We start from the raw sequence: 144179 nt of genomic DNA on the forward strand, positions 1-144179 counted from the left end.
CAGCCTGGCTGGCAATGAGGGTGGGCTATAAATTTGATAAATAATTTTTATCAGAGCGGTGGAGTCTGATCTGGAGAACCGGGTTTGATCCCCCACTCCTCCACATGAGCGGCGGAGGCTAATCTGGTGAACTGGATTTGTTTCCCCACTCCTACACACGAAGCCAGCTGGGTGACCTTGGGCAAGTTACAGCTCTCTTAGAGCTCTCTCAGCCCCACCTACCTCACAGGGTGTCTGTTGTGGGGAGGGGAAGGGAAGGTCATTGTACGCTGGTTTGACTCTCCCTTAAGTGGTAGAGAAAGTCGGCATATAAAAACCAACTCTTCTTCTAAATAAATAAAATAAGTCTGCCAGGCCGTATGCCTGTGTTGATTCATATATCAGTTTGCAATGATATATTTGTTGTTTTTTTCCTGCTTTATAGGTAAAAGTAAAAGAAAACACCACTGTTCTCTCAGACAGAAAACTCTGCCAGGTGTGTCAGACTCCCTTCTGTGAGCCTGCCTTTGTCAGGTATCCAAATGGCAGTGTGGTTCACACCCATTGTGCCGCAGACAGACTTGTGACTTCAAACACAAATCGCCACTTCTCCAGCCCCAGCGGAAGGACATGAAATGTACTAAGAAGGGTGCCAGGGTACTGTAGTGATTGCTCTTTGGGTGAAACCAGAGAAAACCTGCTGGATAAAGAGCAAAGGGCAAACGGAAGAGAAGAGATTGCCCAGGTGAACAACAAGAAGACTTGAGTCAATGTGAAACAGGGTCGCTTAACCTGCTGATCCTTCTTGTGAATGTAGATGGCACAAGAAATTGCAAATTTGTTTTTATCACATAATAAGCAAATGCAGTAAAAAATGTTAGGGAGGGGAAGGGAGCCAAAATACCTTTTTAAAATTAAACCTTGCACTGAACCTTGGTGATCAACTGGCCTTGGAAGAATTACTGATGAGGGAAGATAACTTTTCAACATATAGTTGATTTTTTTTTTTTTTGGTTCTGTCTCTTGAATAAATGGCATGAAGCAGCACTTCCTTGACAGCAGAGCTCAGACCCACAGTATGGGTTTAAATTTTGCCTACCAGACAGCATCATAAACTTGTTCTGTGCTCTTCATACTGTTGAAATTTGATGCACTTTGAGCCTTTCTATTTCTTCCTTCTCTGCCGTTCATTACGGATCATACGAAAGCCCTGGCTTCTTGGTAATTCCTGCTTGTTTTGGAAGTTAAAGGGAAGCAGGACAATGGAAGCACCAGGCGGTGAAGAGCCCCACAGCTTTTCTCTGACACTAATCACAAGAAAGCCACTTGAATTCGGAGTCTTGCTATATGGAACCATTAACCATTGCGGGCAGGGGGGGGAAACGGGTTGAAGGATGAGGCTTTAATAAATGTAAGGATTTATTTATTATCATACAGGTGTTCTGTAAATACAGTTGAATGAAATGGGTTTTATATCTCAAAGGTTCTCCAGAGCAAAAATATGTAACCGGTAATTCCAGGTATAGCTTTTTGGTGTAGGTTCTACACCTAACAACACATTTTCCTGCAAGGGGAAAAAAAGGGTGCCTCTGATCCGCTTTGCCACAGCGGGCCTTCATTCACACAAAGGGGTGGGTGGGTAAGGGTGCAGTAAGGTTATCATTAGTTGCATCCCGAAGTGCTGATAAGCTTGATCATACTTAATAAATGCTCTATGAATTCTAAAGCTGTGTGCTCAGCTCCTTCTACTCTGCCAGAACTGAAGAGCGATACTATGAGGCTGCTTTTTAACTTCCACTGTGGTGTGGTTTTACTTGCCTACTTTCTTTTCCGTGCCTTCTTGATAACTGCACCCCTCCCCTTAACTAAATAGTGGAATCATGGCTGACACTGTGTGTGTATGTGAGAAGGAGAAGGCTCAACAATGAGCGCTTCAAATTGTTTTCTTGGGTTACGTCTTTCCTAAATAATGAACAGAAACATGGATTCACATTTTATGTTCAAACTGCTATGGGGAGTGGGGTTATCAGGTTCGTGAGTATATCTTTCAAGGTCGCCAAATGTCAGTCCTCTGGCCTTGGAAAGGTTAAGAAGCACTGTGGAGTCAGGCTCTTGCTGTTAGCTTCCATTTCCTGTACAGAGTTGGGAACAAACATCCAATTGGTGGCTTGGGGTTTTCTTTTTTTCACATGACCACTCAAAGATAGATGTCGCAAGCCTCTTGGTGTCCAACTAAATGCTAACACTTCCTTTCATCTGCTGTTTTTTATACAATTGATTTGAATAATTGTTCCAAATCAATAGGATGCGGCATTCATGGCTTCTAAAACTGATACTTTGTGCTATTGTTTTCAGAACAAATCGTATTCATGCAGAAGGTTTTTGTATAATAAAATGGGGAGGAGACATGAGCTATTCCGTCTCTTTGAATAGTAGGCAATGTATAGGAGCGCCATACTCCAAACAGTGGTACACAACCGAAGCACCCCCTCCCCATGGAAAGCCATTTCTACCTATTGCATGATACCCATGATTTTAGCAACTCATTATGTAGGTAGTGTAGTGTAGCAAATGGAAAGTTGGACTTGGAGCAGGGAGCTGCAAGTTCAACTTCTTCCTAAGCTAGAAAGCTGGTTCTGAACAAGGATTTCCGTCAGCTTAACGTAGTTTCTGGGCTTTGTGTGAGGATACAATTAGATAGCTCAGTATCTGTCACCTTGATTTGCTTGGTGCTTGATTCCTGCATCCTTGACTAATTTGCATAGTTATCTGTAGGATAAAAGTTAACTACAGTTTGAGTATCCCTTTTCTGTATCGCTTGGGCCCAGAAGTGGTCCGTATTTTGGATCTTTCCATATTTTGGAATATTTGCATATACATAATGAGATACTTTGGGGACGGGACCCAAATCGAAACACAAAACTCATTTATGTTTTATATACACTTTATAAACATAGCTTGAATGTAATTTTAAACAATATTTTAATAATTTTTTTACACTGAAGCATCAAAGTAAATTGGCACGCTGCTGAGGGCCGGTGAGTAATGCCTGTATGCCAGCTCAAAAAGTTCAGTTTTTGGGTCAGTCCAGATAAGAGATACTCGACCTGTAGTGTACAGCTATGAGAAATTGTGATCATGTTTGGCAAGCAGCCCATAATGAACAATAATTTCTGTTGAGATAAAACAACCCTAGGTTATGGCAGGGATTAAGTATTCCATGTTTCATTGAAGATTACTGAGCATGCTACGCTAATGGACCTGTAGGAATACGTGGCACTGATTCTAAGACCTGATTCTATTCAGACTGCAGGTAGGAAAGATCCACAAAATAATTCACTTATTACATTAAGATTGGGATCCCCAACATGCCACCTATTGGTGACCAAGGGTTTTTAGAAAGTGGGTGGGGACAGGTGTGACTTTTGGGCAGCAGGGCTTCTGACTGGCCATTGGAGATTGGCTGTGCGGATTTTTTTTAGAAAAATGGCTTTGGCAGCAGATGCCACAACACAAGGATCTTCACTGTACGATTGAAGGAAACTGTGTATATGCAAGAATGTTAATTTTTAAAAGGCATCCTGTTAAGCAGAACTTCTGCCTTAAACAATGAAGCTTTACTATTAGACTTATGTGTAACCTCCCTCCCAGACATTTTGGAATGGATGACGGCTAACAAGCGGAAACTTAACCCCACAAAAACAGAGGTGCTACTGGTGTGTGTGTGGGGGGGAGAGATCTGAGCCGGGTAACGGGTTATCCTTTGTTCTGGATGCGGTCACATTCACCTTAAAGGAAAAGGTTTATAGCTTGGGGGTGCTCCTGGACCCAGGCCTCCAGTTGGATAGGGCATGCCCTTCAAGTGCTTCAGCAGTTGAGCCAGCTGTGGCCCTAGACAAAAAAGGATCATGCCACTGTGGTGCATGCCCTGGTAACATCTAGAATGAATTACTGCAATGTGCGCTGTGTGAAGCTGCCCTAGGAGACTCAGGAAGCTACAGTTGGTACAGAATGCTGCGGCCAGAGTGTTGACTGGAGTGGGCCGTAGGGCCCACATCACTCCAGTCTTGTTCCACCTACAAGTTTTTCTCCCTCTCCCATAATACTAGAGCACAGGGTCATTTGCTAAAGCTGGAGGGTGAGAGATTCAAAACAGATAAAAGTATTTTTTCACACAACGCATTGTTAAATTGTGGAACTCCCTGCCCCAGGATGTGGTGATGGCTGCCAGCTTGGAGGGCTTTAAGAGGGGAGTGGACATATTCATGGAGGAGAGGGGTATTCATGGCTGTTAGCTAGAATGGATACTAGTCATGCTGCATACCTGTTCTCTCTAGTATCAGAGGAGCATGCCTATTATTTTGGGTGCTGTTGAACACAGGCAGGATGGTGCTGCTGCACTTGTCTTGTTAGTGGCTTCCTAGAGGCACCTGGTTGGCCACTGTGTGAACAGACTGCTGGACTTGATGGGCCTTGGTCTGATCCAGCAGGGCCTTTCTTATGTTCTTATGTACACTGGCTTCCAATTTACTTCTGGGCTCAATTCAAGGTGGTGGTATTGAACTTTAGAGCCTGGGACCAACATACCTTAAGGACCGCCTTCTCCCATATGAACCTACCCACTCACTGTGGACATCCTCAGAGGCCCTTCTTCGATTGTCCCCACCATCTAAAGCTAGACAGGCAGAAACCCAAAACAGGGCCTTCTCGGTTGTGGCACCAAAACTTTGACACTCCCTCCCCGGGCAGAGTCTTCTGCCTTCCTCTTATTGCTGTCTTTTGCCAGCAGGTGAAGACTTTTTTGTTTCATCTGGCATACCCCCAGTAATGGTTCCTGGCCTTCTTTCTAGTGTTGTTTTAAAGGTAAAGGTCTGTGCAAGCACCGGGTCATTCCTGACCCATGGAGTGACGTCACATCCCGACATTTACGAGGCAGACTTTGTTTACGGGGTGGTTTGCCAGGGCCTTCCCCAGTCATCTTCCCTTTACCCCCAGCAAGCTGGGTACTCGTTTTACCAACCTTGGAAGGATGGAAGGCTGAGTCAATCTTGAGCCGGCGACCTGAAACCGACTTCTGTTGGGATCGAACTCAGGTCGTGAGCAGAGTTTGGGACTGCAGCACTGCAGCTTACCACTCTGCGCCACGGGGCTCTTAAGTGTTGTTTTAGGTGTTTTTAATTGAATTTTATATTTTTACGTGTATTTTAATCGTCGTAATGTTTTTATGTTCGCCACCTTGTGGACCCTGTTTGGGTGGAAAGGTGACATAAAAAGGTTTAAAATAAATAAACGTCGTGGTTGGCTCCACTTCCTGTGGCAGCCAGTTTATGTTTATGCCCACCAGTTTATGTCAGAATTCCAAAGGGGTCCGCAGGCTGGAAAAAAAATGGAGACCTCTGAACTAGATGATACACAGAAGAGGTTCTGAATTTGTACGCTAGCTTTTTAGAGGTGTGTTGATGACCTTATGCACTATCGATCTAATTTAACTGGGATTAAATGCTGTCGGATTTGGGGGGAAATTGTTGCCTGAACTACCACTAGTACAACGGGAAGTCTTACTCCAGAGTGCATGGGAATGGTAAACTTTATCCTCCACTATTTAGAAATCCCCTACTGGAACAGGAAGGGTCCAGCTTAGCCCTTTCCAAATTAAAATGAAGCCTATCAGCCACAGATGGCTCAGCTGTTCAGATTTAGAGCAGACTTAGAAGAAGGAGAAGAGTTGGTTTTTATATGCCAACTTTCTCTACCACTTAAGGGAGAATCAAACCGGCTTACAATCACCTTCCCTTCCCCTCCCCACAACAGAGGCCTTGTCAGGTAGGTGGGGCTGAGAGTGTGTGACTAGCCCAAGGTCACCCAGCTGGCTTCATGTGTAGGAGTGGGGAAACAAATCCAGTTCACCAGATTAGCCTCCGCCGCTCATTGGAGGAGCGGGGAATCAAACCTGGTTCTCCAGATCAGAGTCCACCGCTCCAAACCACTGTTCTTAACCACTACATCATGCTGGCTCACTTAGTCATGGGATGAATGAAGTTTGCATGAAGTTCCTGGCATGGAACAGGACTTGCCAGCCTCCCGTCTACTGCAGTCCTGAATGGCTTGAGAGCCAGCATGGTGTAGTGGTTAACAGTGGTGGTCTGGAGTGGTGCACTCTAATCTGGTGAACTGGGTTTGATTCCCCACTCCTCCACATGAAGCCAGCTAGGTGACCTTGGGATAGTTACAGTTCTCTTCGTATTCTCTCAGCCCCACCTACTTCACAGGATGTCTGTTGAGGGGAAGGGAAGGAGATTGTAAGCTGGTTTGATTCTTCCTTAAGTGGTAGAGAAAGTCGGCATACAAAACCCAACTCCTCTTCTACTACTACTAGATGATGCCTGCAGCAAGATAAGGGGGCAATTCATGGAAATGGGGGCATAGACTCCCTTGTCCCAATGGAAGCACACTCAGCCCTCTTCTACTCCAGCCATTTTTCTCAAGCTGTATCAATATGTGTGTGTGTGTAAAGTGCCATCAAGTCACAGCCGACTCATGGCAACCCCTTTTGGGGTTTTCATGGCAAGAGACTAACAGAGGTGGTTTGCCAGTGCCTTCCTCTGCACAGCAACCCTGGTATTCCTTGGTGGTCTCCCATCCAAATACTCACCAGGGCTGACCAAGCAAGCTTCTGAGATCTGACAAGATCAGGCTAGCCTGGGCCATCCAGGTCAGGGCCTGTACCAATATAACTGATATTAATACCAAAGAGAGCGCAAGAGAGTGCCAGCGTGGTGTATTGGTTAAGAACAGCAGGCTCCAATCTGGAGAACCGGGTTCAATTCCCCACTCCTCCACATGAAGCCTGCTGGGTGACCTTGGGCCAGTCACAGTTCTCTCAGAACTCTATCAGCCCACGCAGAGGCAGGCAGTGGCAAACCACTTCCGAACGTCTCTTGCCTTGAAAACTCTACAGGGTTGCCATAAGTCAGCTGTGATTTGATGGCACACACAGACACAATACAAACAATGACAAGATGGTGAAGGAAAATGGAATAGTAGACTGGCAATATAAAACTTTAAACTTAACTATTTGTTTTGTCTTGTGGACTGATTTACTATTGCACAGCTGCTATTCATTGAATGTCCAAATGAATGTAGTTCAATTTGAAACTGATCAAAAACAAATTTATATTCTTCTACTTGCCTTGCTCTGGGTGAACTGAAAAACAAAGGTTGGAACTGCTGGAAGATTTCCTCGTGCTTGTCAGGCTTTGTGCAAGTGGAAGTGCTGAAATTACTCCTGGCTGTTTGCTTAGCAAACAGTGTATCCCTACTATCTCCCAGGTGAACAAGACATCATGCAAGATATTTCTTCCCAGTCATAAAAAAAAAAATCATTCCAACCATCTAGGGTACATTTCATTGCTCCGCATTCAGCCAATGCACTACTTTAAAGCGGAACTGTAATTACATTTTCCTTTCCGCTCCCCCATTGTTAGATGCAAGCCCAAAACTTGGAGTGACTGCCTTTTGCACCTTTGATTATTAGTACATATGAACCCAATAAAGACTACCCAGAGAGCGCCTACCCTGACCTGGATGGCCCAGGCTAGTCTGATCTCGTCAGATCTCGTAAGCTAAGCAGGGTCAGCCCTGGTTAGTATTTGGATGGGAGACCACCAAGGAATACCAGGGTTGCTGTGCAGAGGAAGGCACTGGCAAACCACCTCTGTTAGTCTCTTGCCATGAACTCCCCAAAAGGGGTCGCCATAAGTTGGTTGCGACTTGAAGGCACTTTACACACACACAGAGAGAGCGCCTTTATCTTCCACTAAGAGCCAGTGGGGTGTAGTGGTTAGAATATCAGGCTACAAACTGGGATATCCAGGTTCAAATCCCCATTCTACCAGGGACGCGTTCTTGGGTCCCACTGGAGAGAAATGAATTAAATAAATTATATGGTAACAGCAAGACTCCTCTATCCTAAGTACACAAGAAGATAATATTTCCAGTGGGGGAAAAACAAGAGGATACATTATCTGACTATATACTTATGACCATATAAGCACATTACATATATGGGACTGAAAAGATGGACAAAAATGTAGTAGTTTTAATGAAAACTGGCAACCATTCAAACACACAAAAAAACACCACCTTGACAAATGTTAATCACATCTTTATTATAGAACCTTGTGGTACACATCCCCGTGAGTAGTCTTGTGTGTATATATTTGTACCTGCCTTCCAATTTTAAAATAACACATTTAAGTATTTGTCATACTCTTCTACCAATATGTTTACACCTTTATAGAAGGGTGTTGACACTGCTATGAACGTGTTAATCTTGCCAGATGTGTAGTAGTATGTGAGGTGTCAATCATGGTTTATGAAGAATATAGCTACAAAAAGAAACCTAAACAGAGATTGCAATCTAACAAAAGTTATTGGACTGTGTCCCATTGAAATAAGTGTGACTAATGACCTGCTCCTATCTGCACCTACTTAAAAACAAGTACCATCACTTTCAATGGGCTTTCTACCTAGGCTTGCAAACTAAAGCACACGGTTAATACTCCAAGTGGCAGTCTTCAGCAATCTTACCTATGTATAAAGTCTCATTGAACTTAAAGGCATTCAGGACTCAGTCACATGGTTTCCTTTCTGTGGAGGAGGAGGAGAAGAGTTGGTTTTTATATGCCAACTTTCTCTACCACTTAAGGCAGAATCAAACTGGCTTACAATCACCTTCCCTTCCCCTCTTTACAACAGACACCTTGTGAAGTAGGTGGGGCTGAGAGAGAGTGACTAGCCTAAGGTCACCCAGCTGGCTTCATGTGTAGGAGTGGGGAAACAAAACCACTTCACCAGATTAGAGTCTGCCACTCATGTGGCGTGGGAAATCAAACCCGGTTCTCCAGATTAGAGTCCACCGCTCCAAGCCACTGCTCTTAACCACTATACCATGCTGCCCCCCTCCCTTCTGGTACAGTGAAAGGTGGGCTTGCCACACTTAGGTTTTTCTCTGCACACACTGCCAAGCCTGGAACTCAGCGCAGTTTGAGTCTGTCTTTTGGCAGCGATCTACACTGAGATGGTTGTAACTAAGCCCTGAATTCCAAGTAAATATGGTCTTCATGCATAGCTGTTTCACTTGCCGTCACCACTCCGACGACCTCGGGTCTTTGTGTTGATTATACATGCCGTTTCCGACTATCAGAGGTCGCCTTGCCCTCCCCCTGCGTTTCGCCCGCATTTTCAAGTTCGAGATAAAACAGGTCTCTGATAATGCTGGGGAAATGCAGGGGGAGAGCGAGGCGACCTCTGAAGGTCAGAAGCAGCATGCATAATCAAAACAAAGAACTAAAGTCGTCGTCGGAGGGGTGACAGCAAGTGAAACAGCCATGCATAAAAGACCTATGTATACTCGCCCATTAGTTTTGTAAGGATTATTCATAACTCGCTTTTGCTGAAGTGTGGTCATTTGTTGTTAATCTCAGAAGGCATCAGCCCACTAAAGTGCCTAGCGTTCACTGAAAGAAATGAAATCTGACACACAGCTCCATTTTCTTTTTACTCAGAAGGAAGTTCATTAAAACTTATTCCCAAGAGTTGCAGCCCTGTCTGAGAGACTAAACAATTTTGGCTAGATTTGTGCATAATCTTTAGCGTTCGAACACCTCAACTTTCTGCATTGAGCACTGGCCTTAAAAAGAGGGTTCTGAAGTACAGCAGTCAGCAGACAGTGGGCTGGATCTGAGGACTACCACCAAGCGAGGAGTCTTGCAGTGGCAAAGGAGTTGCAGGATCCAGCCTACTGCATTGGGGAGGGGGTAGGACTAGATGACCCTGGTGATCCCTTCCAACTCTATGATTCCTAGTCTGACTTTCTTGTCTGACTCTCTACTGTGGTGAACCGTATGTCATCCACGGTAATATTAGTTTCACTGGGTTTCCTATTTAGAACACAGAATGACACAAAGTTCAATTTAATGGCAGAATATTTAGTCAAAGCTTTCAGTTTTCTTACTGTCAGACAATTGTTACATGTGCTGTTACTAAATGGGTAGCATGAAAAATTTCAAAAGGGCTGTGCAGTCAAGAATTGAAGGATGGCAGTAGAAGAGTAGTGAGGAGAGAAACAGGCTGTGGCTTAATTCCGACTTTCCGCTTCTTCCTAAGAACGCTCCTGGTTCAGTCCTAAACTGTAGACTGATACTCGCTACACACATATATTGTGCTTGGCCTTATTCTCCTCTTTGTTCGTCCAGGCACTTTAGGAAAGATCTTTAATGTTTTCGGCATGAACTCCAGACAGGCCTCACGGAATTTCTTGATCCTCCAGCAGTAGATGACAGGATTGAACACCGATTTGAGGTAACTCAGCCACAACACGTAGGTGCTGGTGACGTAGAATGAGGGGCTGTAATAGAACTGTCTGCTGAACACAGACATCAAGCTGAATACGGTGTGGGGAAGCCAGCAGAGGGAAAAGCCAACAAACAGGATGAGAATGGTTGTGAAGGCCCTGGTCTTGAAGCTCATGTCAACGTTCATCTGATGAGGCTTTTGCAGCCCCATCAGGCCCAGCTTTCTCACTTGACTCAAGCACATGCTGTCAGCGTGGTTGTGGATCCTGACGGTATTCCGGCGTACGGTATTTAGAATGCAAAGGTAAGAATAAAACATGATGCCGAAAGGGATGAAGAAAACGGCCACGATTAATGTCACAGCATAAGCTCTGTCTGCAGGAAACTCTGTGTACCCTAAGACACACTGGGGAGCCCGACTTGGGACTTCTATAAATGTCCATCCAACCAACGAGGGGAAAGAGATACAGAAAGAAAAGGCCCAAGAAACGGCAATCATGACTTTGGCACGATGGGGGTTCAGTTTGTCTTGTCGCTGCACGATGATAAGGAATCGGTCCACACTAATTATCAACAGTATAGAGACCCCTTCCAAGACGAAGAACCAATAGAGCATCGCTGACAGCCGGCAGAAGGGAGCCCCAAAGTTCCAGTCCACTGTTATGATGGTAATGGCAGTGAATGGCATACAGAACAAAGACAGCATAATGTCAGAGAAGGCCAAAGTAGCTAAAAGCAGATTGATAGCCGAACGCATGGCTGGTTTTTGGTAGACAATGAGGCAGACAATAGCATTGCCAAAAAAGCCAATGGCAATCATGACGAGCATTATGATGGCCAATAAAAACCTGCATGGCGGAGGCAAGGTTGTGGAACTGACGCCTGTGGATTGGGTGCTTGCATTCAGGGCACCAAAACCATCTGTCAGAGTCTCGTTGTGTGCCATCACAGAGAGAAACGTTGACATCAGAGATGCAAAGCCCCCCAGGTCTTCCTGCTAACTCTTTGGATGTTACCATTTTTCCATTTTATCATCCACTCAAACTTGGAATTGACGTTCATATATCTGAAGAATATCTCTTACACGTCACAGAAGAACCAAACTACAGTGAAGTAAGCAAACAACAAGTTCCTTGGGCTGTGTGGAGATGCTGGCAAAGACATTACCAGAAGCATTCATTCAGAGTCTTTCCAATCTAGAAACAGAAGGGGAAAAAATACATTGATGCCATCTATCAATTCTTAATAACATGCATACTGCCTTTACATTCATAAAAATAGTTTGTTGGCAACATAATAAGAACATAAGAAAAGCCATGCTGGATCAGACCCAGGACCATCAAGTCCAGCAGTCTGTTCACACAGTGGCCAACCAGGTGCCTCTAGGAAGCCCACAAACAAGACAACTGCAGCAGCATTGTCCTGCCTGTGTTCCACAGCATCTAATATAATAGGCATGCTCCTCTGATCTTGGAGACAATAGACATGCATCATTACTCGTATTCATTTTGACTAGTAGCCATGGGTAGCCCATTCCTCCATGAACATGTTCACACCCCTCTTAAAGCCTTCCAAGTTGGCAGCCATCAACACATCCTGGGGTAGGGAGTTCCAAAATTTAACTACATGGGACAAATTACTATCTGGACCAAACCCTTTATATTCAGTTTGTAAGGTCAAAATGGAAGAAGACTATGTGGCTCTTGCATAGGAGGATCACTGGTTCATGGTTCATCTGCCATGTCTAATCACTTTCTCTGGCATTAGTAATTGAATGGGAAGGTATGCATTTTGAAAAATCACAGCTCTAAATTATTGGTGAATATGTTTGGTATCTTGATCCACAATACAAAAAGAGCTGCCTGTTCACCTCAACTGTGTTCTCCTCAGATGCAAGCCGTAACACATATTTTACTATACCTCAAGTGATTGGTCTATCAGGCACAGAGAGACAAGAAAGACTCACAGCAACCTCTTATTACCAAAGTCTGTGACCATTAATCCTGTAAACTCCACCTAAGGCGTTTAAAGGTAGCTGCCAAGGATTTAACAGCCTTAACCCTCTGAATCGGGGGGAAGAGCTTTCCCACTTGGGAATCTAAAACTGCTCCAATAAACTCTATGGTTTGAACTGGTTGGAGCGTCGACTTCTTGTGGTTGAGGACAAAACCCAAGGATGTGAGTAGACGAATTGTCGCCTCGATTGTGTCGAGCAGTGCTTCAGGGCAGTGGAGAAGTGCAGCAGAGGCACTCATGTTGTGGCTCCCATTGATGTTGAGATCTACCCTTTCGGTTCTGATGCAAGTCTCTGGAATCATATGAGTCAGCCTCAGATGGGACCTCAGGCACTTTTCCGAACAATGTTTCACTTTCTTCTGGGACTTTTTACCAAGAGGTTCTCAAGCTGCCCTTTTGGCAGGATGGCGGAACCCTTGTCCCCCTTGGACGGTAGCAGGGGTGCTGAGATCAGCGCTGGTGAGCTATCTCCCTTCTTTTTCTTGCTCTACTCCATCGGATTGAGCGACTTCTCATAAAGAAAAGCTTTAAAGCGCAAAGCCCTCTCTTGAAGCGCAAAGTTCACCTCTCTTACAGCCCCTGCAGGACAAAGTAACGTGGCCCTCACCAATATAGACAACCGCGGTGGTCATCACTTTGGGCCATTTTGGTCCTCCCAAAAGAGCACTTCTTTAAAAGTGCCATCTCGTCCCTGAAAGTCTTGTTGAGAAACAAACGGTATAACAAAATCTCTTAGAAAAGTGTAAGGAAAGATCTGAAGAAGCCTTCCACGTGTCCTCTCTCCATGGTGGCGAAGAGAGAACTGAGGGATGACTGCTCCCCCACCTCTCTATTATGTGGCCATTTAGGTGGGAAAAGCCGTTGGCTGCAGCGGCGCAAGGAAAGGGGAGGGGGGAGCATCCCTTCTAGAAGCTGGCACGCGCAGTTCCCATGAGAGACTGCACAGAGACCATGACGACGGACTCCGACATTGAATCTTCACTTAAAAGCAGCCATGAGTTGATCTGTCCACGCCATTTTACTTATCCAACCCCCCTCGTCCCAGCTTCTACTTTTTATCATGAAAAAGGTTACGTTGCAAGAACAGAGGCAGACAAAACAAAACTGCTGAAGAGGCATTCGAGTAGAAAGTGCCCATCGCTGGTGTTGCTATGGAGACTGCTAATTTCGTCAGGTTGCGTGAATATGCGCTGCTCCTGCCTCCCCCTTTATTCAGGCAGCAGTGCTACAGAGCCTCTGGTTTCACAGTGTAGTTCATGACAACGCAGAAATAAGACTATGAGCAATAGCTCACCCTGAGACCCTAAAAGAATTTCACCAAGCTAGAGCTGATGCAGTTGCCTCTCTTCCCTCCTCCTTTCATGCTGTTAGATCGGAGTCATCATTCCAAACTCTATCTACCATTTGGCAGGAAACTGCAAACAACGATGGATGGAACAGAAGAGAAATTGTGGCCTAACAGAATACAACACAACATTCAGCATGAAGGAATGGGAGGAAGTAATATAGTAATCTTTACATCGAAGAGTAGTCACCTGGACACAAGGGCAAAACAGTTCAGATGGTGTCACAATCTGCCTAACTTTTTCGATTGGGACTGTTGAGGGACAACCCAAGGTCAAAGACAACAATTCCCTCATCACATTTCAGAAGATTATTTATCAGAACAGGTAAGTCGCTACCATTCCCCAGCATAGGGCTGTCAATTCGGTTCGGTCCGAACTGAAAATCAACCGAATTTCCCCTGATTCGGTGATTTTCAGTTCGGACGGATCCGAACTCAAATCTGGCGGGCAACCGGGGGGGCCGAATTCAGCGAGTTCGGGAGTTCGCGAATAAATTCGGCCAATTCGGCCCCCCCTTCAGGGGAGCCCGCTGAAAGGCGCGGGCTGCCCTTTAAACTGAGCTGCGCCTCCCAGCTGGGAGGCTCAGATCAGTTTAAAGGGCAGCCCGCCTCCCTTCAGCGGGCTCCCCTGAAGGGAGGCGGGCTGTCATTGAAACTCATCTGCGCCTCCCGGGCGGGAGGCGCAGATGAGTTTCAATGACAGCCCCCCCCCTTCCCGCAGAAGGGAGGCGGGCTGTCATTGAAACTCATCTGCGCCTCCCACCCGGGAGGCGCAGATGAGTTTCAATGACAGCCCCCCCCTTCAGGGTAGCCCGCAGAAGGGAGGCAGGCTGTCATTGAAACTCATCTGCGCCTCCCGGGCGGGAGGCTCAGATGAGTTTAAAGGGCCCCCGCGCGCCTTCAGGGAATCCCTGAAGGCGCGCTTCGGCCGAATTTCCCCCCGAACTCCGGATCCCCCCGAATTACCGGGGATCCGAAGCGGGGGAGTTCGGACTTCGGCACGTACCGACCCCACAAGGGTCAAATTCGGCCGAATCCGAACTGTACCGATTTTTTTTTTTTGACAGCCCTACCCCAGCACCAGCTTGCCAGGGCCAAGCTGCAGTACTGCAGTCCAAGCTCTACTCACGACCTGAGTTCGATCCCGACGGAAGTCGGATTCAGGTAGCCGGCTCAAGGTTGACTCAGCCTTCCATCCTTTCGAGGTCGGTAAAATGAGGACCCAGATTGCTAGGGGTAAAGGGAAGATGACTGGGGGAGGCACTGGCAAACCACCCCTTAAACAAAGCCTGCCTAGGAAACGTTGGGATGTGACATCACCCCATTGGTCAGGAATGAACCGGTGCTTGCACAGGGGGACCTTTACCTTTACCGTACCCCCTTCTTGGCAGCCCTGCTTTAGATAGGAAAAACGTGCCAGATCTCAGATCTCCTTGATATCACTGGGTGGATCATACCTCTAGCCTACCACCCCACCAACCAAGGTTTGAAGAGTTCCTCCAGCTTAAATAGCCTTTGTCCACTTACGTGGCTCTTCCTCCAGGCTATGGAGCCTTAAGTTGGAGGAAGGCTCCTTGAAAGTTGGTGGGATTCATCCTCTGTCCCTAACCCAGCTTATTTTATTTATTTATATCATGCTCTATCCCTTCCAAAGCAGGGCTCAGGACAGGTTACACAATCATAAAACACAAAATACAATAATACTTCATAAAATATATATTAATAATCCAGGAGTTAAAACTTTCTGATTCTAAAACTAACCCTGATTAAGGAAATGTTGCCACAAATATTTAGATACTTCCTGGGTTTGAAAAAATGTGTTTCAGGGCTCCATTGGGTCTAAGCTGAGAACAGGTCCTCCAATGAACCATTCCACATCAATGGCTCCTCTCTGCCGCTCATGACTACTGCTCGCATGTGCCCTCCTGCATTCCCCACAGCTTGCCACAACCTTCCTTTAACAAACCAACCACAGTGATTGCTGAGTACTGAGACGGCAATGACTTACACAGGGCGTCAACAGTCAACAAAGACTTATTTGCTGAAGTTAAGTCAATGAGGAAGAGAAGTTCAACCATGCTCCATCCACCATCAAGCAAGCTGGTGTGGGATAAAATGCCAACGAGAACACCAGCGTGATGTAGTGGTTAAGAGCAGTGGTTTCAGCACTAGATAAGGTGCGGGAAGGGAGCGGTGGAGTCTGATCTGGAGAACCAGGTTTGATCCCCAACTCCTCCACATGAGCGGCGGAGGCTAATCTGGTGAACTGGATTGCTTTCAGTACTCTTACACACGAAGCCAGCTGGGTGACCTTGGGCAAGTTACAACTCTGTCAGAGCTCTCTCAGTCCCACCTTCTGCACAGGGTGTCTGTTGTGGGGAGAGGAAGGTGATTGTAAGCCGGTTTGAGTCTCCCTTAAGTGGTAGAGAAAGTCGGCATATAAAAAAAACAACAACTCTCAACTCTTCACAGGCACAATTCCGCTGATAAAAAAAACAATTTCTGGGCCAACCTATTGTGACAGCATCCTCACGGCCACCATCGGGATGCTGCTCCCATTTTAAAGTGATTTGGTGGCAGCATCCTCACGGTGTCCACAAGGAGGGGCCGTGGCTCAGTGGTAGAGCATCTGCTTGGCATGCAGAAGGTCCCAGGTTCAATCCCCAGCATCTCCAGTTCAAGGGACTAGGCAAGTAGGTGATGTGAAAGACCCCTGCCTGGGACCCTGGAGAGCCACTGCCAGCCTGAGTAGACAATACTGACTTTGATTGACCAAGGGTCTGATTCAGTATAAGGCAGCTTCATGTGTTCAAGGACACCATCACGTCTGGTTTGGTCCTGTTTTAAGCATCGGTTTGCATATGTTACCTTGGTCATTCTTACAAGGACTTTTTAATGATAGATCAGTGTTACTAATCCTAACATTACAGATGGACAAATGTCTGAGGCTGTATCGAGTACAGTTGTTTGCACTTTTATATGGCAAGAAGAACTTTACTAAGACTTACTTGCAAGTAAGCAGGCAGATGACTGAGCTTCACAGCACTATCCATATGTTTGTTGCTAAACAGATTCTGAAAAAAGAGGATTTCAGCTTTGATCTTATTCTTTTTTTAAAAATCCGTTGCAATACAGCCACTCTCTAATCTATGCCAATCAAACTACATAGACAAGAATTCCGATCGCTGGATGATCTTTTGACAAAGCTGATCAGTTCATTTCCATCATAAAGATCTCTAGGTCTTTCCATAAAAAACCCTTTTGGAGTTTCCCCCCCGCCCCCTGAAATGGGACATCTGAGAAGAAAACCAGTAGGAAGATGCTGTCCCTTTAACTTTTCATCCCTTTAACCAGCTGCCTGTCAGGCTTGGTTATAGCACTGACAAATGGCACCTTAAAAAAAAAAAAACTGACACAGAAGAGATACATGGGCAATATTTAAATGAACCACTTAACCTGTCAATTCGAAATGCTTCCTGTTGAAATGAAACATTAGCCTTTAAATAAATGTGCTTTGTTAAATATTAGACAAAAAGAGTGCTTCCGACTTAAACCTTGCGATAAGGGCCATCTGTAATCAACGGAGCCTGATGGCAAGGTAACCACGTTGCAAATGGCACTGAACCGCAGGCAACCAAAGGTGGTTGGCTCTGTTCAGGCAAAGCAGCCGCATCTGTATTCTTCTACATCTCTCGTTGCAATTTCTCCCTTTCAAGGAAGAGACTGACAATCCATGGCAAATCAGCGAGTGAGCTCTCTTAACAAACAGGCAGAAATAATAGTTCATGAGAGCCAGTGTGGCGTAGTGGTTAAGAGCGGTGGCTTGGAGCGGTGGACTCTGATCTGGAGAACCGGGTTTGATTCCCCCACTCCTCCACATGAGCGGCGGAGGCTAATCCGGTGAACTGGATTTATTTCCCCACTCCTACACACGAAGGCAGCTGGGTGACCTTGGGCAAGCCACAGCTCTGTTAGAGCCCCACCTACCTCACAGGGTGTCTTTTGTGGGGAGGGGAAGGGAAGGTGATTGTAAGCCGGTATTAGTCTCCCTTAAGTGGTAGAGAAAGTCAGCATATAAAAACCAACTCTTCTTCTTCAAAATGCACTTGAAACTAAATTTAAATTGACCTCCCCAATAAAGTCTGAAATGGAGTGTGCTTAGGCTTGATTAACCACACACACACTAAGTACTCTATAGAGTAGGACCCCAAACAAACCTCAGTCTCTCATCAGGCTTATCTATCATATTATCATCCCACCCTTCTTCCAACGCACCCAGGGCAGCTTGCATGGTTCTCCTTTCCTCCATTTAATCCTGTGAGGTAGGCTATGACCAAAGAAGTGACCCCAAATCAAGAAGAAGAGTTGGTTTTTATATGCCGACTTTCCCTACCACTTAAGGAAGGATCAAACTGGCTTAAAATCACCTTCCCTTCCCCTCCCCACAACAGACACCCTGTGAGGTAGGTGGAGCTGAGAGAGCTCTAAGAGAGTTGTGACTAGGCCAAGGTCACCCATCTGGCTTCATGTGTGGGAGTGTAGAAACCAACCAGATTAGCCTCCGCCGCTCATGTGGAGGAGTGGGGAATCAAACCCGGTTCTCCAGATTGAGTCCACCACTCCAAGCCACTGCTCTTAACCACTACACCATGCTGGCTCAGTGACTTTCAGGGGTGAGTGGGGAGTTTCTCCTAGATCTTCCTTGTCCAACACTACCCACTACATCACGCTGGCTCTCATTTTATATTATAATTGGGAGACTCCTCAGGGTGAGAAATATTCTTGCAATGAACAATATGATGGATGTTTTGCTATCATAAGAAACAGGAAGACTGGTAATTCTCCTCTCTGGAAGCATATTTAAAAGACTTATAGACTGGCCAGCATCTGGGAACAGAATTCTGCATTTATGGACAAATGATTTGGTGGATAAAGTAGGATAAGAGAATGTCAGGGAATAGAAGATGCTGAATTAATAACAATTTTTGTATGATGAGTAGATCAGCAGATGAGAAAGCACAGAGCCTTAAAGATGTCTGATTCCAACCACCACTATACCTTTTACCTGGTCCTGGGCACTGCCTTGATGCATAAAAGTGTGCAAACCTGAGGCCATCCACAACAAACAGCTTTGTTAGTGCTGAAAATATGCTGGAATCTGACAGGCTACTTCTCACAGGCAAAACATATAGGAAAAGATGTGTACTAAGCCAAAAGTTCTCTTTGTGAGCCATCTGTCATGGGCCAGATACATGGAAATCTTCACTAGTGCTGCAAGCTTGGCCTCTGATCACAGTGGCACCTTGTATTCTACCTGAACCAAGGAATGGCAATGTGTCTTCAGATATTTCTCGTAATGGGCCTGGGAAAATGGGCTCACCTGAGTGAGCTTTCTGCTTGGCTGGAGGGGGGTAGACAAGCCTGTGTTTGTGAGAAAAGCAAATACCATTTTGATGCTGGAAGGGACAGAGAGAGAAGCGGAGAGTCACCTGGTACTTGTTCGTGTGCAGGATCTGTCTCTTTCTCTCCTTAGAATCATAAATTTGGAAGGTACCACCAGGGTCATCTGGTCCAACCCCCTGCACAATGCAGGAAATTCACAACTACACCCCCAGTGACCCCTACTCCATGTCCAGAAGATGGCCAAGATGCCCTCCCTCTCATGATCTCCCTAAGGTCATAGAATCGGCACTGCTGACAGACGGCCATCTAGCCTCTGCTTAAAAACCTCCAGGGAGATTTCTTGGACTCTGCACTCAGCTTCCTCAATTAGTCACACTCAGCTACAACCCAGGTAAAAGAGATAAACAGAAACAAGACCTACTCCAACAGGAACCACTCCGCAACAGGCTCCAGCCCCCCCCCCTCAAACAATGTCCTCCCACACAGTAACCTCAGTTAAAGAAGAGGAAAAAATCTTACCAGCCCAGCAGCACTTTCCCAGTCCTGCTCAGAGCCCAGCTAACTGTGGGATCTGATGTAGGGTAGTGAAGCTGCCGCCCTTGTGAGGGCCTCTGTCTCCATCTGGGCTGCACTTTTATATTTGTAACTGAAGGTAATGCATAAGTTTCCAGTGCTGTTTCTGCTCCAAAAGGAACACAGCTGGGCAAGAAATCCTGTGATTTCTCACCGGTCAGAGGAGGGTGGAACATGTGCAACGTTGTACAGTGCAGTCATGCATGACTGAACCAGGCCTTGGAAATATTTTAAACCAGACTGCTTACAGCCTAGCACACAAACGACCTTGGAACAGCATCAAGAAAATGACAACGCAACCTGTGTACAGGTGGGAAGATGCGGCACCGAAAATAGTCAGTAAATGCTTCCGGCTGGGGTGTAATTAAGGTTGCCAACCTCCAGGTGGTGAACCAGAAGAACAGTAGTAACAACAAGGTATAGTGTTAAGTATGCAAAAATGTGATTCAATTGAAAATATATAAACAACACAAGTGAAATAACACAATAAATATCAAGTGCATAAATACATATACTGTGGACAGTGCAGTGAAAGTCCAAAGATAAAGTCCAAGCTGAACAAAATTCTTTGAGACCAGGAACACAATCCTAAACGGGTCTCGCCAGAGTTAAGATAAAAGCTAGTATCAAAATACTGTATAGCTTTTCACTTGGACACCATGGTTCCTGTAAGCCCGTAGTAGATGAGCAGGAATAGGTACAGGGATCCAGTATTCTCCTGTTTCGATTTTGAAAAATCTTCTTCAGGAAGCAACACGGACTGCTAAATAGCTAGTTCACATGCTGGTTTGAGAGATGGTGGTGGCTGGAGATCTTCTGCTATTACAACTAATTTCCAGGTGACAGAGATCAGTGCACCTGGAGAAAATGGCCACTTTGGAAGGTGGACTTTATGGCATTATACACCATCGAAGTCCCTCCTCTCCCTAAACCCCACCCTCCTCAGGCTCCACCACCAAAATTTCCAGGTATTTCTCAGCCAGAAGCTGGCAACAATAAGTGTAATCTAGGTAGTCTAAGGTTGCAACCCATACACATTTCAGTGTGATTCTGTGTGACTCCTATGTATGTGCCATTGAAATGTGCGATGCTGATCATGTCAGTACTTAGCTATTCTGCCCCTGGCACTACTAACTTAACAGATACCGTAGGAGCTAAGACCATTTTCAAACAACTGAATTGCAACGGTATGATGGTAATGGTAGAATTACTTCTTATTTCTCAGACTTGGGCGGGGGTAGACACATTTGGCATCTGTGGGTGGGGGGAGAGAGAGAATGAAATAATCCTGCACATCTTGTAATTCACCTCTATAAACAAAGTCTCCCAAACAGTTGATTACTCAAAGTGAGAGAGGGAAACAAAACTGTGATTTTTAGACTTCTTTAGGCTCAGTCAGCTTGGTATATCTGTGCTACAAACAAATATTAGCTACATACTAATTTAACATACATGGTGAAGAATCCTGAGAACTGGAATTAGTGGAAGTGAGGAAAAATGTCCATTAGTAACCTATGTCTACAATCCCCCCCCTCCAGTTTTCAAGGTTCCCTATGGCAAGGGACCAGTTATTAAACCAGTTTAAGTCTGGAGTTCAGATATGATCAAATTGATGTGGGAAGATAAAGTGTGTCTAGGAGCTGGTTCAGAGGCACTGTAGAGAGTAGGGTTGCCAACCACCAGGTACTAGCTGGAGATCTCCTGCTATTACAACTGATCTCCAGCCGATAGAAGTCAGTTCACCTGGAGAAAATGGCCACTTTGGCAATTGGACTCTATGGCATTGAGGTCCCTCTCCTCCCCAAACCCCACCCTCCTCAGGCTCCGCCCCAAAAACCTCCCACCGGTGGCAAAGAGGGACCTGGCAACCCTAGCAGAGAGGCAGGAAGAAGGGAAAGAGGAAGGAGTGCTTCAGGCAGTGTAAGAATAAGTCTGGCATGCCACATTCAGGAATCAGAGGAGGTACGGGGTAGAAGATTGATGCAGTTCAGAGGGGAAGAGAAATCTCAACATTCAAGGAAAGCTGGAAAAAGGGTTTTCAGGACTGACTCAAAGTTATTAGACTCTTTATGAAGCCAGGCGTATCAAAGGTATGTCAAAAACATGCTCCCTCTTAAATTGTAATTAGTGGCTCAGTTATTTCATAACAGGGAAGCTATAAGCACCAAAACGTATGAGTTAAAAAGTTGTGAGCCCAATAAAAATTTCAACACTCTTGAAATCTGGTCTGAAAATAGTATTAAAGCGAGGGCTTGCATTAAAGAACTTTTAAACAAATATTAAATGAAGCATTAAGCAGCTCATTTTCAGAGAATAAGAGAATTTTCCTGTGATTTAATGGGAAACTACGTGTCACACACAAGCGTGTACAACTCCCTCCCTCCCTAAAACACACATTTGGGGAAGGCTGACAGATTTTCTATCTTGGAGAGGAGGATGTTCAACATCTTTTCTGCCTGGCAGGTTTCCCCTGCAAATGCCACCAGACCTGCTTCCCATTCCTGCAGGAGTCTAAATGCTTGTTTGTAAGAGCACTCGGGATCCTTTTGCATGATCTCATTTTCCCCTTAGCCAAGCCCCATTAATGGAGATGAACCAGATGGGAGAAAAACATTGTTCCAACTTGCTTATGCATGTGATTGAGGCAAATCCACATTTAAAGAGACCTATTTGCTGCCATCACAGTTATCCAAACCCTGAGAAATTGGAGTGCTTTTCTATCGATTTTCCATGGGCAAGTCACTGAAATCTTTATTTTGGAGTTACATGATGTTTAAATTTCAAACTGATCTCGGTGTAAAAACTTTGGATGGGCTGCGATACCTGAAAAATGCACAGTTAAATCTGAATGCTCTTGATCAAGGGGAGGAGATGTCCAAGTGGCAATTTCCTCTGTTCAAGGACATGGTATGCACTCACAGAAGGTTCCTATTCTAGGTCTCTGTCCTGTCCTCTGTAAGAAGATGGTGAACTCCCTCCCTCCCACAATGCACTGGTCACAGAGATCAGAAGCAGTGAAACTGCACAGCTGAATCCTAAAGGGAAAGCCATCCCAAGGAGCAACAAAAACAGCCACTTGTAAATTTTAGTTACTGGTAGGCTTTTCTGTTAAGCAGGGTGATAAAAACACCTGCCAATCAAAACTGCCTGCAGCAAGGTGGCCATGCTAGTTGCTCTGATCACTAAAAAACAACAACACACCAACGTGGCTTACCAGTGGCACCTTCTGACAGCCATTTCCCCTGTCAATGTTGATGATGATAATAATAATAATATTCCACCCTCCCCCTGCCAAAGCAGGGCTCAGGGTGGTTTACAACAAAAATAAAACAAATCTTCAATACAACAAATAACAAAATGTAAAACACAAGCAAGATACAATTCTAAAATACAACTTTAAAATAATGGTGTATTAAAAGGTAAAGGTCCCCTGTGCAAGCACCGGGTCATTCCTGACCCATGGGGTGATGTCACATTACGAAGTTTACTAGGCAGACTTTGTTTACAGGGTGGTTTGCCAGTGCTTTCCCTAGTCACCTTCCCTTTACCCCCAGCAAGCTGGGTACTCATTTGACCGACCTCGGAAGGGTGGAAGGCTGAGTCAACCTTGAGCTGGCTACCTGAAACCGACTTCCGTCGCGATCGAACTCAGGTTGTGAGCAGAGCTTGGACTGCAGTACTGCAGCTTACCACTCTGCGCCACGGGGCTCTTAAATGGCTTCTTAGCATATTGAAAATGGAACTTCATTGGAAATGGAACTTCATTCCACATTACTGTACTTAATCCAGAGAGCCTCCTCCCAGGGGTTTTTCCTTCTTCTTCATTTTCCACAAGAAAGGGAGCAAAGGCTCCAGCATCTCCCAGGTGGAAAGAAGGACAGACTCAGCACAGTCCAGTTCACATGAGAGAATCACTCTTGATCCTGCCTATTACTGCACATCATTGAAAATTCTGCTTCACCTGTTACCTTTACTGTGAAACAGCCTCTTTTGAGCTTGTTCAAAAGATTGGGCAGATTGTTCTTTTGGTTCAAAGATACATAAGCACAACATAATTGCCCTACAACCTCTTATCAGCTATTCTAAATATACTTCTCCTATCGGAAACAGACAGTTGCCTGGACCTAAGGAATCATTGCCTCTGAACATGTACAACGTGCCTTTTGAAATGAAGACTTTCACCTGGTGGCCACTACACTAGCTTTCCCTTTCATCATTCAAGAAGACAAGAGGTGAGTGTTCACACACACACACACACACACACACACACACACACACACACAAGGGGGGGGGATCCCTGCACACAGAAATCCAGATGCCAAGGAGAAGGGTTCAATATCCTAACACTAGATCATGGGGCCAGAATGGCCGGGCGGGAAGAAGATCCACACCTTTTCACTGGGGAACTTTAATTCATTCCATCCATGGTAGAGTTTCTCCCAGGCCAACTGCCTAGTTGACATAATTTTTACCCAAGTTCCTATTAAAATGACTGTTCCTATGAAAAGCAACCATGACTTGGAAAGCTTGTTAGGGCTTCGGCCATCCACTTGTATGCTAAATACGACAAAGTGCCATTTAAAAAAGCAATAACGACAGAAGCAGAAACTTAATCACTGATTAGTTTGTGTGTGTGTGTGTGTGGGGGGGGTGGGGGGTGGATATCCGTTTTTTTTTTTCCCCTGCAGCTCCATCAATGCTGCGTTTTACAGAAAACCAATGCAGGAAACCACCTCCTCCTCCCCTCCCTCCCCTCGCGTATTTGGTGAGAAAAAGGGGGGAGGGGGGGGAATGCCGACTGCACGCTGAAAGGAGATCTGTCCGCCGAAGGAAACACACCCCAGCCAGACACCCGTTGCATCTGCACGCCGGGCGACTCTTGCCCCGCCGTTCAGACGTGACTTGATGCCTGGCTCCAGCCTTGCTGCCGAGAGTCCCTTTTAGGCCAAAGGGCCGTCCAGCGTGGGCCGCGGCTGCATCGGTTGCCTCCCCTCCCGCACGACCACCACCCCCCCGCCCCGAGGGGCATCCGGCCGCTCACCTGCGAGCCAGCGGCGTCCGCACGACCCGCACCGGCCGCCGCCGCAACGCGCAGGGTCCTTCGGCGCAGCGGGGCCGGCGAGAACCCGGCCGACGCGCGCCCCCTGGCGGCGTTTCCCCCAGCCGCAGATTGCGATGGAGCGCAGGCGCCCGGGGCTGGAGGGAGCCAACAAGGGACACAGGGGCCGTGTTGGCACGGTCAGGTTGGATGCTCGCTCCAAGCACTTTTAAAAAATGCCTTTTCACGGTCCCGACGCAAAAGGAGAAATTATTTTCTTTTTTTAAAATTTCTTTTAATTATTTTCTTCGTTTAAGTATCGACATATAAATCATCCTCTATCGTAAAAATTAATACGAGAGTATCAAACTATTAAGCATAGTCCTGAAAACCTCCAGACTAACAAAGGGCGAAAACGCACGGTCGCTTTATCCTCCTTTCATCCCTGTTTTAGCCAGGATCGGACGCACGTTAAGTGAAACGCGTGTGTTCGATCCTGGCTGAATCCTGGCTGAAACAGGGATGAAAGGAGGATAAAGCGACCGTGCGTTTTCGCCCAAAGACTACAGTCCACAATAGCCATGCAGATTAGTTTTGGATTTCACACATGTAACAGATCACTTCAGGATACAATGGTTCCATTTTAACATACCACACCCTCATTAGCACATTATCTTGATGCTTACAGGACAATGGTTAGCACATTACCTCTGATACTTTTTGCAGGACAATGATTCAGCTCAAACCCAACCCCTTTCTCTTCCTACACACTTGACACAGAGACACTGTCCTTCAGTGTTACTCCTCTGAAGATGCCCGCCACAGCTGCTGGAGAAACGTCAGGAAAGAAAATACCAAGACCACGGTTATACAGCCCACATAACTATGAGAACCAATGAACTCTGACATTGAAAGGCTTCGACAATATATTAAACATAATGATTTAAACTTAAAATGACTTCCCCCTCACTCCCTTCCATCTAAAAATAAATTGTATATACTTTTGCTAACAGAATTAATCCTCATATTATTTGATTAAAATATAGGTATCTTATCTTGGTTAAAAAATATGTTAATTATCTACCTTAATATAGCCACAGTACAAAGTGTATATAAGAGATTACATCAAAGAATATCCTTTAAATGAACCTATTACAAATTGGTTCTTGTGGGTTATCCGGGCTGTGTGACCGTGGTCTTGGTATTTTCTTTCCTGACGTTTCGCCAGCGGCTGTGGCAGGCATCTTCAGAGGAGATGAAATTGCTTTTCACAGTAAATTCTCCATGCCTCCCATTCCCCCCAAAATTGTACATTATCAGTCTGATTAATCAACGCTGTTAGTTTCGCCATCTCTGTCAATTCTAGCATCTTATTTATCCAGTCTTTTTTAGTCAGTATCTCGTCAGTCTTCCATTTAGCTGCATATATCACTCGAGCAGCTGTGGTGGCAGCAAAAGGAGAAATTCCACCCCCCCACTCTCATGTGCCTTCGTGCCTGTTTGCATAGCCATTTGCATGGGCATAGCTAACCCGCCGCTGTTATTTCGTATGGTTCCTTCAGAGGGATTCTTCCTAGCAAACACCAAAGGTCGCGTTAAATGGGCTCTTTAGTAATGAGAAGCAGGTATGCGCCTGCTTCGCCGTCACTTCCGGAATGACGGTTCAGCGTTAAAAATTCAACAACAAAAAATACGTGGGGCAATTCAGCCTGGAACGCGCTGCTAATTACCCTGCAAAAATGGCCAGTGTGTGTGTTAAGTGCCATCAAGTCGCTTCCGACTCATGGCGACCGTATGAATCAATGTCCTCCAAAATGTCCCTATCTTTGACAGCCTTGTTCAGATCTTGCAAACTGAGGGCTGTGACTTCCTTTATTGAGTCCATCCATCTCTTGTTGGGTCTTCCTCTTTTCCTGCTGCCCTCAACTTTTCCTAGCATGACTGTCTTTTCCACTGACTCTTGTCTTCTCATAATGTGACCAAAATACGATAGCCTCAGTTTAGTCATTTTAGCTTCTAGGGTCAGTTCAGGCTTGATTTGATCGAAAACCCAGTGATTTGTTTTTTTGGCAGTCCACGGTATCCATAACACTCTCCTCCGACACCACTTTCCAAAGGAAGGGAAACAGTGCCAAGGCCGAATCTGTCTCCAAGCCACACTTCCCAGTGGATGGTGAGGCTACATCAACGGCTGTGCCTTTCTTTCTACTTCAAAATCTGTATTCTGGAACAGCTGGGCAATGGTGGGCATGCTGGATACCACCAAAAGTTTAACAACATTGAAAGGTCTTATCGCTTTTGCCAAAAGTTGCACAGATCTTAAAATATTTGCTTGCTAGGCTTCATAAATGCTAGATTTGAACCCTTGTGTACAGCGCTAGAAAGACCTGCGTGAAGGCCTTTGCTTCATTTAAGCCTCAAGTCTCTTTTCAGGACCTGAATTCAGACATGAACAAATGTAATTATCATAAAGAAGAAAATATATTCGGAGCAGATAGAGTGTCTTTTCCTCCCTAGCTAGCGTTGCCAGGTTCCTTTTCGCCACCGGTGGGAGGTTTTTGGGGCGGAGCCTGAGGAGGCCGGGGTTTGGGGAGGGACTTCAGTGCCATAGAGTCCAATTGCCAAAGCGGCCATTTTCTCCAGGTGAACTGATCGGCTGGAGATCAGTTGTAATTGCAGATCTCCAGCTAGTACCTGGAGGTTAATCTCAAAATACACACTATATAGGTGCTGGGATAGATATTCACAATATTATATAGTACCCTTGCTCAATTATACTAAATACAACTTAAAAAATAAATCTTAAAGCCAAAAGCAGGCTATTTTACTGTTGCAGCAAAAAATTACTAAAGGGCTGCTAGTATATAAGTTTAATGTGTTCAAGGGAACGTCTTGGACTTAATTACTTTGGACTTTATTTAATACTTTGGTGTAGTAGGGTGAATATAACCTTTTTTTGTGTCTACAGAACGGGAATTTGTTTATGTATTTTGGTATTTGATATAGACTTACTGTGTGCCTTGAACACATTAAACTTATATACTAGCAGCCCTTTAGTAATTTTTTGCTGCAAAAGTAAAATAGCCTGCTTTTGGCTTTAAGATTTATTATTTAAGTTGTATTTAGTATAATTGAGCAAGGGTGCTGTATAATATTGAGTACCTGGAGGTTGGCAACCCTGCTCTCCACTTGAGCAGCAGGTCCTTCCAAAAGACAGTCCAAAAAATGACTAGACGGCCTCACGACCCAGCAGTTAGGGTTCATCACAACCCACTGTCTGAAGAGCCTTGCTGCAGCCTTCTGTAATCCTGTAAGGCTAACAAGGCACTTTGGTGCCCTGGATGATCCATACAGTAATTCCTATATTGCAATGATTGTGCAGATCATAGAGCCAGGCGAGGAAAGAGCAAATGTTCATGGGCAAGGAAAAATTAAAACCCTGCAAAGCCTTGATAGCTCAAGGGACGTTCCACATTTAGATGTGACCCAGCCATATTCTTGCAAAGGAGTGTAGGTGCTCTTAGTTCAGAGCATTGTTACTAAAACAAAATGTGTTAAGACAGAAGTGTTTAGTAATAGCAGGCAGCAATGTCACAGATACTAGCAGGCCATAGGAGGAATTAGCTCACTTGCACATCACAGGGGCAGTTTGACCACTGTACTAGGTCCCGTTGTCTCTCTATCCTAGGTATCTGGAAAGACAGCAAAGGATCTAGCTGAATCTTGCCTTAGGCTGCTACATATCCCCCCCCCATCCTCAATCCTCATCATAATCACCAATACCAGCTAGCACACTTCAAAATGATCAGTGTGGCACACACTTTCTTGCTAATCTTCTCAACAAGCCTGCAAGGGAAGTTTTAATCCTATGGGGTTGCTAATGAGATAATGGGTTTGTTTAAAGCCACTGAGTGAAGGCAGCAAAAGTGAGAGTTGGATCGGGAGCCTCCTAGCTTGCATGCCGAGAATTCAGAACTAAATAGTCTGCTTTTTTTCTGTGTTGATACTCATTTTCTTGTGCAAGGTGGTAGAAGAGAGGAGGAATAAGAGTTGGTTTTTATATGCCAACTTTCTCTACTACTTAAGGAAGAATCAAACCGGCTTACAATCACCTCCCCTTCCCTATAACAGATGCCCTGTGAGGTAGGTGGGGCTGAGCGAGCTCTAAGAGAACTGTGACTACTCAAGTCACCCAGCTGGCTTCACGTGGAGGAGTGGGGAAACCAAGCTGATTCACCAGATTACCGTCCACCGCTCATGTGGAGTGGGGAATCAAACCTGGTTCTTCACCACTCCAAGACACCACTCTGGGTGGTGATGGTGTGTGTATATATGTATATATATATGTTTGTATATATATCCATTCTGCCATCTGGAAAGAATGCCATTTTGGCCAATACTTCAGCCCATTGCTGTACAGATTTCGATGGGAGATATATTTAAATCACATGAACACATGAAGCTGCCTTCTACGGAATCAGACCCTTGGTCCATCAAAGTCAGTATTGCCTACTCAGACAGGCAGCGGCTCTCCAGGGTCTCAGGCAGAGATCTTTCACATCACCTACTCGCCTAGTCCCTTTAACTGGAGATGCCGGGGATTGAACCTGGGACCTTCTGCATGCCAAGCAGATGCTCTACCACTGAGCTACGGCCCTTCCCCAAATCAAACCAAACTACCCACTGAGGTGACTTTAGGCCAGTCATATCTCCCAGGATTGTTGTAATGGGGTGGAGAGAGGAGAGGATATTACCTACCCAGAGCTCCTTGGAGGAACAGTGGAACGTAAAAAACATTATACTACCCACCATGGGATGAAGGAAGGATGACATGTGCAATTGTGCCTGGGTAAATATACTCGGCACAAATTAAGTGGCTGAGGTGGAAGGTTTCCCTCCCACCTTTGTCTACTATTGTACTTGATAAATATCAATAAAATGAGTAAATGGGGCTATGGAAATGAAAATTACATCTGCAGAACATTTACCGCAGCCATCAAAGCACAGAGGGTAGGTACTTTTGAACATAAAGATGTAAATTAATTCCCCCCATTCTTCCTGGAGTTACCATCTTCATAAAACATAATAGATTTCTAATTATACTTCAGAGTAAAAGGCAAGTTCAAGAACAATGCAAAGTACGAAAAATGGTACACTGCAGAGAACAATAACCTAACCCCTGGATTAAATGTAAGCAGGGTAGTGGCATGATTCATACATCTCTTAAATAACTGTTTATTAAACCTCGTGGAGGCTTTCTCAATTTAAACATTTTTTCTCACTATTAAGCAACTTGGCATAATCTGCACAGGGAGAACCTTGGAAAACCTTATCAGCTTTTACACAAACTGAAGAAAGCAGTCAAAAACTGGTGGGAAGGGGGAAAACCCCAAGAGTGAATATTTCTCTTCAAGCATTAAATCAAAGGTAATTCTAAAACTGTTCATATTTTAGGGTCATATAACTTTAACCTAACAACATTAAGTGTATACAGAAATACTTTGTGGCTCTCCCTATCACGTTTTGCCCTAAAGCTCTGTTTTCTCAAATCAGGATCTAACTCTAGCATACCAGCCTGGTAATAAGTGAATTACCTTACATATTTCTAGGACACATTTTCTGTTTGGGGTGGGGATACACTCGACTTGTATTGCAACAGTGGCTAAAAATTGTCCATGCAGAGTTCTAGTGTTAGCATGGAACTAGTGTAGGTAATATTTGTCTTCATCATGAGATCACTGACCCTTCATGTGAAATTCTCAGCATTAGCTAGAGCATCACCTGCACTAGGGGGATAATACTGACATACAGGTTAGCCTGACCTTATCAGATCTCGGAAGCTAAGCAGGGTCAGCCCTGGTTAGTATTTGGATGAGAGACCACCAAGGAATACCAGGGTTGCTATGCAGAGGAAGGCAATGCCAAACCACTCATTATTCTTTAGCCTTGAATGCGACTTGGCAGCACATAAATTGAATGCGACTTGGCAGCACATTACATACACACACACCTGTTGTAGAAGAACGGAGGAGGAGGATTTTTATACCCCACTTTTCACTACTGTAAAGAGCAGGGCTGTGCGTATTGATAAACCCAAACCCCAAAAAAGCCTTTTCAGCTTCTTTTGGGTTTAATTTAACCTGAATATTAAAACTTGAAATAAAGCCTAAGCCGGATAGCTGATCGCCAAATCAGACGAATAGGCATTTGGCTTTTTTTGGCTTTGGCTTTCCCCTATGGGAATTTTTTTTAATGAGCTCTGGGGGAGGCATTTTTTGAGGTAGAGTCACCAAATTTGTAGCACATCTGCAAGGGACTCCCCTTGCATGAACCCCAAAGTTTGGTAAAGTTTGGGGCATGGGCCCCCAAAGGGGTCACCCCCATTCTCCATTGGAAAACAAGGTAAAGTTTCCAATGCTTTTCTATGGAGGTTGGGCATAGACTGTCCCACTGTGGGGCTAGGCCAAATAGCCAGGGCCTCCAGCCAGAGTATCTGGGAGTTGGTTCCCGTTATGGTAACAAGCATTGCTGAGGCCAAACTCCCTTATTCTTTGCCAAAGGGATAACCTGTACCACTTATTATTGTATGATTTTCCAGTGGCTGGCCACTCTGTCAGACCAGGGGACTACAGCTGGATTCTCCATGCCGTGAGACGCAGCGAGTGCAAGTAGTGATGCAGAACCGGACCTATAGATATGAGATTGGGAACAATCGGAAGAGTGATAAATCCTCCAGCCTGGCTTTGACATCAGGAGTAAGGGTGGAGGAGCACAGCCAGGATAATTTGTCCCAGAACATCATCTGATAACGCCCCATGAAGGCACTAAAAATTAGCAATTGCAAGGCCCAGGGCGCCCGAGGAATAGAATTTGTGCCCCAAGATTATCCAACTTTTGGCCTTCTTTGTCTTATGGAGCTCCAGACTTGTACTGGGCTGCCAGGACCTGTGACCAAGGAGTTTTTTTTTGCTGTTGCAAGAATGGCTATTTTAACTATTTTAACGGCCAAAAGATAGTTACCCAAGAAACATTTTTGGTTTCAACAGTGAGGCCACTGATTTAACGTATACACAGTTGCACCAAACCTTACTGTACATTTTAATAGTTTCCTTTTTCAAGCCTGGTTTTATTACTGACTGCAAACAGCTCCATCTTGTGGTGAAAAGGTTATACTTATCAAAAACATTTCCATGTTTCATGTACAAATAATTTTTAGCTCTTTTCACGGGTAAGTTAAAATATAATTGGAAAGGTTCTTTTGGAGGGTGTACAAAATGTGTCACCACAGGAAAATGACTGCAAAGGTGTAACCTAAGCTGGAGTCACAAAAAATGTTAAGTATTTCAAGAGCTGCTATAAAGAGACCAAAGGTTCTGCATTTTGCGACTACTACAAAATGCAGCTATGATAAGCCTTTATCCTTGGCAACTGCAGGTGATGATAGAACACAGGTTGGTCTCCTTTGGAAAGAAGATATTTATGGTCTCTCCCTGCTCTCTACTACTGAACGTTAGCTTTGTGGCTTCTGTAGATCTAGGAAAGAGCTTTAAAGAGCAGCTCACGAGCTTTTCCTACTTGTCTTCACACATCTGCTGCCAGTTTCTCAACCCCTTCCATGTGCAGCTGCCTTCCTGGCCTTTTACCTGTGTTGTCTCCTATTGCTTTTATCCTATTCCTACTTTCCTTTGCCACCAGCGAGTCTACTGCCAACTGATTAGTAGGCATTTTTGCTTTGCGACTGACCCACAGGCTGAATGCAATGGAAACCACCAGTTTAATTACAATATAAATACAATATATATGTAACAATTTAATCTTCAAGCTTCAGCGCTTTTTCCAGGTAAACTTTCTGCGGGCTCCCTCTTGTCCTGGCTTCTTTCGCTCTCTCACCCGTGGATCGGACGTCAGGAGGCCAGCTGCAGAGGGACAGATGGTAAACTTTATGCAGTTCAGATACAGCCCTTCTGTGTGATGCTCAAAGCGAGAGAAGAACTATGGGGCAACAGAAAGGATATTCTGCAAGGCGAACTCCACTGTAGTCTGACGAAATAAGAGGCTAGAAAGAGTTTAACATTTCACATGTTTTCAGCATAAAATCTGTGAGGTCCCCTAACTGAACTCTGTTTTACCAGTCATTTGCATGTAGACTAAATTCTCGATGCAGCCATTTGTTCATAAAGCCTAAATCCTCAGTACGTATCTTTTCTCCAAGGGATACTGTTCTGGAGTTTAGCTGGGCGCTAGACTACCCTTGCCTACAAAAGTACAAACAGCCACCTGGGGACTAATTGTAAAGAAATAGTTTTTGCTCTTTGGGAAACATGGTATAGTTTACAATTCCTGACAACTCCCAACAGAGCTGGAAAAGATAGAAAGGGCAGCCACAATGATTAGAGGACTGGAGCACCTGTGAGGAAAGGCTAAAGAGTCTGGGACTTTTCAGTTTAGAAAAGAGATGACTAAGGGGGGGCATGATAGAGGTTTATGCAATTACGCATGCTGTGGAGAAAGAGTCGACAAATAAAACTTTTTCTCCCTCTTCCAAAATACTATAACTCAAGGCATCCTATGAAGCTGATGGGCAACATACTCAGGACAAACTAAAGGAAATACTTTTTTTTACATAATGAGTGATTAAAATGTGAAATTCACTGCCACAGGCATAGACAGCTTTAACAAGGGATCAGACAGATTCCTAGAGGATAGGTCTATCAGGAGCTACAAGCCATGGTGACTAAAGGGAACCTCCAAATTCAGGGGCAGTCAACCTCTGGATCCCAGTGCCAGGAGGCAACATCAGGAAAAGAGCCTCAGTCTCTATGCCCTATTGTTGGACCTCCAGAGGAAGCGGTTGGCCACTGTGTGGGACAGGATGCTGAACTAGAAGCCCTCCCCCCAAGTCTGATGAAGCAGGGCTCTTATGTTCTTATTACCAGCTTAGCGCTGTCACATCCATCCTTCTTCCAACTTGCAGAATATTTTACGAAAGTCAACTATTATCTAACATTTCTACAGTTTTAAAGAATCCCCCCTCATCACTGCTTAATCCCCCCTCATCACTCCCTTTCCTACTGACGTTCCATACCTTGCCTCATGTGCTCCACGTCATCTTCTGTCACAAAACTACACAATGCTCTCGCAATAGCTAAACGAATTGCACCCGCTTGTGCTGATCTCCCACTCTCAGAGACGCTGCAGACCATGTCGTATTTCCCCAACCGATCAACAAACAGAAATGGGAACATCAGCTGCTCTCTGAAAAGCATTATTTATAGGTAAATTAAAAAACACATCAACACTTTCTATTGACTCTCTTGTATATTCCAGCTGTAATGATAAGCAATATGAATAAATCACAGATTGAATCCTGCTTAATATTTTTACATATGCAAGGGGGATTTTTACTAAAATCCCCCATCCCATGGCAACTATTCCTGGGGGTCCTCCATCCCTTGGGGGGCATTTGGGGCTGCAGTGAGAAGCAGGGAAAGTTCATGTCTGTGGACAGAAGGAAATTTTAGGTGGGATCTAGGTTCAGAGAAATATAATCTTTCTGAAAAGACCCCATCGTGGAGGAAAACAGAGTTGCACTTACCTGTAACTGCTGTTCATTGAGGTCTTCGGTGCAGATACACATGTGGGACTGCGCCTGCGCGCAGGCCTGCCACCGGAAAAAACTCAATAGCCTTAGTCCTCAACCGGGGATGCCCCTCCCTCACAGGCGGGGCCGGCTTTCGCGCCGCGCAGCCCGCATGCTCTTGGGCGGGGCATCCCCTTCCCTCCTCAGTTCCTTCTCCGCCACCGACCAAGACAGCCAATAGTACTGGTAAATACTCAATTTCTAACCAATAAATCTTTCCTTTTGCTTTAGGTCGACAGTGGGGATGGAAGGGAGGGATGTGTGTCTGCACCGAAGACCTCAATGAACAGCAGTTACAGGTAAGTGCAACTCTGTTTTCATTTTCTGTCTTCGGTGCAGCCCCACATGTGGGATAGTAGCAAACTTACCCTACCCAAAAAGGTGGTGGGGTCGACTTAGGAAAAAAGGGTCTGGAGAACTGCTCTGCCCACTGCTGCATCCTTCCTGGCTTGCAGGTCCAGTGCGTAGTGTCTCACGAAGGTATCCTCTGAAGACCATGTCGCCGCTCTACAGATGTCTCCAACTGGAATCCTCCTGTGGAGAGCAGCAGAAGAGCCCTGCGCCCTAGTGGAGTGTGCCCTAATGCCTAAGGGGCATGTCAATTTTGCCTGCTTGTAAGCTATTCTAATAGCTGAAACCACCCATCTTGCTATAGATTGGGCCGAGGCTGCTTTTCCCTTCTCGGGTCCCTGATAGCAAATGAATAAGGAGTTAGACCTTCTAAACAATTTGGTACGGTCAACGTAGTAAAGGAGCACCCTCTTTACATCAAGTGAATGTAATGTCCGTTCAGCCTGAGAGGAAGGGTTAGGGAAAAACACTGGTAAGACTAAATCTTGAGCCAGGTGAAAAGAAGATATCACCTTGGGTTTAAATCTGAAGCTAGGGTGAAGGACCACCTTTTCGTTATAAACCCTGAGAAAAGGGCTATCGATACGAAGGGCTGCTAGTTCCCCCACCCTTCTAGTTGATGTCACAGCCACAAGGAAGGCTATTTTAGCTGACAAGAAGGACAGATGCACCTGGGCCAAAGGCTCGAAAGGTGCCAGCATCAGTTTTGCCAAGACCAGGGAGAGCGACCATTGTGGTGTTAGAATCGGGTTAGGAGGAAACAAGTTATTAAGACCCTTTAAAAAACGCTTTGCAAGAGGATGGGAGAACACTGTATGTCCCTCCACCTTATCATGAAAGGCCGAAATAGCTGCCAGATGAACCCTTATGGAGGAGACCGCCAGGCCCCTCTTGGTTAATTCTAGCAAATAATCTAAAATCTTAGGAATAGGGCAGTTAAATGGGGAATAGCCCTGTTGCTCCACCCAGGTTAGGAACCTATCCCATTTCCTATCATACGAGTAGCGAGTAGAGGGCCTTCTAGCCTGTAAAAGGACCTCTTGAACCAGTTGTGAACAGCCCACTAACAAGAGGGAACTATTCTCCATGCCATGAGGTGTAGTCTCTGCACATCGTGGTGGGCCAGATCCCCCCAGCGAAGTAGGTTCGGGTGATCGGGTAGCGTCTTGCAGTTCCCTCCCGCTAATTGAGTAAGGAGGGTGAACCATATTTGTCTCGGCCACCTGGGAGCTATGAGAATGCAGTCGGTGTTGTCTGCAGCTATTTTCCCCAGTACTCGAGCAAGTAGGGGGAAAGGAGGGAAAGCGTAAAACAGACTGTTCGACCAGGTGAGTTGGAACGCATCCCCCAGGGAGGAGGGGTCGCTCCCCGCTAGTGAGCAAAATTCCACTGCTTTCTTGTTGTCCCTGGTCGCGAATAAGTCTACCTGAGGGGTGCCCCATTCCTGAAAAATGGGGAAGAGAAACTGATCTTGTAGTTCCCATTCGTGATTTGTGGTAAAAACCCTGCTCAGTGAGTCTGCTTGTGTGTTGTGGACTCCTGCTATGTGGATGGCACGCAAATCTATATTGTGTATCCCTGCTATTGCCCAAATCTTCTGGGCCTCTCTGCACAGGGGGATGGAACCTGTGCCCCCTTGTTTGTTGATGTAAAACACTGTGCATGAGTTGTCCGACTGTAGAAGTGTCCTCGAGTTCTGGAGGATATCTGAGAAGGAGGTAAGAACGTAACGTACTGCCTTCATCTCTAGAAAATTTATGTGCATTGATGACTCTCTAGGGGACCATCTACCTTGAATAGAATGATTCCCACAATGACCACCCCAACCCTCCATGGAGGCGTCCGTGGTAACTGTAAAACTTGGAGTCCAAAATCCCAGGGGAACCCCTTTTAGAAGGTTGGTTTCTGAAAGCCACCATTGTAGCGATCGCAAGATAGGCCTGGGAATGGACAATCTGTACCACTTGGAGTGGCGAGAGAAGTCATAGGATCTAATGAACCAATTCTGCAGTTCCCTCATTCTCAGCTTAGCTAGAGGGGTCACCGCAGTGGTCGAGGCCATAAGGCCTAATAATCTCTGTATGGAGACCACGGGCTGGTGTCTATATCGCATGAAATGGTGAATTAGCCCTCTAATGGAGGACATCCTCTCGGTGGGGAGGAAAGCCCGACCCGCCTTAGAGTCTAACACGGCACCGATAAACTGAGCCCTGGGTGATGGAACTAACTTAGACTTCTTCAGGTTGACCATCAGCCCCAACCTCGTACAGGTAGAGAGAACTAGCTGTAAATTAGAGGAGAGCAACTCTGGGCTAGAGGCTGTAAGCAACCAATCATCAAGGTAGGGATAGATCGTGCATCCCTGATTTCTGAGGAAGGACATAACTACTGCCATGCACTTCGTAAAAACTCTGGGGGCCGTGGCGAGGCCAAAAGGAAGGACAGAATATTGAAAATATTCAGATCCATAACGAAACATTAAGAAGTGCCGATGCTCAGGGTGGATAGAAACGTGGAAGTAGGCGTCCTTCAGGTCCAACACTGCGAACCATGAACAGGGTGTAACAAGTTCCATCACAGAGGGTAAGGACACCATTCTGAACTTAGAAACTCGTAAATATTTATTCAAAAACCTGAGATCAATGATGGGTCCAGAGCCCCCATCTTTTTTATCAACCATAAAAATTCGAGAAAAGAAACCCAAACATGGGGGGTTAACTTTTTCAACAGCACCTTTTTGGATAAGTTCAACCAGTTGTGGTGCAAACTCAGGGAGAGGGTTATCTGCCGCAGAACTGGCAGGGGAACAAGTGGGGACGGATTTGAACTCCAGGCGGTAGCCCTGTGAAATGACCTTGAGAACCCAGGTATCAGAGCAGATAGCCTGCCAGGCTGCAGAGAACTTTGCCAACCTATTTAGGAACGGCAGCCCCTCCTCAGGGGAATGCGGACATAGTCAGAATTTTTGGGAGGGTTGTCTCTGGTCCTTGTTTTGAGTGTTGGGAGTAGAGCGCTGCTTGAAACCGTGTTTCGGTCTGGGGTGTTGATGTTGAAACTTTTCTTGCTGAGGATATGGGTGGAATCTTTGGAATCTTGGGAACCTATTGAAGGAGGGGCCAAAGGATTGTTGACGGAACTGGGGCTTGTCTCTCTGTTGCTGATGGAAGGATGGAGTCACCCCCAGGGACCGGGCGGTCTGGCGGTCCTTCTTAAGATTCGTAAGGAATTCTGTGGTCGATGAGGCAAATAGGATGTCCCCTTCGAAGGGGAGATCCTCAATGTGCGACCTTGTGTCTAGAGGGAGGGCAGTAGAGCGGAGCCAGGAATGGCGACGTAGAGTGATTGCTGAGGCCATTGTTCTAGCTGCACTGTCTGCTGCATGCTTGCCTGCGTTGATCTGTTGTCTCGACAGACGCGTGGCTTCTGCTTGTATAAGGCGCAAGGCATTTTTAGAGTCCTCCGGGAGCAGGTCAATATGGGGGGCAATCTTCTCCCACAGGAATAGCTGGTACCCCCCCATAATAGTTTGGTAGTTAGATATACGAAAATTCAGAGCAGCAGATGAGTAGGTCCGCCTGCCCAACTGATCTAAACGTTTACTCTCCTTATCAGCAGGAGATGAGCGTGGACCCTGCCGCTGTCGGGATTGCATCTCTGTAGTTACTATGGAGGAGGGAGGAGGATGAATCGTGAGAAATTCAGCCGACTCAGGTTTTATTCTGTACAGATTCTCCACCTTCTTGGAAGAAACTGGGAGTGAAGCAGGTTTCTTCCAAAGAGATATAGCTATCTCGGAAAGGCCTTCCAATATGGGGAAGGCAGCAATACCCGGTGTGTCGGGGTAGAGACGGCTAAGAATCTTGTCCTTAGGCCTATTGTCTGTTGTGGAAATATTAATGTCCAGTGCCTCAGCCATCCGTATCATTTGCTCCGTCCGGAGCTTGAGGTCTTCAGATGGTGAAATGGCATCTGTATCCCCTACTAGTTCATCAGGAGAAGGTTCTGATATATCCTCAGAACCTTCGTCCTTAGATTCTACCTCGTCTGCTTCTGACTCTCCTCTGGGAGTGCGCTGAGTCAGGGGGGTAAATGGAGAAGGCAGTTGAGGTGTATGAAGGACCACCAGTTCGCCTCTAAAGGAGAGCTGTCTAAAGCGGCAAAATTCTATCCAGTCCTTGACCAGCTCTGGGGATATTGTAGGTACAGATGTGGAGGGAGCTGGTTGAAATATCTGTTGTGGTACCGAGGGGGTCGGTACCATGGAAGCCGGGTCCAGTGGGTCTGGATCCGAGATGAATGGAGGACCTTCAAGCGGGTCCAGGTCGACCTCGGAGTAGGAATGGAACGGGGAGCCGAGGTGAGGGTGTCCTCGGTACCGAGGGTGGTACCGAGGGCGGTGCCGAGATGGTAGCGTCCGGTGCCGAGGGTTTCGGAGCCGGTGTGGACTTCTTCTGCGTCGAGCGGTTGGAACCATGATGCTTCTCGAGGTGTTTGGTCTTGTGCTTGTGTTTCTTATGGCCCTGAGGTGGATCCGAGGAGATCGGGTCCGAGGGTCTCGGCGTCGAGCTGGTACCGGGGGTCGGTAACGATCTAGTCGACTGCGCATCTCCCGGGGTCCTGGAACCCGTCGAGGGAGAGGGGTCCGAGAGGGCTTTTTTCCAAAGTTCTGCGCTCAGCCGGTGCGCGCGAGCATTGCGAGACCGGGTAGAGAAACCTTGGCAGATGGCGCATTTAGACACGTTGTGCCCTTCACCCAGGCAGGTTAGGCAAAGTTCGTGTTGATCTGAGTGCGGTATTTTAGCCGGGCACGTCTTACAGATCTTAAAGGGGGCCTTAGAGGCCATCTTAGGCACTAGCACAAGATCAAGGGAGATTGCGAATGAACTTTTCTTTCGTTTTCGTCCTTTAGTTACAATACATTTATTTTTAAGTTTCTTCTATCTTTCTTTCTTCTTTTTTTTCTTCTTCTTTTTTTTAGGAAGAAGGAGGACCGCGGACGCGGCCTAAAGGACTTACGAACGCGTTGAGGTAAGGCAAGGAGCTCCGATCCAAGCGGCGGCAAGAAAGGAACTGAGGAGGGAAGGGGATGCCCCGCCCAAGAGCATGCGGGCTGCGCGGCGCGAAAGCCGGCCCCGCCTGTGAGGGAGGGGCATCCCCGGTTGAGGACTAAGGCTATTGAGTTTTTTCCGGTGGCAGGCCTGCGCGCAGGCACAGTCCCACATGTGGGGCTGCACCGAAGACAGAAAATGAACAAAACTATTCTATATTTGGTTCTTGTAGGTTATCCGGGCTGTGTAACCGTGGTCTTGGAATTTTCTTTCCTGATGTTTCGCCAGCAACTGTGGCAGGCATCTTCAGAGTAGTAACATTGAAGGACAGTGTCTCTCAGTGTCAAGCGTGTAGGAAGAGTAACATATAGTCAGAAAGAGGTTGGGTTGACTATATGTTACTCTTCCTACACGCTTGACACTGAGAGACACTGTCCTTCAGTGTTACTACTCTGAAGATGCCTGCCACAGTTGCTGGCGAAACGTCAGGAAAGAAAATTCCAAGACCACAGTTACCTACAAGATACCTACAAGAACCAATGAACTCTGACCGTGAAAGCCTTCGACAATATTTATTCTATATTTTTTTCTTACCAAGCACATGACGTGTCACTGTAAATTAAAAACCAGGAACTGTTTACATATAACTATGTAACTATAAAGTGTAAGTAAATATCCAGAAGTATTGTACAGGGTGGAGGATGAGTATCTCTAGTTTAGGTTGCATTGTGGTAGTGGAAAGTGTCATCGACCCCATAGGACTTTCAAGGCAACAGATGTTCAGAGGTGGTCTGCCACTGCCTGCCTCTGCGTGGGCTGAGAGAGTCTGAGAGAAATGTGACTGGCCCAAGATCACCAAGCAGGCTTCACGTGGAGGAGTGGGAAATCGAACCTGGTTCTCCAGATTAGAGTCCGCTGCTCTTAACCACTACACCACACTGGCTCTCTTGAGGCTGCATTAGGAGTGGAGAAAGGCTGTGGGCTGAGAAAAACATTTATGGAGATAAAGTGCTTGGGCCAATGTCGTGTGGTCAAACCAAACATTTTTTTTTTAAAAGGTAATGGACTAATCTGGAGATAAAACAGACACGCCACCAGGCACGCAGACTTCTAAATGCCTGCAATAGTGACAACAAAGGATTAGTAAAAACTTAAGAAAGATGACTATCATACATATATTTGTAAAGCATTTTCTAAAATAGGCTCATTTCCAGGGAGGGAAACAACCAAAAGTGATCCCCCTAAAAAAATAAGCAGACCATAGGGCAGCACAAATAGCTTTGCATAATTTGCATAGCATTTCCACATGAGCTTTTTACAGTCGTTTGCAGAACGATCCACTTCAAGCAGTGAGATGAAAGGATGAGTTTTACCAGGCAAATACCTCCACAGGGAAGGCAGGGAAATTGCGTTTGCTCAGCAACCCAATACACTAAAAACCAACAACCCAAACCAGAAACGGAGAGCAAATAAAGCAATCAGTACAGATTCAAGCACAGTTAAAACAAAGTAAAAATACGATGCAAGAAATATGATCCATCTGGTCCCTCTGAAGGACACAAAACTCCAGGCTTCAGCACCACAAGATGGAAAGAATTTAATATGTGAGATTGCTCCCTAGCATGCTGAACTGTACCCTCCTTATTTTTCTTACCTTTTGTGTGAACAAATGTTAGCGATGAATGGTGATGCACACAATGTCACTGCAGCTCTTGAGGGTCATGAAATTGGGAACAAGGCTAAGACGACATCTACAGACTTGGTTTTATTTGCAAGCCTCTTTGAATTAAAAGAAATGCTGAGAAACAAAAACCAACTCTTAACTGTCATGCGCTCACCTGTCCTGCAACACGGGGAAGAAGAGTAAATAATTCTCTCCATTTATCGTAATTTTTCCACTTCCCCTGTCATAAATGGTAACAGTGGCTCTGGCTGTCTTTCTTCGGCCTAGAAAAACACACACAGGTGTTATATATTCATTTCTGTTAGCATTTCAAGTATCATACCTGATAAGCTCGGGATGGAAAAATCCTACCAAAGGTGGATATTCTCTCCCAAAGATTATTTACTCCAAGACTGTCATACAACATCCTTTCCAGGGGAGGTGGGACCAAGGCTGCAGTTACTTTTCTAAGCATATTATCTACTTGTGGACCAGTAAAGGGCAACATTAAGAACTCCCATCATGGAACCAGACGCTAACCCGGGGCTAAATTGGTCCTAGGCTGGGAAGTATCAAGTTGTCAGCCTTCTAACAAGTCCCTTGCCTTTCAGCAAGTCTGCTTCAGTTCATGAAGAAAGGGGAGTAAGAGAGCGAGTGTGTGTTCTCACTGTCAACAGCTGGGGGCAATTACTAGTTTTAGGTATGAGAAACTGACCAATAAGTAGGGGAATCTGCATCTGCTGGAAAACCCGACGGTATGGCTGAGAGCCTTCCCTTCTCACACCAAGGCACACACTTATACCTTTCTACAACCTCAGCAATCTTTCCTACTTCTCAAAAGCAGTTGTATCAAAAAATAGCTGAATATATTTTACTAGCAAAAAAAGAGAGAGGTGTGAAAGTGGCTTATCTTTTTTGTGAGGGGGGAAGCTATATAATGAACAGACACCATTAATATGAATATTCCCTTTTTTCCCCCACCAGAGGGAAGCATACTCTGGGAATTCAAAATGGCAGCCAACATCTAAAACAGAGATAAACTGGATTTCTATCGAACAGATCTCCTCAGAGCGGCACAATATACAGAATTATGCATCAAAAGTGATCCCCAAGCCTGCTGAACTGGAATACCGTACTTGGGTTTTAAGCCTCAAATAAAAATCAGAACAGGATGGAATAAGGCTTGCATCCAGGTTCAGTTTTCAAACTGTAAGGTTCTAGAGCAGCATGAAGAAAAAAGTGAACTTTGGGACCAATTTTGTAGTGAGGGTTTAGGAACAATTGTTAGTGAAGAAGATATACATTAGTACAAACTTTGTAAAAAGTAATACACACACACGGGGAGCCACGAATAAGCAGCAATTCCATGAAGGAGTTTCCTGCTCTTTAAAGGAACTTTTCCTTAAATAGGAAAGCATTTTTGAATGCTTTTTGTCTACACTATAAAATGTGTATTCTGCAGAATATTACTCAAATCTTAAAATAGCACACAAGTTCATGCTTTTCAGCAAATATCTTCATGTGCTTTAGTCTTCTGGTATGAAAATAAAACTTCTAAATGTTGTGGTGGTACTCCATGACTGCTCTTAATATAAACGGCCCCAAAAAAGAAGTTGTTAAATCTTAGCCAGAAAGAACAGATCTTTTTATAGCTCTGAGCCACTGCTCTGTTAAAAATTGGGTGCCTTAATAAGTGAAATCTGAACATATTTCGGATCCTTGCAAAGTATAATTAAGAAGCTAACCTAAATGTCAATTATTTTTAAAAAAGATGTATAAGAAGCAATATTTGCATTTCTGTGCAAAAGATGGACTATAAAGGAGGTAAATAAAATACTTTTGCAAACATATCTACTGCACACTAGGTGAGGGCTTACAGGAGGAAAAACGATCCCAATTTCTGATTAAAGCCTAATCAGGACTACATCTTGATCTGTTTACTCAGAAGTCAGTCCTACTGATCTGAATGAGGCTTAGTAAATCCCGTTAGTCCTGCTGCCGCCTCATTCACCCGCTTTCTAGCTGGTTTGCTGTTCCCGGGATCTGCTGCTGCTGCGGGGAGCCGTTCGGGCACCATGCCGATGCTGGACTCAACTGCCGCCACAGGGAGCCAGCCAGAGTTCTTGCCCGTGGGCTGTGCCACCTCCGTGGAAGCCCTGTCGGTCGCCTTACTACTGCCCGGCTCCACCGCAGGCGCGGGAGCTCGGGTGCCTGAGGTCCCCTGCCTGGTGTTCGGCAGGAGGCCAGCCACGTGGAGGAACCCATCTGCGCTGGAGCTGGGCGATGAAGACATTCTCAAGGCGCAGGAGAAGCCGAGGATGTCGGAAAGGTCAAAAAAGGGACGAGCGGCTTGGAAGCCTGGATTGAAAAAATCGATGGCGCTGGTTGCGAGCGGAGCAACCAGAAGGAGCTGCCTATCTAAGCAAGGCTGGAAGAAAAGTGGAGACGAAGGGGCGTTTCCGGCCAGGGGACAGGAAGTGAGGTTAATTCTTGAGTACTTCCTGCCTATCTATGATCCAGGAACGGAAACACCTGTCTATCTGCAAGATGCCCTTCACCTCAGGGAGAATTCAGTGCAACACAATGGATAGGCAGGCAACACTAGAGAACATTTGGCTTTTTCGTCCCTAAATACTTCACTTTCCACATTAAGGAAAAACAAACACAAATTACCTTCTCCAGTGCTGAAGGCCACACCATCCTCATATTTCAAGGGTTCTATTACAAGCTTTTTAGATTGTACAGGTAATTGCTTGCGGAATTTTAGCACATAATCTTCTTCGATGCCACAGCATGGAGATGTCACTAATCTTTCGAGCAGTTTAATACAGTGCAAATACTAGAGACAATAAAAATTCATTAAGGGGTGGGGGTGCAAGTGTAATTGCATTTGCCAACAACTTCTATTTTTACATGCTTGATCTTTTTGGTTCTGCTTTATTGATAACTTTGACAGGATGACACTTCTGCATTTGCATGCTGCTTTCAAAACAACATGCAGATGTAGAATTTTCTATGCGTACAAAGAAACTTCATCCCTTTTTTCTAGCAACAAATGAATCTACAGTTCGAAATATAACCAACTCCTTTGTAATACAGGATTACCACATTAGGATGAAGTTCATCTTAATTTTAAAAGAAACGTTTAGTGGGTCTTAAAATGGCACATACTTTGAAAAATAGAAAGGGGTAAAGCTTTCCAACTTGTTTCCAGCAAGTTGATATGCACATTTAAATGGAAATAATTTTATTTTCCTAAACGCCACTTCTGAGGTGATTATATTTTATAATACATAGAAGGAAAGGGTGTCTATGCCATTGGTTGTTCAGTTGGAGTTACTTTAATGTTTATGATTTCCTTTAAAAACCAAACAATCAAGCTTTTCAAAAATTCAAGAGATACTTGACTTAAAGGGCAACCTCTTGAAATAAATTATCCTTTGCTACTGTGTGCTTTTTTACCTACATCTTGAACATGTGATTAGAAAGTAAAATACCTCACGGATAATACGTGGACTGATTACTAAGTCTTGTTTGGACGTTCTGTGCCCCCACCCCACCCTGGCATCCTGGAATTAAAGAGGTGGTTGTCACCTTCCATACAAGGGCAAACATTTTTGAGGAGATGGAAATTCACCTTGTCAGTTGGTGGTAAACAGCAATTCAGCACCAAAGGAAAGGTTAGATACAGTACATAAACCAGGGAGCATAAAGAATAGAACATTCTTGGTTATAGAAAAGAGCAAGAGTCCAGTAGCACCTTAAAGACTAACAAAAATATTTTCTGGCAGGGTATGAGCTTTCACTTCTTCAGATACCTGGGCTTTTCTACTACTGCAGACAGACTAACATGGCTACCCACTGTGAATTATATTCTTGGTTATGTTTTCTTTAAAAGATAAATTCTTCTTTGGGAGAAGCAGAAGGGAAATCTTTATGGGGGTTAAACTGTTCTCTCAGAAAGATTGTCTAAGTTTCTTGACATTGGCCATAAAACCATATGGTTATGAGGTGAGAGGCCAAAACACACCCTATACAATAGTAAAGGGGAGGAAGAAGGGCAGTTTAAAGGAAACAACTAACTTACCAAGAGTATCACCTTGGTATGGTGCTATACAAACAAACCAGTGGTGTTTGCTAGGCAAAAAGCGAGAAAAGTGAGTTTGTGACAAATGGCTGCTTGTGGCTGTTAAAAAGCACTGAAATGGAAAATAAGAAGGACTTCGTGGAAGGAGAGAGCCAAGGTTGGGAAGAAGTTGGAAACAGCAGGGTACAGAGTATACGCCAGTGCTCAGGTGAGAAAAGTCAGAAGAGGAGACACCACAACAGGAAGTCTTTGCTGTTGCTGGGTTCACTGTAGCAAAGAGATTATTGGATTGAACTGGTGCAAAAGCCAGGCACAAAGGGAATTTTGATATTAATGGGATGGGAGGTAGTATGCTTTTTACATGGGAAAAGGTCTTGCTCCCACGGAAGGGGATGTAGGATCCAACCTGGTGTGTGTGTGTGTGTGTGTGTGTATACACACACACACACACACACACACCCTAGTGTGCTATTTCTCTGTGATGATTACAAGAGATTTCCTGTTGAAATGGGAAGGCTACAGAGTGCCCATATTGTACGGGGGCAAGGGTTGTGTGTGGGAGGGGGGAGACTGACATTTTCTTTTAGTAAATGTTAATACCCACAACCAAATTTTATGCACAACTTATGTGATCTAAGTTATTATGGACAACTTGAGACTTTAAGTGGTATAGGATTTTATTTGGAAATATTGTTAAAGATGGTTTAATGGACATACTGCCCATGTGTATTAATTACAGTAATGCATTCTAAGCATTGTTGAGTTTTTGGATTTATAAGTGCAGTTTCTTGTATATTGTGATTCCGTGTTTCTGTTGAACCTATAAAGGGACACAATCTACGTGAAGGACAATGGAAATCAAGAGGGATGAGTATGTGTGATTATATATGTATATAAATAAGCACATACATATATGGAATGCAGAAACATGTTGTGAGAGGTTTACTGAAAACTGAGTAATTCCATCTCTAAGGAGGACAATTTTTTTTCTGAATTCTTAAAACAACTGCCAGTAGCTGTTCCATTAGGTTACAGGGTTCATTAAATAAAGGAGATTAATTACTCACATCTTGATCTGACAGTTTTTCTACTAACATTTCTTCCAATTCCTCCTTAATCAGCCATCTGCTGCCAATCAGGTTGCTGTTTAAAATATCACATATATTCTCTTTTTAACTAATCATGCAATTAGAGTTAGATTGCTAAGGACCACACACACAGTCACACTTCATTCAGAAATATACTTTTTGCTTTGAAAAATGAAAGTTACACTTACAAACTTAACCCCCCTCCGGAAAAGAAACTAACAAAAAAGTAGCAGTAACTTTAAACTTTAATGTATCAACAGATAATTTTGTCTAAAGGGCATTAAGAGTCATCTTCATAAGGTCTCTTAAGATAGAAACGCATTGAAATCTGTTAGATAAAGTTTCAACAAAAACCAGACTACAACCATAAACATGAAGTCTTATGGGACTGGAACATCATATTGAGGTCTGCTTAGATTTGCCGAACTCCAGGTAGGGGCTGGAGGATCTTCCACTATTACAACTGATATCCAGGCGACAAAGATCAGTTCACCTGGAGAAATTGGCCGCTTTGGCAGTTGGAATCTATGGCATTGAAGTCCCTCCCCTCCCCAAACCCCACCCTCCTAAGGCTCCACCCACAAAATCTCCAGGTATTTCCCAACCCAGAGCTGGCAACCTTGGCTTAGATCCAAGTCAGGCTAGTTGCTAAGTTACATACAAGGTAGAATAAGGTTGGACTTGCCACATTCTTAAAACAAAGATCCCAAGGTCTTGTGAAGGCAAGACAAGCTAGTGTGCTTTGTAGACCTTGTATGCACCTACTACAGAACGGAATGATCAAGATCCCCTGAAGTTGATGCTATTCTCTCTTCATTCCAACCTTATCTAACTTCATAGCTGTGAAAGCCATGACTATAGTCTTTTCAACATCTTCCAACTGCGCCATCAAGGACCTCAGGATTCATGCTACCTATCAGCTGGGGAATCAAACCCGGTTCTCCAGATCAGAGTCCACCGCTCCAAACCACTGCTCTTAACCACTACACCATGCTGGCTCTTTTAGATACTTGGAAACCTTTAATAGATGTTTATGGAAGACCTGCCATCATTATTGTTATATTTCTACTTCTGTTTTGAGTAATTAAACATTAATAAAAAAAACTTTTTATAGATCTCAGGAGATTGCTGGAGGTAAGGAAAGTTAGGAATGCCCCATATTTGTGGAAATTCCTTTGGCTTGCCATTTGTGGAAATTAGCCCAGTATTCTTTTAAGACTAAAAAAATCAACCAAGGCATAAAAGTTACCAGAATAGCTGGGCCTCTCACCTGACCACCATTTTCTTTTCTCCTGTAGTTACTTGGCTGAAAATTTTACAGCGCCATTAAAAAAATCTCATGGATATTTCACTGTTTCATTGTAACGTTAATAACAGCAAATTATTATAAGAATTATGTTTACAGATTCTTTAGGAAAATGGCAGCCTACAGAATGATGTATTTTTAAATCATATTTAATCATATTAAAAATGCACCTGCTTCATACTCCCTCTCCCCAACATCAACATTATCATTATGGTCTCAAAGGCAACTTACAAGGGGTCTTTGATCTCTGGAACTAATCCTTGAGCACGCATTTGATCTTGATGTTCCTGAATACGTAGAAATTTACCATACATTTCCTACAATAAATGGGGAGAGTAAAAGGGAGAGATCCAGTTATATTCAAGCAACGGATGGAACCCAACTGCAAAGACATAGTACTCTGGCAAGGGTGCCTTCTTATACATGGGGGTTTGCAAAGTATATCATCTACCACTGAGCCATGGCTTCTTTCTACTGGACCAATGTTAGACCACTCTTTCTGAATTACATTCCTATTATAGGCTGTTGTGTGACTGTGGGCACCTAGATTAATCCTGCCCAAAAGGCAGAAATGAGCAGGTTCACATCGTTGTTATTGAGCTGGATTGTATATTTACCAGAAAGGAATCACAGAATCTTGCTCCAAAGAAAAGAACTCCTCGTTTAGGAGAAAGAGGTTGTTTAATTTTGTTTAATCAAGATTGATAAAATATATATTTTTTAAAGAACAAAAAAATCAGCAACGTTGCCCATTGTCTGAAAAAACATAACACGGTCTTTTCTTCTCTTTAGGCCTGCCAGTGAACTGTCTCAAACTGGCAATTCACACATCACATTTTTTTTAGTCTAGGAATAAAATGTGAATTTTATTTTTCATTTTCCATAAAACTGCTACCTACATTTTCCTACTACCTCTTGCCATATAGTAAAAAAAACCTTTCCCCTGCCTTCTGCTGTTTTTTTTTAAGTATAGCAGAACATATACTAACCTGTGGGTTTACAGATGAGAGACATAAACGAACTGGTCAGTTTTGAGGGGCTCTATGTAAACAAAGTCTGCCTAGGAAACATCGGGATGTGACATCACCCCATGGGTCAGGAATGACCCGGTGCTTGCACAGGGGACCTTTCCCTTTATGAAGAAGCAGCCATTTCTAATTCTTCCCAAATGTTCTCTAAAATAGGGATATCTCTGTTGGATCATAAAGGCTAGGCTGGCAGAGGCTTAAGAACAAGTTGTAGCTCTCATGTGTTGGGAAGGAATATGTATGCTCTGAACTACAAAATGAGCCTATAACATATATGAAATAATTTCACCTGTTGTAAGTAAACCTGGTGATCAGGTTTTTCTGCAGTAATAGAGAAAAAAAGGACATCTTTATCTGCGGCCCTAGGCAGCATCTTCATGACATGGCTATAATTACAACAAAGAAACTGTATTTGCCACTGCTATACAAGAGAGCATGAGTTGCACTGGGAATAAATGTGAGATGCAAAGCAAAGGATTGCACAGTAAAAGGCAGAACATGGAGGAGATAAGAGTATATTTGGTACTGTGGAAGTGTGTGGAATCTAGCAGGGTTTTGTTGTTGTTAACCTGCCTCCCATGACTTGCAACTTGGGATGTGGGTTCCCCACATACACGTTTTTTAAAAAGCATGAAAGCACCAAAAATGTGCTTGCCATCACTCCAAATGCCCTTCCTTCTACCCTTTAAGCATACAAGAGCTGCTTCAATCTCTCATATAAAAATATCTGTTCATTTGTAAAGCACAACTGAGTATTTAAGTGTGCATGTAGGCAATAAGAGTTTAAACTGACAGGCACTTAAAGGCACTAGTTACGATAATGCCAGCAGCCTTCTAAAGGTAAGCCCCAATTTAGATGCCAGTGTGCAAACAAGGTATACCCAAAAACATCTGAAACACGCATGAACGCCTTGAAAGTATTGTCTGAAAGACAATGGGTATAAATGTAACAAACAATATTTAACCGAATATTTTCCAGTGGAGTGAGCTCTACTTCCTTCTGAAATTGAAACTTCAATGTCAAATAATCTAATCACTTAATTAAAAAAAATTGGTTTATTGCCTTGAACTATGTACCTTGTAGAATGCTTCAGACAGGCTGTCAGCATCTGATTTGTCTTTAAAAGTGCATTACATGCATTCATTTGAACATAAGCACCCCAAGGTTATTTAAAAAGCTGGACACAGACACATGAAATCTGCCAAGCAGCACAGTGAGCTTTGGCAGCCACAAGGAAGAATAGGTTACTCAAATTGTCTGAGCCAAGTGTGGTAAACATACCCTTCCAAACTGATGTTGCTGATCAAATGATACACAGCTAGACCACTGAATTTCACAAGCCCACTCTTCTCACTGAACTCATGATGCACAGCTCAAAAATAAAGCCAGCAGCACATATTCAATAATCCTAAAATTCTGATCACACCTCACATTTCCTGCGTACCAGAATTCCCTTGCTGAATAATGAAAGCTACCAGACAAAAGATTTTCCATGTCCTGGTGACATGGCCCAATCAATATCATGCAAGGGAGACTGAGACCCAGTTTCTGAAAAGACAAACCAGGGAAACATATTTGAATAACAGGATTTCCTCTTCATGGTAATGGAAGTCAAAAGATGGATAATTTCACTTCTTGCCTAATAGAACTTTGACATTTGAACTGGCGATCCTGGAAAAGGACAAAAATTTTAATGGACCCTTTCTCTAGAAAGGCTGACCCAGAACCTGGGAAATTCCCCAATGTCATTTTAAGAGTGCAGGTTTTTTTTTTCCCCCCAAGGTTCTTCATTCTGAAGAATGGCAATTTAGGACAGTGCTACACACAGAGAAGGAAAGGAGCATGCTGTTCCAGCTTTCAACATCTGAAGACTGAGAAAGCTTCAGAGAGTGCAACCACATAACAATTTATAGCATTATGATTCTAACAGCACAAAGACTAGGCTGCTACTTCCAATAACATCTTATATTAGATGGCTTCCGCCTCAGAATACACTTTGAATTTTTCATAATGTATTCAGATTGCAACATTTGAACTTTTGCAAACTGCAGATAAATTTTGGGAATGACTGTCCCAAGTTCTCCTTACAATGACTGACCACATTTACGTTCCCATCTTCACCATGAGGCCTCAAAACCCCTTTTAAAGATAAAATCATGCTGCACCAGATTTTACACTCAGTGGAGTTCTGGTCTCAATTCATTTTTTTAAATAATTTTTTTGATTTTTTTTATTATTTCATAAATGTGGAAAAACAAAATATAACATAAAAACCCATCACCCCCCTCCAACCCCCTTTATATTCCCCCAGTGCATGACTTCCGTTAGAGTAATACTCTAACGGAAGTCACAATTCATTTTAAGGTCCAATTATAATGTTGAATATATTTGCCTAGGACAAGGTAGTAATAACACAATATTATAGGGATAGAGGATGGTGCATTTTATCTTTCCCATACCAACTTATTCTTCCCCACTAGGTTGCAGAGACATTACAGATGAGAGATTTTTTTAAAAAGAGCAGGCTACATTTGAGAAGTTTTTACCTACTGCATTCTATCCCCATTTTTATTTTTTCTCCATTTCTCAAACACTTTGGTGATTCTTAAATTTATGAATGTGTATAGCTGTAAAGGTAGGCATGTGCAAAATTATTTGCAGGAGAACAGATCAATGGACAGGATAATGATACGTGCTATCTTGCAATGTTATATGAATCTGGGGAAAACATATCACCTGGCAAACATTCACATCTGAAACATTTCAGGAAAAAAAGTCTTCCATTTTCAGAACATAAAGGTGGGGTTTTGCAGAGGGAAAAGCCACAGTTACAAATAGACATGCCTGTCTGTATCCCTTGCAAGCATTAGCTATTTTGCAGTAGACTTCTTAACAGACTTGCAAGCTATATATATTATGATACAACAAAAAACTGAACCTTTGATCTTGTCAATTAACAAGGTTAACAGATTTAAACAAAGTAGGTATCACAGGAGGGGATGCTTGAAACCCTTCCTGAAAGTACACTCATGCCTTTTAGAGTTAGTTTTCTTACTATGAAAGGGGTGTATGTGATGAATAAGTCTGCCCACGAGCAATATCTAAAACACTAGACATGAACTTTTATGTTACTGTTCCTTGGAAAGAAGATACATTTAAAATTGTTATATTTTAATTTTTGTTTAACATTCCAGGTTAAGTGATTGTTGGGGAATGGAAAAGTAAAGAGAGATCCACCCATTTGTTACGGACAGCTGTGTCACCTTCCCCACACTGTTTTAAACAAGGCACTGGCACATCTTCCATGAAAGAAGCGTGCACAACATTTTACAGTCATCTTATGCAAGCCTGAAGAGTTGAAGGGTTAAGTCTTCGAAGTATGCATTTGACTCAAACGTAACTTCTGGATCACCCAAACAAGACTATATTCAACAATCAGAGAATAAATGTGGGAAAGGATAATATAAAAGCTGCTGGGGTTATAATGAGCCTTAATATTCAAGTCATATATGAAGAGGACTTGAAGATGGGTGATAGTCTGAGTGCGCACTACAAGGATATCTAACAATAGAGGTTACAGTTTACCTGTCAAAGTGGCACAGATTAGTTGCCTCAATTGGTATTCATAAAGAACTGGTAAGTCAGCAAGGAAATATACACTTAGGCAAAACTTCACCAATGTTTAATATACTGCAAATTACAGAAGGCTCACTGTGCAAGACACACACAAAAAATGTAAAATTTTCCATTTACTTTTTTAAGTAGTCTTTCTGACCCTAGCAAGCATTTCTCTAATTTTTATACACGTGGTTAAGAATCTTCTCTCTGCACTCCTACTTCAGAATACTAGAAATCTGATGTAACAAAATGATTTACACTGTTATTTTTTTAATAAGGACATTTACAAAATGTCACAATACTAAAGTAAACTTTAAAAAATCTCTTATAAAAATTACATTTGTCTGTCAAATGGATTTCATGTGAGGAAGGCTTAATCAAGTGGGAAGGAGAGCCACTCTTTGAGAAAGGTTCCATCGCAGGAAAATCTTACGTACCGTTTTCAAAGGCAACCAATAGCTAAAATAAAGTTGTGCTCCTTGTAATTTTTTTTTAAATCTTCATTATGATGGAATGCAACAAAACATCTTGCCCTTGGGTTGCTCCATTTCAGCCAAAACAAATGCAAATGTCCTGTCAGATGACAGCTGCTTTGATAAGGCTCCTTTACAAGACCTGCATGCTTTACTTTTTTCCCGTGAAACTTGGGATGAAAGGCAGAAGGCAGGAAGAGAATTAATGTAGCATACAGTCTAAAGGCAATGCTACAACCGTGATTAAGTAGAAAAGCTAAAAGGCACAGATTTTCCACAGCCTCTCTGCGTGCAACCCATCCGTGTAACAAGTTGACAGGCCTAGCGCGTCAGCTCCATCATCCCCTCCGACAGCTAAAACGCAGCGCTGCATCCCCTTTTCAGAGGAAATTTGCGTCTGCACCATGAAGCGTTGTACATTATTTCTCAGCACTGCAGGGGGCTGAAGTCCATATGGAACCTTCACAAATATTACCACAGATCAAACCAGCAGCATTTCGAGGCAGATTTGACATACCTATTTAAATGAACAGTGGGGGTCCTCAGGCTGCCTCGGGCTGTGCAGGAGAAAACCTCTCTAGAAAGCCTCCACTGCAGCTCCATTACTCAGCAAAGACAAACTCTACATTTATCATTCATTTCGTTCCTGCCAGGGCAAGAAGCTCATTTGCCCAAGGTCAACCAAAAGGAAAAAAAAAATATTTCTTCTCTTCTCCCTCAAAAAAAATAAATGTACCTGACAAGTGGGGATTTTGTCCCTTTGGGTGCGTAGAGTACAAACACACACCAGAGAATTCTTTAAAAAAAAAACTTTGAAAAAGTAAAGCTGATCTTTTTATAGAAGGCCTATAAATGTGACTGCATCCTTCCCCCCCAGTAGTAGATAACGAAGGGGACAGATTTTGAAGCTGTCACCATACTTTAAAAGTTATTTAGTGTGAACATGGGCGCTTAGGTCAACAATTTTTTTTAAAAAAATACATATGATCCAAGCAGCATGAATACGTTATTTATTTCAATCACACAAGTTCAGGGTTTTTAACTTTAATTGCAAAGCACGTTACAGGGTTACCCAACGCTTGCCTTGCTGGCTGTCTATCTCTGACAACTGGCAGCCACAAAAGTATAGTGAGTCTGAACATGGAAATCTGATGCTTAGTTACAGATGGCAACTGAGTATTTCTCCGAGAATCTGTGAACCTTATTGTTCAGTGCTCACCACGCACGGCCTCCTCGACTGACCATCTACTGCTTAAAACTACTCACAAACTTTACACCAACCTTGAACATTATATACCAGTGTGTGGATTCCATGTCCAAAAGGTTACTGCCACAACACAACTGCACTGTTTCCTTTCATAACACAACTATTTTTTTTTTTGGGGGGGGGAAGCAGCCTTGTACTCATCTGTCAATCTCTTTTTAACATCCCATCGAAAAATGGACATTATACTGAATCAATACAGTTGCCCAAAATGAGGCTAGGGATAGTTTACAAAGCAGCCAACCCCCCTCCCCAAATCTGATGGAAAAAATAAGTTCACCAGCTGCACAGTCCCATAGTGTGCTAGACGGGAAAGGCAAGGGAGGACAAGCTCACAGTGACTATGTACAGGGAGGGACTTCCCTACATGTTCAAACTCAAACTGCACATTAGTGGGAAAGCCCTGACAGAAACAGTATTCCCCCACTCTCAGGCTAGGACTGCCCATCTGGATCCAGAAAACTAAAACACTGTGTCTATTCCAGATGGGGGCGGGGGGGGAGAGCTGGCAACACTAAGTAAGCGGTTCCTCTTTAGCAGCCACCCCAATCCAGGAAGCAGAAAGTTGGTAGCGCCTGAATTAAGTCACATGATCAGTAGCAATGATTGCTGCAGAATAAACTTTACACAGCTCCCAGCTACAGACACCAAAAATCCTGCACTGGTTGCTTTAACATAATAAGCACAGAAAACACCAGTCCCTGCCTCTAGGCTCCTGCAGACAGCACAGAGGCTTGACTCACAGTCCTTGTCCAGAATTAAGTTGGCCTTTTTGTGGACGTTCCCCTGCCGTCTTCCGCTTAAAGTCTCTTTTCTTTTAAATTTTTTTCTCCCTTGTGTGTCCTCTTTTAAAAAAACAACTCTGCACTCCTCATATAACAAGCCTTTCATTAGAAGTCCCTTCTGTAGCGCTTTGTGCTTTGAAGAACAGGTTTAAAATGGATTTTGAATGTAACTCGTCGTTTATCATAGCATGAAATCTTTGAGACCCACAGATACAGTGAGCTAGAACACAAAATGAAGCTTAAAAGGTAAATAAGACAGTAATTTCTTCAACTAATTATGAACGGCATTATGACTTAGGTAATTTTATTTTGAACCATTAGAAAAATCGCAACTCACGTGCATTAATGAATAATAGGCTTGCTTGCCAGTGTAAAAAAGAAAGTGCAGTGGACGGCCATCTTCATCCCACTGGATTGCTAAAGAACAGATATTAAAAATTATAGCATTTATTAAAATCTAGAACAAGCTACAGCCTACATCAACCTCCTTAAATAGAACTAAATATACATGAGGGCTTTCCGCCCTTCACCAGTCAGTGGTTTGCACATCACAATCTCAACAGATAATTTATCCTACTACTTAATCACTCTTAAAGGTTAACAATCCTGTCTGATATGTGACCTAACCTTCTCATTCTTCACTTTAAGCTTATTACCAGTCAGCCTGGTCTTAGGGAGGATTTAACCATGTGTTATTGCCTGCGACAGTTACCACTGCGTCTTCATTCCTGGTGCAACCTTGTTGCCTGTTACACTTTTTATAAGCACACGAGGCTTCCCCACTTCGAGAAGGCTGTCCACAATCCTAGCCCAATTGTACTTAATGGTGGGGAGAGACGAGGCATTTGAACATAAGAAAGGCCCTGCTGGATCAGACCAAGGCCCATCAAGTCCAGCAGTCTGTTCACAGTGGCCAACCAGGTGCCTCCAGGAAGCCCCCAAACAAGACGACTGCAGCAGCACCATCCTGCCTGTGTTCCACCGCACCCAAAATAGGCATGCTCCTCTGATACTAGAGAGAATAGGTATGCAGCACGACTAGTATCCATTCTAACTAACAGCCATGAATACCCCCTTTCTCCATGAATGTCCACTCCCCTCTTAAAGCCTTCCAAGATGGCAGCCATCACCACATCCTGGGGCAGGGAGTTCCACAATTTAACTATGCGTTGGGCTGAAGGAATGAAAGAGAAGGAGAACAAACAAAGGTAATAACTTTTAAAGTGCTCCTTCCTTCCAATAGAAGCTTCTGACCACACAGTCAGATCTGGTCTACAGATGCAGTGAAATGAGGTGGGAGATTTCTAAAATGATAAACTGGACTGCTCTAATTCAAGGCAGCAGGTGATGGATCTTTAAAATGTCCCTACGCCTATAGGTCTCCTTAAGGGACAACCTGGGGGAAGATAACAAAAAGAATCATAATGTGTCTATACGGATACCCAGCTTTGACGTGTTATCGCCACTTACCTCTTTGCTTTGGAAATAGTTCAGTGGGATGCTGTTTTTGAAAAAGTAATAAGATCAAGTTAGTGTACTGATAAAACACACCTGTCTTGATATCAACAGCTCTAAATATGGTTCTTACCTTCATTACAGGTCTGGCCCTTTTCTCAAACAGACCAGATGGGAAAAGGTAGGCAATAGCTTTCTGCAGACAAACAGATATTTCGTTAGTTATAGCTTTCATTTTATAAGGTGTAAAAACCGTCCAACAAAATCTAGCATGTCTAGAAACTTTAATGTTAAAATAAAATTCTAACCTGCACAATTCACTGAGTTAGAATGATGGCTAAGAGGCAAATGTTGGCTACATAATTTCCTGGTACTTAACTCTGGTAACATTTAATATCAAGGTTGATTCATACACTTTATGAACTCCATGTGCTTAAACCTTCTACTAGCAAAGTCGTACATGAAAATGATTCCCCCTTCACGTGTTAGACTTCTTTCGGTTAGTGCGCAACAGGCACATGGAGCGGAATGGTCTTTCAAGACAGGCTTGACAATGCGTTGCCAGAAATGAAAAGCCCTGCACCTATTATCGTCCCTCATTTCATTAAAAAAATAGTTTATTGTGATTTCTAACCCATCAAAATAACGGGCTCTCATAAACGACTTCAACTAGTTACCCTTCTGCTAAATATTTCAGGGAAGCATACATGTTTCTCTTTCTCCGTTTTTTTAAAATCCTCACAACCACCTTGTGAAGGCTGAGCGTGTGCGACTGGCCAAGATCACGCGGTGAGTTTCATGGCTGACTGAGGACTTGAATTCTGGTATGGGGCTGCCGGGAGGTTGGTGAATTGGAAGGGCAAAAGGAAGCAGGAAAATAGGAAAAGGTATGGGGCTGTGAGGAGAAGAGAGACAGAGAGGTAATAGGGTGGGGAGAGGGGATACAGAGAAAACTAAAGTGATCCCTGCAAGTCCTTGAAGGTTCCCCACTTGTAATAAAAGTTAGCTTATCTTACTGGTTAGAAACATCTTACACGTATACTTCCAAAGGCAATTAAGGATCCTTCAATTAAAGCAGAAAACGTTTTCTATAAAATATACAACCTGAAATATTTCTAAGAACTGTGTACGGAGAAGGTAATTACCTCACTTTTTTCAGGCTTCCTCAGAGTTGGAGACTAGTTCCCCCCCTTCCAGTTCTTATCAATTATTAGAGGCTGTATTGCTTTTTAGGGGGGTGGGTTGAAAAGAAAATCTGGTAAGTGACCAAGATCCAAAGAACTTTTGGGATTTTTCTGCAGCTCACTTTCTTCTACAGGAGCTCATTTGCCTTAAGGACCCTTCAAAGTGGAGCTCCACGTAACATGAAGAGCTGCAGCTGGAAAGCAGAAACTAGCAGAAATAATTTCTACTTGTAGCTGGAGCCTAATGGATCCCAGTCAAAGTTTTCTATTACAATAAAACACTGGGGGGGGGGAACACTTCATCATTTACAACCACCACAGAGCTCTGGCGCCGAATTAAAAACTTAGGATAGGCTGAAATGTTTCTGCTAGTGGTGGAGCCTTCCTCCAACACAAGGTATCTTCCACCAGTGCAAGAGTTGCCATTGGCAGAAGAGGTACATCCTGCTGGCAGAAGGCTCCCTGCAATAGCAGAAGACTTCTTGAGTCCGAGGAAAGATTAGCCATTAGTGGAATAGATGTTTTGGGATCCTACTCTTGGTTTTATTAAAAACATATAGTCCTTCCCAACACAGCGGACCCAAAGTCATTTCTCTCATAAATATCTTACAATTTTTTGAGAAATAAAAGAAACCCTTATAATTCAACATTACAAAAAGGAGGGACAGATGCCTCGTGTTTGAGGAGATAAGGTAGAGTATAAATATTTTAAATAAATGAATTACACCAAGATGAATGCAGTGAGTTCTGCACAACTATCCTAAATAAATGTCCTTAGGAGTAAATCCCCCTGATTTTTAACGAAATTTCAGGTAAACAGCACTAATCCAGAAGGCTCTTCAACCATACAGAAACTATGATGTATGCAAACATTATTCCACTTGAGCTAAAAGGTGGGATCCTTCACATGTTCATTGAAATGTCAGGCATAGTTGGAACGTATAAAAGGTATCATGGTAAGGTAAGGTACCATGGTAATCTCAATGAATACAGAACTCTGGAGCGACCAGAATATAGTTTAAGATTAGCATATGAAATGTGTTGTACTGGATACCCAGCTGAACAGTTATTTGCTACATTCCCAGTTAATTATTTTAAACTACGTAATGTAAGAAACACCAGCCTTGCTGAAGCCAGCAGGTCTGGACCTGGTCAGTTTGTAGGTGGTGGGGAATCACCTGGAATATCTATGTAGGCTGCCTTGAGATTCAAGGACAGACAGGATATAAATGTAATAAATGCACTAATGGGATCCAGCATATTATGAACATTATGCAAAATGAAACATACTACAGGCCTAAACCTTGAACTTTTACATAGAAATACATTCTGAACAAATGCTTTTTTTTTGTATGCACAACAATGAGAAATAAGTCTCAAGTCTGCAGTTCGTTTTTTTCTCTCTGAAGGATTGTTCTTCATTGCTGGTTACATTAACTCAAGGCTATTATGTGCTGATAATATATTTTGTGTAGACACAGATTGGTTTGTCAATATTGTCAACCCACTTAATATGTGTGAAGTGTATAAAGACTTCACCTACTACTTTATTAATACTCTACAGGCATTCTAAACAGAAATTCTGAGAATTCAGCAGCAAACAAAAAGGATTAACTTGATTTTACGGAATAGTATTTTGTTTCTCTTAGCACTTTGACTAATGCCCGTTTGTTAGTCAATGGGGATATTGTACATATACACACAAAGTAGGTGAACATCCATTTGTGAACAAATGGGAATTATAGTGACAATAGGAAAACCTATGAGCCAATGGACATTAAATACCATATAAAATAACATATGAAAAGAATATATTATCAAGCACTGGGAAAAACTGTGTGTACTTATTAACAATTCTGTCTTTACTAGCCTGCATAACTTGATTCAAGCATTAATCTCAACTACAAAAGCAAAAACGTAGTAACTGTAACAGAATAGACTATTTTTGTGCATGCACTAAGCAGGCAGAAAAGACTATCAGTTTAATCCCCATGCATGTTTACTCAGAAGTAAAACCTTTAGTGTTCAATGGGACTTACTTCTAGGTACATGTGATTAGGAATGCAATCTAAATCTAAGAGAGTCACTGTCCTTTAGTGTTACTCCTCTGAAGTTGCCTGCCACAGCTGTGGGCGAAACGTCAGGAAAGAAAATACCAAGACCACAGTCACACAACCCGGATAACCTACAAGAACCGGCAATCTAAGTCAACTACGAAGCCATGGATTAAGAACATTTGAGATTGTTAGCCACACTGCTAAAATTGGGAGAGGATCTATTCGGAATCTGTTTGAAAACCCTTAACAGCAACCAAACTGCTAAAATTCACTTAAGCATGCACTTCAAGAAACTTCTGATAAAGTTTATGTATTAACCCTTCACAGTAGCTAAGTTTTCCATTGGTAGATGAAGACAAGTTTTAGTTTGGGTTGTGGCATTATCATTCATTTAGTTTGGCAAAGCAAAAAAATCTGCAGTTGCTGGTACCACTTTCCCCAAAGGGGCGTTCTTATGGAAAACAAGCTACATATAAGTTTACTGAGCATCTGACAGTGCCACCACCACCACCACCAGGTTGTTAACAATACCATAGTCGTTCCAGATACTGACCTTAGACAAAATAAAAGTCAAAAACCATGGTGCATAAAGTGCAAGGATATGCCAAATGGGAATCTTTGGACTGTGGCCCAGTATGATCTAGCCCCAGGCTAGTCTGATCTCGTCAGATCTCAGAAGCTAAGCAGGGTCAGCCCTGGTTAGTATTGGATGGGCAACCTCCAGGGAACATCAGAGTCGTGATGCGGAGGCAGACAATGGCAAACCACCTCCGAACAGCTCTTGCCTTGAAAACCTTATGTGGTCGATATAAATCAGCTGTGACTTGATGGCGCACGCGCACACACACAAAAGATGATACTGGAAATCCTAAGTAAGAGGGGCCAGATCTCTTCTGTGTTCAAAAACACATTCTTGGCTACCACTGCCACCAGTATATTCAAGAACAAGGTCAAGATCCACTCTGGCTTTTAAGTGGGAGAAGCACAGGGTATTCCTTGATTACCCTTCTTTCCAACCAACAGGAAGCTCAGAGAACACTCTCTCACTACCCTTGGCAAAAGGCATTTGTCAATAGAACAAGTTTCTTTAAAACATTTGTTTTACACTTAAGCATTAGACAAGTAGTCTGCATGTCAATATCAACCAGGGCCTTTGGCCTACTTCTTCCTCTGAAGAGCCTTAGTACCGACATATTAATTCAATATAGTAGCACCATTCACTTTTCTTGGTAAGTTTGAATAAGGAACCTTTTGAATTAGACTGAGAAAGATTTAACAGGAAGTTGTTATTGCATTTAAGAGCAAGTACCTTACTATTATAAGTAGGCTACGAGTACTTTGAGGGCAGTGTCCTACACGTCAAATGATCTGCCAGTTCAAAAACTAAGGCAAATTGTTTACTCCATATGGTAAAAAGTGAAATCGCAAAATAAAAGGATTACATTCTCAACCCAGGGAAAAGCTCTAGGTCAGGACTGCAATCTCTATTAATTAGGTATCCCAGCTGGGCAGCGGGTATGCAGCTGTTAACTTGATCAATGACTTACCTAAATGTCATCTCTACTGATTCGCTTATAAATTACCAGCAAGTGAGACTAATGTACAGGTGCTAATTTATTTAAACTGTTCTCTACAGTTCTACATAGCTTTATAAACTGCATCTGGCACCTAATGTTAGCTGTCAGTTGTACTTAGACATGCCTGTCCTAACGACTCTGTTCATTAGAAATGAGCACAAATTATGAAATATTGTGAAAAATGATACATCAAATGGAATGGGCAAAGCGAATCAATTAGAGAAACTTCATCCTGAATATTCACACATAGGAGAATAAAACATCCTGATTTCAGAGCACGGTCTATAATACCAATTAAAAAGCAATTGGTAGACTCCTGCAGAGTTATATATCAATTTGCTGGGTTCTCCCCCACCCAAAGACATATACTTGCAATTTACTGCTTAACTATTTTTTATAAAAAAAACAAAACCACTAGTAAAAACCTGCACCGTGCAAGAATCACCTGAAAAAGTACTGACAGCCTGTTAACATATTTCCCTATATGACTTGTTTTAAAACGTACACGTCCAAAATGCCAGGAAGAAAAAGAACCCTAGGATGTCTACTTGGGGAAAGCACTGCATGCACTGATTAACAGCAGACGACAGGAGATGCATAAGCACTCATCAGAAGGAATTATTACCATTCCAAGTGTAAAGCCTGATAATTCTGCTGCCAGGGCTAAGCAGCTTTTATATTTTTATAACAGAAATTTAATTATGCATAACAGACACTATTATACAGCCTGAGTATTTACAACACCTAATGTTATGTGAGCAAATTGAACAAGCATTATAAGCACTGTGCTTTGCTAAGTAAAATGTTACTCTTTGTTGTCTTCGTCTTTTTACACATAGAAGAGAAATGTTGAACTGGTCTTACACTTGACATCTGTAATAAGGAGAAAATGGGATTGTTCCGGTTATAACCCATTTTCTTGATGAGTGGGTAGTGGGTGCTAATGTACTAGGAAGGTTGCAATAAGAAAGGTTTGGGCTGCTGCTAGCCCACAAATTTAGATGGCTCATCTATGGTTTCTGTAACCACTTGGCTGGGGCTCTGGACTGACCCTCCGTCTGTTTCCTCCTAGACCACAATATAAAAACACATTGAGGTTCTGTTCCGGCAGACTGAGCCTTCCCGGCTGATAACTGCTGCAGGCAGGAACCTGACCACTTATTTTAAGGGCCAAGCTAAATGGTAATACTGACTAACCACAGTAACATGTGCTGAAACTTGTCACTGAACAGATATAAAATGGAGGTATGGAAGCAATTTCCTGCGGAAAAGGGGTAGACATGAGTGTTGGAAATGGCAATGTCTAGAATGCGAAGGAATTGAGACTGATATTCTTAGGATGATAGCCTTAGACTGATATTCTTAGGCCTAACTTCCTGCTGCCCTGACCTGGATGGCCCAGGCTAGCCCAATCTCGACAGATCTCAAAAGCTAAGCAGGGTCAGCCCTGGTTAGTATTTGGATGGGAGGAAGGCACTGGCAAACCACCTCTGTTAGTCTCTTGCCATGAAAACCCCAAAAGGGGTTGCCATAAGTCGCTGTTGCGAGAATTTTTTATATTGAACATTAGTTCATATTAAATATATTAGTTTAGATTAAATGAGTTTGGGTTAAAAATAACCACATGCATACCTTAATATTATAACCTATAGTCACACAAAACCTGACTAAGGCTTTCAGAAAGTAGCCCTTCAGCTGACCCCAACTTTTCCATTAGGTTCCTGACCTTAGAAAGTAACAGGAGATTTGCACTGTTAGCAGTTAATCACCCCACAGCACATCAGATGCCCCAAATTTATGCAAGGTCATAAAAACAGACAACAATTTATCTGCCCACTTAAGGGAGGAGGTTGTTTTGGCACATTGACGGATGGACAGGACAATCAGATATCAGACTTGGACACTGAAAGAATTATTATGGAACAAGATATTTCTAAACAATTTTAGTCATGACTTGTGGAAACTCATTTTCTAAAGAATGTGTCAGGGAGGGGTCATTTGAGACCCTCTCCTCACGATCCAGCTTATAAAAGGCTGCTCCAAATGTCCAGTCTTTGTCCTTCTAGGGAAAAGAACTTGGCCTTATTGCCATCCTCTCTTTCCTGGAATGACCCAGAGATCTCTGAACCCCCCCTGTTTGTGTATGTGTCAACTTATTTGTGGGTCTGTCTACTTCTACCTTGTATATTGAAGCTAAGTACTGATTCTTTCCTTGCTTTATAGTTCAATAAAAACTGTCTGATTTACTGTTATATGTCTTGGTATGTTGTCTGAGGGGTGCCTTGCGCTCCTTGTCTGCCTTGGTAAGAGGCCCTGTCTTGGTAAGAGGCAGGCAGAGAGAGGTCCATGCACAACGAACTTAAAAATTCTACCATCAGTTGCCTGCGACTTGAAGGCACTTTACACACACACAACTTCCTGCTTCTTCTCGGAAGCCTCCCTCCCTCCCTAGCCAGCCAGGCAGCTAGAGGCTGTCTCTCTGCTTTCTATCCTAAATGTAGTTCTCAAAATAAAGAGTAACTTTATCTTTCATCAGTGAGTCCAGCGCTTCTCTGCGTACTTAGCACACTCTGCCAACATGAAGTGGGTGATGAATCGGTCCCATGTCCATGCTTTTCTCAGCTGGGTTTGGTTCAAGACCAAAAAATAAGATCTGCCAAAGGAAGGCAACTGGAGAGGATTAATTTTGGGGAGAAGTGCAAGCAAATATAAAACACTCCTTTTCTGTTCACCCCTTTCCCACTTTAAATCACCTTCTACCCTGCTTTAGACATGTTTGGCACAAGCCACACTCTAACACAATGCAGTCCCACAATCATATCTGATTATGCACCTAGAAAAGGGGAATGTGCTACTATGAAATTCAAAGTGACACTCATTTACTTTCAGCACATCTAGTTGTGTGCCAAGCATACAGCAGAATTCCCAAAAAACTTTTAAGAGAAAAGAAGGACCTGTACGAGAGATAGTCGGAAAAAATATACATTCACAAGAAAATGAAAAGCACCTAAGAGGATGGGTGCTTTGACACTAATGACAGTGAATTATAAATAAGCCTATTCAGATATAAGCCTTTTACTTTGAATTCTGTAACAGTTCAGTGTATACAAGTAAACTAGGAAAAATAAATATTACTGGGGGTAGCATGTATCACTTTGATTTTTCCTATTCCAAGCATTCAAATAGGTTGTTAGCAACCAGTGGGTTACCAACAGAGAGTTCACTGTAATGTGCACCCACTGCATGGTATCTGGCGTTGCTCTGCATTCATCTACCGTATATACTCGGATATAAGCCGACCCGAGTATAAGCCGACCCCCCAAATTTGAGGCCAGAAAAGGGAATTTCTTATTGACCCGCGTATAAGCCGAGGGTCAATAAGAAATTCCCTTTACCGGCAATGCTGCGCTCTAAAATGCCGGCCGCCATTTTAGAGCGCAGAGCCCCTGCCCCAGGTCGCCCTCCCGCCGCCTCCCAGGCCGCCCCACCCCACCCCACCCCAGTGCCATCCAAGGGGGGGAGGGGGAAGAGCCCCTGAACCCCCTACTTACCGGGAGACGCGGCGAATCGGCGGCGTGGCCTTCCTGGGCCGGCAGGAGGCCTTTCCAGGCCCCTGCCGGCCGGAGGAAGGCGCTTGGGCGCGTGGGTGGCGGCGGCGCAGCCAGCAGGGGCCTCCTGCCGGCCCAGGAAGGTCCCTGCCGGCAGAAGAAAGGCACCCGGGCGCCTGGGCGGCGGAGCAGCCAGCAGGGACCTCCTGCCGGCCCCTCCAGGCCCCTGCCGCCAGGAGAAAGGCTCCCGGGCACCTGGGCGGGGGCAGAGCGGCCGGCAGGGACCTTCTGCCGGCCCAGGAAGGTCCCTGCCGGCAGAAGAAAGGCGCCTGGGCGGCGGCGGAGCAGCCAGCAGGGACCTCCTGCCGGCCCCTCCAGGCCCCTGCCGGCAGGAGAAAGGCTCCCGGGCGAGGCGGCGATGGCAGCGGTAAGTTCCTCCCTCCTCCCCTCTCCTACCGTATTGACCCGTGTATAAGCCGAGTTCGGCTTTTTCAGCCCTTTTTTTGGGCTGAAAAACTCGGCTTATACACGAGTATATACGGTACTCTCTCCCCCTTCCTCACCAGTAAGGATCCTGCTGCATGCTGCAAGTCAAAGCTTTTCCACCCCGCCTATGAGTTATTTTACTGTCCCCCTCCCGCTTCAGGGTCAATTTATCTCGTTGTTGAACTGCCAGTACAACGGTGTGCAACGCCAATTAGTACTATATCATTAGATGCAGATTATGCCTGCCTTCCATATCGTATCCTACCTAGAAACAGAAAGATTCGTGTACAGCAAAGCCTAAACTCAACAGACCTTACTTCTGATGAAATATACATAGAACCAGCTCGAGTAGAAGTCAGTGGGCTCAAACATGAGTATCCGTACACGCAGTTATAGTTTACTGCTTATTGTGAGGGCTTGAACACCAATGCTAATGGTTCCAGTGTGCGTCTTTACAAAACCATCTGAGAACAATGCACCTCCATATGAACATGGCCTCATACTGAGGCACACAGGACAGAGGTCAGAACTCAAGCCGGAGTAATAAATAAATTGCCAAGGGATGCTCCAAGTCTTTTCCATTGTCATTAAAGCTTTCAGCTATACCCCACAAAACCAAATACAAGTTCTGTCAGAGGAAGCAGGAAAAGGGAGCAAAAATACAGGAGGCATGTTAAAAAACACGAAATGAGGTAAATGAGAACATTAAAGTTGCCTTGTTGGATCAGAACTCTAGTCTAACATTCTGTTTCTGGCAGTGCCAGCTACGCATTTCTGCGACCCTCAAGATATAACCGAAAACCACATCCCCATTTCTCTCAGCACCCAGTATTTAGAGTACTGAATCTGTCTTGTATCATCCTTCCCCTAAGGAGTTCAGAGGGACACAAACAGATGGGATTATTAAACATTTTCCTTGTGAGGTAGGTTAAGCTGAGTGGATGACTAGGCTAAGCTATCTGACCATCCAGACTCAAGCAAGGATTCAAACCCAAGACCAGTACCCTACTCCCTCTACCACACTGACTACATGTCTCAAATATTGATATATTGTGCTTTATCATACAGGGTACCAAAAAGGACAATAAGGGGGGGGATAGATGAAAGGAGTGGAGAAAAGCGCTACTTTCAAAAATGTTCATCTAAGGAAAACCACACACAATGCTGAAGAACAAGCCATCTAAGATAGGTTCCCATTTCTGGAGGTTAAAGAGACTGTTACTCATAGACCGACTTTCTGGCAGTTGCGCCCCAAATATCAAACCTCCTTTACCAATGACATTAGCCTGAAGTCTATCTTCTTTCCCCATGGCTTTGGTAATTAGCATTTTTGTTTCAACTTCAAGGTTTTTTTAAATGTCGCTTTATTATTGTTATTATTTATTATTGTTGATGTATTATTCTTTGTGGGTTCTCAAAGCTTCTGTTTTACTTTGTAATTGCTTTTATGGTGGTTACTTTATTGATTTCTCTTAAGCCACCTGAATGCTATACAATAATAAACTCACTGGAATAAGTCCCAGAGGGACTTACTCCCAAGTATGAGTGCACAGAATTGCAGACCGTGGGGAAAAAGGTCACTGACGATGCTAGTCGCTCTAGTATCATACATGAACCCCCAGTATAAGTATACTCAGCAGGTCAAATTACGGGTAAATGCTTCCAAATGCTATATAAACTTTGATAGTGGTTCTTACGACCTCAGATCAAGGGGATTATCCATTAGTAGTTTTTAAAAGGACCTGCTGTGCGTTAGCAAGGTATAGTATAGAGCACTATACTGTGATGTCTGACCTCGCACAGTGGTAGGGGCAGAATCTCTATTCAGAGCCACAGTTGCAGTGTTTTCTATGTATAGTAGTATTCTCTCGTATTCTGACAGTTCGATTAAAATTCACAGAGAGCTGAGGAGCTCACGCTGAAGCAAAGAGCTTTCAATTCTGAAACCCTGCAGTAAATTACTTCTCCAACTGAGCAACCATACTTACATCAATATCCTCTTGGGTAAAAGTTTCTGGATCTTCTCCCATCATGTTGGCTAAATGTCTCTTTCCTATGCTGAACTCTTCAATCTGTTTTTTAATAAAAGCTTCTGTGTACTTTTCGGGTCCTGCAGCAGCAACATTTTTCTTCTGTACTGAAGTACTAGTGCAGATTAGTCTTGGTGTCTAGAAGGGGGGGAGAAACAAAGAACTATTTAAACAAACTGCATTATCAAAACGGAAGCATGCACTTGACCAAGGCTTGCCCCACTATATTGGCACAGAAACAAAGAAAATACTACTGAGGAACCCATCAATCTGTACAGATATCCCAACAGCTTAGAAAGCCTTTGCAGCACCCTGTCCCATACAATGGGTGTATTTCAGAAAAATTCTAATCTTTACTCCCAAATTTCACTAGGTAGCCTTTTGGTAAATTCTCTCAGTCAATCCTACCTCAAAGGACTGTTGGAGCTCCAACCACAATGTAGTGGGGAATCAACCAGTACAATACAGTTTTAGTTTTTCATTAGATAACTTTTGCAAAATCTTTTACATCTAACAACTCTGTCTGGGTTAAACACTGCCGAACCTCCAAGATTTGAGCTTATATGAGCCGAGCAGAACTTTGTTGCCTCCCTCCTGAAGCACAGTTTAAGAAACAAACATTAATACATACAAGTGCAAAAAGAATAAGTTATTGTTCAGTAAATATGTGCCACCTGTCCTTTGTTTCTTTACAGGCCACTTCCTAATAAATTATGTGTTCAGAACAGCATTTCCCAATGTAGCCAGAAGTCAGGTTATCACTGCAAATGTCAGAATAAGCACCTTTAAGCAACAAGCCAGCGGGGTGTAGTGGTTAAGAGCAGTGGTTTGGAGCGGTGGAGTCTGATTTGGAGAACCAGGTTTGATTCCCTACTCCTTCACGTGGGCAGCGGACGCTAATCTGGAGAACTGGATTAGTTTCCCCACTCCTACACACAAAGCCAGCTGGGTGACCTTGGGCAAGTGACAGCTCTGATAGAGCTCTCTCAGCCCCACCTACCTCACAGGGTGTTTGTTGTGGGGAGGGGAAGGGAAGGTGATTGTAAGCCGGTTTGAGTCTCCCTTAAGTGGTAGAGAAAGTCGGCACATAAAAACCAACTCTTCTTCTTCTTCTTCTTGATGTACACTGCCCACCAACCAGATAATCAGGCAAAACAAACTTGTTGGATAAAAGTAATATTATTTTTTGCTATGACAAAATCCCTCATTTTATTGTTAAGACTCACCCAAAAAGAACCATCTTGTATAGAAGTTCTTACATCTGAAGAAATCTTATTTGTAATATTGCCATGCTATTACTTGACTACCATAAAGGATCAATGATCTTCGAGGTTTTCAGCTAGAAACATGAAATATGCCACTTCCCTCCTTTCTCCTATCTGTTCTGGTTTAGTTGAATATTTCGCACAGAAAAATGCAAACTGGAAAAATGTCAGAGTGGATAAAAAAATCAACTATTTTTTAAAAATCAAAACAATTTTAAAGGGAAAAAATCTAAGATACATTATAGTCCAAAGGTTATTCATCATGAAATTAGGATTAGTTCTTAATTATGTGGCATATTCATGCAATGTTTAATTTTTTTGGTAAATGAATTCCATTAATCCATTCACAAAGTCATACTCTTCCAGAAATTTCTATAAAATTATTTTGAGCAATTTTTCTTTCTAGAAGATATTATCACAGATGCTTGCAGTTCTCAAAACTGTGAATTTGTGTCTGCAGAGATAACATGCCTGTTCTTCACAGCAAAAATGTTACAAAATAAACATTCAGAGTTGAGAAAAAGACCTTAATCCCATAGTTCCTTTGCAAATCTATGTACAAAAAAATCAACCCCTTACCTCTTGTGCTAAGTTTCAAGAAGTTCAATGAATAGAAGATTGTCTTGAGTGGAATAGTTTTGCATGAGCTAAGCGTGAGGACGGAGGGGCAAGCAGTAAAAATGAAAGTGAAACCTTTTGAGCAGAATACTCCACAAATCTTGTACGTGTAACCTGAAGTTTATCATATTACTGGTTGAGCATCCCTAATGTGAAAATCCGAAATGCTCCAAAATTCAAAACTTTTTGAGCTCCAACAAGACACTGCAATTGGAAAATTCCACACCTGACTTCATGTAGTTTAATGTAGACAATTTGCACAAAACTATTTAAAAATTGCGTAAAATTACCTTCAGCCTAAGTGTATAAGCATAAATTAATTTCATGTTTTAGACTTAGGTCCCATCCCCAAGATATCTCATTATTTATATACAAATATTCCAAAATTTGAGAAGATCTGAATCTGAAATGCTTCTGGTCCCAAGCATTTCGGATAAGAGATACCCAACCTGTATTCTATCCCTGGAGAAAATCTATATGGGCAGCAAGCCATAAAAGAGACCCAGTTTGGGAATATTTTAATGGTTCCGCTACCTATGGGTAAGGCAGGCATGCGTGCAAAATGCAAACATTGCAATTAAGAAATGCAAGGCCTGATGGACCGAATGAAACTGGAAATAGATAATTATAAAATTATTGTGAGGTGAACTATGTATTTTGAATAGTATAACCAAATCAGTAATTGTTTATATAACTGTAAAACTAATGTGAAAAGTTATTATTCTAAAAATGAAACCTTCAAATGGCTGTAATTTTAAGATTATACCAGCAAGAATGAGTCTTTATGTAGAAAACCATGATTTAAATCTAGTGCTACTGACTAGTGATTTAAATCAAATCTACCCAGGAAAATGTGCAAGAATCTGTTGCGTAATTCTGGCAGTATTGAACTGTTCAGTATTTCAGTTTCATATATAGATCCTCCCTTTAAATTCTTCCCTTAAGGAACTGCCTCCATCAGTACCCATTTCATGGGTATCACAGAATGGTAAAACAGCTGAGATGAACTGCTGAATCTATCCCAAAAACGGAAGTGACCATTCTACTTTTTATACAGGTATGGTACCCTGAATTTGCTTCTCTTCCATCTTCATCTTTATGTGGCATGTCTGTTAGATTGTAAAATATTATGTTGTATTATAAACCACTTTGGCAGAAAAGCAGAATATAAATGTATTTAGAGACGAAGCACACTAGCATTTTTAGGGCTATGCTTGCACTATCTGGCTTTTCACAAATTTGGGAAACTTTTTAGCAAGCATACTTGCTAAAGGTACTAGCTGGAGGTCTCTTGCTATTACAACTGATCTCCAGCAGATAGAGATCAGTTCACCTGGAGAAAATGGCCACTTTGTCAACTGGACTCTATGGCATTGAAGCCCCTCCCTTCCCCAAACCCCGCCCTCCACAAGCTCCGTCCCTAATGGGCAACCTTAATGGAACACCAGAGGAAGGAAGGTAGATATGCAACATGTAGGGAAGTCATAAAAGACCCCCACTGCGTTAAGAGTTCTACCCATCTGTCTTCAGTGCATACAAAATGTTTATTTTCTAACTTTCCGTGAATAAAACCCAAGATTTCAGAGAGGCCAAATTTCAAGCTAACAGCCTAGAAACAACTGTCACTGAGCTCAATTATATTTATTTCTAAGTAGGCTTGTTTAAGGACCCCACCTTGTTCTGCATACATGCAAGGAACATCCATCTGTATCAGTCTCAGCAAATGTTTCAACAGCTTTTTAAAACTTCAGTTAATGAGGAACCAAATCTTCCAATAGCTGCTGATTCACTTGCCTACCACACTAAGACAGGCCCATGAGAAATTCCTAGTTTGGAGGCTGAGATTGCTGGCTGAACAATGTATTCCCCTCCCTCTTAAAAACCTAGTGCAATTGCCATCAATGCCTAGAAGCGAACACAATCCCTGCTTGAAACAATGGTCCAAGAGACAGTTATCTTCTGGCTTTTGTGGAGGACTATAAGATATGGCTAGACAGATTTGTTTTTCTTTTAACCAAGATAATCAGTGGGGAAGACAACTGTAATTTCAATCAAGCACTCTGCCAAAGGAACAGAAGAATCACTGGCAAAGCAGTAATGGCTCAAGCTTGGCAAAAAGCCATCTTTATGCACTACTTTATTTGTTCCTGTGTTCATATTAACAAAGCTTCTCAGCAGTCTAATTATCCCATAAACAGATTACTGGAGTTGTCTCACTGGAAAGAAACACGTCTCTCTCGCTCACACACACACACACAAACACCACCCAGCAGAAGTTGGAGGGTAGAAACTTGCAAGTCTACTCAGCAGGCTACAAAAAGCAGCCATTTAAAAGGAACATCCAGCTAGCTGCCAATTTTTAAAGCTGTGACTTGAAGCACATCTTTATTTCAATTCTGCTGAATTTTAATGGATTGTATTTATATGTAAGTAAAGTATTTAGGATCCGGGACAGAACCACTTGACCCCTCCTCATTCCCACAGGAACTTAGATGAAATGTTTATTTAAAAACAACAACAACACACTTCCTTCTAATAACAAACCTAATACAAAAATAGGCCCTAGATCAATTCCGTGACTTCTTGTGTGTGTATCGTCAATTATAATGTTTGTCCAGTGAGATTAGCTTATGTATTGATTGTGTTGATTGTCATGGACCATTCACTGGCTTGTGCAATAAACCATCCACTCATTAATACAATTTTATGTCCTACATCAGACATCAGTCAAGATCTACCAGGTCTGGGCACATTGTAAAGAAGGAAATAAGTTAGTTCTAATTGAAATTTTAAAGTTCCCTGAATTCTCTGCACTTCCAAAGGCAGAGTTCTTAATTAATGAATCTAATATTCACTAGACTGAGCATAGCTTTAACATTTCATGCAAATAAGTTAGAGCATGTATGCTTGCAAGCTGCTACATTACTCCACCTATTTTGACAGGTATGTTTGCAGATCTGAACAACTGTCTCCCCATCCTCTCCCCAGTAAAAGCCATGGAAAGCTCACACTCACTTCTATTAAGTAGAACAGAAAGGGAGAAAGGTGGGGTAGGAAGTGAGCTGTTTCTCATACACACTCACAGGAGGAGACACAAACTGCCCAGTGCTAAAGTTTAAGTAGGACAGGAAGAGTTCATAGAATGGCGCAAAGCCAGTATGGAGGAAGGGGAACAGTTGGCTGGATGAGAGATCACAGGATGTTTTACAAGACTGTGCTCAGATTTTATCCATGTGTACTTGTGCAAGCCACCCTCCTTCACATACTATGACAAGTTAGCTTTCCCATAAGCCAGCAGTTAGCGTATCAATAATATGTGTCTGAACTATTTTATGAGGTTCTAATCGATCACCAGAAATATGGTTAAAAAAGCTTTACAGAGTGAGTTATCCTAACGTATATGATACCAAACTATAAATCATAAGGAAAATAGCAGCTACCGGTTTAAGTCTAGAAGCACCCGATACAAACGATACTTTATGAGGACATAGTTGTATGTTCGATGATGCAGCTTCTCAGAGACACTGCAGAAACAAAAGAACTACATCACAGAAAAGCAAGACACCATAGACAAATCAATTTAGTGTAGAAATTCACCCAAGACATTTTCAGACAACTGTCTTTGGGGTAATTTTTTCCCACTGCTTACACAAACACGTTCTCTTGTATCTTCTCTGAGGATGGGGTGGGGGGAAATCAAATAAAGCATTGTAGAGGAATATTTCCCACAATCCAAGCAATCAGTTACATACTAGAGAGACTGTATGATTAGCAGTAACAAAAAAGGGAGAGGAAATTGTCTTCAGGAAAAGAGGGACATGAATACGCCATAAAAACAGCATATCTGTATGCCCTGCACATATAGCCTATGCCACCACTCAGTCATATTCAACATTTAAATCCTTTGCAAATCTGCACGTTTATTGTGAGGTCTTCCCCATAATGGTTAGTGTTCAAATCACTTGTAACATGCTTTACAACTGCTGTGGCATCACTTCCTGGCTTCTTTTCACAGTAAAACCTTGTTGATATCTCTGCTGGTAAAGCTAGCTCTACTGGTCTTGCTAACTCAGAATGTAAAGAGTTAGTTCTACGACCTGGCAGTTTGAATTTTCAGCAGCAGCTACTGGCTCACACATAAATCCCAGTATTCACACACTTAGCAATCAGCGACATTTGATAAGGATTCAGAGCTTCATAAAGCTACCCAAGAAGCAGTACCACAGTCTTTAATCCAGTTATTAAAGCATATAATGTAAAGAAGTGCTGCAGTTAGGGTTTCACTAGCTGTATGCTGCTGTTTTGACCTGTAAAAAGGTAAAGGTCCCCTGTGCAAGCACCGGGTCATTCCTGACCCATGGGGTGACATCATATCCCGACATTTACAAGGCAGACTTTGTTTACGGGGTGGTTTGCCAGTGCCTTCCCCAGTCATCTACACTTTTATCCCCAGCAAGCTGGGTACTCATTTTACCCACCTCGGAAGGATGGAAGGCTGAGTCAACCTTGAGCCGGCTACCTGAAACCAACATCCATTGGGGTTGAACTCAGGTTGTGAGCAGAGCTTGGACTGCAGTACTGCAGCTTACCACTCTGCGCCATAGGCTCTTTGCTTTGACCTGTACACTAGGGGAAATATTTTTTAAACAAACTAACCACAGTAACAGAAATAACAAAGATGTACTTGACAGAAACTCTTCTAACTAGATATGCAAACATTCTAGTTGTGCTATACAATGTAGGACGATATACACTAGCTACCTGGGCTTGCTTTGTGAATGTCTAATTACACCAAAGAGCAAGTTAAAAAAATTAGAGATCACATAAGATCAACTTTCGAAACTATTCTGAGCCATCGCTACTGCAGTTTGGGGAAGTGCCCAAACTGGCAACATAAATCAATAGTGTTAATCTGAATCAGTTTATTTATGTCAAACATTTTAATGATGTTTTTCCACCGCATCAGGATTCCCAAGGCGGCGCACATAAAAAAATTAACACATGTGAACAATTAGAAACATTTAAAATAACAAAATAATTAAATAAAAACCACAAACACCAGTTATTACCCTCTTAAACGCAAATTATGGCAACACTACTCTACTCAGAATATCTATTCCCAAAACCTATTCCAACTTCAGCCACAGCTAAAAAGCTCACTACCAATAATGCAGAAACGGATGGACAGTATTAAAGAATTTGTAATTTATTTATATTTATTTTTAAAATTTCTAGCCCACCCTCCCCGGCAATAAAATTTCAGTCACATATACATCTATTAAAACCTTTAAGACAACAATAATATTGAAATGCGATCATAGCACTGCAGTGTTTAAGTACATTTCCCCCCATTTCAACCAAACACCTAACCCTGAGAGGGGGGAAAAGGCTACACTGTCAACCAATGAGAATGTCTGGCAGTGTGCCTTGGCACTGCAGGTCATTTTCAGGGCCCTCTAATGACTTTTCGGAAGATCCAGTCCCTCCCCCACGCATCCATTTTAAATAAACGTTACAAGAAATTAGTTTTAGGTTTGTATTCTTTATGAATTATCCTAAGTAAAGAAATATTAACTTGTTTCATGCATGGTGGTGTCTGTTCAAAGTTGATTCCAGAAGTCTGCTTCTTCCTTCACCAACTGTTTTTGTGTGTGTTGAAGATGGAGTAGTTGCAGAAAACCGTTTGGAGCACCAAGTCTCTGGCTATCTTCTGTCTATTTCTTCTAATGAACAAAAGTCCCCCTTGTTTTGACTGTTCCACACTAACCCAAAATGGAACCAGTAGTGCTGGGAGACTATCTCAACAGGCACTAATGGACAGATGATAGATGGCAATCATGTACATATTTCTCTCTTTCTCCAAACAGGTAGCAGGACCAACCATTTTTTCCGGAACCTCTCAGTACCAGCATCATAGAGATATTCCTAGAATTCCATGTCAGTCCAAGGGTGACAGAATTTAGATGATCTTCATTATCCTCTCTGAACCATTACACAAAACCTTTCAAAAGGTTTTTCTTAACCCCGGTCTTCATTGCACTCCTTTTCTGGACTTCTTTTCTCCGACAACTCCTTGCCCACTGGCTTCCCAACTGGAAGTAAACGAGTCCCTGGCATCAACATCTTCTTATTCTTGTTTTGGAGACAACAGCCCTATTTAGTGGACCATGTATTCTTTCCCAGAAACGTGGCTGTTTGGCAGAATCAGATGTCTAATTTCTATTAGCTGTCTTTGACTTTGAAGGGTACTTAGCATTTGGTGGGCAAGGCAGGCACCCACATCATCTGCCTCACATCCTTTAGTCAGTAACTTTCTGTTGCATTCAATTTGTATCAACAGTGGTACCATTTCTTCTGCTTATTACTCTCAATGTTTCCTTGCGGGACTGCAATGTATCAGTACGTCTCCATTTACTGGGTGCAACTACAACATCTGCGTTTTCAAACCCAAGCTGGCTATGCATGCACTCTAGCATGAAAAACATAGAATACCAGCAACTGAGCACTTTCGGTAGCATCTCTAACCAATACAGACTCGAAGTCCTTTAAAACCACTGGTGCCTTTGACAGGCTTCAGGAGAATGAAGTGGCCACATATTTTTCCACAAGTCATAAGCAAGCTATCAACACCTGTGCTAGTGTTTAGGAAGGCTGTCACTACCAAACTCTTGGCCTGTTTTGATAATTTTATGGTTGTTTTTATGATTTCACTATCCTTTTTTACCTTGTGAGCTACCATAAACAGATCTCTGGAAAGGCTGAGTATAAATTTTCCAGATAAATATCACGTTGATGCAATGTGTCATGCATGAACATGCAGAAGAATATTCATTATATTCAATCAATGTTTATTCTTACAGCCATAGGCCAAAATAAAATACACAGTACAATACAATGCAATAAATTCATTATATTTGGATCATTTAGAAGAATATTCATAATATTTGGATCATATTTGGAACATTATTTATAATATTTGGATCATGGTCAGATGCAATGTTAGCCCAACCTCTGTAAGCCAGTTTCTGATGACCCCTGTCATGTATGGAAAGGAAGACAGGGTTGCTTCCTCTCTGCAGAGTGTAGGTTCCTAGTAAGCAATCCAGTGCGGTCACTGATATATAGCTCACTGTTCAGAAACTGAGCCAGATGCCTGTCACAATGCGTATCACTTCAGCAACCAGAGAAGCAACTGTTGGTACTGCTTTCTTTAAGGAAAACATGGATGGAGATAACTTTCACGTGAGGCACAAAAGTCTCTATGAAACCCAGGAAACCTTTAATCAACATAAACATTGCCCATTCCTTCCTATTATCGTCTGCATGGTAGGCTACTGCAGTGCCTGTGTGGAGCTATCCACTGGTGAAGGTGACAACGCAGGTGGTGCACTGGCACTAAGCAAAGGCACCTTCAGGAATCACAAAGAGAAATGATGCCAAATAGCAAAGGTCCTGTTCTTAACAGGTGTCCCTGATTCTACATCTGAGTCCCCACACTTTTCAGAAAATGAAACGGAGTAATCAGAGGACAACAAAGAGCTGCAACTTCCTTTAACTCTAACTGCGTGTGGGTGCTGGGTCCGGAATAAGATAACTAACTGTGGCAGCTTGCCTGCTCAGAAAAAGCAACTAAACAGGAGGTTAATGGTATGGCAGAAGAAGGCATGCTGATCTCTTTCTCAGCAGCAGTGAAGTCGCTTCCTCCTGTTAAGTCATTTCCTGCTCAACTTTACACATGTCCTGTTGTTGAGATTCATCCTGGACAAGCATCTCTTGTACAGCCGTATCATCTGCTCTGTAAACCGTCTACAGCAGTAAAAACACTGCGACAGGCACTCCTCAGTGCAACAGCTGTCTCTTTCTTCTGCTGATTGTGTTTTCCTCATTGTGCTAGACATGCCACAGTACACAGAAACAGAAAAAAGCACATAATTAGGGGTACTATTAGAAGCGAGAACTTGAACTTACAATTTGAACTTCACAATTAATTCTGACATATCAGCATGACATCCATGAATAAAGGCAGAAGAGTTAAAAATAAAGTGACCAACTACTCCCCCATCGTGCATGCACCCAGCCAGCATTCACAGCTCTGCCAAGTTCTATTCACACCCAAAATGCCTGCTACAAGTTAAATCAGGTAGAGAGATGGAGATTTTGAAGATTCCCTCATACCTTCCCATGAACGTGCACATGCAAATGTCATTTACTCACCACATTAAGCAGACCAGATGGGAACTGTTGCACAGGTGGTTTCCAAGGCTCCACACATGAAGCTGCCTTACACTGAACCAGACCCTTGGTCTATCGAAGTCAGCATTGTCTACTCAGACCATCAGCGGCTCTCCAGGGTCTCAGGTAGAGGTTTTCACATCACCTACTTGCCGAGTCCCTTTAACTGGAGATGATGGGGATTGAACCTGGGACCTTCTGCATGCCAAGCAGACAATCCACAGATCACAGAATCTGAAGTCACCAAATGTTTTGTAATGTTGACCGATAGGCAGACTGAGATGTCTTCAAGGCCACACTGTCAGTAAAATCAGACGACTGTGCATGCCTTCTCGAAGTGAGGAAATTAAGAAATGTGGAGGTGGGCTGTGTGTGCCTGCCTCACAAGGACTATTTTGGGATCTGGAAAATATTTTCTCCTTTTGAACAAACAAGAGGCTTTTTACAACAAGATTTTATTCACTTAAATTGTGTAGTATAAAGAGCCAGCGTGGTGTAGTAGTTAAAAGCAGTGGACTCTAATCTGGAGAACTGGGTTCGATTCTCTACTCTTCCACATAAAGCCTGCTGGGTGACCTTGGGCCAGTCACAGTTCTGTCACAACTCTCTCAGCCCACACAGAGGCAGGCAATGGCAAACCACCTCCAAACATCTCTTGCCTTGAAAACCATAAGTCAGCTATGACTTAACGGCACTTTCCACCACCACCAAGATTTTTATGCAAAACAATCTATAGCATTAAATAAGTTCTGTGTATATACAGCATATTTCATCATCATTAACACCTTTATTAGGCATTTATATACAGCAAATTTAAAGATATGTTTAAACGTGACTAATTCTGTCCACAATTAATTTGATATAATGTATACAATAATACACCCTTAAAGAGTTCAATGTTTCCAGTGTTACGAAGTTTAACATGGTATCCAAATATATTGGCCTCTGTGTGAATAGACTGATGGACTTGATGGGCCTTGGTCTGATCCAACATGGCTTTTCTTATGTTCTTAGGTCACTATAAGGCATTGATACTTTTTAAAATTTCGTAACAATGCCAAGTTATAAACAGATATTATGTTGTAAAAAGTTTTTTCCCATGGCTTCAGAATTTCCAGAAGTTGTGTATCTCTATTGAAAATATTATGGGAGTTGCGATACAAAAGAGGCAGTAAACATTTTTAAGATGAACTGTGATTTGTTTCTGAACTGGTGACCAGCTCGTTTGGTGAACAATTCTGCCCCTTCGAGAGGGCATATTGTGTCAAGTTCAGTTCACACATAGTTAAAGATTGCCAAAATTATACAGGACATTGTAGTGGATAGCCTTCTATTCTACAAGTTATAACAATGCAAATATTTCCTCTGTGGCAAATATTTCCTCTGTGGCATAGTAGTTAGAGTGTCAGACTACGATCTGGGAGAACCAGGTTTGAATCCCCACTATGACATCGAAGCTTGCTGGGTGACCTTGGGCCAATCAAAAATTTGCAGCCTAACCTACCTCATAGGGTTGTGGTTGTTGTGAGGATAACATGGAGGAGAGGAGAACTGGGTAAGCTATTTTGGGTCCCCATTGGAAAGAAAGGTGGGATAAACATGGACTAAATAGAGTAAATAAATACTCCTTTCTTGCTTATATACATACTCCTTCCCTAGCCCAGTAAGTAACACAAAATACTTCTCCCCTTGAAGCTTCAGAGATCTGGAGACTGAAAGCTACAACAGGAGAAAGAAACTCTCCCACACCTTGTGGAATCGGATTGAATGCAGGCTCACTGTTTTCCTTGCCAGGATTCATGGGTTTATAGGGAAGAGGAAGAAAGGGGTTGAGGAAAGAGAGGCCAGGTATAATAAATCATGTGGTTCTCTATGGAAGAGAATCAGAAGATTCACACATAAAGGATGATGAGAGAGATCAGAGGTTCTAACCTTTCAGGCAATGAAGATAAATGGAAGTAACATAAAGTCAAACAATTTCTGAAAGAAGAGGATTATGGCATGTATATACAATACTTTATTATTTTCATTGCTTCCAATAGTTTTTTAAGTGTGTTATTTACTGTCATATATTTGGTATTGATTTAGAAAACTTATATCCCGCTTTTCAGCCTAATCAGAGCCACCAAGGCAGCTAACTAAGAACAGAGCTGTATATAAACACATCATAAAATGAGTTCAAAACCATACATACATATATATAAAAGAATACAAATTAAAAACATAGGGCAGGAAGGAGATTGTGGGAACATAAGATGAAACAAATGCCATTTTATGCTTTTCAAAATAACATATTTAGGACTGGGATGCCACTCATCACCAGACATTATTCAGGAGATGAAAATCGCAACTCTGATTTAAAGTAGTTTAGTTCCACTGAAATTCCTCAACACTGCTGATGTTAATGAAGAGAGAGAGAGAGAGAGGGAACACACACATTCTTTGGAGCAAAGGTGTAAAACTGAAATATAATCCTGATGTAATCTAAGCAATTATGAGCCTTGCCGTTACCTGAAATGCATAATGGCCTCTTCTCTGAGGCTATGGAGGAGGGTGGTTACTGACCATCTCTGTTTAACCTTCCTTATAGGGTAGTTAAGATACAACAGAAGGTATTTTTACTATCCAATAGAGTAGATATGCTATTCATGTTACTGGAGATTACTAGATGTAAACAAATTAGCAGAACTTGCATCCCATGCCTTCTTAAGGCACCTCAATATTTTGTCTAGACTTGGCCCTAGCTGAAAAACTTCAATTAAAAGAACATCTACTCTATTGGACAGTATAGCATACTTTCTCTTTCGCCTTAACTTCCGTAGGAGTAAGGTTAGACACAGATAGTCAGTAACCAAAGGTTCCCAAATACACCTCTAAGTTCACCAAGGATTTTAACTCAGCCACAGGCTAGCCTGATCTTGCCAGATCTCAGAAGCTCAGTCTGCCCTGGCAAGGATTTGGAAGGGAGAACACTCAGGAATACCAGATCGTGACGCAGAGGCAGGCAATGGCAAACCACCACTGAAGGACCCTTCGCTTGAAGACCCCACACCAGGTGTCGCCATAAGACTTGAAAGCAAAACAAAAAAACCCCTCTGCTCTAAGACCAATACTAAATCTCAGCGCTCCAAAGTAAGTCCTGTTATGCACAGACTGTTTTTGCAGGATTTGCTGCTCTCTAGCTGCACAGTATTGGCAGTCGAACTCTCAAAAGACTATGTACATGGGCTTTTCCCCCTGAAGAAATTCCAAGAGTACCTTGTGATCCCCATGGAAAAAATGGCGCTTCTGAACCAGTGGGGGAGTGGTCACTGATGTTGTTGCTGTTACGCAGCTTGCCACCCCCCTTCTTTGGATATTTTTTTTGTTCATGCATGTATACTAGTGATAAATTGTGAGGTTGGTACTGAAAAAACACTTACATCAGTGCACGAGAGTCCCTCACCTTGAAAACGCTGCTTTATAATTGGGAGTAGTGTATTTTGGAAGAAAAAAAACGTTACCAGCCCCCCCCCCGCCAGTCCCACAGCCGGATTCTTTCATTTGACCTGAACCAAGCAGCCATTTTATAGCCAAAGCAGAGAAGGACAGGCATAATGGGAGAGTGGCAAATCAACCCAGCTCTGTTCCATCCAGCTGAGGACTGAAACTGACCACTCGCTGTGAAACTGACCAAAGAAGCAGCCTCACAGTATTCTGGCATTCTCTTGCTAGTGCACTCACAAATGGCTTTGAGAAGTTGGATGAGGGTGGAGAAGGACGAGTGGGAGGGAGCAGCGAGAATGTGGACGTGGGGAGACAAACCCAAAGTTAAAACTTTGCACTGGAGTAGCAACTGAATAGACCTCGACGCAGTTGTTAGTGTTGAAGTAAAACAGCATCCTGAAAACGCAGGGGAAACATGGAGGAGAACAAAGTGACCTTTGAAGGTCCAGAAAAGTGCATTAATGAAAATGAACCCCCAAAGAAGGGTTTTGTTTTTTTGGGGGGTAAACACAATGGAAACAACCCATGCATAAAAGGCCGAAGCGAGATTTGTTTCCTCCGACTGCATATCTGATCTCTTCCACCACCTATTCCAGAGCACATCCATTTATTTCAATAGGAATTCTTTAGACAAATAAGACATATGTGAACATTTTATGTATGTTAATTGTGTTTATAAACATAATTCTCACTTTGGAAGTTCACAAGAAACTTGCCTCAGCACTCCAAGTGAAGAGAGATTTGTTTCCTTAGACTGCATATCTGAAAGTTACGTACTTGAAAGTTACATATATTACATTCAGCAATTTAGCAGGTGAGGATGCTGCAAAAGGTGAGGATGCTGCCCCCCTAAATATCCCCGTGCTAGCTTCGCTTTTCAGGTATGTAATGTTGCAGTAAAACAGGGGTTCGCGGGGGAGAGGGAGACCCAAGATCGTTATCAAGAAAACAGTTTATTTATTTGCAGCTGGACCCAGATGCCCTAATGCCCTAACAGGCCAAAATCTCTGAATCCCGATAGTCCTGAGGCAGAGACATTTGTCCAAATTCAAGTTATGACGGCTTATCAACATTCTGTACATATCTGATTGTATTACAATCAAAGAGGCGGCACAGTATAGTTGCAGTTTCCTCCAGTTTCTCCTATCATTGTTTATCGTTCACTCTGACACTCCATGACTCTTAGGCCATTTATTCATGGAAGGTTTTGCATTGGATTTGTCACTCTATAGATGCACATTTTCCCCATCTGAATTCTCAAAACTCTGCATGGTGGCTTATTGTTGAGTTTTGAGAATATTGATACGGCAAACGGGGGTTCGTGGGGGGGGGGGGGAGAGAGACCTGAGATCAATATTTCAAGAAAACAGTTTACTTGCAGCTGCTGACTCAGAGGCCCTAATGGGCAGAAATCTCTGAGCCCCGATCATACTGAGGAAGGGATATTTATCCAAATTCAAGATATGACAACCCATCAACATTCAGGGTAGCGCTGATAACACTCCAGACATAGAGGCGGCGCAGTACAGTTCAGTTCTATCCAGTTCTTGTTATGGTTTACTGTAACCCTCCATGACTCTTGCCCCACTTCCTTAGCACACAGACATACAGGGATATTCTGCCCAGCAACAAGCTATTCCCTTGCTGTCCCAATACATTTTACAGAAAGGAAAAGAGATTATTACAAATTGCTAAATCAGTGGATCTTCCATAGTCAAGGGAAGTCTACCTGCTGTCACAATATGGATGGGGGAAAAGTGCATCTAAAGAGTGGCAAATCCAATGCAAAACCTTCCATGAATAATTGGCCTTATTAGCCCAGTGACCCAGTGCACAGAGCAGGCTTGTAGAAATTCCTTCCTTGGCAGTCTGGAAGCCAATTATTACCGGGAGACCACTTGGGTACTGTCACATTATTAAAGGCATAAAAGCGGTACAGAAAAGCAATGTTAACCCTAATCCTAATCTTTGGTTCTTGTGGGTTATCCGGGCTGTGTGACTGTAGTCTTGGTATTTTCTTTCCTGACGTTTCGCCAGCAGCTGTGGCCGGCATCTTCAGAGGAGTAACACTGAAGGACAGTGTCTCTCAGTGTCAAGTGTGTAGGAAGGGTAATATATAGTCAGAAAGGAGGTTGGGTTGAGCTGAATCATTGTCCTGCAAAAAGTATCAAAGGTAATGTGCTAATCATTGTCCTGTAAGTATCAAGATAATGTGCTAATGAGGGTGTGGTACGTTAATATGGAACCATTGTATCCTGAAGTGATCTGTTAATGTGTGAAATCCAAAGCTAATCTGATTTGAAATCCAAAGCCAATTTGCCGGACAATGATTCATCTCAAACCCAACCCCTTTCTGACTATATATTACTCTTCCTACACACCTGACACTGAGAGACACTGTCCTTCAGTGTTCCTCCTCTGAGAGTGCCTGCCACAGCTGCTGGCGAAACGTCAGGAAAGAAAATACCAAGACCACGGTCACACAGCCCGGATAGCCTACAAGAACCGATGAACTCTGACCGTGAAAGCCTTCGACAATATTCCAATCCTAATCTGTTTTTTTTTGTTTTTTCCCTTCATTAAAATATTTTCCTCGGTAGCCTGGGAAGCAAATAGCCAGAAGGGTCCCGGGAAAGCCCAGTGCGAGGAGACGGTAACAACACTGGGAACTGCCTCCATCATCCATCATCACAAATTGCAACCATTTTGGATGCAATAACGACGAAACTGTCAGCAAAGGGGGGTGGGGGGGTTGGAAACAGCCGAGAAAGAAAAACCGAGCGCTCCTGAAACCGACTCAGGCCGCCAAGCTCCAAATCGGGGTCCATCCCGGCCCCGGGTTTACCTTGGGCCCCGCCAGCGGTTTCCCGGCCGTCCTCGCCACGCGCCAAGCAGAGCCGCGCACCGCCACGCGCCCAGCGGCGGCCGCCATCTTTACTGAGGGCAGGGGGACGTAAGCACGCTCCCCCCCTACCTCTGGCTACGTCGCCGCACTCTGCGCAAGCGCGCGCACGGCCGGGCAGGGCGCCGCGTCTGATTCGCGGCGAGAAAAAAGGAGGCGGGGTTGGGACGTAGGGGAGAGGTTTAGGACGCCGTTGATGTGGTTTCGCGGGCATTTTTAAGAGGGGAGGGGAGGAGTTTGTCTGACGTTCCCAACTGCCTGAATGACAGTTGATATTCAAACTGAAGTCAATGCATTTGCCTGGGCTGAATAAAGACCTTGCATTCGTGGCTCATGACCAATGCTGGTTTCTCCACACCCATCTCTCCCCTGGACATCACAGACTCTTCTGCAGGCCACACCTCATCCCATCACGCCTGCTATTCACATTGACATACTGTTAACATTTACATACGAATCCTTGTCTGAATTCACTCTCCTCTACTTAAAGACAGATGGATTCACATTCTAGCTGTATCTGAAGAAGTGAGCTGTGGCTCACGAAAGCTCCTACCCTGCCAGAAAATATTTTTGTTAGTCTTTAAGGTGCTACTGGACTCTTGCCCTTTTCTACTACTGACGTTCCCAAAGTTATTGTGCATGGAAGGTTTTGCCTTGGATTTGCTGCTCTGCACATGCACGTTTTCCCCCCATCCAAATTCTCAAAGGGGGCTTATTTTTTAGTTTTAAGAATTTGGGTGGGGGAAACGTGCATCTGGAGAGCAGCAAATCCAAGGCTAAACCGGGGGGTGGGGAATGGTTGTCCTTAAGATCCATAAAATTGGAGATTAAGTTTGGATGATGCACAAATCCAAGGCTAAACCATAAATGGCCTTACTGGACTCAAATGTTTGTAGAACTTCTCCCGTTTTTGAAGCTAGCATGTAGCATGGAAGAAGGGTGGAAAAAGAATAGGGGAGGGGCTGTGGCTCAGTGGTAGAGCATCTGTTTGGCATGCGGAAGGTCCCAGGTTCAATCCCGGGCATCTCCAGTTAAAGGGACTAGGCAAGGAAGTGATGGGAAAGACCTCTGCCCGAGTCCCTGGAGAGCTGCTGCCAGTCTGAGTAGACAATACTGACTTTGATGGACCAAGGGTCTGATTCAGTAGAAGGCAGCTTCATGTGTTCAATGAAGCTGCAGGAAGGGAGGCAGGAGACTTTTGAATGGGGGTGTTCCTGGAAGAGAATTCTCCTTCCGCGCCTGGCGATATTGTTTCATTTAGATGTAGTTAGTGTGGGGCAAAAACAAGTAAGAGTTTTGTGGGGCATTCGAAACTAACAACGTTTTGTTCCAAGGTTAGGTTTCGTAGACAAGAACCCATTTCTTCAAATTCTTTAGTGTGCTTTAGGCAGATGTGCTGAATGTCGGGGCTACATAATTAGCAGGTTTGTGTTTAAATGGTAGAGACGTTATACTTTTTTTTTAAGTCATAATGATTTCTACAGAGGCCCCCAGAAGAGATGCAGTCAACAATGCCTCTGTACCGGTGGTCATAAAAGTAAAAAGGACTCCTATAGAACTTTTGAAGACTGAACATTTATTGAAGCATACATTTTTGTGGGGCAGAGACTACTTTGGCTGGTGTATGGTGTGAAACTTGAGTTTGCAGATAATTGTGAACAGGAGAGTTAAGAAACCACGATATATAAAGCATAGAAAAGCATACAAGGTAACCACAGATACAATTTAGAATAGCCAAGTGGAATCTATCTCTGTCATTTTTATGCCAGTGGAAAAGACTTCAATGCCATAGAGTCCAATTGCCAAAGCAGCCATTTTCTCCAGGTGAACTGATCTCTATCTGCTGGAGATCAGTTGTAATAGCAGGAGATCTCCAGCTAGTACCTGGAGGTTGGAAACCCTAGTACATAATGAGGGATGCGAGCCTAGTTTCAAGATTTACCTGATGGTCCTGCTCTGGAGAAGGGAAAAAAATGGAGTATTTTGCTTTGGGAATATAAATTACTACAGTTTATCAGAGTGAGAGCATTATGGAACATACAGGTTTTTGTAAAGCTGAAAGCAGCGGCGGTGGGGAATGGTTGTCCTTAAGATTCATAAAACTGGAGATTAAATTTGGATGATGAACAGTGGCACCTGCAAGGCTAACAAAAATTATTCCATTGGACTGAATTTGGTGTTCCAATATAATTCAGTTGAATATATGAAGATACCTGCAAAAAAGCAAAAACAAGAAAGAATTACAGAAAGAATACGGTATACTGAATTTTTGAGTGATTTTGTACTTTAGACTTACTTCTATACAAGGACTTTTGTGTTCTGTCTTGCTTGTCATTTTGTAATGTTGACAATATGTTTGTGATTTGCACTGTACACTTTCTGTGTTGGTTGTTGTTATGCAATAAGTAAATCACTGTGTTATACACTTTTGAATCGTATATAATTTTTGAATCGTGTTTCATACTATATCAGAACCTAGTACTGTTACTTTTAGTACCTGGAGGTTGGCAACCCTAGTGTGCAACCATGGCACCAAGAGGCACCACATTAGCAGACACTGTTCTATAGACTGATCTCCTGCAAGGGGAGCCAGCTGCTTCTTCAAATGTGTATGAACACATACAAAATACACTGGACATATGTAATGAGCTAAACTTTGTATTTCTTTCACGCATTCACTGTATGTACGTATGCTTTTATTGTTTTGAATATTTTTGGCTTTTTCATGATATGGCAGTTCAGTGATCTATGTGTTCTGCATACCACCATTCCCAAATGCTTTTACTGACCTCATCAAAAGTTCAATTTGCCCAGTATGGGGGAAAGTTTCATGTGGCTGATATGCAAACTTTATCTCATTAAAAACACAAACCTGAAGAAAATCAAAGCTCAAGAATGATTTATACTTCAGTAAATCAGAGATTGTTTTGGCATATTTCCACATGCATTCACAGCTGGTAGATGTACAGATAAAAATGCAATAATCTGACAGGAATTTTAAAATAAAATCTTATCAGCTTCAATATACAGCAGTTTCTATATATGTCTTAGAAAAAGGCCTAGCATTATAATTATTTTATATTACCAGTTGTGGCCATAAAGAAAAACTTTTATTGATGGGTTCTCACTCCCAAATTGTGAAATTAGGTAATGATTTTGTACTAGAAGTCATCACGTTTAGTCTTGGGAATTAATCTGTGACTGACACCTTTTATATACTGAACCTTTGATTTCAATGATAACGTCAGAGAATCAATGTAGAAGAATGCACAAAGAACTAGAAAAATAGGCCAGGGTTTACTCCATGTCTCCCAAATTGGTATTAAACAAAGCAGTACATTGCATTTGTCCATTTGTTTAAATATTTTTTAAAATATTATGATCTTCATAACCATCATACAGATGTAATTTGCTTCTGTGGTTCTCTGAACAAGCATCATTTACAGGATTGGATCCAATAGTTTTCTCTCTGTTTTCCCTTGATATTTGAAGGACTGCATAGTAGTTCTGGCAGGGTGATTCTTCTCTGTCCCCATCTTTAATCTCTTTAACACTTTTCTTGATAGGCCTATTATTCTTGTCTTGATCTAGGAATTTTCCCTCCTATTTTGGCAGGGCTATTTCTTCATCTTTACCTGATAATGTTATCTCTATTTTTGCTCAAACTGATATAGTGTTTTTCTTTAAGAAACACAGACATGTACTTTACTCCTAAATAAGAAATTGGTTGATTGTAGCATTTTCTCCTAGTGTTATTTCTGCACTGGACTACATTTGTTTTTGTTTTTTTCCTGCTGTAACACAGTTGAGGCATTGGGACTTTAGCAGGACAGAACTGTTGTGAACAACGCAACCAAGTTTCTCCTGCGATTTGGTAGGATTTAACATCCCAAACCAAAGTTAGGGATAAGATGACAGGTACTCATCTCTGATGCCCTGACCTGGATGGCCCAGGCTAGCCAGATCTCATTAGATCTTGGAAGCTAAGCAGGGTCGGCCCTGGTTAGTATTGGGATGGGAGACCACCAAAGAAGGGTCACTATACAAAGGCAGGCAATGGCAAACTACCCCTGGAAGTCTCTTGCCTTAAAAACCCTCTAGGGTCGCCACAAGACAGCTGTGACTTTATGGCACTTCCTACCACCACCAGGGATCTGTATTGGTTTCTGCCTGACAAAAGAAGACAGAAGAATAAAATAAAATGTGGAAGGCCTGTTTGCATAACATTCTATAAACTGAAATTATACTCCATTGCTCATATCTGGAAAATACAATGTGATCAAAGTAGAGTGGTTATAGCAAATAAGTTGAATATATTTGTTTAGCTATCAACATTCCAGTGCAAAAACATTTTTAGAATGTTTATGTATGTTTATCTATAAATTAAAATGTACCCATTAAAAAAGAAATTATTGTCAAGACTGGGTCTCTGCTACATTTTAGCTAGAGTATATATTCTGCAGCCAGCATGGTGCAGTGGTTAAGAGTGACATACTCTAATCTGGAGAACCGGGTTTGATTCCCCACTCCACCACATGAAGTTTGCTGAGTGACCTTGGGCTAGTCACGGTTCTCTCAGAACTCTCTCTGAGCTCACCTGCCTCACAAGGTGCCTGTTTGGGTGAGGGGGAGGGAAGGCGATTGTAAGCCGCTTTGAGACTCCTTACAGTACAGAAAAGTGGAGTATAAAAACCAACTCTTCTTCTTCTTCCAATCTAGGCTTTCTAGGCTGAGACTCCAAGCATTAAAATCAAAGACAACATTTTCTACACAATTGTCAATTGATGGCTTTGAAAGGAACATAATCAGAAACATCTTGAATGAAAATTGTCAATCTTTTCTATGCAACATTTGGATACATTGCCCCCCAGCCATACCAGTATGACATATATATATCCCCAGGTAACACAAACACAATCCATCTATTAATATACCCATTATGTAAGTGCCTTGTAGCTATTCGAAGAGTAAAAAGCTGATAAGCCACTTGCATCGTCTTTAGAAGGAATAAAATCATCAATTTTCAGTTGTTTTGTAGACTGTTGAAGAAAGCTGGCCTGAGTTCCTCCTCCGTTTTCTTTTCCATCCCAGACGCGAGCTCGTGGTTTACAGCCACAGCAAAGATAAGTCCAGCTGGAGTACAGGGAATTAAATACCTGGGACTGTTAGAGATAAACAGCAATCTCTCCAATTAAAAATAAACTAAAATGAGATAAAATAAATGCTAAATCTCTAAAATTCTGGCAGGAGAACATGACTCAGTAGCATGCCAGTCGCCATCTTGGATCCCTGCTGGACAGATACCTATACCATATCTGTACATGCCGGTAATTCTACCCATTATGTATGCACAGTATGTGAATGTTCATATTTCTGCACTCTGTAAGATCTAGTCTAAAGTTTTCCCAGGAGCCCTTCGCTAGGGATATTGTATGATGTCTTTCTAACTGCTGTTCTATTAATCACATATATTTTAAAAAGTCATATATATTATACAGCTTTACAAGATGCTTTCCACATAGTTTGTTCTGAAATATCATACACATCTCATTGCTTAGACTGATGATATGGTTATAATTTGAGCTTACACTGGCAGAGAAATTGCTTTCTCAATAGATCCGCAAAACAGCTGATTACTTCCTGAAGCACCTCTTTAAATAAGAATCTTCCCAATAAAAATGCCTTTTACAAATTCCTTTAATCCTGGAAAACAACATTTAATCACCTTCAAGAGCTAATGCTAGAGCTGCTGAAAGGGCAAAAATGGCCATCTCTAGATGGATGCATCTCTTGAGTTTTAAAATTAATGTTTTTCTGGTGCCTTGTTTTAATTAACAACCTGTAATTGAAACAGTTTGCATTCATTCTTGATTTCGGGGAAGATTATAAGATTTGTGTTTCAGCACCATGATGTCATTACTGATGATGTCATTTTACGTCATATGTACAAAGCTATTCCAGCCGTATATAAGTCTGTGTTTCTCATTTGGTTGGTATGTTGTTGTAAAGTCCCCTACCTGCCCATCCAATTTACATGATGTTTGTGTGTTAAGTGCCATCAAGTCGGTTCCAACTTATATTGACGCTGTGAATTAATGTCCTCCAAAACATTAACAGCCTTGCTCAGTTCTTGCAAACTGAGGGCCGTGACTTCCTTTTTAGAGCCAACCCATCTCAGGCTGGGTCTTCCTTTTTTCCTTTCCCCCCCTTTTTTCAACAAGATATTGGGGGAAACGATCAAAAGAGAGTTGTGAAGGAACTGGCAAAGAAGGAGAATGAAGCACTGAAAATAGCATATGTACTTTCACGACAAGGCATTGAAGAATATGAAAGAAGTAACATTGCTTATAAGAAAATAAAGCAGACCAGCAAGAGAGGAAAGAATGAAACTATAATGAATGAAATCAGGTACTCATACTATAGGCATCCAGCAACTGTCTTTTTGTGGCACCATTTCCCTTTGCTTCTGGTTTGGTGCTAAACTACGCAACGCATTAAGTAAATTGTAATTGAGGAGCAGCCTAGTACAGTTGGACCGTTAAAGTGTACAGAAGAGGCTGATAATGAAAGGAGGCGAAGACTCCACTGGTCTCTGTTGTGGTTCCCACGTTTTGGAATGGCCCAAGGGGGGTCAGGAGGGAACCCATGATTCTGTCATTCTGCATTGTATGTAAAACAGTTGTTCAGGACGGCTTTTCTATAAAGGCAATAGGGCTATTCTATAACAGATTGGTTAGGGAGGTAATGGTAAAGGGACTGTGGACTATACCCCTGTGTTTAGGATTATCTGTCTGCTGCATGTATTACCCTGTTGTTGCTGCGTTGTTTTCTACTGATGTAAAACCAGCTTCTGCATTCTATGTGCACTTCCGTACCACGCTTACTCGGATTTCTGTAATCCTAGTCCAAGTACGTACATTGCTTATTTGATGTCTCTTCATATTGATTGTATCGATGTACACTGTGTAATTTGTGAGGGTCAGAAAGAAAGGTGGACTGTAAATAAATAAATAAATAATGAATAAACATAAATATTTATATGATTGTATTAAAATACATTTTCAATAAAGAGAGTAAGAAATGGTTCTGTTCCCCCACCCCGAAACCTGTAGGCCCTGCTTGAAGATGTGTTACCCAGACCATCCTGTGTGAATGGACTGAATAGCAAGGTATGAGAGACTGTTCCCCCCCCTTAATATACTATAAAATATAAAGAACAAATCTATACTAATTTGATCAGTACTACAAATAATAGCACCTACCTGTTAGCAGTAATACCTTTTGAAAAACATTGCTTGTACAAGATCTTTCTGCCGTTTCAATAACAGAACATTTCAAGTGCAGGGGTTTGCTTAGCTCATGTGTGAAATGTGACTGATGCTGACTGAATGGATGATCAGAAAAACGATGTTCCCTTTCTTGGAAGCACCTGGGTAGTTATGATATGAATTACTTTCTGTTGTCTGAAGACAAGTTCAGTACCAGATGTCTACAGCAACTGTGACAGCTAGCTGCACCTGAAGGCAAAAGCTGGGAACGAATATTGTCTTTAAAAGGAAAAAAAATAAGCTTGATATCTTTCATCACCTTGGATCTTATATACTGCTAGTCCCAAAACATGTTGGCTGTCATCCAAGCATGCCTTTTTGCGAGTTTATCATTAATTGCCAAATTAAATAAAAAGACTCACTACTTTTTAATGCAGTATTGAAAGAATGTACTTGGAGCCTCACTCTTTAACGGTGCCATGTTAAGCAGTTACACCCTTCGAAGTCTAATGAAGGGTGTGAAGGAACTGGACATGCAAACCCCATTCCCTCAGGTCCCACTGCTGCCATTTTTCCTTACTCCTGGGTGGGGGGTACCAACTTATCTCTGCATTCTAACTGCTACCAACAAATCTGAAAGAGTATCTTCTGCCAAATGGATTTACACGTCTAGCGCTCTGTACCCCAGTATGTTCCCCACTTAAAATGGGTTTGTCAATATTACCCGGAAAGACGCAGCAATACTTTAGTACACTTGAACCTCTTCAACAGAGAGCATTTATGCTAGCTTGACTCAATTCCTGTCCATCTAAGGTTTTATACGGGAGATTTACTAAGACTCCCTTTAACAAGAGGGTATGTCCATGCGGAACGGGCCAGCCAGACGCCCTACATGACATCATCTTAGATTGTAATTTACATGAAGAACCCCGTAAAAATTTATATTACCCTTAATCAGCAAACGGATGGCCCCTTATAGAACATCCACTTGCCAATTCTTGCTGAACGACATTACAACTGATGTTACAGTGAAGGTTGCAGAGTTTTTGGCAGAAGTTGTTAAGGTTAAGATTCAAACTTAATTTTAATATAGATATGTATTATCTGTTTATCTCTGACCTTGTGACCATCAATATTATGCCAATAAAGGTTATCTGATTCTGATTCACTCTGTACCTGCATTGCCGTTTATAGGCTCTGTGTTGCCCTTTAAAGGCTCCACCTGCTTTCTCAGACTAGGCAGCGCAGGGATATCTATTGCACCTTTCTGCTTTCACACTTTAGGGATGGCAAGCTCAACCGCTGCCCCTTGCCTTTACCTGGTTCCCTATGAACTGGTAACCGGTGGCTGAATAGGTGAATCGAATCCACTGAAAAGCATTGTTTGAAGAGAAAATAAAAGTTCTGTTGGATTGTATCTGTGACAGCCCATGCACACACGCAAGTCATTCACTTTGCAGTTATCAAGTGGTGAGCATGCTTGTGTGAGCCCAGCCCCCTGAAAGAAAGAAACAAAAAATTCACCTGAGGCTATTTCTGTGAAACAAGCAAGTCTAAAATTATGGATGTGTGTATAATGATTGTAATAAATAATAAGAAATATCCAATAGCGTCAAAATAAAATCTCCAAATCAAGAAAATAGCTCGATCTTTATATTCTTCCCAAGAAAATATACTCAAAAGTAATTCAAATTACAACTATCATGTAAAGTATGTACTGAGCCCTGAAATATATATATATATATATGATGGTATTTGCATAATATTCTCCTGTCAAAGAACACGATGGTTTGCTAGTGTCAGGTTCTAGGACTCCGTTGCCTCTCAGGAATCATCCACTTTACTCCAGACGTTAGCAGAGAGTTTAAAGTAGAATTTATTTGAAAGGAAGGGTACAGTAACCTATGAAACACAACGTTACAATGGCGCCAAATCATTTGGAGGGTATTCTTATAGAGTACACACACTAGCATGTTTACAAGTAACATCTTTGAAATGCAAAACATCAGAGGTTCCCCAATACCAAGAGAGAGAATTCACACCTTAAGATCAGAGCAGGATTACAATCAGGAAGTCACTTTGAAGTGGAGATCTCTCGAGCCTTTTGGCTGTTGCCTCTTCCTTCCCACGGGAAGGAGAGATGAAACGAAAGTCACCTCGCTATCCCGGGTCCGATTGCATGCCCTCGCTGACACTCCGCCTCCCCAAAGGCCCCCCCTCCAGATTTCCTGGTTTGTCCGGGTAATGGCGATGGAAATCCGCTACAAGGGTTGGAGCCTGTACGTGAACAGCGGACACCCACTCATCGTGACTGGAATTTAAATGTTTCCAACGCACAAGATATTCCAGTCGGCCCCTGCGCCTCCGAGAATCGAGCACCCTGGAGATTTCAAAGTGCCGTTCGCCCTGTACCATGATGGGAGTTGCCGCTTCGGGTTCGGGGTGCCATTCTGGTGCTTGTAGAAAGGGTTTAAGTAGACTCACGTGAAACACCGGGTGCACCCCTTGTAAGGATTTGGGTAGCTCCAGCTCTACCGTAACCTCATTGATAACTCTGGAGATAGAAAATGGGCCCACAAACCGTTGGCTCAATTTTTTACACGGGCGTAAAGACCTGAGGTTCTTAGTGGAAAGATACACCTTTTCTCCGACCCTCAATTCCCACTGAGGTGTTCTGTGTTTGTCTGCTTGTAGTTTGTACCTATCTTTAGCCTGTTCCAGGTTTTTTACAAGCCAGGGCCAAGTGTTCCTCACTGTGTGAGCCCATTTAGACACCTCGGGGGGATCGCCTTCTGGCGGGGTGGGTACAGCCCCTAATGGTCCAAAATCCATTCCATAAACTGCTTTGAATGGGCTCACCCCGGTTGCAGAGTGCACCGAGTTATTGTAGGCATATTCTGCCAGTGGCAGCAGATCAACCCAATTGTCTTGGTGATAATTAACAAAACAACGCAAATAACATTCCATCACCGCATTAACCCTTTCGGTCTGCCCATCCGTCTGGGGGTGATAGGCAGATGACAAACCCAACTGCACACCTACAATTCCTAAAAATGCTTTCCAGAACTTGGACACAAACACGGAGCCCCTGTCACTCAGGACCTTCCGTGGAAATCCGTGCAATTTGAATATGCAGTGCACAAACAAGCGAGCCAGTTTATGTGCAGATGGCATCCCTTCACACGGTACGAGATGAACTTGCTTAGAGAAAAGATCCGTGATTACCCACAGGACAGTCTTCCCCTGACTGGATGGGAGGTCTGTTATGAAATCCATCCCAATCACTCGCCAGGGTGCCTCGGGAGTTTCTAGGGGCTTTAATAATCCCGGGGGTTTTCCCATCAAACGTTTACTAGTTGCGCACACAGGGCAGGATTTGATAAATACTTCGATGTCTTGGCGCATCCCAGGCCACCAAAACTGTCTTCTTATTAGGTGTAAGGATTTAGCAAACCCAAAATGTCCCCCTATTGTTGAACTGTGGCTCCGTTCCAATATCTCCCGCCTCAGTTCCCTGGGCACGTAATGTTTGTTCTTACAGATACCGTTTTTGTCCGTCATCTGGGACGGGATAGATTCTTCCTCCCGCTCCCGTTGAAGAGCCTCCCCCCACCTTTTCTTGACTACCTCCGGGAGGCTTTCTGGAACTGCCCAGAGGCGGGGAATGGCGACATCCGACCCCGGCAAGGGGGTGGGTACCGGCCCTTCAGCCTGGTCCCTTCGCTCTATTTGGGAGATTCCCCCCCCCCTCCCCAGCGGTAGTGGTTGAGAGTTCTCCGGGGACTGCTGGGGATGAGGAGGTGGGAGCGACCACTTCACGAGGGGAACTCGAACTCGAGTCCTGTGCCGCCGCGCGGCTTTGCGCTCTGGTCAGAACTCCTGCACTATTCCCCTCTGGAGTCAAACCCAGGTGTTCCCGTGTGAAAAGAGAACCCACCGGCCGCTCAACCTGACACTCATATTGCGGCATGCGAGACAGTCCGTCTGCTAAGCAGTTTTCTTTCCCAGGCATGTGTTTGATGGTAAAATTAAACTTAGAGAAGAAGGTAGACCAACGCACTTGTTTGGCTGACAGCTTCCGCTGACCCAAAATAGATTCGAGGTTGCGGTGATCAGTACATACCACAAAGGGCTCGGCAGCCCCCTCCAGGAACTGTCGCCAAACCGTGAGTGCATGTTTAATCGCCATTGCCTCTTTTTCCCCAATTGGCCAATTGAGTTCAGGGCCAGAGAACTTCTTAGAAAAATATGCGCAGGGTCTAAGCCTCCCTTGATCATCCCTCTGAAGGAGTGCGCCTCCCATCGCCTTGTCCGAGGCATCTACCTGTAAAGTGAATGGCCTGGAGCAATCTGGGTGCGCCAGAATGGGTTCAGAGGTAAAGCGCTCCTTAAGAGTTTCAAAAGCCGCCTGACACCTGGCGGTCCAAGGTACCTGGTATTGTGCAAAAGTGGCCCCTTGCCCCTTCCCTTTGGTTTTAAGCAAATCAGTAATAGGCAAAGCTATTTGAGCGAAATCCTGAATAAAATTTCTATAAAAGTTCGCAAACCCCAAGAACTGCTGAACCTGTTTGCGAGTTCTGGGAGGTTCCCATTCTAACACTGCCCTCACTTTCTCCGGATCCATGCTTAACCCTTGTGGCGAGATCACATAGCCCAAAAACGACAATTGGTCCTGGTTGAATGCACATTTTGATAACTTAGCATACAAATGATTGTCCCTTAGACGACGCAACACCTCCCGCACCAATTCCCTGTGCTCTGCGGGATCCTTGGAGTAAATGAGCAAATCGTCTAAAAAAACTACCACACCTTTAAATAGGAGGTCGTGTAGAATCTCATTAATTAATTGCATGAAGCACGAGGGCCCCCCAGACAGACCAAACGGCATGACTAAAAATTCAAACAACCCATAACAACAAGAAAAGGCTGTCTTAGCTTCATCCCCCTCCTTGATCCGGACCCGGTAGTAGGCTTCCGCCAGGTCAATTTTCGAGAAAATACAACCCTCCTGTAACACACTCAGGAGGTCTGGGATTAAGGGAAGGGGGTAGGCATTAGTTTCAGTAATCGCGTTAAGCCCCCTATAGTCTACACACAGTCTGAGATCAGATGTACCTTTCTTCTTCACAAAGAAGCAGGGAGAAGAAAATGCAGCTTTGGACGGTCGTATGAAGCCCCGCTCCAAGTTCTTGTCCAGAAATTCTCGCAGCACTGCTTTCTCTTGAGGACTCATGGCATAAACTCGGGCCTTGGACGGTTTAACGTCCTTAATCAGTTCGATGGCACAATCCGTAGTGCGATGAGGAGGCAATAAGTCACAGTCCGTCCCCTCAAATACATCTGCGAAATCACTATATTCTGGGGGCAACGTGGGTTCCTCCAAGGCAGCGGCGCTTCCCCCTTCGCCCCCGGGTAAATCATCCCGGCTGTGTTTTTCGCACTGAGGAGCTCCAAACACCACCCGCCTTTGTTCCCAGTCAATGCTCGGGTTATGTCCCGCCAACCAATTAACGCCGAGGACCACCGGGTAGGAAATCTTAGGCACTACCGTGAAGTGGATCTGTTCCCAGTGGTTTCCCACCCCCAGCCACATCTTGCGAGTGTGCAAATGAACCGGCCCCCCCCGCAGGTCACTCCCATCCATTTGATGGAAATGTAAGGGTTGATCCAGTTCTCGAGTCCCAATTCTCAGACGTTCTACCACCGCCTGATCAATTAGGGTCCGGGAGCACCCGGAGTCCACGATAGCCACAACGGCCACCGGTTCCCCCCCTTGGGGATTTCGTAATACAACAGGTATCAGCAATGTCTCTCCCTGGTCACTCACCCTACATGGAGCCGGTTTGGTTTCTTCCAAGGGTGCCCTCTGTGCCGGTTCCCTCACAGAAGGCCGTCCTCGTTTTTTGCCGGTGAGGGGCTTCGGAAGCTATCTCGGGTGCCACGATCCGATGAGGTTTCCGCTTGCAGGGCCGCCGCCCCCCGGCGACCGTTCGTCCCCTCCGCTCTCCTGTGCTCCAGGTTCCGAGGTGGTGTCGCCTCCCGCTCTTGTGTCGCCCTGTTGCTCGTCCCTTCTGACGGCGTGTTGGTACATCTTGCTGCAAAATGACCCATCTTCCCACACTGAAGGCAAGCTCCCTCCCTGAACCGACGTGCCCTGTCGAGACTGTAGACTCCTCGATGTCTTCCCTCTCGCCTGGGACCTGCTGCGCTGTCCCCTCTCGTGGGCGGAATAGGGATCGTCTTCGAAGAACGATCCTTGGAGAACTGGAGGGTAAGCTTGCGGTTCTCCACTAGAGCTGCCAAATTTACCCACTCTTCCACTGACTCTGGATCTCCCAAAGTCAAACAGCCATCCAGCACTTCCCACCGCAACCCTTCGCGGAAATGCTGGACCTTTGTGGCCTCACTCCACTCCCTTATCTTGCACGACAAAGATAAAAAGTCCTGTGCATACTCACTTACTGAGCGGGCTCCCTGCTTCAAACGACGCATGGCAATCTTTGCTTTTTCCCCCCGGTGGGGGTCTTCGAACCGGCGTCGTAGAGCGCACAAGAACTCATCCAGGGATGCCAAAACTCGGGGCATAGTTTCCGCCGCTGTCACTGCCCACTCCACTGCCTCCTTCTCCAGCAGGCTGATCACATACCTGACCCGAGCTTCTTCCGAGGCAAAGGTCTCCCCCTGGTCCTTCATAAAGCCGGAGATTTGGAGTAAGAAGTGAGACAACTGTGAGCTGGACCCGTCGAAAGATACCTTCAGGTCTCTGGCCGTAGGGCGTCTGGGCGTGGGAGCCTCCCCAACAACGAGCGGTCCTGTAGTCGGCCGTGAACCCGTTTGGGATTGTTGCACGGGCTGTCCAAGCCCCCTCACTGCCCCTAGAACGGCTGCCAGGTCTCGCTGCAAGGTATCTAGCTGAGTCTGCAGGTCCCGATTCTGCAGAACGAGCATCTGATTCTGTCCGCGTATCAGAGTGGCCGCTTCTGCAGTGAGGGTCGGGGTGTGAGCGAGCGTGGGGTCCTTCCACCCTTCCCCTTCTCCATACCAAGCGGCCAGCGGTCCCCGGTAGAAGTCGCCTCCTGGTTCTGACGCTGCTCTCTGCCGCTGCCCGGTCTCCGAGAATCGGGGGGTCCACGTCGGCCTCCCAGGGACATCGGTAGGCCCGGGTGGGCGCTGCTCCGGGGTCGCGGCTCCTTGACCAACCTCAATATCAGCGGGAGTCTGCCGAAGCTCCTCTCCCGCGTTGAGCGGGACCGAGGGTGGTGCCGACATCCTAATACTACTTCTAACCCGAAAACAAAAAAGGTTGGGATTGTAACGTACTGTCAGGTTCTAGGACTCCGTTGCCTCTCAGGAATCATCCACTTTACTCCAGACGTTAGCAGAGAGTTTAAAGTAGAATTTATTTGAAAGGAAGGGTACAGTAACCTATGAAACACAACGTTACAATGGCGCCAAATCATTTGGAGGGTATTCTTATAGAGTACACACACTAGCATGTTTACAAGTAACATCTTTGAAATGCAAAACATCAGAGGTTCCCCAATACCAAGAGAGAGAATTCACACCTTAAGATCAGAGCAGGATTACAATCAGGAAGTCACTTTGAAGTGGAGATCTCTCGAGCCTTTTGGCTGTTGCCTCTTCCTTCCCACGGGAAGGAGAGATGAAACGAAAGTCACCTCGCTATCCCGGGTCCGATTGCATGCCCTCGCTGACACTTAGCACCTTTTCCAAGACAGAGCTATTCCAATTTTACGGGGCTGTAGAGGAACACAGAGGACAATCTTCCTTTTCTACAAGTTGACACCCTGCTAGCAGATTACACACATTGTGAGTTGGGGGTGGGGTGGGGTTGTAGTTTTTTTTAGTGTGTTCATCCCTGCTCCTCCCTTGCATAAACTTAAGCACCAGATACAATGAGCCTTTATCAGTAATATGGGGCAAGAGCATCTGGAATGCTGACTGAGGGATTATTCACACTACATGGGAAGTTTCTTGATGGGGTTTTCTCTGACAGTGGTAGCCAGATGGCACATGATTTGGTTCTACCAGGGGAAAATGTCACTTTCTTTTCTTTGCCGTTGTTATAAACATTACAGCAGAGAGGGGACCACAGCTGTCCTAAGAATCACAACTGGCCGCTTCTCTTGTTGATCGTTGTGGTGGATCATGGATATTTTTTACTGATATTGTATTGGTTGATATTATATCATTGATGATTAAATAGCACAGTTTTTTTGAGTAATGAATTGTGTTTTTTTTGTGTGTGTGTGGTCTCTAAAATTTCTGTATTGGGCATCTTCAAAAATAGTCTTTTTCACTGTGGGAACTCTTTTGTTGAGTACCTTCAGAACAACTGTGTCCAAATGGGAAATTTGTTCTAAAAGTAGAAATTATGAGGAATCTTGTGTTCTGTTAGTTTGTTGTGTGTGTTGTGAAGACTTTTGGGAACCACTGTGATGCATGTTCTTATGTCAGTTCAGCATTGTGAGGTTAACGCCCCATGGCCCCCACTCTGGCCCCCTCCACAGACCCTCCAGCCCCCGCTGTCAGATCTTCCTCAGCGTCAGTCCATTCGTGGGAGAAATCAGAACTTGTCTCCTCCTCGCTGGCTGCCAGGTTGCCCTTCTGGGTGACCTACTGCAGCTGGTCTCCTCCTCGGCCTCTGCTTCTAGACAGTTTTATAGGCTACTTCCTACCCTAAGCCCCTCCTCTATCCTCCAAGTGACAAGGTTCTGCTTACAGCTGTCCTACACAATATGTCCACTTGCAAATATGTTCACCATGAAGTTCTGGCATCTCTAATCTGTAATATCATAAGTCTGAACACAAAGTCAGACCCAGGTAAGTACCTGAACATAGAAGGTGGGCTAAAATGAGGAAGGAAAGTGTAGAAGGACAGGCAAGTAGAGATGAAAGCTGCTAGGAAGGCATGGAGGAAGAGGCTGGCAGCCAGATGGTAGAAGGGGAGAGAGATCAGATCAGATTGTGTTTGAACCTTCAGAGAGGGACAGAGAGAGAGGGATCCTGTCTCAGAGTCTGCCTTGTGTGTAAGCTGGCTAAACCAGTGAATGTGTGGAGATAGAGCTTGTGTCTCCAGAGTCTTCGTTGGGAGAGAACCTCAGGAGACTATATAGGTCTGAGTGTTCGGGGATAAAGTGCAGTAGTATAGTGAATGCTTGAAGAAGAGCCCAATTTCTGAGGGAAACTAGTGAAAGATTTGTGGTTTCTGAGAGAAGCTCACATTTACACTATGAGAAGCTGAGAATCCTGAGGCTGAGGGAAGGCCAATATTCACTTCAGGAATACTAGCTTGGCTGTTAATTGTTCTGTGACCCAAGAGTTAACATCTGAAACATTATAACTTAATGTGCCTGGAAAAAGTTTTGTGTTATCTGTTAATAGTTTTAAGTCTCATTATTGAACGTCCTTAATTTTTCCAATACCTGGTAGTAAATATGAGTGATTGGTTTTTTTTTAACCCTGTTAGCCTGATGTCTTATATGTAGTAACTGTATTTAGAAGGCCACTTGGGTTCAGTCTGTCAGTAGATGGTTAGGATAGAGTTCTGGTTGAACTGCACAGAATTCTACCTTTTCTTAAATGGTCTTTAAAACCCAAACCTTCACATGGACAAGATGGAATCTTGCAGGATTCCAGCAGTCACAAAACAGTGCCAACCCTGAAAGGAAGTCCAGAAAGTTATCATGATAGATGGTATTAAAGCCTCTGAGAAGTCAAAGATAATCAACAGGGTCACATTCCCTTTGTCCATCTCCCAGTGCAGGTCATCCACCAGTAAGATCAAGGCCATTTCAGTTCCATAACCAGGAGTGAAATCAGATTGGATTCATTCAGGTGTCCTTGCTTGGTCAATCACCTTCCTGAAGAACGGTTCATTTTTATGGAGAATGGTACATTTTTACAGAGTTTCAAAGTGGTTCTTTTTCTTCTTGTAACATATATTAAACATATACACAGCATATATAAAATGTTGGTTGTTTTAAAGTAGATTTTGTTTAGGCTGCCTGCATTCTGGTGTTAGGACAATCTGAAGGAACACTGTGGCTGTATACCTTCTTTAATCAGAGAGGTTGTCAGCACTTGGCATGAACACAGCTTTTTCCAGTATTTGCATATAAAGGATGAGGCATGTATTGAGAGGTCTTCACTTCTGCCTATTATTTCATCCTTCCTAAGCTACAGAAGTATTCTTCATCATTAGAATGTCCTTCTACTGGCAGCCAGGCTGCTACCAATATTCTGCATTTTCCTCCTTCTGAGAACGTGGCCACTGCACCTTATGTGAGGAAATGGCTACTGGCTTGTTTCCTACCACTCCACAAAGCAAAGTTTCCAGCCTAAGGTGCCTTCCTCGCATGGAAGAGTCACTTAAGTTGGAGGAAGGCTCTCAAGCAGGAAGCCTTTTAATGTTACAATACTCATCACTGCAAGGACAACAGTTTGGCTAAAGTTCTACACCCTAGCACAGTCAGTGTAGAAGATAACCTGGCCCTAAATGTTAATCATATTCTATTGATCCCCACCCCAGACTAGACAGATACATTAGAATTGCAAGTCTTGAGAGGTGCTCTGCTATTTATATAACTCAGACAGGGCAGAAAATGAGCAATGATTTTCCACAATGACTTCACAACCTTCTTCTGAGATATCATGTAATATTAGACCAGAATTCTATTTCCAGTGTAGAATAAAAATTAAATGTTTTTTTTATTTTATTGGAGAACAACAATAAAAAAATTAAATGTTTTGTAGAATTCCCTAATTAATATAAATTCCTCTCCTTTCCACTCTATTCATTTTCATCATTGTTTTCCCAATACCAGCAATTTATCTTTACTAATGGACTGCTTTTTTTTTTTTTTTTTGACTCCTGGAAATTCTCATTTCAGTTATGATAATTTCTATATTTGTGAAATTCTATTGTCTTTGTTGGTGTTGCCTATAATTGATCCAACTACATGTGAAAGCAGGATCTGGTAATGAAGATACATGATTCCCAAATGTCACTGAAAATCACATTAATAATAAAAGGACTGTATTTTGATTATACATTTTAGACATTTTTTAAAGGGAAGTTGACCGTTTGCAGTCAATACATCTGTAAGTGCCAACTGATTCTTAAAATTAGGACCAAAGTGAAAGTAGGGATCTTGTAAATGTCATTTGTTCTGACTTAGCTAATAAGATGACCCTCTCCTTATCTCTCTCTTATTAAGCTACTGGTAACACTTCTTTCCATTCGAAATTAGAACAACAAACACAAAAGCACAGCAGTAATCTTAATTTCCAAGTCTTGTTGAAACTCTAAACACACGTGTCTGACAGATACACCAAAGATTAATGAGCCGTGACCAGAAGTTTGATTTTTCTGTCAAGTGCTACCATCCGTTTTTAATAAACAGAGGAACAACATAAACTCCAGAACTTGCTCCATGCTGTTTAAGCAAAGTACGGTCCTTTCTAGTTATGTGTCAGAGCTCAGTTATGACCCTGGCAGCCAGATTTTTAAAATATGCATAGCTGCCATGGGGTATCAAAAGAGTTACCGTACATCATCCTCATCATCCAGTTCCAAAACAGCGGTATAGTTCCCCCCCCCCTTGCTATACTGTCAGTTCCGCTCTTGTTCTACCAAATAGCAGTAATGTGACTGAGTGGTCCTTATGCCCATGGGAGTTCTGATGTGTTAATAGAAGTCTCATGCCCAGTGACTTGCCTATTGTCTTCAATGTAAGGGGCAGCTGCATACACATTCACATTATTTTTCCCTTTTGGCTGTGAAGCTTCTGACCATGGTTGATTGACCTGGTGTGAAAACGCCAACCAGTGGCCACTCCATTTGCTCAAAGGAGAACAGTGTCCCAATGTCTGCATCCTAGTTCCTCTGAAGGAAGAGGAAATGGCCCATTTTTCTGGGATGGAAAACTTTTCACCGGCCTAGAAATAGTTTTGCGGACTCTGCAGAAGACCTGAAAATGTCCTAGGAGGTAGATAAGCTAAGGGGCCAAGGCACGGAGGTTGAAGAGGAAGCAGAAAGCACTGAGAGACAAGAACCAATGGGGAGGAGAAAGAAGCATGGTTGAAACAGAGAAGGGGAACTTGAGCAAGGAGGGGCCCTGATAGGTCAGGAGGAACTGTATGTCGTTTTCCTTGCTTGTTTCATGTATATCTTTGTTCATGGAAATCAAGGTGGTGTACTTGGTTTTCAGGGGGGCTCCCACCCAGGCTTTGGTGAGACACATATCTGTTTAGATAGAGCAAGGTTGCTCTGTCATGATCCTTCAGACTGTACCTAGGGTTGCCAACCTCCAGGAATAGCTGGAGATATCCTGCTATTACAACTGATCTCCAGCCAATAGAGATCAGTTGACCTGGAGAAAATGGCCACTTTGGCAATTGGACTCTATGGCATTAAAGTCCCTCCCCTCCCCAAACCCCGCCCTCCTCAGGCTCCACCACAAAAATCTCTCACCAGTGGCGAAGAGGGACCCGGCAACCCTAAGTGTACCTCAGGGTCTCTGTAATGAGGAAGAGCAAGGCATGGTACTTAAAGGACTGCCTCCTCCTTATCTATCCCACCCACCAGTTAAAATAATCCTCTCAAGCTTTGCTTTCTTTGTCTCTGCCTATAGAGGCAAGGTGAGTAGCAGCCAGAGATTTTTCAGGAGTGACACCACCTTTGGAATGCCCTCCATCTTGATGCTTGGCTGATACTGATTTTACGGTCATTTAGGCACTAGGCCAAAATATTTTCCTTAGTTGCTGTGTGTAGCCTGAGGGCTGTTTTATGAATACTGCTTTATATTCCTTGCTAAAATGGGGTTTGTTCCAGGACAAATTCCCACTTGCACTAGAGCTTTTGCACATGTGGAAACACCAGGAAAAGACTGTGGTACCCAACTGCACTAAGTCAAATTTATTGTATCCCCACTTCTGCTTGCACAACATCTTGTGCAACCATTTTCTGGGAACTATAATGTTTAGGGATGAAGATGCTAGCTGTTGCACAAGATCTTGCACAAAAAAACTGTGCCAAGTCTTTTCATATTTCTTTTAGCCCATTGCTGGATCCAAGCCAAGTATTTTTATACTGCTGAATGTTTCTTTTATGGAGTTTTTTATATTTAAATTTATTTATTTACAGAGAAGAGTACTAAGAAAACAATAACAACATAGCCAAACCAAAAAACCCCTAAAGCTTACTAAATATAATGACAAACCTTCTGTAACACAGGTTTCTAAATCAACTCAGTCTGCTTAGTGTCTTTCCCATTCTGCAAATCAGTTAATTTTAACAATTGATAGGTCTCTAAATATTTTTGAGCCCCTTCTTGAATTGATGAGGCTGTTTCTTATTTCCAGTGTCTTGCAAGCACAATTCTAGCCGTTGTGATTATGTCCCTAGCTGGTTGTGGTTTCATTTCTAGTTTAAATATTGATACTTTTATGCTACTTGAATGTTTATGACATTATTGTACTGTTTTTTCGTGGTGAGCTACCTTGAGAAGAGTGTGGGCACACACACAGTCCAGATAAATTAAGTTGTGAGTCTATTTTGCACAGCTGCAGTAACATTATGGTTCATGCTATTGGAACACTGGAATTCATGGCATGACTTCATATGGGTCTTTGTACCTCATCTTGTTCCCTAATTTACTGGTGTGAGTCATAAGCTTGGGACTTAAGTCACAGAAAAATTGTCTGGATTTTGGTCTCCCTATATTTGTTTGGAGATACTTCTGTGATCTTTTCTTTCGCTGTATTCAGTATGGCACAAGCCAGCTTTACAAGTGATGCTTAAATGAGTTCGTGTATTTCTTTGTGCTCTACACCAAGGCTTCTTAAACTGTGGGCCGTGACCCCATATGGGGTCGCATAACTGAATATGGCAAATGGTAAAGGTAGTCCCCTGTGCAAGCACCGGGTCATTCCTGATTCATGGGGTGAAGTCACATCTCGACGTTTCCAAGGCAGACTATGTTTACTGGGTGGTTTGCCATTGTCTTCCCCAGTCATCTTCCCTTTACCCCCAGCAAGCTGGGTACTCATTTCACCGACCTCGGAAAGATGGAAGGTTGAGTCAACCTTGAGCCGGTTACCTGAAACCAACTTCTGTCGGGATCGAACTCAGGTCGTGAGCAGAGCTTGGACTGCAGTACTGCAGCTTACCACTCTGCGCCAGGGGGCTCCTAACTGAATATGGTGGTCATGAAAATTTTGGCAACAGTATGCAAATTAGTATGCAAATTTGCTTTTGTCTTTAAGAAATGGTAAAATTATATGTATAACAAAAAATTGTTTTAAAATAAAATTCTTTATGATTTATTATCAGTAAATGTTTGATTTGTATACCTATTTTATATACCTATATACACTGGGTCGCGTAAAAAATTCTCGGGTGAAAAGGGGTTGCAGGTGGGGAAAGTTTAAGAAGCCCTGCTCTATACTAAATAAAAAACCGACATAAACCAGAATGCACATTCCATTTAGAAAGGGCTTTTTTTCATCCTGTCCCATAATGGGCATCTTGGCCATCTTCTGGTCACTAGGTGTTGGGGGGAGGTAGTTGTGCATTTCCTGCATTGTGCAGGGGGTTGGACTTGATGACCCTGGTGATCCATTCCAACTCTATGATTCTAATGTTCACTAGAGTCAGCGTTGTGTAGTGGTTAAGAGCAGTGGTTTGGAGCAGTGGACTCTGATCTGGAGAACCGGGTTTGATTCCCCATTCCTCCACATGAGTGGCAGCTGCTAATCTGGTGAACTGGATTTGTTTCCCCACTCCTACACACGAAGCCAGCTGGGTGACCTTGGGCTAGTCACATAATTCTCTCAGCCCCACCTACCTCACAGGCTGTCTGTTGCAGGGAGAGGAAGGGAAGGTGATTGTAAGCTGATTTTTGATTCCTCAAGTGGTAGAGAAAGTCGGCAGATAAAAACCAACTCATCTTCTTCATAACAGACTAATGAGCATTGTTGGCATCCATTGTGACAATATCTAGGCAGAAGAATCCTGAACACATTCACAGAGAAGGAAGTCTGATTGATTGTAATGGGGCCTCCTTCTTAATAAGAATGCTTAGTCTCCGCACACCTATATACAGGGCTGCACATATACTAGCAAATCCCTTCCCCATCAGCCCCTTCCTTCCATGCACAGAACTGTGTTCATGCCAGAGTGTGCCCCCCTGCCCGGTATTGCATTTCACGGAAGTCAGATCAGACTATATACCCTTGTATTCTTCATGGATCGATATCCTAGACATTGAAGTATTTTCTACAAGTAGTGTATACATTGTGACAACATTGCTACATATTCAAGTCTGTAGAAATGTTTAAGATTAAGACGTTCACGTAATTTTATTCTTGGTTTTGATGATATATTTCTTACTTTGAAACACAAAGGATTGCAAGCAGGCAAGCAGAAAGCCTAAGTAGTGTATTGACACATCATGACGTTCTTTATTCTTGCTTGTGTTTTCTTACATTACATTTATTCCTGAAAAATGCAGCACAAACACATTTGAGCTAATCTGAAATTAATGTTCAAGTGATTTTATTCTACTTAAACATGCAGCATTTCCTTCCCATTCTCTGTCCTTTCCCCCACTTTCTCAAGAGATAAAAGGAACTGAAAACAAAACAGAAGATTATCCCAGGGTATTTGCACCCTCAGGGATTTGCAAGAAAAAACAAGATGCCATAAATCTAACTGACCACTGAATGTCACTGTTTCTCCATACTTGCAGAGGTAGAAGGGAATTTACCTGGTAATGTAAAACAGTGCTCTTAAGGTAGAGAGGTCAAGGAAGCCACACAGACAGAAAACATTTTTGCCCAGATTCACAAACTCTGTTGAAGTCCCGTTCTGAGGGACTTGTTTTTCTTGTAAGTGGAAGGTTTGTTTTCCTTGTAAGTCGATCTGTCTGGAGGCCAGCTCTGTCTAAAAACCTTTGCTAAAGGCCTTGGACGATTGTGGTGCCATCACTTTAGTAGTTAAAAAGGGTCTTTGCTGAGCTGCTTGCATCATTCGGTTTCTACAGTTCTTTTGGGGGTGATCAACACATAATGTTACATGGCACATGATACAGCAACCTTGTTGGAACTAAGGAGATCTGGTCTGGTTGGTACTCGGATGGGAAGACCTCCGGAGAACCCTGTCCAAGTCTGAAATGGAAGAAAGGTGGAACAGAAATGAAGCAAACAAATACGCACTTGTATACTTGCATAAGTGGGTAGACATACTGACTGTTTGGATATGTTTCTTTTCTACCCTGATATCTGAGGGCTTCTTCTGTCTGTTTCCATGTTTCTCTGAAGAACATTTCTCCTTCTAATACCAGGCACCTTTGGGTCTGCTGTAACTGTGGAAAGTGTAATGCAGACGTTCTTGCTGCTAGCCATTCATGGATGGATCTCTACATTTGGCCCTGCATCACTCCTGTCCATGGCCATAGATGGCATCTCTTCTCATGGCATCACTGTCTCCCCACCCCCCAATAGACATTGGATTATGGGCTCTGTTTTCAAATTTGGATTATTTTGAATGTGTTGATCTGAATGCTATCCTACCCTGTCAGTGGCCACCAACTACAATGAAGCTAAACAAAATATTTTACGGTAGCTTCCTACTTATGAGCTTGGGTTTTGGAAAGAAGGACAGGTTGAGGGCTTGCCCAGCTTTTCTTCTTTTTAAACTGCATCGAGCAATGCAAAGAACCAGCAACCCATAACATTTGAAAATCGGGAAGGTGGCAGTGCATGCCTTCCAGCCATTAGAGGTGGTTGTAAAGGGCTAGAGGAAGACAACTCTTAATATTTGGAGTGCCAGTTAATAATACGTTGGGGAAGAAGGAGGTAGTTTGAGCTGGGTTTCTTCCCCTTTATACCGGGAGGTGATCCTCCACAGAAGTCCCTTGGTTACTCCACAGAAGCTTCTTCTCTACAATAAACTTGAAATGCCGCAGGGGGTTATTGATTGCAAAGTGTTGTTCCCTGAGTCTCTGAGTGAGGGAATCCTTTGTCCTTTCATTTAAACTCTTCATGGGGGCAGTTCCCCATTTTGGTCTAATTGCTCCCAAAAGCAATGCTTCCATTGCTCCCAACAGCAGGTCTTTGCATTCCCAGGACCAATGTGGCCAAAATGAAAAATTTCCCTGATAATGAGGTAACCCTGGCCATCCCTCATTCTTTCCCCTCCCATCCACCATTCCACACCCCTTGATGCTGATGGGCTTTTTCCAGAGTTTTTTTTTAATGGTAATTTGTATAAATCTTGCTGTTAAGCCATACAAACATAGCCAGTGGTCTAAGAACTGATTCTCATGCTGCAGTCAAACAACTTGAACTTTTGCAAACACACAGAAATGCCTTAGAGGTGAAGACAGGTGGCCCTCTGGAAGCTCTTTCATTGAAATAAACCCAAACATCCTTATACCACTCCAGTGCCAAGAAGAAAAACGTGCCATTAAGTTGCAACTGACTCACGGGAACCCCATCCACAAGGTGTGGTTTGCCATTGCCTTCCTCTGCATAGAAACCCCAGTCTATGAGGAAAGGTTGAAGGAGCTGGGTATGTTTAGCCTGGAGAGGGGAAGACTGAGAGGTGATATTGTAACCATCTTCAAGTACTTGAAGGGCTGTCATATAGAGGAGGGTGCCAAGTTGTTTTCTGTTGCCCCCAAAGGTCGGACCAGAACCAACGGGTTGAAATTGAATCAAAAGAGTTTCTGTCTAGACATTGGAAGAATTTTCTAACAGTTAGAGCTGTTCCTCAGTGGAACAGGCTTCCTTGGGAGGTGGTAAGCTCTCCTTCCCTGGAGGTTTTTAAGCAGAGGTTAGATGGCCATCTGTCAGCGATGCTGATTCTGTGACCTTAGGCAGATGATGAGAGGGAGGGCATCTTGGCCATCTTCTGGTCACTAGGCGTGTGTGGGGGTGGGGAGGTAGTTGTGAATTTCCTGCATTGTGCAGATGACCCTGGTGATCCCTTCCAACTCTATGATTCTATGATTCTTCCTTGGAAATCTCCCATCCAAGTACTGATGTGGCCAACCCTGCTTAGCTCCCAAGCTCTGACAAGCTCAGGCTAAACCAGACTGTTCAGGCTGATCTCCAGTGTCAAGCAGTAGAACAGAGTTGTCAAACTCATTTGTCAAGAGGGCCAGATATGGCATAAATGTCACTGGGTCAGGCCAAGTACCGGAGATACAATGTACCATAAAAAGGTAAAGGTCCCCTGTGCAAGCACCAGGTCATTCCTGACCCATGGGGTGACATCACATCCCGACGTTTCCTAGGCAGACTTTGTTTGTGGGGTGGTTTGCCAGAGCCTTCCCCAGTCATCTTTCCTTTACCTCCAGCAAGCTGGGTACTCATGTCACCGACCTCGGAAGGATGGAAGGCTGAGTCAACCTTGAGCCGGCTACCTGAAACCGACTTCCGTCGGGATCGAACTCAGGTCGTGAGCAGAGCTTTTGACTGCAGTACTGCAGCTTAACACTCTGCACCACGGGGCTCCTGCAATGTACCATAATGTACCATAAAATGTAATCTCCAGGTATCGGAGATACAAACTTTATAGAAGACAGAGGCAAAGCCAATTAATGATATTATTTTTTTACTTAAAATACAAACATACTTAAAACAACAACAGTATTTTCTTTTATTTAAGTCTTCAATAATTGACACCTCGGGAGTTGGGGTGGGGGTGGCTGCCTCAGTCTGCTCGTGGGCCAGATAAGAGCTCTCAAGGGGCCAGATCTGGCCCCCGGGCCTGATGTTTGACACCCTTGCTCTAGAAAAAACTGTGTTGCATTTTTAATACAAGTGGGATGTGCCTAGTGATGATTGAATGTTCCTGTGATGTCACCAAGGAAGCCTCTGAGCTAATCCCCAGAGAAGTTTTGCAGTTGTCTTTTTCTTTAAATGAATAAGCACACATTGTCAGTTTTACCCCTCACCCCATGTATCAGCCAGGCTGTCCACCTTTGGTGGGGGATAAGAGTGCACATATGTGCACTCTTATCCCCCACCAAAGGTGGATAGCCTGGCTGAAACATGGGGTGAGGGGCAAAACTGACAATTGAAGCAGCTTTTAATTTGCTGGTATGCTGCCACTTCTGGTATAAAACTGGGAGACAGCTGTGCAGACCTTGTGAATCTGGGACATGCTGTGATGTGAGCCCTTTTAACATATGCCTGTCTTCTCCCTAATAGAATGAAGTCTAAGGTCAGCTTGCATGAAGTCTATTTCCTTGCAGAATGAGGCTTGAAATGAAGTCTTATGGTGTCTTTTATTGTGTGTACTGCAGCACGTCTGTGATTCTTTAGGTGATTGTGAAAGTTATACCCTTTCAAGTCCGTTGAAGTCGGTCTAAAACACACAATGCGGAGGTTTTTCTACATCAACAGGGTCTCTTCCTGTGCCTCTTGTGTGGACGTTGTCCACAGCAGCTCAAAGAACTGCACTGAATCCAACACTGCATGTTATGGTATGGAGGCTTTGGAGAAGATTGGGGAGGGAAGGTGGCACACTAGAACAATCTCGTCTGATCTCAGAAGCTAACTAGGGTCAGTACTTGGATGGGAGATCACCAAGAAAGACTCTGCAGAGGAAGGCAAGCTACCTCACTTGCCTTGAAAGCCCCTTGCTTGGGTCACCATAAATCAGTTTCGATGTGATGGCACTTAATATGCTGAAGAAAATTATCTTGCATGAGCTAAACGGCAAAGAAGAGCTCATCATGACCAATTAAAATGCCAGTGATGAATCTTACAAATCTATCCTTTCCTATCATTGTGGAATTTTAGCCCCTGCAATGTGTAGAGTTTTATTTTGCCAATTTTCAGACTATTTCCTATTATTGAGCCCCTTGTTTATTGTTATATATATTTCAGGAACTACAACTCTGGGAGACCATTGAAAGTCTTTGCAATGCTATCAATATATCTAATTCTCAATATGGCCAAATCTGGATACTTCAGAGATTGGATCCATGGACAGACAAAACAGATCTTTCTTCAGACCTGAGAAAAGCACCAGGTTTGCAAATCTAACAGTCAAAAAAGAAGTAGCTCCTGTATCTTTAAGAAACAAATGCTTTCTGTTGCTGTTGCTAGGCAACCACAGCAGTATTGCCAGTTGAAGCTCTGGTTTGAGTTGAAGCCTTGGTCAGTAAAGGGGGGTGGGACCATTTCCAGGGCTGTTTTGGCCTTTACAGGAAGACTCATCCAGGCCAGGTCTGGGAGCAACCACTGGGCTACTTGCTAATGTATGACTTGCATGACTCACCCAGACCTATGTTTCACATAAATTACTTTAGTAATCTTAACAACAAAACTATAATGTATTATATTTATTTGTAATTATAAATATTGTTATTTTTAGATGGTTTTATTTTATTGTTTTAAATTGTTTTACTTTATTATTATAGCTGTAAGCCTCCTCAAGCTGGTCTCTGGAGAGGCGATTTACCTATAAAGGTAAAGGTAGTACCCTGTGAAAGCACCGGGTCATTACTGACCCATAGGGTGACATCATACCTTGATGTTTACTAAACAGACTTGGGTCATTTATGCATGGATATTTGGACTCACGTTCGCCCCCTGTCTGACTCGGTTGTTCCTTGGAGTTCTGCACGTGTTTTCCATCCATTAGAAATGACCTCGCTGCCAGTCCTCGCAATGTCCGGGTTCCTCTGTTAACCTGACTCTTCCCTCTCCCCTGAGCTCATCCCAGCTGAAATCTCCATGCAGAAAGGCAAACCACTAGCCACAGGAAGATTGGCTGTGAGAGATGCCAATCAAAAAGCAGCATGTAAAGAGGTGGGGATTCAAACGCTTCCTGCTTCCTCAGGGCTCTTTCTGAGCAAAAGAAAGGCTGTTTAAAACCGATGCTTGGATTTCTCCCCCCCCCTTTCTTTCAGATTGCTCCATTTTTTTTTTGATCTTAAAATGCTTTTTTATGCAGCAGTTGGGTTGAGGTGGGGAATCTTCTCTCACAGTGAGCACTGCGAAGTAAGCCAATTACCAAGCAGCATTTAAAGGGGTGGGATTTGATTTGAGCTTGGAGAGAGCTTGGTGCAGAGATTCCCAACTGGAAAATGTGGGTCCAGTGAGCAACGAACCTCAAGTAAAACTCCCATGCATAAATGACCTATGTTTACGGGGTGGTTTGCCATTGCCTTCCCCAGTCATCTACACTTTACCCCCAGCAAGCTGGGTACTCATTTTACCGACCTCGGAAGGATGGAAGGCTGAGTCAACCTTGAGCCGGCTACCTGAAACCAACTTCTGTCAGGATCGAACTCAGGTCGGGAGCGAAGCTTTGACTGCAGTACTGCAGCTTACCACTCTGTGTTATGGGGCTCTTGATATATCTATAGTCTAGTGACTATCAAAGTACTGTTGCTACTACACTCATTAGGTATCTATCCCTGTTCCTAAAAAGATGATATGTCCAATTAAAATTTTTTTGCTCCACTTCTCCAGTTCCCCACTGCCCTTTCATTATTTCTGTTTGTCTCCCTTCTTGAAAAATAAGGCTGGGGTTCTGATGTATCCCTCAGTATCTAGCTATTTCTTCTGTCTTCCATCTTCTACCTGATTATCTAGGTAAATCTTTTGTTTGCATAAGTCCTTCAAGGGATACATTTGATGAAGATAAAGCTTGTGTGCGTGCACACTCTCTCACACACGCACACATATGCATACTATCTAAAGGTTTCCTAGAAATTCTTTTTTACAACATGCAAAATAGTCTTATCCAAAGCCGTAAAGACAGCTGTCAGCTATGGAGGGGGGTGGGATACATGTAACTGCTTATGCAGGATTATCCTTCTTGCATTATAGCAGATTTTGTGGGGGCCCCAAGACTTTCTATCTGTTTTAAGATTGTAACTGTAAATTGAACGGATTACCTTCGGTGCTCAATTTGCCTATGAGTTGCCACGGACGTCACTGGCACGAGTTATGCCAAGTGATTGTGATAAGCTCGGTTGAGTTCTCACTTCATACTGGGTAAGCAGGAAAGGAAAGAATGCTTATGCGTAAACATTGCATGTGTTTAGGTACATCCCCTTCGCAGTGCATGAATGCAACTGGTACACAGTTGAAGGAGCGTTGCCCCCAACATGTGTTCCTTTCTTCCCCCTTCCTGCTCCACACTTTCCCTTTTGTCTTGCCCCGACTGTCAGTGAATGTGTCAGCAGCTCTTCTCCTCTCAGCAGGAGGGGAAGGAAGAGAGGTAGGGAGGAAGGACAGCTACATTTCCAGCACAATGCTTTGGCTAATGAACAAAGGAGGCTAACAAACAGAAGCTGCCTTTTTCTTTTGGCAGGAGCCGAATGCCTCATTCCTGGCCTGGGCTTCTGATCTCTGCTAGAACAAGGGTCAGTTCCCTGGATGGATGAATCCTGGCTGTCGGTGCCATTTAGCTGCCACAATTAGTCTTCCCGTTAAACCCATTTGTTTGCTGCTTTATTCCCTTACAAGGCCCTCTATTCCCTTACAAGGCCCTCTCCTCTCCCTTTCTGTATCGATTATTAAAAGCTATGCTTGGTTCGCTGCATTTTCTTTTCTTCAAGAAATTGCTGTTGAAGCATTTTGAGCATACTGTGTCTCTGCCGGGGTTCACAAGTTTGTGGATTCCTGGAATTAATTATTATAACAGAAAATGGGGCACACTTTCCAGGAAGCAGGGGGTTTCTTGTGAGAAGGAACTGTCCTATTCCATAGCATGCTGGTATTTCCACCAAAGGTAGCAAATACTTATGCGAGTTTGAATGTTGGAGTACTTTCTCAGATGTGAAACATTTCAGTTTAGTTCAGTAATGTTTAGAGCAGATGGGAGATTTTTAATATATGGTTCACCTTGGGGGACATGTAGATCTTTGCTCTGAGCCTATAGCAACCTTCCCTACTCATTTGGGGTTATAGCCTTATTCTCGAAATCTGTGCCATTCCATACTCCATTCATTCTTCAGCAATGAAAGCGATTAGTTATTCTGTCTTGTTTAGAGTTGCCAGCCCCCTTAATAGGGTTGCCAGGTCCCTCTTTGCAACCGGCGGGAGGTTTTTGGGGTGGGGGCTGAGGGGGGCGGGGTTTGGGAAGGGGAAAGACTTCAATACCATAGAGTCCAATTGCCAAAGAGGCCACTTTCTCCAGGTGAACTGATCTCTATCAACTGGAGATCAGTTGTAATAGCAGGAGATCTCCAGCTGGTACCTGGCAGTTGGCAACCCTACCTCTTAAGGCTGAGGGGCTGGAGCCTGGGAGTTAATGGGCGGGGCTTAGCATGCCAAATGGAAGCACAAGGTAGCTCCTGATAAATCATGGGGCTCAGGTAGCACCTTTTTCTATTGTTGGTTGGCACACCCCCTACTGCTTTTTCCTACAAGCAAGATTTGGCCAGGCGTAACCAGGATCTGATTACATCCAGGTTAGATTGCTGCAGGGCCATCTCAAGGGTTTAGGGAGTCCTAGGCAGACTATGACTTTGTTTTTCTCTATATTGGATGGGAAGGGGGCAAAGTCGAGAAATAAGTGTTTGAGGTCACAGCTGATAGCAGTTGTTGTGGATCACTGACTGACCTTTACTAAGCGGTGGGCATCACTGACTCAGCTGCTTGACTGGCCAACACCGAGGCACCGAGAATGACTGAACTGCCAGATGCTGCCCACCCGCCCCGGGGAGCAAACCCCAGTGGCAATCTTTTGAAGCTGTGCAGCAGCACATTTTAACTGTATTTGTGCACCCAGTGTGAAATAAATAATAAAACTCAACTTCTGACATGGCCATAGCACACTATTTTCCAAGTAAAATGCTTGATACTTGTGTTTATAAGGGTAACATTTTTTAAAAAAATGTTTAAAACATCACTTCTATCTAATTGGGCATCTAATTGGAGCCAGCGTGGTGTAGTGGTTACAAATGGTGGTTTGGAGTGGTGTCTGAACTGGAGAACTGGGTTTGATTCCCCGCTCCTCCACATTAGCTGCAGATGCTAATCTGGTGAACTGGTTTTGTTCCCCCGCTCCTACACATGAAGCCAGCTGGGTGACCTTGGGCTAGTCACACTCTCTCATCCCCACCTACCTCACAGGGCGTCTGTTGTGGGGAGAGGAAGGTGATTGTACGCCGGTTTGATTCTCCCTTAAGTGGTAGAGAAAGTCGGCGTATCAAAACCAACTCTTCTTCTTCCTTAAAGCCTGATGACCTTGGAAAGTGCCTGGTTTGCCTAGATGTTCAGGCTGATGATGGATTAATGTGCTTTATATGGACGGCCTTTGAAGACAGTTTAGAAACTTCAGTGATAGAAAGCAGCACCGAGGCTATAGACTGGCATGAGTATCAATACAGTTATGCCTGCAAAAATCACGGCGTAGCCCCATGGAATTCTATGGCGAGTTCCACAGGAATTAATTTAAAAAAAAAAAAACTTTTTCCGGCTTGTTGCGCTGGCAGCAAGCATCTGTGCTGCCTCCAGCTGCTGCGAAACCCCACCACCACCACCACCACCACTCAGGATTGCACGGTTAAAGAAATGTATAAACTGAAGTCTAGCTTCTGGAAGATGCTAACCGCTGCGATGGGGAATATTAAATTCCATGCCAGAGTATTTGTCCTGTCTTACTGTCCCTGTTCTCCCTTCTGCTATTCTGTATGGGAGATATAAGAAAATTCCATACTCTGCCAGGGTGTGTAAATGTGCCCTGGGGGAGACAGAAAGTATTGTCCATACGCTCTTTTATTGTCCATTTTATTGTGAAATTTGTGCGGTCCTTTTAGATCCCTTTCTCTCAAATCATGCAGATCAAGCTGATGATAGTAAGATCAAATTGTTATCCTCCCGAGATTCTGAGAATATTGAATCTGTGGCTAAATTTTTTGATGAAATTGTTAAAAGGCGGAGGTTAAATGATGTTTAGAGGGTTGGTTTCATTTGATCGACTACTTGATGGTATGCCAATAAAGGTATTGTAATCGAACTTGAAATGTATAAACTTCTAAAGTTAAATTTATTGCAAAAATATCAGCATATTGAAAGAGTTAGAAGAATTTGGGATTTTGTGCTGTTAAAAGTTGAAATTAAAAATGCCAGACTGGTAAAGTGAACAATCTGTGCTAAATTAGCTAGATTTGAACTACTGGTTATAACCTTTATTATTTAGATGTAATGCTGGATAGGGTTCTGGTTTAGTGGTATTCATTCATAACCCATTTTGTTTTACTGATCACTGTATGTATTAGGTTTCTATTTTATGATCTGCACTCTGCTATAATTAAAAACTTTCTTTTCAATTAAAAATAGTCTTATTGGCTTTGTGACTTATGGTGTCTTCTAATGGAAAAGTCATTTATTTGTTATGAGGGAAAGAAGACAAACCCATCTGTGTGCTGAATAACTTACACTGCTACTTAATTTGGGTGGAAGGGGAAAAAGAAGGAAATCCCTCTGAGGAATAAGTTATAAGTAGTTGCAAACAAATATTAATCTCTCAATAAGCAGGTTTTCTCAGTAGGATTTAGGAAACATGGTCTGTACAGAGAAGAGAAGGGGAACTCTAGATTCTTTGCCTTTGTGTGTGTCTGTGTGTCTGTGTTCACACTGAAACTGTCCGTTGCCTTTATTTTTAATGCCGATTTAGGTGCTTCTGTAAGGCAAGGCTCAATTCATTGTCATGTTTTGGATGACCTTAACTTCAGCACGTTCCAACTAGGCGCATCCAGTGTGGAGCCTGCGTATATGAAATATATCCATTCAACCTCCACACTTTTAGCCACTGTTGCTTGTTTAGTTGTGTGAGAAAGGTTGAATTCTTGCATTAGGCCAGCTTGTCAGCCATTAAAGACTCCTTTTTTTGCAGGTGTATGAATTACAGCCCAAGGCAAAATGGGGGGAGGGAGAACCTTCCAGGCCTTCCCTAAAGATCTCGTGGAGCTTCTGTAGCCCAGATGGTTCCAATTTGAGGCCTACACTCAGTGATGTAGCTGTATTGAGTTTCTTCCCTGAAACCAACAAAACCTGCGTTAGCATTTTGCTTGGATTAAAATATTTGTCCCTTTTTTCGCAGGGCAAAGAGGGACTCCTGAAGCCACTGAAGGAAGGAAATCATTACAGAATTCTACAGAAGTAGGTCATGTGCTACAGCTGCTCATAGTTTGAGAGGAAGAAACATGGGACCTCAAACATGGAACATGACTCCTTCAAAATGCTTGAGAGCAACCCAAGAAAAACATCCTCAGAGGCTTATTTAATAAACATTATCTATAATAGTCTCAATGTGTGCTCATGTTTCTTTAGGAGTTTGCACCTCCATCCCAGAACTAACGAAATTCTCCACTGGTACACAAAATAATGTATTGAGAAGGATTTAAAAGTTTGTGTTGAAGCTAATATGATTCTCTAAGAGTTCATCATTTAATAAACAATAGAAGTATCCTACTCTCCTCTTTGTCTTTGAAGCCAAGTTCTTACAATAGCCAGTGATAATCAACAGAACCTGTACAAAAAGACAGTGGTATGTACAGTGGAAAAATCTGCTATTCTCTGTTTGGCTGTGGTAAATTGATTTAATAGGATCACATACAAGCATGGACAAGTACACACCTCATCAATCGCAGAAACACACACACACACAACATATATATGTGTGGACTTCATTAACAACCACACAGCATTTGTTATCTTAAAACACTTCTGTTTTCACAGTTGCAAAATGCCTGCAGTGAATTGTTAAATTAGCTAGACATTTTAATAAGATCCAAAGTGTCACTTTAGAGGGTTTTCCCCCCCTGATAATAAGTTCAGATTTTGTGAGATTTCTGAAATTTGAACCTATTATCTTTTTACAAGTGTGACAATGAAATTTGGATGGATCCAAATAGTGCTAATTTCAGAGTCCTGTGCTCACCTTTTTTCAGAGACGTCTTGTACTTATATGAGCTAGAATGACAGGACTCATTCAGTCAATCTTTCGCAGACCCTTTTCCATGAGTTTTGAGATGGACAGTTTAGGAAAGTGGTGTGAAGGATTCCGCCACCCCCCCACCCTAATACTAAATTTCTTGACATGGATCACTCCGTGTATTAGGTTTGGGAAAAGGCAAAATGGAAGGGAAACATTTGTCCCAATCAGAAGATTTTTAAAATTTTACTTATTTATTTGCTGCCAGTGACTCACCTAAGTGGCACCAACATATACTATTTGTAAAAAGCGCAGCTCAGAGTTTATTATTTATTTATTTACTTGATTTATACCCTACCTTTTTCTCCAATGGGGACCCAAAGTGGCTCGTATGGTTCTCCTCTCCTCCATTTTATTGTCACAATAACCCTGTAAAGTAAGTCAGCCTGAAAGCGCTTGACTGGCCCAAGATCACCCAGCAAGCTTCCATGGCTGAGCAGGATTTGAACCTAGGTCTCCCAGACCCTAGTCCAACACTTTAATTACTGCATCACACTGGCTATCTGATCTGTATATGCTCAGACATACACATGGGTTCTCTTGCAGGCACAGGAAGTCCCCATTCATTTCAGTGGGACGAGCCCAGTCTGAGCATGCAAAGGAATGCACATGACATTCAGATCCTGCATTGAAACGAATGGGGAAACCATGGGAGATTTTGTGTGTGCATTGGAGCTTGTGCAGCTGTATCTCAAGGCTAGATCAAGACACAAACAAAGAAGCAAAATAGAATGCTATATTCTATTTGGTGTATTCATAGAGAGTCTTCTGCAATCTATTACAACTCAGGTCACCATTAGGAAGGAATAAAGATAACCCAAACTCCTTTTTCCTGACCTTTGACGTGGGAAATACAAATGGAGGAGGAAAACTTGTAAACTGGGTATTTAGGATCTATGGTGTTGACAGATAAATATTTAAAAATAAAATAATGTATTTCCACCTTGCTACAGATAAAAAAATAGGCATCTTTTTATATAAAGGCAATAAAAAAAAAACTGTTATAGAATTTATGGCTTGAGACAGCCCAATATGCCTGACCCAAAATGGGCAAGTCTTATTCAAAGAATGAAATGGCATTGAATGAATCAAGCTGAATGCAACAGTACAACTGCGTATCATAATGGTTACTTGGATTGATGGATGCTGGAAACAACCTATAGATGATATGGAAATATTAAGCCAAATAGGTATGTGTGTGTGTGTGTGTGTGTGTGTGTGTGTGTATGTGTGTGTGTTAAACTTGGTCATGAAAACATAATTGGGGTTTGGCATGCTAATGGCATGTCGACACTGGAGTTTTCCATGCTGCCAATTTAGTGCTCAATGCAAAACTGAAAGATAAGGAGAAAGAGTTGTCGTGAGTTGGGGTTTTGCATTCTACTGTGTGGACTGCCACTGTGATCCCTTCAGAGTCCAGGTGGTGATCAGCAAAGTTGCCATGAAGTCCTTGGCAGTGATGAGCATGCCCTTTGCTTCCTAACACAATATAATTAAAGGTAGGGTAGCAATTACCTACTCGGACAGGCATTTGATCATACAATGCTGAGGCTAACGTTTTTAAAAAATAAATAAAAAAATTAGATCATGAGTGAAGAACTGCTTAACCTTTCCCCTCTGGCTGGTTGCCCATTCAAAATGTCCTCCTTCAAACCTGCTTTTCTCCTCCAGAGACAAAAGTACCTTTTGAAGACGCTTGTGCAGTGTTTTTTGTGTACTTGTGTGAATGCTGTCAATGTGAAATTGAAAAGGAAAGGAAGCCACTTTTCAGTTGAGAGTGTATTCTAGCCAAATCAGGTTGTTAATTGCATTGTAGTCATGGGCCATTATGATGTTGGTTTGGGTATTTTTGATAGAGAAAAAGGGGAGGGGCTGTGGCTTAGTGGTAGAGCATCTGCTTGGCATGCAGAAGGTCCCAGGTTCAATCCCCGGCATCTCCAGTTAAAGGGACTAGGCAAGTTGGTGATATGAAAGACCTCTGCCTGAGACCCTGGGGAGCCACTGCCAGTCTGAGTAGACAATACTGACTTTGATGGACCAAGGGTCTGATTCAGTATAAGGCAGCTTCATGTGTGTTCATGTGTTGTTTAAAAAAACCAAATAACAACAGTAGAGGGGAGCATGAGTTGGTGCAAAGATTTCAAGAAGCCGATGTTTAACCCTTCCATTGCCTACCACTTTTCCCTACAAGTTTTTCCTCCCAACAGTTTTTCTCGATTCCATAATATAAAGTATGCATTTGGATGGCGGGTTAGATACAACTGTGTATTAGACTTTTTGTAATTCTGCTGGTCATGTACCGAATAAAATTGTACTGAACTGTAATATAAAGTATGGAAAAAAAATGGCTGAATTACAAAGCACGTGGAAAGGATGTCAGGAAGTGCAAATTACACGCACCCAGATCTTTTGTAAAATTCAAGACTCTGGTTGACTCATTGTGTAAACCACAAATAAAAAAAGGGTGGTATTTCCTTGCTCTCCCCATTCGCGTTAAATTCACTCCTGTAAAAAAAAGAGCAGAAAAAAAATTGCAACTCATCTGTAGAGGTCACTTTATTTTCCACCATATAGTTCTAATTTTGAAAGAACAGAGAAGAAAGGGGCTGTATGTGCAGATCAGCTACAGCAAATTGAGACAGCTCAAGGGAGTCAATAACGTTATGTTTTTACACCGTCTGAAAGTCTGATCCATCCTGTACACACGACACAATTCCTTCCTATGCAGTTGTGTTTTGTTTACAGCGGCTGGGCCCAATGTCAGTCCTCCTCCCCAGAACTTATTTCATTGAGTATAATAGAAACCAGCTTGGGCTTTAGTGTCACATGAGAAACATGTCAGATTATTCACATTTGTCTGACAAAACGCTGGCGGAAGGCAAAAGATGCCATGCCAAACCATAAACATGAGTGACATTCCTATTGAGATACGATTCAAGACTTGTGATGTACTGCAAGTCAGCTTATAGTGTGGAGGTCATACAGGAGGGCACACAATCACCTGATAGAGGGGGATTCAGTAACTCGGGAAATAGAGAAATCGCTTGGAGAATTTAAAAAGGAGCTTTCCCAGTGGAGGTAGACCAAGAATTTACGAGGCGTCTTTAAGGAACCACACTGACTCAGCCTTGGAGAATGCACATGATGTATGCGGAGCACTTGGAAGCACTATGTACATGCTCATAATTAACAACAATAATACAACACAAAGCTGTATATATAGATAAGTTATTTTATTTTATGTATTTATAGTTCACCTATGTTGCTGAGACTCAAGGCTGATTACAGCATATAAACTAGGGTTGCCAACTGCCAGGTAAGGCCTGGAGATCTCTCAGAATTACAACTGATCTCCAGAGATGAGTTCCCCTGAAGAAAATGGCTACTGTGGAAGGTGGACTGTATGGCGTTATACTTTGCTGAGGTCCCTCCCCATGGTCCACCCCCAAATCTCCTGGAATTTCCCAATCCAGAGTTGGCAACCCTCATATAAACAGTGCCATCAGACAACATAAGACAACCAATGAGGGTTATGATTACAGAGTTAGAGAACAATACAAACAGCAAACCATCTAAGGCACAATATACAATAAACAGTACAAAAAGTGGATTCAAAGATGTGTGTGTGTTTTAAGTGCCGTCAAGTCGCTTCCAAGTCATGGCGACCCTATGAATGAAAGTCCTCCAAAATGTCCTATCTTTGACAGCTTTGCTCACATCTTGCAAATTGAAGGCTGTGGCTTCCTTTATTGAGTCAATCCATCTCTTGTTGGGTCTTCCTCTTTTCCTGCTGCCCTCAACTTTTCCTAGCATGACGGTCTTTTTCAGTGACTCTTGTCGTCTCATGACGTGACCAAACTACGATAGCCTGAGTTTAGTCATTTTAGCTTCTAGGGTCAGTTCAGGCTTGATTTGATCTATAACCCACTGATTTGTTTTTTTGGCAGTCCACAGAATCCATAACACTCTCCTCCAACACCACATTTCAAAGGAATCTATTTTCTTCCTATCAGCTTTCTTCACTGTCCAGTTTTCACACCCATACATAGTAGTAGGGAATACGATGGCATGAATTAATCTAGTCTTGATGGCCAGTGACACATCCTTACACTTCAAAATCTTCTCTAGCTCCTTCATGGCTGCCCTTCCCAGTCCAGATTCAATTCAAAGATACAATGCAGTAAATGCAGGTGATACTTACAGTAACCACTGCAGTGGACTACAATCCTGTTCCATTATAAAAGTGCCCTCCTGGACTGTTCTATTCTACCACAGTTCTAATCTCTTTTTAAAAAACGTCTCTTGAACATTACTGTTTCACACATTCTGTAGCATGACGGACATTTGGAGCCTCCCTGACCACCTCAGGCAGGTTGTTCCACAAGATAGGAGCCACCACTGAGAATGCGCATGAACAGGCAGCTGTCGATCTTACCCCGTTTGCAGGGTGGCACCTTTAGAAGGCTTTGCTTAGTTGAGTGAAGCTATCACAGTGGAGCATAATGGGAGACAGGGTCTTGCAGGTATGTGCGTCCAATTCCATTAAGCCCTTTGTAGGTTATAACAAGAACCTAGAATTGAAATTGGTAACTAATGGAGAATGAGAGTGGCGTTAGGGTTGCCAGCTCCGGGTTGGGAAATACCTGGAGGTTTTTGGGGTGGAAGCTGAGGAGAGCAGGGCTTGGGAAGGGGGAGGACTTCAATGCCATCGAGTCCAATTGCCAAAGTGGCGATTTTCTCCAGGTGAACTGATCTCTGTTGGCTGGAGGTCAGTTGTATTAGCAGATCTCCAGCTAGCTTAGAACCTGGAGGTTGGCAACTCTATATCCCTAGGTGGCAGCCAGTCACAATATGTCAGGTTGCACAAAAATTATGTTTTAGAGCAGGTCTGCAGTGCTGCAAAGGGGAAATCTTTCCTCTGCTGTTCTCTCAAAGCAACCCCACCCCAATTTCAGCTTGCTCTGCAGGGGGGAAAAGATACAGTTATCTCCATGTTTTCCCTGGAAGATGCAAACAGCAGCTTTGGTGCCGGGGGGGGGGGGGAATCAATAGTGTGCTCCTTTCGTGCACGCAGGTGAAGGATGAGCAAAGGGGGTTTGGTGCTGTTGTTTTCCCGTAAATAGGGAACATGTCTGTGTGCACCTCCTTTTCTTTCGTACAAAAGAGAAACAGGAGTGGAGGAGCTGCAGTAGCTTCAAATAGAAGTGATATCAGAAGCACCTGATAGGGTTTAGCCACCCCCGTTTGGGAAATTCTGAAGATTTGGGAAATTCTGAAGATTTGGGGGCAAACGAAGGGGTTTGGGGAGGGGAGGGACCTCAGTAGTCTGGATGTCAGTTGTAATTCTGGGAGATCTCCGGGCCCCACCGGGAGGCTGTCAACCCTGCCACTGGGGGAGGGGCAGAGAGCTGCGTCCAATTGCTTGGAGAGTGACTGATCACTCCCCAGTGACCTTCCGCCCAGTCCTAGTGTGCAGCTCTCATTCTGCACAAACGTCTTGGTTGTGGCCACAGAACATGGCAACCCTACTGCAACCATAAGCCACTGTTTTGTGACGGGCAGCTCCCAAGGCTCTTGGGGGAAAAATAGGTCCCAGGAACATAAAGTGTGCCCTCTCCTGCTGTACTACCGTTTGCATTTTAAAGTCTCATCAAAAGTCTGTGGCTGATGGTTGGCTTGGGTGATCACCTGCTGTGAAGACACACACACTTTGGAGACTGCATGTGAACTGTGAAGGAGGGGGGGCGGAGGAATGAACCCAAATCTGATCTGCATTCTGAGCATTTTTAATAGTTGCACCTCCTTCCCCAATAGCGCTATGTGACACCTTGAAAGCCATTCTTGGACGACTGCACAAATGAATGAACTGCTTCTCTGTAAACTTCAGGTTATACCCCAAAGGCTGAGAAATGGGCAGCGCTAAAAAAATCTCAATAAAACAAATGGACCTTAAGAGTCAAAATCAGGGGAACTGAATATTAAGTCTTCATTTATATAAGCCCTGAAAAAACACACCAAACATTTTAAATGAAAGGAGGCCTGGGAGATGCCTGATTTGTTGTTTGGATTACACACAAGACTTTGATGAACATACCCCTGATGACTAAAATAATAGAAGTGATAGATTAGTGCCTTGATGCATAATCACTGTCTAGAATGTAGAACTTGTGAACAGCGGGGTTTTGAGAACAATTACTTGTAATTAAAGCTGTGCTGGTTACCCAAAAAAAGAGAAAGTCTTTTGTGTATTGCACCAATTAATTACGTTTTTTTTCACGGAGAGTTTAGCTCCGAACCAGCTATGCCGCTATTTATACGTGACCATGTTTGAAATTCTGAAGCAATATGAAATATGTATTGTTTAGTGATATTATTTTGTTTTGGGAAGGAAGGCAGGCTTACCTCCCCCTCTTCAAGATATCATCTTGTGAATGAATTAAAAGTGAACCACTTCTGCAAAACTGGCGATATGAGCAGACGTTGTCATTGTGATGATAAAAGGCAACTTTAGGCAGACAAACACTTTCTTATAAAATCAGCACATCTTTTTAACCATACTATCTTGTTGTCCATCTCTTTTTGATTTTCCACACTCTTAGAAGAAAGGCTCATGAAAGTATAAAATGTTTTGGGGGTCAGGAAAGAGAAAGCTGCAAGAAGAGGATCTCTCTCCTCCCTCCCCCCCCCACCGCATGTCAATGAAATTGCTTTGAGAGAAGCAAAATTAATAACATTTTTCGATGCTAAAATGGGATCTTTTCCATGCTTCTATTGCGGCTAAATGTCCGTGGACTCCAGCAGATGGTGTTTTAGGTGAGAACTGACAGCTTCTTACTGCATTTTGCTCCTCTGATGAAGAAACATTGCCTCTGTGCCTTGGCTTGATGGGAGCCAATGATTTAAAATTTGATATGGGTGACAATCGGAACTTCGCCGGACATTCTCAGAGACAATTTTGTGTCTGCTAGAAAGAGGAAAGAAACTAAAATATACTTTCTTTCTTTTTAAAAAAACCTAATTTCCAAGGCTCAGTAAAAACAAATGGAAAATATTGTTCTCATCCCTGTCGGTGATGACCTCTTAGATTGCCATCCTAAGTAAAGTTACACCCTCTGAAGTCCATCAGACTCAGTGGGCTTAGAAGCATGAAACGCTGCTTAGGATGGCACAGTTAGTTTACTTACTCTGAAGTTTTCTGCTAGAAGTCATTAATGGTTCAGGACGAATTATTTGAGGATTGCAACTGAAGTTTGTAGTTTATACTGATAATGGAAGGGGAAAGAGTCACCTGATTCACTCTTGGGGTTGTTCACATAGTGGGATCACCAATTAATGCTGCAGTGCATTCTGAGCTAAACTAGGTGTTACAATTGCCAGGGGGGGATCAACATCCCCATAGAACTTCCCCAATCACCCCCTATGTAATGTGCATTAATACTTATCACATGACCATGATGTGCTGTGGGTTGTCCTGCTTCCCTTCAATGTCAATAGTGAGTGGTAAGGTAGTTGTAGAAATTCACAATGGTGATAATGCCCCATTAAAGATGCTGGCATGTGTTATAACTGGAATGGGAGAGCCAGTGTGGTGTAGTAGTCAGAGTGCTTGACTAGGATCTGGGGGACCCAGGACTGAATCTCTACTCTGTCATGGAAGCTTGCTGAGTGAGCTTGGACCAGTCATTCACTTTCTCATCCTCACCTACTTAAAAAGGTGATTGTTGTGAGGACAGAATGAAGGAGGACAAAGCAATGTAAAGCACTTTGGATCCCCATTGGGGAGAAAAGTGAGGTATAAATATCTAAATAAATAAATATGGCAGACAACTTGCCATTGGGATGTTGATTCACATGACCAAACCCCGCCCTCCTGAAACCCTGCCCTCCTCAGGCTCTGTCCCCCAAACCTCCACAGGTGGCAAAGAGAGACCTGGCAACCCTATTCGTACTAAAAAAGTATCATGTTAAGGAAAAAGGCCATTTATCCTGATTTGCAAGTAGGGTTGCCAGGTCCCTCTTTGCTATCGGCGGGAGATTTTGGGGGCGAAGCCTGAGGAGGGTGGGGTTTGGGAGGGGAGGAACTTAAATGCTAGAGTCCAATTGCCAAAGCAGCCATTTTCTCCAGGTGAACTGAACTCTATCGGCTGGAGATCTGTTGTAATAGCAGGAGATCTTCTGCTATTACCTTGAGGTTTGTAACGGAGTCTTCAGTACAAAAGTAGCAAGAAATCTTATTGGTGCTTACACATATGACATCAACAATACAAGAGTGAAAGATACATATAAGAACAGTCAAAGTTATATACAGTATGTACAATCTAAATAGGGTGCAGTCTCAGTGCACCAATTGGCATGTTCTTTCAAGTAAATGTTGTATTTTCTTCAAAAAGTCCAATAGTAGGTACTATCCCAAAAGTGTGCTTTTGGGATAGTACCTACTATTGGACTTTTTGAAGAAAATACAACATTTACTTGAAAGAACATGCCAATTGGTGCACTGAGACTGCACTCTATTTAGATTGTACATACTGTATATCACTTTGACTGTTCTTATATGTATCTTTCACTCTTGTATTGTTGATGTCATATGTGTAAGCACCAATAAGATTTCTTGCTACTTTTGTACTGAAGACTCTGTTGCAGATTTTCTAACCATTGGAACTGGCACGGAGGTGCCTATTTTGTATTATTACCTGGAGGTTGGCAACCCTATTTGCAGGGATGTTTATCATAGAGGAGCATTCAAATGCAAAGGCCCCAAGTGCAGCCTGAACGGTTGCAGTCCAAGGGAAGTCAAGACTACAGCATGTATTGCTGGATATTGCACTAATTGTTCCCTATCTCAATCCTTCACAACTGGGCTTGTCTTTTCCCTACCAGGTAAATCCAGTTGCGAATCATTGCTTTGGTGCCTGTGTGGTCACAGCTCACACCGTGTTATTCTGCTGCTTGAGCAGATCATCTCTGAGAAATGAGAGAACTAACCCCTTTTCAAACGAATTTACGAGTGCCTCTCCAGTTGTTTTTCGAACACGTTTCATTTATTCTGCATGACATTCTGAGCTCAGCCGTAACTGTTCAGACGCTGCCTGCACCTTAATAAATACAGTCATAGAGGAACCTCTCAAAGTGGTTACAGATGGTGCGCAACATCACAGCAGTCTAGGAAGCAGGAGGAAGAAAGAAGAGGCTCTTGGATACTAGGGAATAAAAAGAAAATATTTCAGCTGCCTCCTTCCCCCCACTTCTGAACACACATTTTCCTGTACTTTGTCTCTAGCTTGTGATGTGTTGGCAGCTCAAACACACATAGAACTTGGAAAAGCATAAAGTTATCTGCATTCCAGATTCTTTCAATGTGTGCTTATCATAATCAATCTTTTTGATCCGGCTCAAGTAGGACAGATCTTAATATAAAAGATCTGTAACCTCAAAATCGTTGTTTTTTTAAAAAAATTATACACTTCTTTTTCCCATACCTACCCCCATAAGTGGCTGTTGTTTGCTTAAGAATTTAAATTAGGTGTAACATTTGAGATGATTAAAAAAATTCTCTGAAATTTATCCCTGTTTTAAGACCGACAAACCTTTCTTTGCATTTGTAGCGTGTGGTGGTCAGGCTGTTCAACGAGGTATAAGAGGAGCAGGATTCAAACCTCCTCTTTGCCCTGAGGCTTTATCCTTGTTGTGAGGATAAAACTGAAGAAGGAACAAGTGGAGCCAGGATTGCCAAACTCCAGGTGCTAGCTGGAGATCTCCTGCTAATACAACTGATCTCCAGCTGATAGACATCAGTTGACTGGAGAAAATGGCAACTTTGGCAATTAGACTTTATGGCATTTAAGTCCCTCCCCTCCCCAAACCCCACTCTCCTCAGGCTCCACCCCAAAAACCTCCCGCAAGTGGCGAAGAGGGACCTGGCACCCCTAAGTGGAAGACATGCTGCCTTGAGCTCCCAAGGGAATGGGAGAGATAGGAAATGGAGTTCCCAATGTTTCCCTTGTTCTGGCACATCTCATCATTATTGTGTTTTCCCTTAAAATACAATGTCCCCGGACAGAGGTAGTTAAACCAAAATAACATGAAAAGCAGCTCTCTTTCCTGGTAAATTTTTGCAGCTCATTTGCAAATTGACTAATTTTATCAAATCCGGACCTACTTGCTACCTCAGATCTAGGACTATAATGGCGGACATGGTGAGGGTCACCAGAAGAGATGGCGTTAAAAGGAATTTAAACAAGTTCAAGAGGATCAGTCCATCAACACCTTCATATTAAGATGCAGTCAACCTCTAAATACCAGAGGCCACACCCATGGGATATACCCAGGTTCTAGGCCCTCTAGGGCAACCGATTGGCCATTGTGTGAGGAAAGGGCCAAGACTGACAGCTGAGCCTTGGTTCAACTTGATGCTAGGCACACCTGTCATTTCATTTACAAAGTCAGGAAAGAGCCTAGTTCACAGTGCTGATGAAGGGTCACTATTAGCTCTGTTTTGACAGCCCATCTGTCTCCACCCTTTCATGTATTCTTGAGCAGTATAAATTAATTGTTACCTTCACTTCCTACTGCAATTGAAAATGTATGATAGTGTTTTTAATGAAGATTTCATATGTATAACTGATGGTAGGGTTACATGCGTCTCAGTCTCATTGAATGAAATGGGATGTACGCCTGACGAACGCATGGTAGGACTACAGCCGTTGCTTTTCTGTCTGTAACCCAAAACTACTGATCACAGTGCAAATACTGCAGCGCTAAGCAGAGTTACACCAATTTAAGTCCACTGAAGTCAATGGGATTGCTTAAGATTGCACTGAAATACATTGTGAGACACTACCTTTAAACACAGCAACATCAATATGCCTGCCAATAGCGAATTATATCTATTTGATCGTCCATTGCTTTCGCTTTTTGCGTTCTATTTTGGGAAGTCCAGCATGCTCAAGTTTCAGTGATTTGCTGAATCTGAGGGCTCTTTCACACATGCCGAATAATGCACTTTCAATCCACTTTCAATGCACTTTGTAGCTGGATTTTACTGTGTGGCAAAACCCACTTGCAAACCATCATTAAAGTGCATTGAAAGTGGATTGAAAGTGCATTATTCAGCATGTATGAAAGTAAGTCAAGACTTCAATTGAAATACTCATTAGTATTAATTACTATGAAAAGACATGTTGAATACAATGATAACTCTTTGATGTTCCAAAATATTTCTGAAGAGGAGAACTGTTGTGAACGGCAGTCCTTCTACCTCTTTAGGGTGGAACAAAGGGGAAAAAGATGTTTGTTCCTTAAAATCTCCAGGTGTGCCTACTTGCTTCTATAATATTCTTTCAGAATTTCCCCCTAGTATTCCTTCATTGCTTCCTATGTAGGAAGGAATTGTGCTGGAATAGAAGCCATACGAACTAGCCAGGCAATGAGATGCTAGCAGGCTTTTTGGCATTGGTTACGCTACTGCATGCACACAGGTTGATATGATTAAGGTGAACAATTCCAGACTTTTTCCATTATTGCATTTATTTACTTATTTATTTGTTGTTTTTATTTGAAATCTTAATCAAAAGCACAGTGTCCATTGAAAAGCTCATGGTACTGTGGACTTAATACTATACGACCACAATCCTAAGAACACTTTCCTGGGAGTATGCCTTGTTGAATAAACTGGAGCTTACTTCTGAGAAGACCTGCTTAGGAATCCCATGTGAATAAATTGGTCCATTTTAACAAAAGATACATTAATAAAGTCATTTCTATATGTTACAAGCCAGGAAGCGAAAGGAAATTTTGCGTTCTTGAAATGTTGCACAACTTACTATTGTTTATTTTAATTATAGGACTATTGCAACTAACAATGGAGGGAGGTGTTGTTAACTTTGGAGCCAGGGGTGCAAAAATAGGTAAAGGCAACAGATTTGTGACCAGATCTGCCAATGTCTTTTTTTGAAAAACAACTGCAGGGGAGCCCAACATTGATTGGGGTTGTGGCATTGGATCATGGTGGTTTCTGTGTATGTGTTAACCTCTCTCTCCCATTGGCATAACTCAAACAAAAATCCCCGTTCCCAGGTGACCAGTAGTCCCTTCAGGTATTAGCCTGTCTTTTTTTTTCACAAGATACTGTCAAACCCATTAGGTGTTAGCCTGTCTTTTTTTCACAGGATACTGTCAACCCCATTAGGTGTTCACCTTTCTTTTTTCCATACTGTGATAATTGTTTAGGATTGTGACTGTAAACCAGACTGTAAACCAGAAGACCCCAGTTAAAATATCTCATTTGTCGTGAAGAAACTAGGAAGCCTTAGTCTCACTATTTTTTCAGCCTCAGTCATTCTCTTGCAATGTGGGAATGCTGACCTACCTCAGAGAAACATTATAAGAATTGGTGAGATAGTATGCAAAGTCTTTGAAGACTAGAAATGTGCCATAGTAACAACAAAGGATCTAAGGTGATTCCTATGTAATTTGTTACAAGTGTGTTTCTATGCTTGTGCTCTTCATGGGGCTGCCTTCAGAAGCTTCAATTGGTCCAAAGTGACAGCCAGATTAATATTAAGCGCTGTTTATAAAACATATCACCACAGTGTTGGAAGAGCTTTGCTAGCTGCGATTTTGCTCCTGGGCACAATTTAACATATTCAATCTTATATTTAACCCCCCACCCAAATCTTAGGACCAGGTACCTGAAGGACCATATCATCTCCCATATCATCTTGCCCATCAGTTAAGATCTCCATCTCATGCCCAGCTTTGTGTTTCCTCACCAATAAAAGTGAAGTGGATGGTTTTTTTCATGGCTAGCACCCTATCTGTGGAATACTCTCCCCCAGGAAAACCCCCTGGTTTATTGCTCTACGGGCTCCAGGCGAAGACAGTTTGATTTGCCTGAGCCTTTGGTTAAGCTTTTCCATCTAACTCAATGATCTGACCTCGCCGGTCGTATTTTGGCCAGCACAGCTTGAAATGGATTTTATGTTGGTGATAGCTGGTTCATTTTTATGTCTTGTTAATTGTTATTATTTATTATCCTCAACCATATTTCCCCACACTCATCTTATTTCTTATCCTTTATTGCATTCTTCTGGGGGCTCAAAAAACAGAATATTAAGATGATGATGATCCCCATTGGTTTGTCCTCTGCTTCTGGTCCTCTAGGGTATGTTGCATTCATGGAGATTCCATGCAACTAATGAGGTCAATGCCCTGACCTGGATGGCCCAGGCTTGCCTGATCCCATTAGATCTTGGAAGCTAAGCAGGGTCAGCCCTGGTTAGTATTTGGATGGGAGATCACCAAGGAAGACCAAGGTCACTAAGCAGAGGCAGGCAATGGCAAACCACCTCTGTTCGTCTCTTGCCTTGAAAACCCTACAGGGTTGCCATACGTTCGGCGGCCACTTGATGGCACTTTCCACCACCAGTGTGGCTAATAAACAACTGGTGACAGCTCTCATTTTGAAAAAAGTTTCATCAGCACGGCTCATGGTGGGAATTTCATGTGGATGCTTCCTTCAGCTTAACTGTGATACTGAAAACAATTTCCAAGGCTGCACCTTGCTAACCTCTGGCTTCAGATTAAGCCTTGCTTTAGAATAAATAAAGATATGAATAATTGGAGGGGGCAGCAAAAAAAAGGTCACTCAGCAACTGTCATCCTGCCTCGGCAATGTCATTTAGAATAGTCTTAGAGGCAGCAACATTTGAAAACAGGTTGAAGACACCTTGAGTATTGGATGTTGATTTCCTTGACCAAGCGTTTGACCCTTTTCTGAAGGATATTCCATGCAAAAAGTTACAGTTTTCAAACAGCCAAGAACTGGTGATATTTGGGGCTGATGCACTAGCATATTTCCAGGTCTAGAAGTACCATAGAAGGGGGGAAAGGGAGTCAAGTGACCTACTGTAGAATAAACAGAGATAAATAATTCAGATTCTCATTACAATGGGGGAGTGCAGCTCTCGTCTGGAGCCGAGTGCCTGCTTTTGTGTGAACTGGTATATAGTGGCTGCTTGGTAGCCCAAGCGATGTAATTGAGCATTAATATTAACCTAAAAAAAAACCAGTGGCAGGAATTACTTGCATTGCTAAAGTCTTCAATGGTAGCTGAATCCACACCATATTGTTTAGTCCTCCTGGGCATTTTAATAATCATGTAATAGAAATGTTGGAGCACTTGAGATGTTCTTTGTATTACTCTCTGAAAAGGTCTTTAACAGAAAGTCTTTAACAGACAGGTTTGATAGAATGTGCTGCAGAAAAAGAGAGCTAGAAAGAAATATGCCCGTTTTGGTAAAATAGGGATGTTTCATTAGTTCAGCCGGCAGCGATATGACATTACATTTAAAAAGGAATACAATTAATAACAAAGGAGAAAGGAGTGGGAGGAGGAGGGGGCTTGGCTCTCATAATATAGCTGGAGGAGCTAAGCTAGGTGTCAGAGCAATTAAGGAGATGTAATGCATTACTTTTCTGGAAACACTCAGCTCATTGGCCCATTGAATAGGGATATTCTCTTCAGGACAGGCTCATTCCACACATGCGTGTTCTCCGTGACTTGTCACTCCTTGATGTGCCGCTGAATGTGTGAACTGATTCCATAGAAAAGTGTTGGATTTCAGTCGTTGCACCTTGGTATCAAAACTCTATCTTTTGTATTTGATCTAGATGGTTCTTTCCTATAGTACTGACATCATGTGATGTTAGGGTTAGGAGGTCCCTCTCCACCACCGCCGGGAGGTTTGGGGGGTGGAGCCTGAGGAGGGCGGGGTTTGGGGAAGGACTTCAATGCCATAGATCCAATTGCCAAAGCGGCTATTTTCTTCAGGTGAACTGATCTCTATCGGCTGGAGATCAGTTGAAATAGAAGGAAATCTCCTGCCGTTACTTGGAGGTTGGGAACCCTATGTGATGTTATAGTCATCAAGATATGAATGTATATATTAACACACCCTAAGTTTTGGCTCACACAATCTGCTGTTGTCCATATCAGTGGCACTAGCCATCCCTGAGTACATAGAAGGTTGGATCCAACCAGCTTTTCCACTGTTGAAAAAAGGAGGAAAGGGGGCCAGCCCCCTTAACCACCAAAAAGGCTGTGCTGGGAATCATAGAATCTGAACATACAAAAGGCATATGGGGTGGGTGCTGGAGTAAGAAGAAGAAGGAGGTGATACTGAGTGAAAAAGCTATCTGGGTCTAACCCCAATGTACTCATAGTGTGAACTGGACAATCAGAAGAATATATCCAGCAACAATGCCCTGTACAGCTAGGCAGCTGTACCACTGTGTACCACCGTGATCTAGGCGTTCTGCTGACTAGAATCATAGAGTTGGAAGGGACCACCAGGATCATCTAGTCCAGGGGTGGGGAACCTTTTTTCTGCTAAGGCCATTTGGATATTTATAACATCATTCACAGGCCATGCATTCTGGCCCTTCCCCCTTTAACCCCTCCATTGTCGCCACTTCCGCCCCCAGCCCTCTTGTAGTACAGAGGGAATACGTTTCTCCACGGCCCGCATGGGAAAGGGTTAACACAGTTTCTTGGGCGGTCCTAGCAGCTCCATAGCTAAGGACTCTTCTGCAAGTGGGGAAAAAGTTTCATTTTCTCAGCAAAACAAACGTACATCCGCCTTGGATAGAGGCTATTCCTGTCCGCGGGAGAGGGGCTGATCACCAGTCTTAGACTCTTCTGAGCTAGAGATCTGCCAGGACCTACAAAAAGCCAGACCAAATTATTTCGTGAGCCTTAAACGGCCCCCGGGCCTGACGTTCCCCACCCTTGATCTAGTTCAACCCCCTGCACAATGCAGGAAATTCACAACTACCTCACCCCCACACACCCCAGTGACCCCTACTCCATGCCCAGAAGATGGCCAAGATGGCCCTCCTCTCATGATCTGCCTAAGGTCATAGAATCAGCATTGCTGGCAGATGGCCACCTAACCTCTGCTTAAAAACCTCCAAGGAAGGAGAGCTTACCACTCCCAAGGAAGCCTGTTCCACTGAGGAACCGCTCTGTTAGAAAATTCTTCCTAATGTCTAGATGGAAACTCTTTTAATTTAATTTCAACCCGTTGGTTCTGGTCTGACCTTCTGGGGCAACAGAAAACAACTCAGAACCCTCCTTTATATGACAGCCCTTCAAGTACTTGAAGATGGTTATCATATCACCTCTCAGTCTTCTCCTCTTCAGGCTAAACATACCCAGCTCCTTCAACCTTTCCTCATAGGACTTGGTCTCCAGACCCCTCACCATAATTATGGTTAAAGCACTAATTAAAGCATTATGGTTGACCTGAGTACATAGTCATGAATATGGGCCTTATTTCTTCTGATGATTCCTATAACTTTAACAACTGTGTATACATAACCTGTGGCCTGGGGGAAGGGGGAAGCAGTCCTAAGAAGAAAGTATTTTCAGGATATTCAAAAATGAATCCCGGGAATAATGATCAGTAATAAATCATGAAAAGCAGTCTGGATACATTTGTTTAGGGAACAGGGAAGCCAGCAGAACGCAGTGCGGAATTTGTATGCCAAGTATTGCTTTTTTTGTCCCTTGAGGGTCAGTGTTACATCTGCAAGTCTGTAAATGCTGCTGCTGCTGCTTCCAGGCCATTTTTAATTAGAATAAGGGTCTTCAGATGTTTCTTTGACGGTAGAAATGTGAATGGCTATGCTGCTCCAAACAGAGAAGCAATAGGATATATTAGTTATAGTGTTGGACTAGGACCTGGGAGATGGGTCTTCAAATCCGTTTTCAGCTACGAAACTCTCCGGGTGACCAAAGGCTAGTCATCTTCCCTCGGCCTAACCTACATCACTCATTTTTATGTGCGTGTAGCTGGGGGAGAATGGAAAAGCCATGCTCGCCCCCATGAGGCTGTTGGAGGAAGGGTGGAATAAAATGCAATAGAAAGGGATAGGTGGGCAGATATGCTTCATGGATGTGGCTTTAAGATTAAGGAACATTGTCCTACATCTCAATTTGCATTTTCTTAGGCATGTGATCTCATGGTATGTGCTGTGAGATGGTCCTGGGTCAGTAACCCCAGTCCTGCTCATCTGTCAGAGCTTGGCTGCAGTTTGTGGTCAACCATGCTGAAATCAACACCTCAACAGTCTCCCACTCAAGGTCTCTGAGTCCTGTTACTTGACCAGGCAATGGTAGACGGCCAAGATTTATACCAGTCCTTTGGGCCAATTGCAGGGGATGCTGCATACTCCTGTTCCCTTCAGTGCCTGAAGTGAGTTCTGAGGAGTGGGTGCATCATCTTAGAAATGTGCATCCTACTCTTAAGCCATAAGGGTTCTTGTTCACACTCAGGAATCCCTGATAGTAATTTCATTTCACACTTATCCTCCTTCTGTCGGCACCACAGTAAACAGGCTGGCTCAAACTGGAAAGTACCTGGCCAACTGGAATCCCTGATTGGTCAAGAAGACAGAAAGCACCAACTCATTGGTTAGTCCACTGTAAGGTGCCGCCTCCTGCTAAATGATACAGGTATTTGGCTCCAAGAGATATTGCTGAACTTGCATGATTTTATAGTATGCCTTTATGTATTTTAGGTATTTTAGATGTTTACATGTATTTGCTTATGATTTTGTTAATGAGCAAAAAACTGAAACTGTAAGGTGCCACCAGTGTTTCTTCCCTTCACCGCTTTACCAAATATACTGTCATTAAAAACATTTTTAGGGTGAGATATTTCCCTAAACCAGAGCAGGTAAATGATATCACTCAGATACACACCCAATTTTAAACCTGGTTACTTGGGTGTACATTTGCTGTTGCTTCCCTATCACATATAAATGCTTTTATAAATAATTATGTTATGAACTGTCTGGGAGACTGGCTGACATGTTTAATAGGCTTTTGTTGATATATTATATAATCCCCAATGTTTTGCCGATCAGTGTACTTTGGCTTAAATTATTATTAGTGCGGGGTTGTTGTTGTTGTTTTGCATACAGTATTGCAATGATCATAATTAAACAATGAATGATGAGTATGAGCATATGCACATAAACACACACATACAGGTATAAATCCTATTGATTTTCATATGATTTGCACCCAGGTAGGTATTTTTAGGACTGCAGTGTTACAGTGCACTCCTATGCAAAGTTACTCCAGTCTAAGCCCACAGAAATCTATGGGTTTAGACTAGAGTAACTCTGCAAAGGATGGCACTGTTAACCGCTGAAGTGGCAGGTAGCTTATAAAGGTAATAAACGTTCGCCAAGTTGAAACTATTGATGGCATTTAATGTTCTACTTCCTGCCATGGCAGATAGGATATAAGTAAATGTTATTCCAGAAGCTGGAAGGGTTACTAAAGAGTGGCGTTCATAAGTAATATATTACAAGTCTGTAGATAATAAATTCCTAATCCTAGAATCTCCAGATTATTCCTCATTTGTGCCGCTACTTGGTTAATGCACCACTACGGCGGCTACTCCTGCGGCTTGCAGTCTTCTGTTTTCCCAAGGTGTCGGAAGGCAGCCATTCCAACGGCCTGCGGACGCTGCTTAGTCCCTGCATCTATGCAGAAGCACACGTCCCTTCAAACAATTAAATCACCCCCAAACTGCTCAGGGACTGCGGCCCCGTGAATGTTACGTGAGTGGTTTCCCCTCCCCTGCTAAGTATTATTGACAAACCCATCAAAGGCAGTGATGCATTGGCTTCCACCTTACCTCGAAGGACACCAGGGCAACGGCGACATGCTGTCACCGTGGTAACTGCTGCTGAAGCGAACCGCCTGTTGGGATAGGTGACCTGTGTTGGCAACACGCCTGGAGATGTCGCAGCCACATGGCAGCCATGTTCCCAGGGCCCGGAGGAGAAGCCTGGAGCCCTCCAATTGATTCATTAGCCCTTAAAGGGTATCGATCGCTCCAATTTGCACGAATTTATTATATTGATATGGGACTGATTAACATTTTGCGCCAGACCGGTTCGATATGTGCTTGTAACAGCTTTTAATGATTAATTGACTTTTATGATTCCATCTCTTTGCTGTCAGTGAGCTGTGAACTGTGGGCCGCCTCATTCCCTAGCTGCCTCTCAAGTGGCACAGGGCAGTGATTGAATACCTAGGAAATTAGTGTCCTGGCTGTCTCGTTTTATGAAAGATAAATGCTATGACATTTAATGCAGAACCTTAATTTAGAACAGAACGAAGCAGATCATTTTGCAATTTAATCATAAACAGGTAAATATCAGAAGTTGTTTAGCATTTTCACAAGTTAAGTAGACCGATGGCAGCAGGAAAGCAGAGCCTTTGGTGGTGGTGGTGGTGGGGGCGCACGGCAGAGGTAAAACAAGGTAATGAGGACCACAGCCATCTCGCCCTAGTCATACTAGTAGCGACGTGCAAGTTAAGGACATTACAGCTGCTCTGTTGCCATGCACATCTGGAAGAATCGCTCGCACACTTGATCTCATTCGCAGGGACGAGTGGTAGCTGAAAAGCGAGGGACTTTATTTAAAACATGCATTAGTCATCTTTCTCCCTCGTGGAACTCAAGGGGGCTTACAATATAAATAAAACAGCCATTATAAAACCCATAAAAGTCACTTGTGGTGTGAAATGTTTTATTTAATTTGTTTTCCTTCCATTCTCCCTTCAGGCAGTGGCATACATCCTTTCCTCTTTTATTTTCACAACAGCCCTGTGAGGTTGGCTTGGCTGTGAGAGCGTGACTGATTCAATATGACCCAGTAAATTTTGTGGGTGAGAAGGGATTAGAAGATGTTGCCTCCCCAGCCTTCTAACAACCACTATACCAAATATGTACATTGGAATGCCACATGAGAACAATCTGCCCCCTTCATCAAAACAACAACTTCTTAGACACTGGGGGCGAGGGATGTTTGCAAATGCAAACATTTTATTAGATGCCATATATAAGAGCCCTGTGGTGCAGAGTGGTAAACTGCAGTGCTGCAGTCCAAGCTCTGCTCACGACCTGAGTTCGATCCCAACGGAAGTTGGCTTCAGGTAGCCGGCTCAAGGTTGACTCAGCCTTCCATCCTCCCGAGGTCGGTAAAATGAGTACCCAGCTTGCTGGGGGTAAAGGGAAGATGACTGGGGAAGGCACTGGCAAACCATCCCTAAACAAAATCTGCCTAGTAAACGTCGGGATGTGACGTCACCCCATGGGTCAGGAATGACCCGGTGCTTGCACAGGGGACCTTTACCTTTACCTTATATAACATTACAAAGGATGTCTTCAGGTATTGCTTGTCTAAGTTCCTGCTCTTTTTAGTTAATTTTAAAATTATATTTTCTTAATTTAAAATATTTTGTTCGTCAGTGTTTGTGGCCCATTATAGAATAACAAAAATTGCACAAGAAGCTTGCGAGCTAAAAAAAAAAGCAGTGACAAAAGATTTGATTATTCATTTATGCATTCCTATCCTGCTTTTCTTCCCATTGGAGACTCAAAGCAGATTAAAAAAGAACATGTGGAGGGGGGGAAATTAAGACAAATGCACAGCAACATCAAAAATCAAGCTGTTGGGCTGGTCCTGGATTAGGGTTGCCAGGTCCCTCTTCGCCACCAGCAGGAGGTTTTTGGGGTGGAGCCTGAGGAGGGTGGGGTTTGGGGAGGGGAGGGACTTCAATGCCACAGAGCAAGGATGTCGAACTCATTTGTTAGGAGGGCTGGATATGACATAAATGTCACTTGGTCGGGCCAGGTCATGCCTCGCCAGCCCAGATCGAGAGTAGGCGGGCTGGCTGCCTCCGCTGGTTCGCAGGCCAGATAAGAGTTCTCAGGAGGAGAGATCTGGCCCTTAGGCCTTATGTTGACCGCTCTGCCGTAGAGTCCAATTGCCAAAGCGGCCATTTTCTCCAGGTGAAATGATCTCTGTCGGCTGAAGATCAGTTGTAGTAGCAGGAGATCTCCAGCTAGGACCTGGAGGTTGGCAACTCTATCCTGGATCCAGCAGACAAGTTCTCTCAGGGTCTCAGGCTGCGTCCAGAAAACTGGAGATGTCAGTTGTGAAGTTGTGTTCCTTTTCCCCCTTCACAAGAGGCCTTTGGGTCAGTTGTATCGAATCACCTTGGGTACTATTTTCTACACACGCTTCTCTTACATGCATGCAATCTTCTTTCTCCACAGCCTGCACACAAAAGTTAGTCAGGCTCCAGAGCTTTGCTGGCTGGCTAATAGATTGGATCTGAGGGCCAAACTAGATGTGATGTCTGCCACCCGCCGGTTGTGTGAGAGCAAGCCTAGAATATTCTAATGATAGTGTCTTCTGACTTTATGCAACTCTATGCAAGTAGATTTCCCTTAGCGGCTTAATTTTTGAAAACCCCTGTCTCCGTCTCAAATATTTGGATAAATAAGATTCTGCTGTGTAGCCAAAGTATTTAAATCCTGCTTGCTTATGATGCTTCCTGACAGTCTTCCTAGGGTTTGTTTTGTGGGTGTTCTTTTTCTTTTCTTTTCTTTTAATGTGGACTTATTTGCCTTTTGCATTATGTTTCCGTCTGTTCAGTTAACAGTATGTAGAGGGCGGGAAATGCTTTTTAAAAACCCTCAAACCTATTTTTTGCTCTTTTCAAAATGAGAAAGCAGAAACATAATTGCTTTTGTTGGATCACAATACTGAACAGCAAAAGGCTTTTTCAAACCTCTGCCCTTATTTTAACTGGCTTTGCATCTCTCTCCCTTTTCCCCTTGTGCTACCATCCATTATTCTGCCTTATATTCATTAATGAAAAATTCTATCCGTGTCAATATTTTCATATTCAGTGAGACAATTTGGCTTCATGGCATTCAGTCTGAACTAGCCCTACCAAAACATTTAATGGAAAATGACAATATATGTTAATTCTCTGAGGCCTGTATTTCATACTTGTTGTAGATAGAACATATTTACAGGCAGACTGCCTGTCACTCCTTGAGCTTTGTGAACTCTGGGAAATACAACTCTATGCGAGAAGGTAGAGTTCTCCACTGGAGAATTCTTAGCATCTTGATCCAACTGTAATTTCCAGGACTCATTGAGGAAGCCTATGGATTACATGGCTATAAATCCAATTTAAATTTGTAGTGTAGAAGTCTTAAGTGCCTGATGCCTTTGCACAATGGGTTGGATCCAATCCATTGGACTGGGTTGCACAATTGGGTTGGATTCTGCCTTGCTGAGAAAGAGAGGAGGGGGTCCCCTTTGACCACCAAAACGGCTGTGCTGGGATTTGTGGGGCCTTCATGGAGAAAAGAAACATGCAATGGGAGCTGGAGTAAGGAAAAGAATTGAGTGAAAAGGCAGGATGAATCCAACCCAGTATATGGAACTAGGGTTGCCAGACCCCTGCCCGGGGCAGGGTACCACCTGCTTTGGGACCCCTCCCCCCGGCACCATCCAGCTGGCCAGCAGGGGTCTTGCCAGTCTTAAAATGAGGCCTAAGCCTTGACATAGCCAGCACAATGATGTCATTTCTGGCAGTGATATCATCATGGCGGTGATGTCAAGGGAGACGCTCTGGTATTTGGGCAAAATTCTAGGATAAAAGCAGCTTCGACCATAGAGTTCTTGCCCAAATACCAGAGCATCTCCCTCGTCACTGGCGATGTGATGATATCACTGCCAGAAATGATGTAATTGTGCCAGCGACGCCAAGGCCTAGGCCTCATTTTAAGCCTGGTATGCCCCCCCCACCCCCTTTCCATGCCAGTTGCCAGTTTCTAAAATGTGGAACCCAGTTTCTAAAATATGAGTTCTCTATCTGATGATGCAAAAAGAAACTAACCACATCTCACCGGCATTGACAAAATAATTCCAAAATTCTGAATTTACTGATTTGAATGGTTTTGGCATCTTGATGGTTAGGGTTGCTTACTCGTCCTTCTGCATTTTGAAACTCAGCTGTTTGTTTCAAATTATTAAAACCGTGTGAATAGTAGCATCCAAGCACTTCTGTTGTACTCCATCATCTACTCAAATTACATTAGATTAAATGATTGCATGACATCCTGAATAACCAACCAATATGTTACCACCCAAAATTCAGAAGAACAAATGACTAAGGGGACAAAAGAAAATTGAACCATTAAATCACTAAATCTGCCAACAACACATATCCATTACAGTCTTCTCGGTCTTTCTGGGTGGGAATACCAGATAGCCAGCTGCCAAGCTCAACCCTTTAAGAGCCAATTCAGACAGAATGTCTGAAAAATCTGTGTTCAGATTTCCAGTGAGTTTCATCTGTGTCAACAGCAGCCAATTTTTGAAGCCCTACTTTGGACAGGGACCGTGATGTTGGAGGAGGGCTTTTTTCACTTTTGAAGAATTGGTTTTCTCTACTGAAAGGAATCACCTTCCCTCCCCTCCCCACAACAGGCACCTTGTGAGGTAGGTGCTGAGAGAGTTCTGAGAGAACTGTGACTAACCCAAGGTCACCCAGCAGGCTGTAGGTGGAGGAGTGGGGAACCAAACCTGGTTCTCCAGATTAGAGTCCGCCCCTCTTAACCACTGCACCACGTTGGGTCTCAATACTTGTGTAAGAAAATAAAAACAAAGTAAAATCACATTGAGTTCTTAATTTGCTGTATAAACTTGGCTACTTCTTGGCTTTGCATGTTCCATAGTAGAATATATCCCATCAAATCAAATGTTAGGTTAGCTGTCAGTCTTGCCTCTACCCCCCTACTTCAGATTGACTCCATCACTTTTGTCAAAAAAAGCATCACAAATATATATCTTCATATGCCATCCGTAATTTAATTGTAGTTTTCTACAGCTGTTCCAAGGTACTGTGGGCAGGGGAACAGTGGTAAAGCTGTGGGGATGAAGCATCTGCCAGGGGTATTTGAGAAATAGGGATAGGAGATTTGGTTGAATAATTGTTTGTGTGGGGCCATGGTTCAGTGGTAGAACATCTGCTTTGCATTCAGATGATCCCAGGTTCAATCCCCAGCACCTCCAGTGCAGCAGATGATATGAAAGACCTCTATCTGAGACCCAGGAGAATCATAGAATCATAGAGTTGGAAGGGATCACCAGGGCCATCAAGTCCAACCCCCTGCACAATGCAGGAAATGCAGGAAACTACCTCCCCCCTCCACACCCCTAGTGACCAGAAGATGGCCAAGATGCCCTCCCTCTCATAATCTGCCTAAGGTCACAGAATCAGCATTGCTGACAGATGGCCATCTAACCTCTGCTTAAAAACCTCCAGGGAAAGAGAGCTTACCACCTCCCGAGGAAAGAGCCACTGCCAACTGGAGTAGACAATTCTAACCTTAACAGACCAGTGGTTTGACTCACTTCATGCGTTCATCTTTTGGGTACTTTCCAGTAACAGGACACACATTCTTCCCCAGAGGTTTCTTCCAGAAAAATCCCACCAATATCAATTCTTGACATAAACGTTGATTGTTTGTCTCTCTCACGTTCCCTCCTCCTTGAAGCTGGCCTTCCTGCCTTTGCATGGACCTGTAAACAAGTTTACATCAATAACCACAAAAAAGACAGATGAGCCAGCAGAGTGATCAGGACTGAACATGATCTCGTCAGACTTACTAAGGATAGTATTCATTCCAGAGAGAAGCCAAGGCTTCCCCAAGTATCAGATTATCAGACCAATAATCAAGGCCTCTTGGTGAACAATTAGTAATTTTATTAGTACAAAAGGATCCTGCCATTAAACACTTTACTGGGAAAAGAACTGTGCCCACATCAGCATTTTCATAGACAGGTCAAACATTTTCAGTGATGTAAGAACATAGAACATAAGAAAAGCCATGCTGGATCAGACCAAGGCCATCAAGTCCAGCAGTCTGTTCACACAGTGGCCAACCAGAAGCCCACAAAGAAGACAACTGCAGCAGCACCATCCTGCCTGTGTTCCACAGCACCTAATATATCCGGCATGCTCCTCTGATCCTGGAGAGAATAGGTATGCATCATGACTAGTATCCATTTTAACTAGTAGCCATGAATACCCATCTCCTCCATGAACATGTCCACTCCCCTCTTAAAGCCTTCCAAGTTGGCAGCCATCACCACATCCTGGGGCAGGGAGTTCCACAATTTAATTATGCGTTGTGTAAAGAAACATTTCCTTTTATCAGTTTTTAATCTCTCACCCTCCAGCTTCAGCAGATGATCCCACGTTCTAGTATTATGAGAGGGAAGAAAAGCTTCTCCCTGTCCTCTCTCTCCAAACTGTACAGAATTTTATAGACCTCTATCATGTCTCCCCTAATTTAGACTGACTGAACCACCCACAAACACTAAGCACACCTATTTCCCACCTGGAGAACGCCCCACTGTTTCTTTGTTTGGAAATATTCCCCGCTGCCAGGGTTTCTCCTTCATCCCCTTTAGCTACAGAGTCGGCCCACCTTGCCCTCTCTTTCCAAGCCTGGGGGAAAAATAACCTTTTGTTTTTGACCCAAACCACTTGCTGTATAACTGGAGCCTCAATCTTAGTCTGTCCCCAAAGGCTGCTGTACTTCTAAATGACTGCAAACCAGCCTGGCTGTGTGGCTGCTGAGATACCCACTCTGGACATGTGCGATGGATCTCAATTTTTCTTTCCCCTTTGGAATTACTTTTGGATAATTTGCTACCTAAACACTTGAACCCGTTTATTAGGAACAGGACTTTCATCCTATTTGAATTCTTGGTATCCCCTCAAAGTTTACTGAGGTGCATTGCCACTTTGTCAACAAGTCCCGTTGTGAGGATCACTGTCCAGATTGAGGGCATCCCATTAAACCAGACACAGGACCTAAGGCAGCAGTTCCTTTAGTACAGGAGTGAGAGGCAGCAGAAGAAAGTTTGTCTTCCTTTGCATTCAGCTTATTTCACTGCTGATTTGGATGGAACTGGGAAGCAACGGCCACATTCACATAAATCTGTATCTACTGAGGACCCAGCTTGCTGGGGGTAAAGGGAAGATGACGGGGAAGGCACTGGCAAACCACCCCGTAAACAAAGGGCGAAAACGCACGGTCTCTTTATCCTCCTTTAAT

At 43.3% G+C, this 144179-nt stretch overlaps 3 protein-coding genes across 3 annotated transcripts in view; 1 reads left to right on the forward strand and 2 right to left on the reverse strand.

Annotated features, from left to right (window-relative positions):
* Positions 1-613, forward strand: part of TGFBRAP1 (transforming growth factor beta receptor associated protein 1) — a 23889-nt gene extending 23276 nt beyond the window's left edge. The window contains exon 11 of the mRNA XM_056861913.1: positions 425-613. Coding sequence (XP_056717891.1) covers positions 425-613 — 189 coding nt within the window. The remainder of the gene's footprint in view (positions 1-424) is intronic.
* Positions 614-10126: 9513 nt separating this feature from the next.
* GPR45 (G protein-coupled receptor 45) lies at positions 10127-11301 on the reverse strand. The gene has a single exon (XM_056861920.1). The coding sequence runs from the start codon at positions 11299-11301 to the stop codon at positions 10165-10167; it is 1137 nt and encodes a 378-aa protein (XP_056717898.1). The 3' UTR covers positions 10127-10164.
* Positions 11302-32514: 21213 nt separating this feature from the next.
* Positions 32515-83931, reverse strand: MRPS9 (mitochondrial ribosomal protein S9). The gene is made up of 11 exons (XM_056862151.1): positions 83845-83931; positions 67357-67536; positions 56650-56712; positions 56532-56562; positions 55399-55478; positions 48124-48209; positions 46566-46641; positions 44085-44250; positions 41587-41695; positions 33795-33964; positions 32515-32625 (listed from the first exon to the last, which is right to left on the reverse strand). The coding sequence occupies exons 1-11, from the start codon at positions 83929-83931 to the stop codon at positions 32534-32536; spliced, it is 1140 nt and encodes a 379-aa protein (XP_056718129.1). The 3' UTR covers positions 32515-32533.
* Between the last annotated feature and the right edge of the window lie 60248 nt (positions 83932-144179).

The sequence above is a fragment of the Euleptes europaea genome, chromosome 16, assembly GCF_029931775.1.
Source record: "Euleptes europaea isolate rEulEur1 chromosome 16, rEulEur1.hap1, whole genome shotgun sequence".
NCBI classification, from domain to species: domain Eukaryota; kingdom Metazoa; phylum Chordata; class Lepidosauria; order Squamata; family Sphaerodactylidae; genus Euleptes; species Euleptes europaea.

Bases quoted from the DNA above. Each gene is read 5' to 3' on its own strand.
- GPR45 (XM_056861920.1), bottom strand. From the start codon at position 11,301: ATGTCAACGTTTCTCTCTGTGATGGCACACAACGAGACTCTGACAGAT.
- MRPS9 (XM_056862151.1), bottom strand. From the start codon at position 83,931: ATGGCGGCCGCCGCTGGGCGCGTGGCGGTGCGCGGCTCTGCTTGGCGC. The intron at 56,563-56,649 runs GTAAGAACCATA...TTTCAAAAACAG, and splicing joins GGGCCAGACCTGTAATGAAG to CATCCCACTGAACTATTTCC. The intron at 44,251-46,565 runs GTGAGTAATTAA...TATTGTCTCTAG, and splicing joins AAAAACTGTCAGATCAAGAT to TATTTGCACTGTATTAAACT.